Genomic DNA, 144,179 nt, shown 5'->3' on the forward strand with positions numbered 1-144,179 from the left:
CTACTGCGTACCCCACTCTCTTCCACCTGTATGAGGGAACCGATGTTTGAATACTATACTGAACCATTTTTAGTTGTTTCCGAGGGCTCATTTCCTGTCACAGGTAAATTCTGCACTCTCTCAGTACTTGCGCGTGCCAGAGTGAATGCTGAACTGACTTGCATCCCTCATGTTTCTGTTTGTAGATGATGATGAAATGAGTCTCCCAACATTCTGAGGGTGGTTGGCAATGGCCAGTGTGACTTGAATGTGCTGCTGCTGCATGAGACTGCGTTGCACGAAGGGCCAGCACACCAGGTGTGTGACGCTGGCCGCGAAGGCGCTTAAGGTTCTGTAAAGATTGGACTGTAGAAACTGCTGCCCAACAGGCATCCTAAGGCTTTGCCTTAGGCACTGGTTTGAGGAGCAGGATTTTGGAAGTTAGACCAACTGTTTACTTTCACTATTGAGTAAAACATTCTTTTTGGGGAAAATAGCAGTTATTTTCAAATTTCTTGATAGTCACTGGGAATAAAAGGCTTGCTACTGTAATCTTGGTGATACTAATGGCCAGTGTTAGCTGCTGCTGAGTTGTTTACTCACTTGACTTTAGAAAAGGGAAATACTCGCTTGGTTTTATGGTTGGTCTTGGAAGTAGCTTCCTTTGGTAAGAATTTGAACTTGTATCGCAGACTAAGAATAGTGGGGTAAGGCCAAATATTTATCCAATTACATAGATTAAAAACTGATAGGACTTTGCAATACAGCACTTTTTTTTATCTGCCCAATTATAGCTTCAAGTTCAGTGGAGTCGGTAAGTCAGATGGCTTCAATCATTTCTGTAATCAGTATAAGAAATGTTTTAAAAACCCAGGAGGGCTTTGCTGCTCAGCACGTGAAACTCTGGGATGAAGCAGCTCATGGTCAGGCCCACGCTGTGATGGGCTCTTCCCAGACCCAGCGACTTGGCCAGAGAGAGCTTTGCCCGGCGACTTCCCTGTGCGGGGCTCAAAGGGGAGAGGTAATAGCTGCATATACAGTTGACCCTTGATCAACACCTACACGGGCTTGAACTGCACAGGTCCGCTTACACGTGGATTTTTTCAAGAAATATACAGTCGTCCCTCCGTATCCCTGGATTTTGCATCTGCATATTCAACCAGTTATGAATGAAAGCAGTATTTTCAATCTGCAGCTGGGAACCAGAGATGTGGAGAACCAGCTGTGTGCATTGTTTTGTCATTGTGTATAAGGGACTGCGACATCCAAGGATTTTGGGGTGTGTGTGTGTGTGTCTGTTCTGGAACCAGTCCCCCTCAATAAAGAGGGCTGACTGTAGTAGAGTTGTGGGGAGTCAAGTTATAGGTGGATTTTCAATGGCCTGGGTCTCAGGGTCCCTAACTCCTGTGCTGTTCAAGGGTCAACTGTGCTTCCCATGTAAGCCTGGAACATGAACTGGTGCAGAGAGAGGACTTGACTGAACATGGACGTGGTGCAGGCAGCGAGGGAATTCAGATGGTGCAGGCAGAACATTCCAGTCGTGAGTCTGTCAGCATAGAACTTCACCATTTTACTGAGACCCAGATACACAGGTCCCTTGTCAAGACTTTGTTGTAAAGTTGAAGGCCCCCACCCCACACACATACATTGCAAGTCAGCTATTTTGCCTTTAGCTCTTTAACACTTTGAATTTGGCTTTGCCTCCATGTTTTCGTGAGGTCATCCCAACATCCTTTATCCTGTTTTCCTTTGAAGTAATGGCCTTGAGTGTCCTCCGAGCTGTCGGCTTCGTTATGAACCCAACCTATACTACACTTGGACAGATTACGCTCTTCTTGGTGTTGGTGTATAACTAGGAAAATCTTTAAAATTAGATGTTCCAATTATTTATTTAAATACCTTTTTGCTGAGAAAGCTTAGTGGATTTAATAAGAAGGAATTTTGAAATCCAGCAAATAGTTCCATACCTCACACCGATGGCAGACAACTGTGCAACCAGAGTTGGTGGCGGCTGCTTGCCTGTTGGACTGAGGCGAGCAGAAGATGCTGGTGGTGATGGCCGGCAGCAGGGGATCCACGGGTCAGCTGACTTTTTCCTATATTATTTAATACTAATGTGTGATTTTAAAAAACGTTTGATTTTCTGCATACTTTAAATTTTTGTACAGTTTGCTTTCCATATATTGTCTTGGAAGGATACTATGTAACGATGGGCCAGGCCTACAGTAATGGGAGACTTTTAATGTATGTGATATTTTATAGGTTGCATGCTATTAATAGTCTGTGACGGTAGTATTTCTTGTTTTATTGTCAGTTTCCCCATTTATCTTCTTATAAATGAGATGAGATAGTGGGCAGTAGGAATTCCAAATGAATGTAGAAATCTCACATGCTACATAATATTGTGGCAAAGGGGATCCAAGTCTAAATCTGCTGACAAGCAAGCAACATTATCAGGATAGAATCTAATGGGAGAGGGATTTTTTTTTCCTTTTTGACTTGCCGTCCATTTCCTGTTTTCTTAAAAAAAAAAAAAGGAACAACTTTTAAGTCACTGCTTTTAATTAACTTATTTTTTGGTACGGTTGTTTGAAAGGCCATGGTGGTATGAATCAAAATACTTTTGTCACTGACTTAATGGCCAAGGCAGTAAATCAGAAACAAAAAAGTATCAACGTGTCAAGATCTAGACCTAAGAGATTCTGCCTGCTGTGTTAAAATAAATAGGGATCTTTTCTTCAGTATTTTCCATCTTTTGGCTATTTGCTGTCTATCTCCCTCTGGGCCACTGTAGAGTTTGCAAGGGCCTGCTGCTGTGCTGTGTATTGCTGGAGGTCACCAGGTGGGGCGTTTTTCCCTCCCTGTCCTTTCCCCTTCTGCTTGTTTATTACCCAACTAGAATGTCTTATTCGCCTTCCCAGGGATTTCTGTAATGTAGCTGTGCTCCTTGGCAGTCTCAGGTTGATTGAAGATGATTTGAGAGGCCTCAAAATGATGGTAGTTGGCTTTTATCCTTTCGTGTCCGTTTTCTTTTAGCAGGTTACCATTCTGCATTAGGAACTATTTTCAAATTATTTTATTTTTGCTCAGTGGAGAGCAGGGCCCCCTTTCCCTTTGAAAAGGATTCGATGGAGGAATTGGCAGGTGACTGCCCAATCTCTGAAAGAAAGGGGACCTGCCTGAATCACTTCTGAACTACTCAGACCAGAAATGCTTGATTGGTGATTTCCCTCACATGATTTATTTAGGATCATAGCTTTAGAGCTAGAAGAGATTGTAGTTCAGTCTCATTTTACTGAAGAGGTTAGATGGTTCATTTCAGATACGAGCTAATTAATAATGGTAGTTTCTGACTCTGCCGCTCGTTACTATTTCTAGTGTCTTAAATGAATATGCTGTATGTTTCTTCAAAAATTAAGATTCTCCTGGATGTCTTCAGGAAGATACTTGAAAAGCTATTATTTCAGTTAATACCACCACAGTATTCGTTAAAGTAAACTTGTTTAAAGGCGTGTACTAACTGCAACCTTAATAACTACTCAATACAAATGGCCTTTTCCATTAGGTGGATGTAGCAGAAATGTTCTTTCAGCACTGGTAGGAGCACAGCAAGCAGCCTTATAAAACAGGTTTTCGTTAAACAGACATTGCGGTCATTACCTTAGATTTACTTCATGTTGATTTTTGTTCCTATTTCTTATTGAGAATCGATCACATAATTCTTTAAAGGATAAATAATCCTTGCTAAATATCTTGAGATTTTTTTTCTTTAGTAAACAAAAAAGCATCCCAAAACCAAAAAACTTATTTTCACATTAAAATGGAAATGTCTTTTGCAACGTCAGAATGCTATGAAAAAGCAGTTTTTATAATATTTTGTGTCCCTGAATCTTTTATCTTAACTAAATGGTTTACAAAGAGAAGGTAAACAATCTGTCATCTGGCCAGTTGTACTTTTAGCTCCCAGAGAGAAGGTTGGTGTTGTGAGTAAAAACCACGCAGGAAAACTTGAGGGAGCGTGGTTGCCGGTGATGTTCGCGTGTGCGCCATTAAACCACCTCCATGCGTGGGGAGCATTCACTTCTTAATTTTGAAATTGTATTTGGAATTGTTGCTGTGTACTAAGAACTGACCTAAATAAAATTCCACAAAGTATCTAAGTGTTTTGTGAATTATTTATGCAAGTAACCTCCTTTCTTTCTAAGGTGGTATGTAACAAGTGTGGAGAGAATCCTTCCTGTTGCTCCAAACCAGCAGCTCCTTTTTAGTAAGTAAGTCTTCAAACTTCAAATATTTAAAATGTTGAGCCTTAAAAGAATTTTAATCTCTGTGGAATTTCTTTTCTTCAAGACAGCTGTTTTCTATCACTATTTTTGCTGTAGGTGAACCTAAAGTTTTATGATCACTTTTCCTCTAGTTTCGGTAAATGATAAAGTGATTTGTAAATACACCTTTATGCATACCTTGACATAGCAGTCCAACATAATTGTGATACCAAAGTTTTGAACAAAAAGGATCCCTTTTGTACTAGTTTGTACTTCTGTTTAAAAGAAAAAAAACATCTATTTAACAACCAAAGCGTCCTAGTTTGTGTACTTAAAGATTAACCAATTGAACACTTCAAATTGTATTTCACTTTCACACTTAATTTGTTCTTACTGCACACCCTATTTAGGGTACCCCAACATAAATAGCAAAACCAGGTTCTTAATGGTGCCAATCCACAAACAGTCAAGTGAAGTCCCCATGTTTAAACGAAATCTATGCATTATTTTTATTAAGGGTTGGGTAAGCTGACATGGTGAAAACATGTAACTGGAAAACAAATTTACACTGACTGACTACTGTCCTAAGCCATTACAATACTTCACTGGCAAGAGTAACTTGGAAAATAACTTAATCTAGCAGTAGAACAAAAACATCGTCAGTAGTACTGAATATATCTCTCTCATATATATATATCTATGTATATCTATAGGTTTGCACAATCAGGGAGCAAGGCACATAATGAAATGAGAGCGTACATTTAAACAAGAAAATAATAGCAACAAAGCTGAAAGAAAAATTGTAACTTCATCTTCACCGAGCTGTGCATAATCATTTGAATAATGTCCTCTATCGGCTACTTTATAATGCAGTTCCTTTTGTCTTCTTTTCATGCTTTAAAAAAGTACATTCCTATGTTGTATCTATTTACGTATTTATAGCAAAGCTTCCCACAGCCTACATGTCAATGTGAGCCTTGATTTAACTTTTTAAAGAAATGGGAAGAGAGGGAGCAATCCCAGTTAAATATTATGTGCAATTTTCCTTTAAAATAGTAAACAATGTTTTTACACCATTTAGCACAAGCTAATGATATTTTATTTTAAATGTACATTTCTATAAAAGGAGTTCACTAGTGACTGACAATAAAATTAAACATCATTTGAAACATTCCAGTTAATGCTTACCTTCTAGGAGAGATTATTTACAAGTAAAGGAAAAATATAGAGATGGCAATCATGGAAAATGGCAGTTTTTGGTATTAGGCTACCATAAATTCAACAGTGGAAACAGTGGATAGTTCCAAAGATGCTGAGGTTTTCCCCTCTAAGTGCTGCAAGCATATTCTGCCTAAGAAAGCTTCAGCATTTATGAGCTGAGCTAGGTGTCAACAGCCGTCTGTGACCAACACACTCACTTCTGTCTTTGGTAGAAAGCAGCCAGTCCTGGTTAGGCAGATGGAGCCATCTCTTGTGAGATAGTGACTTTTTCTATTTTTGCATAAACTAGCAATACCGTCCTTTTCACTAGCACCTCAAAATTTGCTTGTTAGGTTTTTTTAATGCTATTCCTCCCAAAGAGTTAAAGGCACTGGGGATTATAGCAGATACTGTTTTCTCTTCAAAACGGTTCATTACTCGAACAAGCAAAGGGCAAACCAATTGGAGATTTTTCCCTCTTCTAGTGTTTATCAAGTATATTGTTTGCTTATTTTTGTTTAGCAAGTTTATTTTACAGATAAATATCGGATTTCTCTTACATATAGACCTTCCAAGTATACAACAATAATGGAGCACTTAGTTAAGGGATAGACCGGTAAGGTGTAGAAATGTACTTCTCTTGAATTTTTAAAGGAAAATAAATCGTAAAAGATAGTGGGATATTTCTGTTCTACTCGCCTCTCTGTGGATCAGATCTCAATCTTATGAGCAGTCCCATATCCCTGCAGGATCAGGAATATCCTGCTTTATACAAATGATGTAAAGTGTATAAAACAAAACACAAAGTGCCAAAAGGTGCTTGCAACCTAAAGTGATTTTTAGAGATAGGATCCTCTCATCAAGTGTATAAATCCAAATTATTCCTATTTCACTTAAAGCAAGTCAGGGTCATTCAGGTTTACTTGGTCTAAATGTGAATAAAATCTGTGAGATTACATCAGTTTTCTAAACATATCTATAGATGACATGTTTTAAAAATTTGGTAACATAAAATTAAGAAAACAGTTTTTTACGCATTTAAAAATTTTAACATAACGCGTTTATGTTTTTAAAATAAAATTACTTTTAAGAGAAGAAGGAAGGCGACAAACAGTTCTGTTGGTGACCTGATAGTCAAATCAAACCAATCCACATCATTACCTGAGAATTTTTTCAGGCTAAATTTATGACATCACATTTCTGACACAAGCTTATTAACAATCATTTTCCCAGGATAGCAGTTTCTGAAACTCCAATGGGATGCACAGCTCCTATGAACTTTGATCTGCGTTGTCGCTCTAATTTTATTTAAACTTTCTTGATAACCTCAGCACTGTTTTCAGTGCAGTAAACTTACGTAGAGAGGGACTTCTAAGATAGTTCACAGCCCTTAGCAGAATATGCCCTCAGTGGCCAGCAGCACCTTGATTTCAGAGGACTGGAAAACACCGTGTCCACATTACTTTGTTTGAAATTTTCTGATTAAAATCGTGTCCTATAACTTGTAAGAGTCAGCAATCTTTCTCATTTTAAAAAGTCTCAAATTTTAAAAATCCAATTTATCGTTAAGTGGGCATCTGTAAAAACCTTAAGAATAGTTAAAAAAGAAAAAAAATATAGTTTTCCCAAGTGAGAATTAGAGTAGCTAAGGGGAAAAAATGTATTTATTCGAGTAATAAAAGCCAAGCTGGTAACATTTCAATAGAGAGTAGCCTAACATTTATATTAATGCCTGTAAACCTGATCTAAGTTGTAGCTGACTTCAAAGTTGGTACTAAAACGTTAATTGTAGGGTGATTAGTGACACCCTCAAGTTAACCAAGTCACTAGCTCTAATAGGCAACTGTCTGCATTGCCTTCCACAGGATGTTCGTCCACATTCAGCACAGCCCAGTCAGCTGTCCAGGCTTCCTTCTTTGACCTGGGGAATCTATGCTGTTGAGCAGGAGGCAGTGGAAGAAGGCACAGAACTAGTGTCATCTGGCAGTAGGGTTTACCATGCACACACCAGAGAAAATAATAAAAATAGTCTCAAAAACAAAACACCCACAAAACTTCATCCCAATAAAAATCCAAATTAAAAAACTCCATCAGGGAGCTAAAATACTGGAAGTATAATCTAAAGTGTTGTTATTTGTTTATGATTCAGTTGTTTCACCATGACATAGATAACAGCCTTTTCCATCTTTGGAGAAATGTAAACAGCCTGTTGTCAGACATGCCAATGGATTGGGGTATAACTGACAGTTCCTCCCCGACCCAGCTCTCTCTGGGTGTCCCTCGTGTTCTGCTCTTTCAGGAGAATGATGCACCAAAAGCATCAGTCTCGGAGGGCTGTCATCAGCACTGACACAGCAAGAAGGCCCAGGAAAGCCCGCACTGGAAAAGAACAGGCTGTGCCTCAGGGTTCAAATCACTGATTGAGCGTATGTTACAGAAGTTGAAATTGTCCACCTTCATGTAAAAATGACACCACCACAGTAAAAACCCCTAGTGAATATGTCATTGGATTCCTATTCCTAATAGCTCTTTTACTTCACAAATAAGGGTGATTCTTAGAATATAAAACTGCAGGCAGAGACTGGGAAATTATTTCACTCATGATTCACACTGAAGCTTGGCAATCTGTACTCAAATGTTATCCAAATTGCTGTGCATGCCTAAATCAACAATGCAGATGTGGTAAAGGTCACTTCATAAGCATAACGATATCAAGCACACAGACCTTGTGAATAATTGAAAAGACCCAAAAAGTATCTTTTAAAGAAGCAGGGCTTTAAAAAATGCACAATGGTATATGTTCTTAGTGCTCTACAAGCACATGAATATATTGAACAATATCCTGCAGACGTGGCAATGGAGAGGTAGGTGCCATTTACTCTGATGCAACCCTTCATTGGAGTGGGTTAGATGGGTATCTGGACACTGCATACTCAACTTTCACTTACTCTCTAATTCCTATCTGCTCCACTGCATGGGCACATTTTTCCTTATGGGACAGTGTCAGGAGGTTTCTGCCCTGGTCATCCTCAGCCACAACAGGCAGACCTTCATTACAAGATGTGCTCACGTATCGCTCCTGGGGGAGCTAGTCTTTGTTCTTTTGTTTAAGAGCAGCTCTGAGACTGCGTTTTATTCCTAATGGTCAATTTATCACATTTTTCTCAGATACAAAAGAAAATTCACAGGGAAAAAAAAAAAACATGAAGTGTAGCATGAAGCACACAGGATTACTGAGTCATTAGAGCAATGATTTGTTATGCCAAATTGCACATGCATAATATGTAATGCAACTCACTGTGCTTGACTACACTACTCCCCACCTGGCTGCAGCTGGCGTCTTCATTCCCTCCCTCTGTGATGGTCTCACACTTACAGAATTCTTTGTATTGCACATGACAGCCCCGGTACCACCTGACTAATGATACTGCACAGGGGCCATCTGTTCCTTCTGTAATCACCCCGACCTTCTAGAGAGCAAGACAGACGTGTCAGAAGGTGATTTGTTTCTCATGATGATGCACTGTATTGGACATAGGATGGGAATACTTGATATAGCAACGGTTACAGATCCCTAAGATCAACATCTACGTAAAGCACACACTTAGAAGGTAACTAGTGACCCAAAGACATCCTGGACTGAGCATTGCAGGGCACTATGTCAGATAGTTCTTACATGAGTCAAAGCAAGGATCGTGAAGCCACGCTTGATGAAGCTTCACAGAGCCCACGGAAGGATTCCAACAGCATAAACACACCCAAGATTACAGTACATTATCCACGTGTAGGCAAAGAGCTTACCTGTGAGAACACGTCCCAGGTTCAGCGGTCACTGCGGCTGGAATGGTGGTTACTGCACAACCGTGTAGTGACTGAAATTCCCCCACACCGCACCGTTGACCCGTTCTATGAAGCTGAGAGTTTCCTGATTAAAGTGCCCCTTTATGTACAGTAATGAAGTGTCAATCAAGCAGTTCTAACTTCAGCCAACCAGGGAAAAACAAAAGCCCTACTGAGACACCAAACGTCGTGGCTGTCTTCTCAAACTGAGAAACAGCACATTATACGTGTACTCCTCAGTACATAGTAACATGCACAGGTAGCCGCACATGGAGACTTACAATATACCTTCTAAAGTCATCAGAAGTTGTTTTGGTCCAATCCACCTGACAGATAATAGAAATCGCAAGGGAAAGGATACATCCCCTTCCACGCCTCTTGTGCCCAAAATACACAAAACCCACTTTCAGATTATGAAAGGGAATAAATAGAATCACTCCCAGCTATATATACGCATATATATATACACACACTTATATACACACACTGCAGAGGTATGTACACACACACGCACACAGCTGGACACTACCTGAATAACATACCAGAAGGCTCCGACACCTGAATTCCTAGATGACCAGGCGAGCTGATTGTAGAACTGATTACAGAACCATGACAGTAAAGACCTGCGGTAGCTACCAGTCTCTGGAGAGCTTGGTGTTCTGGTCTCTCTTAGGGGGGGCGGGAGGGGGTCCCCGCCGCAAGGTTGCATAGCCTGATATGTGGCTGCCTCCGTAGCCAGCTTTCCGCTGATCAGAAAGCAGTTCGGGGGGAGGCGGGGGCAATGCCATGTCGTCCATGGTGGCCGTGGGTTCTGCTCTGGACGCGCGGGAGGAGGAGAGCGAGCCGTGCCGCGTGATGGACTTGCGCTGCAGTGTCCGGTTGAGGTCGGCCAGGAACCCGGGCTGGACCCCGAGGCCGGCTTTGGGCGAGCTGGGCACGGCGGCCGGCGGCTCCGAGGGCTCCCCCGGGGTGAGGCGGGTGCTGTCGTTCCGTTTGGGCCGCGTGGGCGGCGGGGCCTTCCTCGCCGCCGGCTTGGACCATGGCTGCGGCTGCGGGCTGACCACGGCCACCTTGGGAGAAGCGGCTCCCAGGAAGGCCGCGGGGATCTCTATGGGGGGCGGGGGGAGCTCCACCTCGGGGGGCGGGGGCGGGAAGTCAGAGTCGGATGGAGGAGAAGGGAACTCCCCCGCGGGGTCCTTGCCATGCGGACTCGGGGCCGCGGCCTTGGCTGCCGCGCCCGCCTGTGCGAGGACTCCAGGGAGGTGGACTCCGGAAAGGTTCAGCTTCCCAGGTTTGGGGGGCGCCGCAGGCGGCGGCGGGGCGTCCTTGCTGGGAGACGCAGAGGGTTCTGCGGGCGGCGCGAACTTGCTGACCAGACTGTCCACCGAGGGCCTCTTGGGCTCGGGGGGCGCCGCGCCGCCGCCGGACTTCATGCTGGAGTTGCGCTGCGGGGTCGGCGGAGGCTTCTTCGCCCCGGGGCTGGCCGTCTTGCCCGCCTTCTTGCCGGGAGACCCGCTTCTGTCCGGGGCGGGGGCGGTGGGGGTGGGGGTCGCTGGCGGGGGCGGGGTGGGTGGAGGCGGCGGCGGGGGCGGCGGGGGGAACACCAGGCTGCTCTCCGGCGGCGGCGGCGGGAAGTCCGGGGAAGGGGCAGGGACGGGGCTGGGCTGCCACTTGGGCTTGGCTTTCACGGCGGGAGGGGACTGCGGGGCCACGTGCGCGGGGACCGGCTTCGAGGGCTGCGGCTCCGCGGGCGCGGGCGGCGGGGGGAACTGGCTGGCCATCGCCTTCACCACCGAGAGCCCGGGGGACGGCGGGGCGGGCGGCGGCTTCCCGCCGAAGCTCTGGTGCTTGGGGAGCGTGGGCGGGGGGACGGGCCCCGGAGGAGCGGCTGGAGAGGGCGGGATGTGGGGGAAAGCCGGCTTTTTTGCGGGGGGGACGGGGGGAAGAGGGGTAGGGGGCACGGCCTGTGTCACCACGGCGGGCGCGGTCTTGGTGCTGGTGGGCGGCAGGGTCACCAGCGGTTTGGGAGGAGCTTGGGGAGAGGCAGGCGGCGGGGGTGGGGGTGTGGGAGGGGCCGCCTGAATACCGTGCGGGACAGGATGAATCTTCAGTGGAGGCGGCGGGGGGCTGAACTGTGGGAGGGACTGGGCGCAAGGCACGGGTCTGAGCTGGGCCATGGCCGAGCCAGGGGTGGGGGCCGGTGGAGGGGGCGGGGGTGGGGGCACAACTCCGTTGGGGGGCACCGGGATCTGAGGCTTTGCTGGCTGTGAGGTCGAGGACAGAGACTGCATCACCGAGGGTGGTGGGGGCTTAAACAGGGGTCCTGAATGCTGAGAGGCGTTCTGCAGCCTGGTGATTGTGCTGTACTTGACAAACATTGTGGCTGCTGAGCCCCCAGAAGGTGCAGACTGACTGGGCAGAGGAGGGGGAGGCGGGGGCGGGGGTGGAGGGGGAGGAGGAGGGGGTGGGGGTGGGGGTGGGAGAGGAGGCGAAGGCTGGGAGGCCGTGTAGGGGCTGACAAGTTTAGGTTGTGGGGATAAAGGGGGCATAAGTGAAGTGTAGGATCGATTCATAGAGTCCATTCTGGCCTAAAAGGAGTACAAAAGGGGGGGTGAGAGAAAACATAGCAATAGTTACAGATGTCAGCTGTGAATGGGTAAAAATAAAAGGCAAGGACTCGGACATGCACAAAAAGGCGCAGCAGCTGTGACCATAAAGATGAGCAAGGCAGGAAGGCTAAAATCTGGCTCCCTGGGCAGCGAGGGCGCAGGGGAAGTCTGTTTATCCAACATTTTGAAACAGCTCGACTGCCCAACAGTCTAGGAACAGCTCTTGCCGCAGTGCTGTCTGATGGAGGCAGGCTGTTCCAAGCGGGAGCCCGCCCTCTGAGCACTGCCCTACCCAAACTCTGGCAAGGGGAGATGTGATGGCTGAGTTGTTTCAGTCCATGACTCATCCACATCAGGCAGGTGCCCTCGCTGGGTTTAGGAGTGCTGATGGAGGGCCTTCTGAGAATGAGGATGGCTTTTGGATGCTAATAAGCTGACACTGAGAGTGTGAGAATGCTCAGCGGGCGTGCACAGTCACACAGGAGTGAACAAGCTTCACACACACACACACACACACACACACACACACGCTTATGTGAGACACATCCAACATACACAGAAGTCCAGCAATGCAGGTAAAGAGGGGGCATTCTTTACATTTTACTGGAAGATACACAAAGAAATGCTTCATAAACATCACAGCAAAAGATCATAACAATATCCGACAGAAAAAGGCAGAAGACAATAAGAAAGTTTGGAAGGCTAAAGGAAATGTATCAAGAAAGGGGAGCTAGAATTTGCCAACAACCTGCTGGCCAGCCCATCGAGCACCTCTTAGCATGGCCCAAATTATCACCTTGAGTCACTGATTTCATGGAACTCCTCATGCATGGATGTGGTTCAAGGATGTTTGAAAAGAGCAGAGGAAGGACCCTTGTTTAATAACTTTGGGTACATCTTTTAGGCCAGCCGTGGGCAAACTATGGCCTGCAGGCCGGATCTGGCCCGTTTGAAATGAATAAAACTAAAAAGAAAAAAAAGACCGTACCCTTTTATGTAATGATGTTTACTTTGAATTTATATTAGTTCACACAAACACTCCATCCATGCTTTTGTTCCGGCCCTCCGGTCCAGTTTAAGAACCCATTGTGGCCCTCGAGTCAAAAAGTTTGCCCACCCCTGTTTTAGGCTCTTTGAATATCCTATGAAGATCCAAGTTAAAACCATTTGTTTTCAATTATGAATGAAATCTAATTAGCATGTAGAAAGCTGAGGTTAGTGAACTAGAAGGCTCATTACAGGGCTGAATTCTGTTGCTCATCAGGACACTCGAATGCTTCTTTTAAAACTGCACATCAAAGTAAAAGCATTAGTCTGCAAGACTTGGTTACAGGAGTCACCCAGGTTAATGTGTTTCCATAGAGCAGCCCCTGACCTTAACTTGACCCTGTCTTGGCTGCTGCAGGGGTGTAGACCTTAGCTGTGCTGGCCTTCTCATTTGGCTCCTGAGACTGAGGTAACAGAAGAAACACAAGAGGATCAAGACTCAAACACATCGTCACTGCTGCACCGCAGGGCGCACGCTCCTGAAACTGCAATGGGAGTGCCCTGCTGGATCATGGGCATGCGATCCTGTTTTCCTTGGCCTTTCATTTAAAATGCACATGGACAGCACCATTAAACACGCAGTAAGGTGAAGACTTTTCTCCAGATGTCTGCAGTGTAAACCTGCTTCTCTACTACATACATCTAGTAATTAGCACCAGAAAGGGGGCCACTCTATCCACATTAAGTGGAAGAAAGGAGAGGACTATTTCTTAAAGTTTCAGCCTCTGATAAGGAAGTTAAACTATAAATGCTTTGAGAATTTAGGCCATTAGAACCAATTCTCAAATATTTACTTCTAAGAGGCCTCCACATTGGGTTACTAATGCCTCCTCCACCCTCCCGAGGACTAAATATTAAAATTAAGGAATAAACCGAGGGAAAACCATTTAATTCTCATTCGTGAATGTACTTGCATAAGTGACTCAGACCAAAAGAACAGAAAAGTCATAATCAGTATTGGGTAAAAACAAAGCGGTCAGGTCAATGTGCCGCCGGTCCTCAGCAGCGGCGTGAGCAGGTGAGTGCGGCCAGGACACACCCGCACTCTCTCATTTCAGAGGCAATTTGATATGGGGTTTTACAATCCTCTAAAGAACTCCTCCATTTTTTTTACATAGTCTTGCAATAATTACACTTGTCCTTCAGTGGCACTGAACAAGCTACTATGCAAGGCTTAGGGATCCAAAATTTTAAGGGGATTAATTTCAATGTAGCCTTCCACATATACCATAATTGGAGAAAATTCATCAGTGTGTAGAGAAATGTCAAAAAGCATAGAAGAAAAGAAGATAAAGGAGTCTGAATAAACTAAATTAATAATACATAAAGAAACACTCAACCATTCACAGCAAGATCAGGGCACTGGCACTGAATGGTGTTGCTCTATTCAAACTGACTTAGGAGGAGGAGGAAATCAATATTTCTTAAAATGTGAGCCACTGAAAAGGAGTTACACTGCCAGGGTTTTTTGTTTGTTTTTCCAAATCGCAATCACTAGAGCCCATTCACAAATACTAATTTCTGAGGAGAAACCAAAGAAAGAATATATCATGTAGAGCCAAGAAAGATTCCTAATACAGTGGGGCCTTGACTTACGAGTTTAATTCGTTCCAAGACCGAGCTCGTTCAGGAGCTCGTTAACTCAAATTACTCTATCAACTCAATGCAAAAAATCGGCCGAGAGACAGCTAGTATCTCAAAAAACTTGTTAGTAGGGACACTCGTAAGTCAAGGCCCCACTGTACAGGAATAAAAGAGCAGCAAGCTAAACCCACGCAACACCACAGGCTTTTCTCTACCGATGACACAGGTGTTACCTTGCTGGACTCTTCCAGCTGCGTGCCTCGTTTCCAGGCCTCGGAGAAGATGGAGCTCACGATGCTTTGGGAACGGACGTGTCCCGCTGGCTGGGAGTCGGACACCCCACTGTCAGACTGAGTTGAGTGATTTGACTGAGACTCTGTTTAAAATAGATTTTCAGAAACAGTATTACATATGTCAGTATTCTGACAGTATGAATATGTAGTTCAGACAGATCTTTTGCACAAGACCAGGTACTTTATAGAAGAGCAAAAAGTTACTTTTATGCATTTCCTATAAAGCACCGCCCATATTTTCCACTAGAAAACTTCCCTTTACCTTAGGGGCTAATAGGAAATCTTGATTCTTTTAAAACAGTTCACCATGAGAGACTGATAATTACAATAAAAGGCTCATATGATATAACTGGTATCCTGCCAATCTATCTTGGAAGAACTCCTAGCAAATAAGAAAATGATCCATCAATAGAGCAGTGAATTTTTTTTTCTTCAATTTTATCTTCATTACATCAAAATTCAATCTTTTTATATATCCCTGCTCCAGACCATCCCAGAGAGTACTCACTTATGAGTTCAGATCTCTACGTGATGACCACATCCTGTTCCCAGCAATGAACAGTACTCAGAATTTGATTCCCAAGTGGGAAGTATGTCTCCTAGGGCTTAGGTTTTGGCACCACAGGGCAGCAGCTGCACTGACAGCCTGGCCTCCTGGCAAGGTGCGAGGGCAAGTCTTCAGGGGGCTGGGAATGGCTGAGGACACAGTGTAATCTGAGTGACTCCCAGGCGAGGGGACTGGGAAGGTTATTTATTGGACTCCAGGTCAGTCAGATTACCATGCAGAAGCACCTAGCTCAGTGCCTGACATCTGGTAGAGATGCCAATGTTACAGCTAGTCCTATCCACTCACTCTATGAGATGTGGATATTATTAGATTGCCCAGGATATTGTCCCCTCTAGCAAGTAAAAAAAAAAAAAAAAAAAAAGCTCATGTACCTATTTATTATAATTTAGAAATTAGGTTGGCTGTTTTTTAGGAATCATGCTGAAGCAACCAGGTCTACTAGCACTCTACAGGGACACCTTCATATTGCTAGTAAACTGTGCACTGGCTTTTCACACTACCTGGGATGCTGGAAGAACTGGATCCTGATTTAATGCTGGAGCTGGATAAGGAAGTCCAATCACAAGCAGACTCTGTCCTCTTTAAGGCTTCTTGGTAGTTCATGTAGAGCTGCTTCCCATACTAAATAGAAGCAGAAAGTGAGGACATCTGAACTTCACAGGGCATGATATAGCCGGGTGAGGCAGGAAAGGGGGTACATTTCTGTTTACTGATTCATAGTCTGTATTAAAATTACTACTTAATAATCCTTCAAAAATACTTTTAATACCAGTAAATTATAATCTCTTATTTTTCTTCATTTTTACAAAGGCAGCAAGAAGTTAACACCTGATTGTATTCATTATCAATATAAAGTTTTTTTTCAGTTATTCCTCAAGCAACTTTGATTTTATAGCTATAATAAATTTTATTTCCAGTTACTTAATATAATCATCTTCAAAATGTGCTTTAAAAGATTTTTTTTAAGATTTACTTTTTTTTATAGAGCAGTTTTAGATTCACAGCAACACTGAGAGGAAGTTCCAGAAATTTCCCATACGCTCCCAGCCTCTAACATGCACAGCCTCCCTGTTACCAACACTCCCCACCACAATGTACATTTGTTACAATCAATGAACCTACATTGACATCATCATCACTCAAAACCCGTAGTTGATCTTAGGTTTACTCTTGGTGGTGTACATCCTATGGATTTGGACAAGTGAATAATGACATGTACCCATCATTATAGTATCATATAGAGCAGTGGTTCTCAACCTGTGGGTCCCAACCCCTTTGGGGGTTGAACGACCCTTTCACAGGGGTCGCCTAAGACCATCGGAAAACACATATATAACTACGTATCGTTTTTGCGATTAATCACTATGCTTTAATTATGTTCAATTTGTAACAATGAAATTGGGGATCATCACCACATGAGGAACTGTATTAAAGGGTCGTGGCATTAGGAAGGTTGAGAACCACTGATATAGAGTGAGTATGAATATTTTCACTGCCCTAAAAATCCTGTACTCCGCTTATTCATCCACCCCCAAAGCAATTTCTTTTGTCTAGGCTGAATTCTGAACATAAGAATCATATGATACATGCTCCAAAGCCAAAATAAATCACCTTTGACGCTATACAAGCTTTTACTAGCAGTATTATTCCATAGATACATACCAACTGTTAAAAGTTTATGTCTAGCCCCAAAGAAAAAAAAGATATTTAAAACATAAGGCCTGAGAAAACCAGACACTGGCAAAATCATAAACATGAAACAACCGGAATAATTATCATGACAATCAAAACCATATAATTAAGTACCTCATTGTTCTGTCATCAAACTTACCTTTGCAATGCGGATACCATTGACCCACTGGTGCAGGGTCCTCACATCATCACAGCAAAGGTATTTGATGTACTGAGATTTCTTCTGGATCTGTGGGTGCTGCAAGGTTAAAGACAAAGTCCTACTAAGTCTGCTGGAGAACTAAGTGTAGTTTTCAGGTGAGGGCTGGATGGCGGGTGACTGACCTGACCTTGACTGCAAAATGCAAGTGCTAGCACAAATTTAAGTTGTTTTAACTCCACTGGGCCACAACCACTTGTTCTCTGAGAAGAAAACCCTAAATCACACTCAGTTTTGGATGTAATGACTGTTTATTATGACTTCTCTTTTTAGTTATTCTGAACATTTTTTAAAATGGCTATATTTTACCTGAAGTATTTAAATTATGTTCAATTATAAGAGGTTTTAAAAATTCTCTAACCATATTTGTTGTGGAAACCCATGAAATCAATAAAATAAGCAATTTGAATAAGTTAACACTGCAGCAGGAATACATGGCCACCACTGTAAGTTGTATATCTGCATTGTTAAAAGATCAGTCTCTCTGGTCTACAATGAGAGAAATGTAAATTCATTTATTCTATTCTACACATTGCTTTAGAGCTCAGTTCCTATGATAAGACATTTAACACCAATTTAGTTATTGAATGCTACAGTCAGTTTTAACCATCACCCTTCAACAATAAGAGGTTAGCAAAACAATATCTAACAGTTTTTTCTCCTGATAATATAGGCTCCACAGCCTTGTCTTGGAATACATGCCCTTCTCTCTCCTCATGAATCACATTAAAATAAACCACCACAGCAACCTTGAAAGAGCAGAGGACAGGCAGAAGAGCGTGTACTTTTCTATAAGAGGAGGAAGGGGAATTTCATTTCATTCATTCAACAAATTCTTATTGAGCTACAACTATCTGCCAGATGCTTCAAGTAGATGTTGGGATACAAAACAGAAGAGGCCACAGTTTGTGCAGAAGATAAAATGGGCTGACTGAAAAAGCTTTCTCTAGTGTTGCCAACTAGGGCTAAAAGAGCTGTTCTCCATCTCCTGCTTCCCTGAGACACTGCTCACCAGCAGGGTTCAGACATCTGAACAAGGGGCTACAGGATGGCTCTGAACCTTTATCCCTACTCCTCCCTTTATGGTGATTTACAAACTGTTCTTGACTAATTCTTTCCATTTCCTGAGAGTAGGGCTAAAACCAAGGGTGTTCCACTGTAGCGGTGACCCTGCCTGAGACAGTGTGTCTTCTCTACACAAAGGGAGTGTTTTTATCAAGACACCATCAGAGAATATCAAAGAGAAATTATCGTTTATCCTTTTCTCCTCATCTCTAACCTGAGAATCAAAGTAACACCCTGAAGAGTATTATGATATGATTGTTTGAGTATTTGCAGGTTACTTGCTAGTTTAAAATGCATTTTAGGACCTCAAAAATTCTCAACCTCCCGTGTAATAAAGGCATTCATTCTATCGCCTTCATATGGTCATTCGGACTTTGTGCCAATATCGCAGGAGAATGCCTGTTCCACTAACATAATGTTATTTTATTAAAAGTGGCGTTTATTGAGCACTTACCATGCACCAGCATTATGCTAAATATTAGCTCATTCCATCCTCATGAAAACCCTATGAGTCACATATAATTACCTCCACAATCTGAGAAGAAATGGAGGCCCAAAGGGGTGAGGACCGCATTCAGTTATTTGCCAACAAGTGAAAGAATCAGGATTTGAAATCGTGCAATCTCGTTTCAGGATCCATGCTATTAAACATTATGCCACACTACTGCCTCATAAATGGTGGAATCTTCTACCCAATTTGCTGCCTCTCTTCTCTTTTCCGTAATATTATTCCACCACTTTTAAAATTGCACAAGAGCTGAGAGCAAGTATGGAGGAGATAGTCTTTGCTAAAAATCAGGAGCTTTGCATTTAAATTATTAAATACTCCAAAGAGAACATACAATGAAATTACTTCCAAAACAAATGAATAGCTACACCAAAAGAAATTATTTCACTTCTAAAATGATGTTGATTTGGAATGTTTGCATTCTTTAATAAAAGGTAAAAATTTTGAGAATAAGACCATTTAAAAATATAATAAATTATGGATTACTATTGTGCTATTTGATTATTTTTTTTATGTTTATGCCAAACATTAGATTGAGACTGATAATTTCTAAAACTCTGTAATTAAAAGTGATGCTATAAAATCATAGTCCAAGTGCCAAAGGAAAACCACTGAATGTATACTCACCATTTATTACTTTGGAAACACACATAGACTTGAAAATTACTTCCCTCAACTAACATGCAAGAAGTAAAAAAATAAAAACATGTAACATTCCACCCACTCTAACACTTTTGATCCTTCTAAACCTCAAAAAAATAACCCCTTAGAACAAAAATATTCTTAACCTAAGCTGCAAAAGGAAGTTAGATAATACTGCAATAAATAACAACTGTTGGCAAGGATGTGGATTAAAGGAAACCCTTCAGCGGTTCTCAACCTGTGGGTCACGAACAATGAAAATACATCCTGCATATCAGATATTTACATTACAATTCGTAACAGTAGCAAAATTACAGTTACGAAGTAGCAACGAAAATCATTTTATGGTTGGGGGTTACAACAACATGAGGAACTGTATTAAAGGGTCGCGGCATTAGGAAGGTTGAGAACCACTGCATACTGTTGGTAGGACTGTAAATTGGTGCAGCCACTATGGAAAACAGTATGGAGGTTCCTAAAAAAATTAGGAATACAGTACCATATGATCCAGCAATCCCTCTGCTGGGTATCTATCCAAAGAACATGAAAACACTAATTTGAAAAGATATATGCACTCCTGTGTTCATTGTAGTATTATTTACAAGAGCCAAGATACGGAAACAACCTAAGTGTCCATCGACAGATGGGTTTTCTGGGTCACATGTGATGCCTGAACTGTAGTGGCCATCTGTGACTATAAAGTGAGCCAGCCTGAGAATAAGCTGACATGTGGAAAATGGGGCAGGGAAAGACAGAAAGAATTTAGGTTCTCACTGACAATCTGAGTCGTTAAAATAACCAACTCTTACTGTCATGTAATAAGATCCCCCAAATAAATTTTACTTATATGGGTTAAGTTTATTAGTATTTCCTTTTAAGAAATTAAAATACAAGAATACACAAATACACATTTTACTACCTAAGAGAGCAAAGATATCTTCACATGTCATATAACCCCTCTGAAAACTCCATTATACATATGTGAGAGAATGTGAGTGTAAAAAGCAAACAAATTATGTTTTTATGTTTAAGTAATTATGAGGACCCCTTGTCAGGTCCTCAGGGACTCCCAGGGGACCTTAGACCTCATTTGGAAAATTGCTGGATTAAGCTTTCTACTGACTTAAAAATCATTTGCTTCTGTAACCTAAAAGATACAGTGGTATTCTCCAAGAAAGGTTTACCTACAAAAGGGTTACTGTTAAAATATACCTAATTTTATCAAAGCAATAAAAACTCTACACCAAAACACTAAACAAACACCACTACCCCAAACCCAAATGACAATTCTCAGAAAAGCAAAATCAAACAATGACATAAACATGTAGACCTAATAGCTACCAAAGGGTTACTAAGGATGGAGCTAATGAGAAAGACAGAATCACCTCCATAATTATCCAGGATTTTTACAAGTTGTTTTTATTAGTGTCCCTACAGATCACTAAAACTTCACTAAAAATACAAAGTACAGATATAATTGGTTTGAGCAGCTAAAAATTTTGTATAAAGGAGAGGGGGAAAAGCCCTAAAAACAACTCAGACAGGCAATAATACCTGCATGGACTACCTACATGCATGGATTACCAGGGGTACAGTTGTGTGTGTGTTTCGGGGGGGGGGGGGGGGGGGGGACGGGACAATAATTATTTATGGACCAGATGAGAGCCAGTCTACTATGACCACAGTGCCCTCTGATGGTGCTGCTGAGTAAGTACAGAAGAAAAACAAAACCACATACAATTTTATGTCCCACATTTATTTGGCTCTGATCTAAGTTTTCCTAAAATAAGCCTGGCTATGAAATGAAAGCCTCAAATTTATAATCTAATCTATTTTATATATTATGACTCAAATATATTTGAAGTACAGAATAGTTTATGATCTAGTATCCATTTTTTAGTGGCATCAATCTAATAAGAGCTACTTAGCTAAGGATCAGCTGTGGTATAGCACATTATTCACTATCCTTCACTATTCCCTTAAAAATCTACAGAAAAAAGCAAAACCAGTATACTTGATGAAGATCCAAACTATTCTAAAATGTCCAATAACACAGCCTATGTCTAACATCAATTAAAATTCCTAAAAAGAGATACATGTTTACCTTCAGCACCAGACAACAGTCCGTCGGGGCTTTGTATTTGTTCCGATAGTCCTGTCCGTAATAAACATTGACATGATCCAGCTGGAGAAAGCATACCAGATCCCGAGAAACCTAAGATAAAACACAGCCAAATGGATAAATTAACAATAATGTGTAAGCAAGCAAATATCATAACTGGTAACAGTTTCTAGTAGAAAAATCAAAATTTTACCACGTAGAAATTACTGCTATTTTACAGAGGACAAGACAGTGAGATTCTCTAGAAATGTTTCTTTTTTAACCCATGATGCAACAAAAAAGGCCATCTCTTTTACTAACTGTCTTGCCATTTACAATTAACACTGACTTGCTTGGAAAAGGGTGGCATTTTAAACAAACTTTAACTATGGTATAGTATATTAAAAATAATCTAGTATAGTAGAGCTCTCTGGAAAGAACAAGAAAATAATGCAGTTCAGTGTCTGTCCAAACATATCTCAAGCACAGTGATTCTCAAGTCGGGGTTTCCTTACAAGTTAAATAGGGGCAACAGTAGGTACTTCTCGGGGTGGCAGTAAAGACTGGAAGAAGTGATACAGTGAGGAGCTTAAAACAGTGGCCCCCCCCGTAAGCACAAAAGCAACAGGTAAGGCTGAAACATCCATAATCCCAGAAAGCTATTCTCCCCAAACAACAAGCAGCAAAAACTACTCTGGTAGAAGTCCCAAAAAATAATACATATAAGGATGGTTTCAAATTTGGCAAGAGAATGGAGATGGGCCCAACTAATGGGCAGAGAGTGAACATTTTCACGTTTCTTCTTCTTTTAACAGATCCGTAAACAAAGCAATTTCTGTGTCCTACAGAAGTTGAAACAAATCAGAGCCTGGATTCACCCTGTCAGCACACTCACTACAAATTAAAATCAATTAGCACAATGAAGAAACTCAAAAGCCAGCAGAAGGGACACACCTTCGCTTTTCCTTTAGGGACATAGTAAATACCAGACGCTCGCAAGAGAAAGTAACGCTTTTTCCAGGACTTCTTGCCATCATCTTTCAACCAAAGGACTCCTTCAATTTCTGGTATAGTTACAGAACTTCCACAAAAACATTCCTAAATGATGATAAATTGGAAACACATATAATTCTTGGATTCTCAGAACAAAAGTTGTGTTTACTCTTGTAAAATGTATGACACTGTAATTAAACCCAAGTGGCTTTGTATTAAAACCATGCTGTTAATTATACCTCAATTAGAACTTTCTATTGTAACATCATATGGATTTATTTTAGAACTGCTATGGCAGTCCCTGTGAAATTTTACCTAATATACAGTGGTTTTTTAAAAAATATATTTTATTGATTTTTTTACAGAGAGGAAGGGAGAGGGATAGAGAGTTAGAAACATCAATGAGAGAGAAGCATCGATCAGCTGACTCCTGCACACCCGCTACTGGGGATGTGCCTGCAACCAAGGTACATGCCCTTGACTGGAATCGAACCTGGGACCCTTCAGTCCGCAGGCCGACACTCTATCCAGAGAGCCAATCCAGCTAGGGCCTAATATACAGTTTTGAAGAAATAGATGAAATGTCAACTGAGTTGCATGTAACAACACTTAAATGCATTTGTAAACAGCAGTTATACTAAATTTAATAAAAGTGTCAGAACTAACATAAGCATTGAACTTTATATTTATCCAAATTAATAACACATTTAGATTAGCTGTCAAGCTAAATAGGAATGCATTTTAAAAGAAAGCAACATGCTAAGTGAATGATTACAAAAAGCAACCATGTATTTAGTAAAAGAATTTTAGAAATACTCACTAAAGATTAACATAGGACATATGGAGCCTAAATTAATTTCTCTCTCCCTGAAGTACAGAAAAATTAGGAATTACAAAAAGGATTTTTCTTAATTGTAGTGAGTACCATATAAAAAGCTGAGTGCTGATCTTCACTTTCCTAACTGCCTTGTTGTAAGCAAGCATTTATTCAGGTTTTCAAACATATGAACGTCTTTGGTCTTAATGCTCTTAAATTAGCAAAAGCCAAAAATTCAATATGAATTTGTTTTATTATTCTTCAAAATAAGGAGATGTATGTATTTTTAAAAATGATTATGCATGTAAACATTCAGTAAGACTAAGGCTTGAAATATTTTGTAAACGGCTATTTATATTCAAGTTTCTCTCTGGGTAAGCAGATAAACAGCACAATCATACGCTTCATTGACCTGCCTTTTCTCCCACTCATCAGCTCCCAAAAAGCTCATGCCCCTTTTAGTACACCAGCTGAACTCTCTCCATCAGGCTATAGAAAAATAGAGTCTCCTCTAGTTACACTGCAAAAATAAACATACTGCATTGACATAACTGACTTAAAAAAATGGTGGTTAATATTTTAATATTATAATGGGAGAGTGAAGAGTCATACCTCCAACAGCACTTCTTTGTTTCTATCTGCCATCTCAGCTGTTTCCTTTTTCCCCAAAAGATAGTTCTGGAAAAATGAATAAGTGAAAGTTAAAGGATAAACACATTCTATTATTCCCTTGGCACAAGAGCATATGTGATTTCTTCTACAGACATAGCACCTCTGTGTCAGTTTCCGGCTGTGTAGAGGAGAAGGAACACTCTTTGGAAAGCAACCTGTGCAGGGACACCATCATTAAATGGCTAACAGTGGCTTCCTCCTTACCTTCCTCATTCATCTTGACCTACTCAATGTAAGCGCTCTCCCCCAAATCCTGAGGTAATACTACATGCAACAATATTATGTTTTGATATATCAAATGAAAGTTGTGTTTACAGGACCTGAAAGGTTTACAAATTAAGTATGACAAAGAAAGCAAATTTCCTTACAATATGCTGAGCTTAACTGATCCAGATGCAGAAAATGTAATTCTATGTTCTGGGTTTTAAAGAAGAAATCCCAAATTCCCTGAGACTACCATAATCTCATTTTGGTGACTCAACTAAAATATGAATTCTAATTATTAGCCTTATGAAAAAATTTTCAACAATCACCCATAAAAAGATCTATCCATATTCCCAAATGGGTATTCTTCACTTAAAATGTCCAATAAAGATGTGTCATGATTAAGCCACCTGAAGGATGACTACTCAATACCTTTAACACTGCTACTATTTTCCCTCATTACTACTTTTTATAGTGGGGCTGTTTTCTCTTGCCTATTGATTTTTATAAAATACTAGAGGCTCAGTGCACGAGATTCATGCACTGGGGGGTGGGGAGTCCCTCAGCCCGGCCTGCGCCCTCTCACAGTCCTGGACCCCTCGGGGGATGTCCGCCGGGGATTGGACCTCAGTCGGCAGCCAGACATCCCTCTTGCAGTCTGGGGCTCTAGCAGTTCAGGACCCCTCGCTCCTTACCACCCGCCCATAGTGGAGGCAGGAGAGGCTCACGCCACTGCTGCTGCACTTGCTAACTGTGAGCCTGGATTTTGGCTGAGCAGTGCTCCCCCAGTGGGAGTGCACTGTCCACCAGGGGGCAGCTCCTGTGTTGAGCATCTGCCCCCTGGTGGTCAGTGTGCACCATAGAGACTGGTCATTCCGCTGTTCAGTCGATTTGCATATTACGTTTTTATTATATAAGATAGGATTTGGGGAATAGAAAGTATTAACTCAAACATTGTTTTGAAATAAGCAAAGATGCCAAGTAAAGCAAGGTCACATGTATTAATATGTGGAACCATTTATAATCAAGGTTACTAAGATCAAAAAATAATTTAAAAAACAAATCAAAATCTCAACTGGATAAATGGCTGAAACAGAGAAACTTAAATATGTAAGTACTTTTCTTTGATGGATAGAAACTCACCAAATAAATAGCTACTGAACACAGCTCTGGATTAGAGCAGAAACCTGGAAACTCCATGGAGTTACTTTTGCTGCCCCAAGGGCTCACCCCATCTGGCTCTGTGGGCTGATAACCTCCCTCGGGCCTGACAACCTGGGCCCAGCAGTCCCTCCACCCTAGCAGTAGTGAATGCTTCCTTGGGGTTTTACCACCACAGTATTCCAACCAGGTGGTTGCCAATCTTTTAACTCTATCAACTTAGTAATGACAGAACAATATAAGCATTTAAAAATACCAACCTCTGTGTTTTTGAGTCTCACCTGTGGATTTTTGAAAAGTGCATATTTTTCTATACGCTCCATAAACATAAGCCTGTTTTGACTATCTCTTGTCCAGTTAAGAAGATTTTCAACCAAGTTTTCATGGTCTTCAAAGATTCTCTCTGTCCCAAAATAAAATACCAGTACTTTGTTAGTATTCACCAGAATTGCATCAAATATATGAAACCATGCAAAATAATTCACAGCAGAATCACAGAATCCTTACTGACACTACAGTCCTGGGCCCTTATTTTCCACCTGTTTTCAAATAAGGGAACATGCCCTAATGGTGGTAAGTGACTTTAGCAAGGTCACACGCCTGCTAAATGGAAGAATTAGGACTGGAATCTAATTCTTCTAGGTCTTCTTCAGCTTTCAGCCTTTTCCCATTCATCCTTAAAAAAGAATATGTTAGTTGTATATCATAAATTCTGATATTAAGTATTTCCAATAGTATTCAGTTCTTGTAATTTAAGAAATTTCCAAGATAATTTCTTCTTTGAGTCATGGGTTTTACTTTTAAATATAGACATATTTTCTAATTTCCAAATTAGGAATCAAAGCACATGACCTTTAGATTGAACATATATATTCAAAGAACCCATTTAGATACTAATTTTTTGAAATTTCTTGAAGTTGCTTATGGCCTCATACTTGAATTTTTAGAAATATTCCTCTTCTGCTGGAAAGAATGTATATTTTCCTGTAATTAGATAGTGTTCTAAATTTATTTCATAGATCAAACAAATTATTTTTCAAATCTCCTGTATCCTTTTTTGTCTGCTTGATTGTACTGATCATTGAAAAGGTTCTACTATGAAGGCTGACATGAGTTTCTCCTCGTAGTTCTGTCAACTTTTGCTTTATACAATTTAACGCTATTAGATAAAATTTTTAAATATAGTCTCTTCCTAGTGAATATGTGTGTTCTCTTCATCTCTAGTAATGCATTTTGCTTAAAGTCTATTTTGTCTGCTATTAACAAAGTTAATTACCTTTGTTTTGGTTAGTGTCTTTTCACATTACTTTTACTTATGTGTCTTTAGATAATAGGTCTTTTTTATAAACAGCAAACAGTTGCATTTTATTTATTCATCCTTTCTAATAATATTTGTTTAATTGAGTAGTTTACATTTATCATAATTTGTTTCTACCAACTTATTTGGGCTCTTAGTAGCCCCTTGTTTTCTTTTCTTTTATTCATTCAACAAATACTGAATGACTATATATATATATATATATATATAATTTTATTTTTCAAATACAGCTGACATTCACTATTATTTTTTGAGTTTCAGGTGCACAGCACAATGGTTAGACAACCATATACTGCTTTACAAAGTGGTCTCCTGATATCTCTAGTACCCACCTGGCTCTATATACACTTATTAACATTAGTGACTCTAGTCACTATGCTGAGCTTTACATCCCTGTGACTATTTTGTGACTACTAATTTGCATGTAATCCCTTCACCCTTTTCACCTGGCCCCTCAACCCCCTTCCCCTCCGGCAACCAACCAGTCTGATCTCTGTATCTATGAGTTCACCTCATACTGTAGTTGAAGCACTGTGCCATGTATATATGATTAAACAATAGTTACTTAAGACGCCATAGTCAATTATATAAGAGGTAATACAGAAATATTACAAATGTGAGTCTTTAAAACCACGATCATAAAAATATTCCAAAACTAGCATTCAAACATTTTCTGGGTATCATAATGCTACTACATCTATGAACTCAAACAAGTTTTCTAATTAAGAAGAGTTATAGATGAGTATTACGAGAATACATTTTTATTCATGTTAATGATGGTCTAATAACTTATAACTTAGTTTTGGGAGTTGTGTACATATTTTCTGAGAGAAGGGGTTAATAATTATATTTTTTATTTATCTGTAAATTGCTGTGAATACTTAAAAATATAGTAACTAGTAAGAGAAATGCAAATACATACTTTAAAATAGCAAGTTAACATTGATTACTGATTCAATTAAGTATGCTAAGAGAATTACTGCAAGATTTCTGTAATCATACAACTAATATTAAAAAAAAAAAAGTTTTAAAAGTCACGAATGATATAAAAAATGAGGATGTTTATAATTAGAAGACATCATACCAAACTACAAATCTTAGGAAACTAAGACATAATACACCTAGCTAAAAGTAAGATATTTGTGCTTTATTTGTCCCCTGAAAATCATATGCAGGAATAAAGACTTCAATACAAATGTGAATAAATTGGTCTTCAGTAAATGTGTTGATCTATGCAGTTCTTATTTGAAGGGCAATGGTATTTTGTTACCTTAAAAAACACACAAAAAGTTTGTTCTATAAGAAAATCTAAACTCAACTAGATACCTCATATTCATAGAAATCTCAAAATACTTGAAAAAAAAAAAGATAATGTAAAAAGCCAACTTTATATTCTAGGGGATAAAATATAAATATGTCTCTTAGTGCTTTTAACCAACACCAAAACTGTTAGAATTAAAAAGAAATTAAAAAGTAAGTGAAGCAATGAGATTACTAACCCATTTGTAACTCAGAGATGGTTTCTACCAGTGACCAGTCTAAACTGTAACCACAGTGGGATTTGTCCATGAGGTTATCCAGCACTTGCCTCACCGTCTGTCTCTCATCCACCATCATTGTTTTAGAACTATCATCAGACATGTGGACTCTAATAACCAGCTATAAAAGGCAAAAAGAAAATTAAATGCAAACCAAAAATTAGACATTTTAGAAACTTCTTCCAATAATTGAGTACTGCTCTTAGTAATGCCCTCAGTTAAATATAAATTAAAACAAACTTAAATTTATTATATAAAAATACTCTAAAATTAGGTATCAAATAACCTACATAAACAAATTTAAAGCCTCCTTAAAATTATAACAGGTTAAGACCATAATAAGATTATTTTGTTTTACTCTGTTAGGGTAACTTAAAATCAGAAATTTACTTCTTTTAAAATGCATTTTATCCACAAAAAATACATGTTAAAAATGTATTAGGAAGAAATACCCCTCTACCTCTCCATATTTTAGAGATACATTATATAAACAAGGCCATTTTTTATAGATCTGTAAAACTGATTAAAAAAATCCAAGTATCACCTTTTTCACTTGCGCCTCTTTAATTTTCTCTAGGGCAACTCTGATCTTCTCAGCTTTCAATTTTGCTGCTTGTTCTTCCTGTGAACAAAAGCACTTCAGATAAACTAATGCTAAGATAATGAGATTTTTAAAAGAAGTCTTTTTATCCTTAAGGATGTTGCTAGCATTAAATTTCAGCAAGAATATAACCTCACACAATTATATAAAGTATATTTTAAAAATAACCGTGTTCACAAAGTGAGAGCTCACATATTATAAACTTTTTTAAAGATACAGACTTGAAGATCTCTTATTAGACTAGATTCCATATTCCAGAGAAAAAGAAACCTATACTGTAGTAGATTAATGAGTTTGATTCTGTCCATCTGAAGATGAATTTGGGGTTCTAGGGTAGGGAAAACATGAATGTATATAGGTTATCTGTGAGATTGCCAATTTGTTACACCTGCACAATACTTAACTCTGAATTTATTACCCCTCCAAAGCATGGGCAATCCATTTTTTGCATACTAATGTTTTGTTCTCTTACACTGCAAACGTATCATCATAAAAATAGCAAAACAAAACAAAACAAAAAATCCTAGTATCAATTTATTTGCAACCATATATAAATCCTTAATTAAAAAAATGTAGGTACATTCTCATTAATATACCAATAAAAATAGAAGAGGCTACAGTATATTATAAGTTTTACTCTGCTTTGGAAAAAAACACACAATATAATCAATGTCTCATGTCAATAAACTCAAATTTATTTCCATTAATTCACTGATAATTTTTAAGTTAAATATAATTTTTCAAATATTTAATTCCTACTAACTTCTACTTTATAAAATTTAGATAAGTAGTAATAAAATTATCAAGAACTACAACTACACTTAAACCATTAATCTATTTTTTTCCTAAAACAACATATAGTGCTCTAATACCAGTACTTACCTGCACCTTCCAGCAATAGGCCATAGTACACTGTAGCATTAATTGCCAGTTGAAAACTCATGTAAGTAAACCTGTACTTATAAAGGATTACTTTCTAATTCTAAACTTTGATTTCTCTGGAAAATAACTAAGAAAAATATAAACTACCAGCTTGTAGATTCCTTTATTTAATATAAAATTTAAAAACACACACACAAAAAACAACAAAAGAAAAACCTAATTATATCAAACACTATCTACTGTGGATTCTAATTAAAAACCACAACCCGTGTGTTATTCTTCATTAAAAATCTAAAGCTATCAGGGTAAAAAAACTCCCCGCAAAAGAGATTCACTGCTCTCCTAAATTCTGTTGACTTTCCTGTTTCTGAACTGCTTTGCTTTCCTCTTCACATTCTAGGCTTTCTCCCCTCATTTTGAGCTTAGTATTTACTCACTACTCTGTGAAACAGAGAAAAACCAGTGGTTGGGGAAGACAGTGGGCTTGTTTGTCAGAAATCTGATCCTTGTCAATGAAAGGAGTCAGGGAATTAACATAATAACCACCAAGGTCTGGAAATACTATCTGTAAACCCAATTAGACAGAAAACAAAGACCTTTATTTTAACAATGGAGAGGAGTAAGATAAAACTGAATTCTTAGACTATTATAGATATTTTCATTTGATTAAAAGATTAAATCATCCTATCCACACTTTATGCAAATAAACAACAGAATTATTGTTGATTATATATCTGAACAAGATTTTTTCTTAAGGCAGGTTATAAAATAAGAAAACTAAATTACTACTATAAATTTAAATCTCAAAGTCTGATGAGGAAAAACTGGTATGCAGAATCAATGCTTTGCATATTTGGAATATAAACATGAACTTCTAAAAGGCCAAATTCTTTTATATTATAATCAATATGCAGAAGTTAAAAAAATTAGATGTCCTCAAAAGCGTAATACATTTTTAGGATAAAGCATATTCAAGAGAATGAGAAGACAGCTATATACACTAGGAAAAATATTTGCAAAATATTTATCAGACATATCTGATAAAGAATTATGATCTAAACTATACAAAGAATTCTTAAAACTAACAAGTAAATGGACAACCCAATTTAAAAATGGGCAAAACACCTTAACGAGTTACACAGATACAAGAAGATACACATATGGCAAATAAGACTATAAAAAATGCTCAGAATCATGTCATTAGGGAACTGCAAATTAAAACAATGAGATACCACCGTACACCTATTAGAATGGCCAGAATTCAAAACACTGTAAACATCAAATGCTGTTGAGGTTGTGGAGTAACAGGAACTCTCACTGCTGGTGGGAATGCAAAATGGTACAACCACTTTGGAGGACATTTTGGTGGGTTCTTAGAAAATCAGACATGCTCTTATGATACGACCCAGCAATCATGCTCCTTAACACTTACCCAAATGAGCTGAACACTTACCTTCACCCAAAAACCTAAATATAGATATTTACAGTAGCCTTATTTATAAAATGACAAAACTTGTAAGCAATTAAGATATCTTTTAGTAGGTAAATGGATAAATTATACTGATTCCAGACAATAAAATATTATTCAGTGCTAAAAAAGAAATGATCTATCAAGCCATGAAAAGACATGGAGGAAATGGAAAAGCATATCACTAAGTGAAAGAAACCAATCTGAAAAGGCTATACATTCCAACTATATGACATTCTGGAAAAGGCAAAACTATGAAAACAGTAAAAAGATTAGTGTTGTTGGGGGTTGGGTAGAGGAAGGGGTGAACAGGTGGAGCACAGAATTTTTGTGGGGGTGAAACTATTCTAATAGTAGATATATGTCATTATACACTTGTCCAAACTCACAGAATGTACACCAGCAAAAGTGAAGCCTAATATAAACTATGGACTCTGAGTGATAATGATGTGTTAATATAGGTCCATCAACTGTAACAAATGTACCATTCTGGTGGGAGATGGTGATAATGGAGACTATGCATGTGTGGCGGTAAGTAGTATGTAAGAAATCTCTTTACCTCCCCTCTAAATTTTACTATAAAATATAAAGTCTATTCAAAAAAGAAATGTAAGAATTCAAATATTACATCTGATATTGGTTATAAATTTTATTATGAAAATTTATTTTCACAACTCCCCTTTTAGTATACTATCTAGAACACAATCAGTGCTATTTTTTGAAGAAATGACATCAAAAGTATTTCAATTATAAGATTAGCTTAAACTCCCAGATCAGTTTCTGCTCCACAGGCCAACAGGAAAAGAGCTGATACACTGGAAGAAAGATTTAAAGAAACAAAGACTCCAATAATCCATTAAAAAAAAAAAAAAAAGAAAGAAACAAGATACATGCAACCAATGAACATACATTAAACCAATGAAATTTCCTAGCCATCAATAAGAAACCATTTTTCGGTAAAACAGCAAGGTAGGCTATTTGAACACCCAAATTTAGCTATTCTCCCATTTGCTTAACATATTACTCTTTACATAAATTGGTCTGTGTTAAAACTATCTTGGTCTGTGTTAAAACTATCAAATTCAAATTTAAAAGCTAGCTTAATTTCAACCTAGGGAAATTTAAGTTCATTCTTCTCCAGTTTATTAACAAGAATGTCCTTGCTAGGAGCTTTTTGAAGAAACAATCAAGATACCTCTAAGTTCTAGAGTTTGGAGCAAAAGTGGAAATAAAATGTTTATATCAAACTGCAAAATTCATAGTATTTTATTCTTCCTCAGAAAGTTTGATTTCACCTACTTTATTTAAGCCATGATCATATCTTTTAACCACAAAAGAAACTGTTATAAGCTTATGGAGTATTGTGCAATATAGGAAAGATCAATAAATCTTTCCTAATGTACTTAGATTATATACTTAGAAGATATCCAATAGTTTATTTATAAAGGTAATGCAAATCTATGTTTACTATCTGCAACTCAAGTTAAAGAACAGAGCTTTATTCATCTCATGTTCTCTCCTTTCTGTTAAAGCCAACAAACTCCGGGTTTAAGTCTTCTGCCCCTTATCTTTGGCCTATCCCTTTCTTCACCCTGTTTGTCCCATAACTATCCTAAATATATGTAAAAGATACCTCACACATATAATAACTGAACTTTCTTTCCTAGCCCTCCTCTTACAAAAGCAAGAGACAACCTATTTTCTACCTGAAAAACCCCTGTGTGGCTATCAATAATCATCAAATGCCAAGCCTCCTCAAATTTACATCAAGGACAAAAACTCAGTGAAGATCTTACGATTAAATGAAAGCCAATGCTGTGGCCACAAAGTGTTAGAGCATTGTCTTCAGTGTAAAAAACAGAATACTTATAGAGTTACAGTTGCTAACAGACGGCTAGGGAATTCCTTCAACTAAGAAATTATTAAGGCTTTGTGGGTTCAGAACAAATCTTATTGAAATTACGGAGCTAAAGAGAAGTTAGCAGTTTCTTTGGGATCTAGTTTATTTCACAGATTATAACAATAAACAAGCTATGTAAATTAAAAGAATTAAAAGAAAACTTGTAGTAGTAAAGAGTTTGATGCCCATGAAGTGGTCTATTCTAGAAAACTGTTTAGGGCCAAAATAGTAACTAGTTTACTTCTCTTAAAGAAATCATGCAACTGTCCTGACTGTGTAAGCTCAGTTGGTTAGAGCGTGTCCCAATACACCGTTTTGTGGGTTTGATACTGGTAAAGGTATAAACAGGAATCAACCAATGAGTGCATAATTAAGTGGAACAACAAATCAATGTTTCTCTCTCTCTCTCTCTCTCTCCCCTTCTCTCTAAAATCAATTTAAAAAAATAAAGCAAAGAAAGAAATCATGAAATTGATATGACTCTCACTGAGAAGAGAACTAACATTATCTGAACACCTTGAAACTTGTCACACACTAAATTAAGGCCCCAAAAGACTAATCTTTCTAAGATTATACTGGCAGCTACCAAGTGACTGCTTGCTCTTTACACTACAATGTGACAGTTCCTTTTGTCCTAAGGATTATAACACAAACTTTGGGATAGCAGGAAATAAACACTGCTTGTCAAAAATAAAAATTTTCACTTGGCCTGGATTGGTGAAAACAAAACAACAACAAAACCCACCCATTCTTTTTGCTGCCCTGGCCTAAGCACAGTGTTGCTATGTACTGACCATTGGGTGTGACAATGTCCTAGTTTGGAAGACAGCAGGTCAGAGGTGTGTCAGTAACCTGGACACATGTCCTCTGGGTAGGGAGAACCAGATGACCACACAGCAGCTATCCAAGAGGTATAACCTCATTTTAGCTTCACGAGAGCCAGGTGCTCTGGTACAGAGGGCACTGACATTGAGAGGCCCCTGTGGCTCAGATTATCTAGAAGTTCTGCCACTTCAGCCTTGACTCCATTCACTACCCCACCCTAAATATTTAGGTTCTATGCTACAGAATCACATTCCTGCTCCAATTTCTTACTGTATGAAAGCAGGATATTGACTATATACACCAGTAACACCACCACTGGGGTAACAGGAGATGTGATCTGAGGAGGGAATGGCTCTGACGCTGCCGTTGGCATCACCATCACTTGGGCAGAGGGAGATGAGAAGTTACTGACTGCATTTATCCAAAACCTGCAAAGAACCACTCATTCTATGATAGAAACTGTTTTTGTTCACTGGCATATTGGGTTGTAAATGCTGTGTGGCACATAGTAAATATTTGTTGAATGAATGAAGTTATTCTCTTCAACAGTTTTAGGGGGGAAAAAATTAAACTCCTTAGCATGCTTGAATAATCTGCTCCCTGGCTACCTCTCCAAATCCAAATAAAGACACTCATATATATATTTATTTTTTGAATATTGTGGCTCCAGCCCAGTTTTTCTTTCAGCTTCTCAAACGTGCCAAGCTCCGTTCTCCCTGGGACTGTCTACATGGACCTCTTCCCTTGACCCTCAAGATGGCTTTTCATCCTTCAAGCTTTAGATTAAATGCCACCAGAAGGGCCTTTTCTGATTTCACCCTCTAAAGGCAGTGCACTTCCTTCATAGCACTTAAAACATGATTTAGAATTTGTCTACATGCTTGCTTGTTAATGTTTTTTAAATCCACCTTCATAAGAAGACTGTGAGCTCCTGAGGGAGGCGGGGGATATATGGCCATTTTATACAATGTTACAGCTAGCACAGCACATGGCTCAACAAATATTTGTTGAGTAAATAAGCCATGGAAATGGTTAGAAGTTGCACTTAATCTGTGAGCAGTGTAAAAAATGGACAAGAGGAGGGACAGGCAAGAATAAAGAGACAAGTGTAGTAGTGGCTCTGGTAAGAGATTAAGAGCTGGTTTTAGGGTGGTGGCAATGGGAATTAAATGGTAGGGTGAACTCAGTAAATCCTCAAGATAGCAAGTCCTTCACTAGAGCTGAGGTCGTAAGTAAAAAGAAGAAAGGTACCAAAATGGTAGAGGGTTCAAACCTGGGCAACTGGGAAAATGGCAGGATTCTGAATAGAAATTGTGAGGCCCCAGGGCAAGGAAGTTAAAGACCTTTGGGATTGGTACTGGTAATCTTACAGGAAATGCCTGATGGCTATCTGAAAATTTGTTGCTCTCAGAGATATGATCTAGAACAGAGATGCTAGCTGAAGCTATGAGTAAATATTCCAGGTAGAGACAGTCAACAGAGAAGAGCTGAGGAAAAGGAAAGAATTTTGCTAAGGTTAGAAAGTACACGTCTATTCTCTGCTTTGACTTCTACATTCCCTGATACTTAAGCTACTTCTAACCCATTCCTAGATCTACTTCAGAGAGAGAAACTCAGGCAAGAGAAAGGGTTACTGCTGACTCTTGGATCTTCTCTTTGAGCTGCTTCTCATGGAGATTTTAATTTTAGCTTTACCATCTTTCACAAGTTTATATGGTTAAGAAAAAAATGAAATAAAAAATACCCTCTGATATAATAACTAACAAACATTACCTATCATTACTGTGAATATTCTTCAAAAACCAAGTCTGACATTCTTGACTTTACATTATTTAAATAAGATAATAAAATAAAACCATGATTTAAAAAGAGGCAGAAAGCTATTTATAGTCAGCTTCCTTATTCTGTTTCCCTTAATTAATGATGACAATGGCTAAAAGATTTAAAATTGATGTAAAATACCAACCCAGTGAAAATCTAGCTGGACCAATTCAAACTATTCTGAAATTGAAGAACTGAGAAATTAAAACTCAACATTCTCTTCCAATTTGATGAAGCCAATGTAAAGTAAGATTCTGTTTATATAAACAAATGTTTTAATTAAATGAGGTGCTGATAATATAAACAAGAATTAGAAAACAAAGTCGGCTGAAAAAAACCTCACAGCATAGATAAGCATTAGTAGTAAAAGTTAAACATTTTTAGACTTTCAAGTGAATTACAATATTAAGCTAGAAAAAGTGCAATACACTTGTGAAGACTTTTAGGTATTTACAACAGTAAATTTTCAGTGAAAAACTAGTAAATTACTGCAAACATGTTCTATTCTCAATAGAACATATTAAAGTCAGTAAATAATTACCTTCAGTAAGAAAAAAACAAACTCCTGTTCAGCACAAAGGTGCTGAAATAAGAAAGCACAATCTGAGAAATCTGAGAGCGCAATCAAACCCAGAAATTGTATTCTACCTATAAGGCAATAAATATTTACATACAGGTGGAAAGAAGAGGTTTCACCTTGGTCAGCAAATGAGAAGGTTTTCCTGCAATGTTTCTCAGAAGAAGGGAGGTTTCCCTGTCCAAATAGGAGTGCTTGTACAGAAAGAGAAAAACAAAAAAAAGGCGACAGAAGTCAGTGGAGGTTTTATGTGTTTAAAATATAAAGTAGACAAAGAATGATTCTCTATTATTAGCCTCATATCTTTCCCCTGAACTCACTAAAATGTGTCTAAAAGAAATTTTTTCTAAAAGGGGAGGAAAAAAAGAAAAGGGGGGGTGGGTGGGAGCACAGATACCACCCATGCCAGCAGGCATGTCTAGCCGACTCCTGATGATCCTCACTCTGGGAAATGGGTCACACACTGCACAGACCACAGCCAGTTTTTTTTCCAGGACAGTGTTTTTGAGTGCTGTGCGTATAGCACAAATAAACAGGTGTTGAAGGTTAATGACAAACATATTCCTTCCTCTTGTAAAGCCCACATTAAATAATATAATCTTATGAAAAGAGAATAAAACTACATCATTTCCAAAACTTCTGCAAGTATTTCTGACAATTCAGTGATAGTCACACCAAGAGGAAAAATGTCCATAAATATTTTGCCTAATAATAATCACCTATTTTCAGTAAAATTTTATTAATTCATTGTATTAGGATACTAACAATGTGTTGCACAGTAAAGGACTTGCAAAGCAATTGAATGATGTAAGTAAAATATTAAGAAGTGCTGTTGCCTTAAAATGGTTAAATTAATTCAAGGAATTAAGATATTTTCATTAAAATGGTTGTGAATAACATAGCCCTAACAGCCTTTTTCCCCTTAATAACGTTTTAGTAACTTGTTACAAGTTTAAGCAACTGTATTTAAACTCATGTAGTATAAATTATAGTTGTTTTGATATATATGTAATTCAGACTTCCGTCTCTAAATAATTCCGAATTAGTTTTAATGCTATGTAGTTACTAACAACCATTTAAAACAATACATGGCACGGTTAAGTGGAGTTATAGAAAATATTCTATAATTTATATTTTATAAACCTAACTGTATATCAAGTTATTCTTGAAACAAATTCTTTTCATTTACGTAAACAAATACTAGAGCAGCATCTACTCTCATAAAGTTCTTTTGTTACAGATAATAAAACACACTACTTCCAGATAACAGAATATAATATTAACTTAATATTGAGTCATATCTACACTTGAGTTAGGTTTGCTATATGGTATTTCACTGCCTGTATTTTTTTAAGCTATTTAATAGTTGACAGTATTACAGATGTCCTCCATTTCCCCCACCTCCACCCAGCCCCTGTCCCACTCCAGGTCTTCCCCACACTATTGTCTGTGTCCATGGGCTATGCATACCGGGTATATGTTCATTAGTTAATCTCTTCCTGTTCCCCTAACCCCCTTCTCCTCTGAGATCTGTCATTCTGTTCCATGTATCCATGCCTCTGGACCTATTCTGTTTGTCAGTTTCTTTTGTTCATTAGATTCTACATATAAGTAAGGTTTAAACTTTAAAAAAATCTTACACGATGTACTCAATCAGTCCTTAAATTCAAATTATTTCAAGACTTCAAATCACTAAAAAATAACCCATCTTATTCTGATCAGTAAGAATATCTAACTATTTAAAGGCTCTAAGAGTTATCCATTTAAAAAATTTTCAAGGTTTAAATATCTTAAAATAAAAGGTATAGTCATTATAGCTGGTTACTTCAAAATATGTTACATCTAAAAATGAGACCACAAGCACTAGGTGGACATGATCAAAGACAGCTATTCACTGCTTAATCACTAGCAGGGAGGGAGGCCAGATCTCCATGCTCCCTCTGTCTAAGCTTCAAGTATTTGTTGCAGACCCCCCCACCCCCAAAATCTAGAAATCAGAAGCAGCAAATTTCTCCCTTCAATAAATGCCTTACTTATCTACCTTCTCCTACTGGTGCCAGTCCCTACATCACTCTAGCATTCCTCAGAAAGGAGGTGCGGGGTGGCAGGAGAACTGGTTACTGGAGAAAGATGCAAGATGGATGAGAAGAGTGGTGTGCAATTGGAGGAGTGAGAAAAGTAAAAGACACTGCTTTGGGCATGTCATTAAATCGGCCTTTAGTCTTGGTACATGTTACTGGTAACAAAAATGTACAGAGCTCATTTAAATGGGGCCTTTTTATATTTTCCTTCATTTATCACTAACAACACAAAGTCAATGGCTTAGTCTTATCTTAATCCATTTCACTGATTTATTATTATTAGCCCATTTTCTTACTCTCTTCCATCTTCCCCTCTTTCATTTATTCAATTATTTTTAGGTTTCAACTTTGAGCCTGCAACCATGCCAGGCACTGAAGATGCAAAGGCGACCAAGACAGGCATTTCTTACTCTCACAGTTTAGAGTCAAATAGGGAGAGAACTGACAGTTACAACAGGGGTTGTGAGGGGTATGGGAGCCAAGTATTAGGTGGACTACCTAACCCAATATTAGGAGTTCAGCAAAGTATTTCTTAAAAAGCTTAGAGTCCTGGAGGATAGGAGGCAGCTGGGGGTTTCAACACAAAATTTCTCTGTTAGACATGCTACAACCTATATAACCTTACCACAAGTATTAATATTCAATGGTGCCATATTGTAGAGTTGCTCATTTGCTTTTGCTCATTTATTTTTAACCTTGGTTTAATTTTTAATTGAAAAATTGAGGTATATGATAAGGTTTCATCATCAAAAGTTCTGAAGAATACATTCCTCTTCATTGATATTTAACTAGTTCCATGGACATGTTTATAGAACTTACAGGTGTCAGCTCAGCCTGTTCTTCTGTGAAGTCAATATGACGCTTGGCCGGCTTGCTGGGACATCTCAGAGAAATAGCATGCTGTGAAAATGCAGGAAGGAAGAAAATGATAGGTAAAGGAGGTGGAAAAGGGCAGTTCTCATTATCATGCAGGAAGAGAAAAGATCACTGAAATAAAATGCCAATGAAAAGTTGCATGCATCTTTCATTATATCATGCAAAAATAAAAAAAGGTAAGAACCAGATGATCCTAACCTTTGATAATTTAAGGATAACCTCACTCTACTTCTGGAAAGTAGAGCTCTAAGGGAGAATTATGGAGAAACACTGTGTCCATTACCAATTCATGCTCTGACCTCAATTGGGCCTTGACTGCTGTTTGTCAGCATTCTGTCTTTCCTCCTCACTCAAAGCTTGTTCTAAATAGTTACAAAGTTCTTCAAGCTTCTAATTTTACCCTTCCATCTCTTCACATGACCTCAATTCCCTCCATAACTAAGCAAATCACATCCATCTACCACATCCATCTATCTTCACCACTACAATGTATCCTATAGCTACACCCATATTCTCATTCTCTCCAATTCTATATGAATATGCTTTCCCCTCTCCAAAGCTAAGCATGTTCTAGATCCCACTCATGTCCCCCCTCTCTAATAGCTCAGCCTCTAATACTCAACTAGTCCAGCTTATTGGTGGCAGGAAGGACAAAAAATAATCAAGTCTTCTGGGTTCCCTCCTCCTCTTAAACTCTATTTTCCTTTTCACTGCCAAATTTCCTGAACTCAGCTATAGTGTATCTCCTCCACTTATCCTTCAATCCCCTACCATCTAGCATACATCTTTCTTTTCCAAAGTCTTTATCCCGTGTGTTGTAATGCAGTCTATAATTCATTTTCAAAGTCATCAATGACCTTTTAACCAAGATGGAATACTGTCTTTCCTATCACAGTATTCACCACATTGACTGAAACTGCTTGTTTGGTTGTCTGTATTGACACCCATCTCCTCACATAATACATTATAATCTCAAAAAGACATTGTGTATTAAGTTCACAATTTTTTTGTGTTTGCTTTTCTTGCAGTTTTTAAAAGGAAGATTTATTTAACAAGTTTCACTTAGTACAATATGTCTAATGGAAATCACAATACAAGGAAAGATTTAAATCAAAGCTTCAGAATTTTATACAAATGACATGACCCAACTCCTAAAGTATCAATTGGTATTACATCTCAAAATTGTCCCAGATCTTAATAAAAATAAGTGTACACTCACGTGCCTTATAGGATAGTAAACCAAAAAGCTAGAAGTAATAAACATGCCAAATGTTTTCACTTTGAATTATAGACGCAGAGCTCCTATATTTGAGTTTTACAGAAAAGCATATTTCTCAACATACATCCAAAGTTTTCAATGTCTTGTGGTATAAGAGCAACATTTAACATAAGAGAATTGCTTTAACCTAAATATGCTTACTGCTTAGGTACACTCCTACAACATAAACTAACTTGAGGAAAGATGAAAATTGTTTTAACAGTATGGTCAATACTGAATATTTCAGTGTTCAAAATTACTGAGCTTGAAAACAATTCTGACTCCCATTTTACAGTAAGCATAAATCACAAGCCTGTAATGCAAAAGTATTAAACGTAACCTTTGTTTTCTTAAAAAAAAAAAAAAAGAGAGAAAGAGAAAGAAAAGTTGACCTAGAGTAATCAGAATCTATTTCCCATTTACCATATCGGATATGCTAGACAGCCCTCCCATTCTATTCAACTCCCATAAATGCACAGCTTTCATTCTGTAGTAGCTGTTTAATGCTCCTTCTCTACCTATGCAAGGTTTGACTGACAGTCACTTGAATTTTCCTGCAGAACTTGGTCATATCCACTCATACTGCTCTGACCACCATAGCCACCTCCATAACCACCACTCAGCTGCTGGCTAGCAGGACCCCCATAACTAGACTGGTTGGATAAGCCCATCCCTCCCATCATTTGGCTACCATAAGCACCGCTACTTGCCCCTGCTGTAGAATTCAAAAAGAGTTCTACATAGCTGTGATCATAAGCGCCCCCACTTGTTCCTGCAGTAGAATTCAAGAAGAGCTCCACATATCTGTGTTGCATATTAGCCTTGTCTTTTGCCACAGCTGCCACAGCATCTTCATGAGTAGCAAATTCAACATCTGCCTCCCCAGTAACTCTGCCATTGGGTCCAATTTCATTGTGTCCTCTCATGGGGTTAAGAGGTGGAAAAAAATTGTAAATATCATTCTCAGTGGCTCTGTAAGGTAATCCCCTCATGTGTACACAAGTGCCCTGTGGTGCTCTGGAAACTGGACCCACCATCTCCGTATCTATGATCAGACATTCCTGAAAAACAGTAATTGAGGTCTCTTCCAAATCTATCAGACCAAAGCCATACCCATCATTATAGCCACCATAATCATCATAGCCTCCATACCCTCCACCATAGGCACCCCGCCTCATCCTTTCAAACCCAGCCCCGCTGCCAATGCTATTAGAACCTCTGCCAGTCCTTGGCCTATCATAGGGACTGGGTCGCTGCATAGCCATGAGCTTTCGAGGGGGGTCGTAATGGGTTCGGACTTCAGCTCGGCTACTCTTAAAGATTTCAATGTACCTGTGCCCTGTTCTTTCCTTGTGCTTCCTTAAGGCCTTTTCAGCTATCTCCTGTGAAGCAAACTGCACAAAGGCCTCCCCTGTGCTCCGCCCTTGAAAGTCCACAGGCAGTGTCATCCCATTTGGCACAATTTCCAACCCGGAAAAAAACTGAACAATCTCCTCCTTGCTACAGCCAAATGGGAGTCCTCTAAGGAGGACGAAGCCATCATTGGCAGTATCAGGACCATTCAGACCTGTATGCTTCAACATCCAGTCCATTTCAACACTGTTGGACTTGAATACTTCAACATATCTGTGTCCCATGGTTTCTCTGTCCTTCTTCAAAGCCAATTTCACTTCATATTCAGATTCAAGTTTGACAAATGCTTCACCACTTGGTCTGCCTTCTCTGGTGTAGATGAAACGAATACCTGATGTGCCATTTTGGATTTTGCGATCAGAGAAGAAGCGCATCACTTCATCAGTAGAGCAGGACCAGGGTAGGCCCCTGACCTTCACCACGAAACCCTCCCTGCCTTCCATGCTCAGCATCATGGTGACTGTTAGGCTCTTGGTGGCAAGCTCAGATCAATGCAACTTCAGTGGAGCTCTAACAATGCCGGACGATGTTCCTCCTGCCCTCAAACGGTTATAGCCAAGTTTACAGTTTTATCTCTTACAGCCCAGTGCAGTGCCTACGTGCTCATTAATGGAATATATGAATAACTATTTCTTTTTGGTCTTCATGCCACATGCTTGGCCAGATCAAGATTCTTTTTGCTTTCCTCCCTCTACATTTTCTTATTAAACATATTCTATAGCACGTTGTCAATCACTGCGTCAACGGGAGGCCTATCAAATCTATACTGCCAATATCCTCATTCTTAGGAAACAAAGACTGACATTAAGGGCTAAAGGGGCATGATAAATGCAATGAACTCGCAAATAGTTCAGAAAAAAAGTGTACATAAAAAACCCAACAAAGTAAATATGGCACAATGTTAAAAATGGGTGAATCTGAGCAATGAGTTTCCCGAGTTCTTTGTATTAATCCTTTCACATTTTTGTAAGTTTGACATTATTTCAAAATAAAAAGTTTTAAAAAATCTACACTCTCTAGACTCTCACACAAGCTCACGCCATATTTTGAAATGGTTATTGGTTACTTTAGTTTAAAATCTAAATCTAAAGTATTCAAAAAGAGATGATTGCCTATGCACCATGTTAAACAATATGATGGCACATTATAGTCATTGAAATTCAACAAGTCCTTATCAAAAGTGAATATATGTATGCAAAGTGACAAAAAAAGAATAGAAAACAGGACATACAAACAAAGATTACATGTTGTTACATTAACAAAGCTGAAAAGGGATTATGTAATGACATAAACTATTTCATGTTAATTAGGGTCCATTTCCACAAAGTATTTACTTTCCTACAAAAAATTATCTCCCCCAATCCAATTTTTACTTACTCTTCATCATTACTTTAAATCTAAAAGCTGGGCTCAAAACACATAATAAAAAATGAAATTTGAGGATTGATTCCTCACATAAATTTTGCTCTCAACATTCCCAATCTCGTAACTTCCATTTGTTATAAAACTATCAAATTCTTCATCAATCTCTTAAAAATTCTCCACAAAGATCTGCAAAGTAAGTTGTGGATCACTACTTTTTTGAACTGATCTATAACATGTTAGAATGTAGTAGCATTTATGATCCAGAATCTTGGGCAGGGGGTTTGTATTAGTATATAGAAAAGCATTGATCTGAACATAGACGCCAAAACATAAATCAAGACATGGCCTTGTACCAAAGTCATACAGTCCTCAGGTTACGTTGGACTCGACTTACGTTGTTTCGTGGTTACGTCACCATCTCCCATTTATTTATATAAAAAGAAAAGTTCCATCATTTCAACGTATGTATATATGTGCTTTATGTTTATTATTTATTTACCACAAATAAAGGTCAGGAATTGTTATCTTTCTTTTAAATTTCTTCTACTATTTCACTTCATTATTGCTGTGTATGTGTTCCCTGTGAGTAACGTAGGTGCTTATGTAGGTGGGTTCCGACTTATGGCGAAAATCTCGTTATGTAGCGCCTGTAGGATAACCGGAGGACCTACTGTAGTTACAAAACAAGACACTTCCTTTTGATAGCTAACACCTTAGATTATAACTGGAAGAAAGAATAGAGGTTTGTGACCACACATTAGTGTTTCAATAGAGCATATTTACATTCCTTTTATTGACATATGTATGTGCTTTTCACAAATATTTTTTAAAGCATAGCACAATGCTTAAGAATGTGGACCCTGGGGCTGGAGGCTTGAGTTCTAGCCCCAGGTCAGCTATTTACTGGCAATGTCACTCTTATTACTTAACCTGTTTCCTCATGTGTAAAATGGGGGTATAATAGCATTTATCTCCAAAGGTTGCTAGAAATAGAATTCTATTAGAATTAGAATTCAGCCCTCATCTGAATTTTACTTAAACCTCAATTCATTTAGATTAGAGATTAATTTATAGTTGTTAAATTTTAACTGTATTCAGGAATATACTAACCACCACCACAAGATGGGGATGTTACTGCATAAATCTTATCGCCTTTTTTCTCCCGCCCATGCAAGTCCTGTCTGTAAGGCCTGGAGCTGAGAGCCCTGGCCAGTCAGTCTAGCCTTGTCTTGATTCTCCTTCAACTCTGTAATGAAGCAGCAAAGCATTGCAGTATGAGCTCTACAACCAGAATGTCTGGGTTCAAATCCTTGGGAAAGATATTCAGTCACTCTCTGCCTTAGTCCCATCCATTGTAAAACAGAGGCAGTGGTACCCATTCCACAAGGCACCAGGCAGATTCAGTGTTAAGATATGGCACAATGCTCACCACAGAGAATAAGCACTCACTATAGTAGCTGCTACTGTTTCTTTCCCCCCACTCCTCTATTTATTCCTCTTCTTTTCTTGGCCATTAATTAACCAGTAAATATTTGAATGCTTTTAAAACTTTTTGTATTTTATAGTTGTTCTTAATTTAAAAAACAGATGGATATATTTCTATTTTTGTTCAAAAAGGGTCCTTTACTAGCCCTCCACAACACAACTTAAAAAAACAAAGTGGCCTAAAACCAAATAAAGATACGATTTTACCTCCTCAAAGGAGGAAAATTGCACAGATTTCTAAGTAATACACACAAAAAGAATCAGAGCATTTATGCCAGAGTTGATTGGGATAATTCATGTGTTTGAAAAATGTTTGTGAGTGAGACCTAGACAATTCCCCTGGTTTTTGCCAAATCTAAGCTCTTCTTCCACTTGATACCTATTCTTTCCTATTAACCTCACTAGGCTAGGTCAGCAAAATCTGAAATTAAACACCACGCTGGTACATGTGAATGAATTTCTGAGAGATGTAGAAACATAGCCATCAGGCTTTTAAGAGAAATGTAGCGGCAACAATTGAGAAATCAATTAACAACCCCAATCTTTTATATATGCAGGCCTCAAAATTTCAGAAAGCCTTGTGCTTCCCTCCTACCCAGTTAATACTCCAGACCAAAAGGTTGTTCGCTAAGAATATAATTCAGTGGACTTCAATGCCTTTAGGTTTTCCCCGATGCTACAATAAATACAATTGCTGTTTTCTTTCTAATACCTCAAAATTTCTGCACACATTAATTCTTGAAATAGTTCTGACAAGTAAAAGAAGTGGAGGAATTGCACTGAAGCTATGATATACTATGCTGAATATTATACTAGTTATAACACTGTATCCATGAGAGATTTCATTTAATAATAATGCCTATACATTTGAGGAAAACAAGGATCTCCTACCCTTTGAGCTAGCATGGAAGGACCTGGAGAGTATCATGCTAAGTGAAATAACTCAGTCAGAGAAAGACAAGTAATACATGATCTCACTCATATGTGGAATCAAATTAATAAAATAAACTGGCAAACAAAATAGATCCCGAGACATTGAAGCATGCAACAGACTGACATATTTCAGAGGGGTGGGTGTGGGAAAAGATTAACCAAAGAATTTATATGCATAACCCATGGACACAGACAATATTGTGGTGAAGGCCTGGGGACAAGGAGGGAGCAGAATGGTGGGGTTAACGGGGGGTGGGGGTGGGGGGGGAAAAAGGGGACATCTGTAATACTTTCAACAATAAAGATAAATTTAAAAAATAAAAAAACACTGATTGAAATTATTCTAGAATTCATTTTTACATTTATCCATGGAAAATATTTTTATGCTAAAACATTCTTTAACATTCTGGAAATAACCATTTTTAATAATCAGCTTCACTTTATTTTTAAGATATTGATAAAAATTGAAAGGCAAAAGTTTAGTTTTGCAATTCAAATACAGATTTCTCAGTTAATTAATCTCTTCTTTAGAATAATGCCCCTACCAAAGGGATATTGGAAGGCTTAAATGAGATAACATATCTGAAGTGCCTGGAAGCACAGTATTCCAACAAAAGTAAAGAAAGAGAAAAAAGACAAAATTTTGCAAGCTAGAAAGCATATGGCAGAGTGGTAACCAACTCAGCAGGCCTAAGGAAAGCTGAATGCTAAGCCAGTGCTGGAGAAAAGCAGAGGAGCACCCCAATTTACATTATGTAATCTTAAAATTCTCCAGAAGCAGAGAAGTGAAGGTGAAACTAAAGGCAGGAGGACTGATTAAAAGCATTTAAGAATGCAGTTAATTCTCAGATTCCCTCCTTTATTCACCAACCAGCAGCAATCTCTGGTTCAGATTGATATTCACTGCTGATCTCACTCATATGTGGAATCTAATGAAGAGCTTGGCACCAGGCTTACTTAGTTCTATAGGAAGACAAAGACAGTGCATTAGCATGAGACGTACCTATCTTCAGAAGATATCTATACAGCCCACCAGTGGTCTTTTTTGGACCAACCATTGTTAAGAGAAAGAGATCATGTGGGATAAGTACAGAAATCACCTGGCTAGAAAAAATTCCTGCTCCACAGGAGCCAGTAGTACATTATCTATATACTAGAGGTCCAGTGCACAAAATACGTGCACAGATAGGGTCTCTAGGCCTGGCCGGTAATCAGGGCTGATCGGGGCATTCTGGCTGCTGGCTGGGCCTCCCTTCCCCGGCTGCCAGCTGCTGGCTAAGGCCTCCTTTGTTCTGCGCCACCCCTTGGTGGTCAGCGCACATCACAGTGAACGATTGAACTCCCAATCTCCTGACCAAACTTCTGAGGTTTTATCTATATATATAAAACCCTAATATGCAAATGGACTGAACGACGGAACGACTGAACAACCGGCGGCTATGACGTGCGCTGACCGCCAGCGGGCATGTGCGGAACATGCAGAAGGCCGCAGAGTGCAGAACATGGCAGGCATCAGCTGTAGCAGGATGGTGGAGCAGGTGAGCGGGGGCGCCAGACGAAGGCAGGGCTCACCTCTGGTGGTTACTGAAAATTCTTTGCTTCCACATGCCGCAGTCCCGCCTGGTGCTCGCACCTGCTGCTGGCACCAGAGCCACTGCTCGCACCCACTGCTGATCCCGATTGCTCAGTGCCGTCAGTGGGTGCAAGTGGCGGCGGCTGGCCCTGATCGCCCCTGAGGGCTTCTCCATCTCCCCCTGCTCCTGAGGGGCAATCAGGGAAGCAGCTGCCACTCGCACCTGCTGACGGCACCGGCTCGCACCGATGCTAGCGCTGGCCCCAACCACTCTGCGCTGTCAGTGGGTGCAAGTGGGGCTGGTGCCATCATTGCATGGGAGCAGCGGCGGTGGGAGCGGGGCTGCTGGCAGAGAGGGGACTGGGGGCTAAGGCCGGAGGGGCTGGGCGGGGGAGCCGAGGATGGGCTGAGACCCACCCCTGTGCCCACCATAGCCTCGCAGCCCACAGTTCCTTTCAAGGTGCACAAATTTGTGTACTGGGCCCCTAATAACAAATGATGATTGTAGGTTCCATGGCCCCTCAAAAAATGTGTTCATGCTAACTTACAAGAGTTACACACTGCACACCAGGAAGCCAAGGTCTGTGACTTTTCATCAGCTTCTAAAGTTCACTCACCATCTTCCTGATTCATATGCACTCACCAATCAGGGGTCAATTTATAACAAACAATATTGCTTGAAAACATTCTAGATTTATTAAGTTTCTAGTAAATGAATTCAAGGGAAGGAAAACCCAAGATCATCTTCCATGAATAAAAGGGATCAGATCTGCTATTAACTCTGAACTTAAAGCAGTGATTCTCAAATGAGGGCAACTTTGCCTTACAGGGAACATGTAGTAATGTTTGAAGACATATTGAGTTGTCACAACTGAAGGGTGTGTGTGTACTACTGGCACCTAGTGGGTAGATGGCAGGGATGCTGCTCAACATCCTACCATGCACAGGAGAGCTCCTCACACTGAAGAATTTCCTAGCCCTAAATGTCAATAAACTTATGGTTAAGAAACCCTGACCTAGGGTTACATGGGAGATCACGTACTGAACACCCAGGACCATCCCACTCCGCAAGCCTTCTTTTCCCAATGGGCTGCTAAAGCACTGGGAGCCGGCATATGCCCTCCAGGCAAGGCCGGAAGAATCTGCTTTGGAGAAAGACCTCAGAATGATCCTAGCGTACAGATTCCAAAAGATAGAAACAATTTAAGATGAAATTAGTAGAATACTAATTTTGTTTGAAATAAGTATGAAATTTAATCAACTGGGAGAAAGGTTGGAGGTGAAGGGCAAAAAGTGTGTGTGTGTATACACAGCAGTGTTTTTTACAAATCTTATAGAACCATTTGACTCTTTGAGCTCCACGCTTACCAAACGAATGTTTTTTTAAAAATTGTGTATGAGTGTGGGAATAAGGATTTGGGACCTAGTAATAGACTCCCTTAGTTTTCTTGACTTGAATCAGAACAAACTACATCTAGAAAAAGTATACTTTTTACATTTCTGTGCAATTCCAAAAGAAGCAAATTACTTTTCTACCCATCTGGGAAAGGCAAAAAGAACAGGCTGAATAGAGAAGACCTTAACTCCCTTTCTTGTATGATTCTTCATTTACTCACCAAACCCTGTATTAAAGCCATACGTTAAACATAAAACCACTGAACGTTGGTTTCCTTGCTCATGGATACCACTGGACACCATGTGAAGTGTTTGCTGGGAGAGGACTTTTCACTTCATTTGCTCTTTTATTGTTTGAATTTTTATAATGAGGGTATGTTATAGATGGACACATGGACACACACACACACACACCCTGAATGATTAACCTGTTTCCATGCATCTTGACTCAATTAAAAATAATCTGATTGGAAAGAAGGAATATCAATATATAAAACACAGGAAAACCAAGAAAGCACATCCCCAGTATAATATTGCTCATTTCCCAATAGGTAAATCTAAAATACATAAATGACACATATTAATAAATAGCTGGTGCTAAATGTAATCCCCAGGTATCATAAGGTAGAAATCAGTTTTAAAGTTCTCTACAGAATATCTATCACTTTAAGTTTCATTTTAAATAAATGTTTATTCTTTAAACTGATAGATTTCTTTAGAAGCAATAAAACTCATTTATCTCCAAACCACCATGATAAAGTGACATATTTCCTTAGAAACAATAAAACTCGTTTATCTCCAAACCTCCTTTGGGCTCCACATTACCTAGAACAAAGCTAGATAAATGGAGTTGCCGAGTGATGAAAAGTAATCTAATAAATTAAATCAATGGGGGGAAAATCAATACTGTCAATAGGTGTAAATTTTACATTTCTGTGCAATTCCTTAAACAATGTTTTATAAGGTTTACTCTTGATTATTTATGAATAGATTATTTTACCTTTTTTAGAGGACATTGTAAATACAAAGTGAATGGAAGGCTGGTTTTATTTTTGCTACCCTATAACAAAATTGCCTTCTTGATGAAAAAAAAACCCATAAGAATTCACCTTCAGTAAAACTAAACTCAGTTTTTTCCAAACTTATTTTTATCACAAATCTATTCTTTACCCTCATTGTTCATCAAGAAAAACTTCATCTTGCCAAAGCCGGTTTGGCTCAGTGGATAGAGCATCGGCCTGCAGACTGAAGGGTCCCAGGTTCGATTCCAGTCAAGGGCATGTACCTGGGTTGCGGGCACATCCCCAGTGGGAGATGTGCAGGAGGCAGCTGATCGATGTTTCTCTCTCATCGATGTTTCTGGCTCTCTGTCTCTCTCCCTTCCTCTCTGTAAAAAACCAATAAAATATATTTAAAAAAAAACAACAAAAAAAACCACAAACAAAAAAAACCCACTTCATCTTTAAAAATCTGTTCATGTGTGTTATATCCTTTTGACTCCGAGCCACTGTACAAGAAGACAGACCATGCACCCTTAGCTCCCTCTTACTTTGAGAAATTGATGTTCACAGATGTTGGATAAACTCACTTAGGTTCTATGGATAGTGAGTGGCAAACACTTGGAACTGAGTTTTCTGATTCCAAGCCCAGTGGCTCTTTGCACTATACCACACCGACTCCTTCATAATAAAGTTCAGTGAACCCTAAAAACTAGAATCTTGGAGGACTACAATGGGAATATGAGTCTTAAGAAATTTCTTAAGTTGTTAATTTGTAATAAATACATATTAAGCAATTATTATCAACTTACGAGCCATACTAACTTTGCAAATGTCAAAAAAACAACAACACATTTCGAGATTTTGTGGGGTTTTTTCCTTTAAAATATATTTTTATTGATTTCAGAGAGGAAGGGGGAAGGAGAGAGAGAGATAGAAACATCAATGATAAGAAAGAGTCATTGATCGGCTGCCTCCTGCATGCCCCACACTGGGGATTGAGCCCGCAACCCGGGCATGTGCCCTGATCTGGAATCTAACCATGACCTCCTGGTTCATAACTCAACCACTGAACCATGCTGGCCGGGTATATTTCAAATTTTTTTTTTATTAATGTGAAACAGGTAACATCAATTCAAACAATTCAAAATAGTCACAAGAATAAAAATGAAGAAACTAAATACTATCCTCTTATTCTTCTTTGTGACATTGCCATAGTTGGTAATATACTCCTTTTGCAATGATTTTAAAACTTAGCTCAGAGGTATCCTTGATAAATTTTAAATGTAGAGAAAATAAGAAAGTTATTTAAAACTATTTAAAAACTAGTTTTCTATTTTAGTACTAAAATAGCAAAAAAAACCCCATTTCATCTACCTACCTCAGTAATTGGCTGCCCCTGATGTGTCAACTCCAGTTCTTGAGGGCGCGTTACTTTATCAATATCCAAAGAGTCCATGCTGGAAGCTGCAGAAGTGATGCTGGAGCGAGTGGAGTTACTCATAGAGCGCACTTCAGCATCACTCACCGTGCCCGCCGACGCCGTTCTTCTGTGCTGATTAGTTACTAAGGGCTTAGCATCCTCTAGTACAGATTGCTGAGCAGCCTCATCCATGCTCAAAGAGGCCTGGTCTAACTGTGCAGTAATATCCTCCAGGGAGTAGTTGGCATGTGACGGTTTAGTAATCCTATTAGATGAAGAAGACAATCCTTTCAAGGTGCCATGCTTTGTTGTATGTCGGCTAGGAGGTAATTTCTGAGAGGCTTTTGTTTCTGCAATTTGACGCTTACTATTTCCTGCACCGATACTGCTGAGCTCCCGCTCTATTGAGCAAAGATCGGCCATCAGGGCATCCAGATCCACAGTTTCTCCCTGACTCAGAGCTTCTGCAATGAACAATATACATGATGTTTCCAGAACAACTGAATCAGAATGTATACATTCTATTATAAATCAGTTAATGAATGCAGGGAAAGAAGCAAAAAAATTCATCCTATTGGTCCTAAAGCCTCTCAAATATAGTATTTCTAACAGGTTTTTAAGAGAAATTTTTAGAAGCAAACAGTCCATCTTTTAAGATTTTTAGCCATCAGAGAACACAATTATAAGTTGAAAGTAAAAATAATGCAAAAATTGTACACCGTTCCTACTTTTAACCTCATCCATAATGCAACTTTTTATCAGAGGATCTAAGTTGTCAATATTATCAGTGCCCTGGTAGAGATGTTACCTAAAAAGTTGAGGGCATAAAGAGAAATGTAAGGCCTAAAAAGTTACAGATTGAAATATCAATTTCAAACACTATAAAGTTGACTTGGTAGAGGGCATTAAATAAAGGCCAGAGGGCTGATTTTAAAATTACTAACAACTAACTTCACTGGACTTTAGGTTCCACCTGAGTATATACTTTGTAATTATTAATAACTCAACTAGAAAACTATTTTAGTTATGTTCCAGTTTGTTTTTTTTCTGTGATCATTTGAAATAGTAATAAACAAATCAAGAAATATAAGAACTCAGTCAAGTTATGCATATCATTTCTATGTTGAGCTACTTGGTATTGTAGCTGCACTGCTCTTACGTTATATAATTTAGTACACTATTTTACATTTTATTTCCAATTACATCTTACCATTCAAGTTGTATATGGAGAAGCGGTAAGAAAAATTGGCCATGTTTGTTTCTTGGCGAAGAGGAGATCTTTTTACTGGTTCCATGGGCTTGTCAGAATCCAAACTCTTTAAAAAGAAAAAAGGAAGTTTGATAAGTCATATTATACCCACACTTCAATTATATAAAAAGATACAGTTTACCCTGGCCTGTTCGGCTCAGTGGATAGACCATCAGCCTGTGCATCAAAGGGTCCTGGGTTTGATTCCAGGCAAGGGAACATATTTTGGTTGCAGGCTACTCCCAGGCCCAGGCCCTGCTGGGGCTCATGCAGGAGGCGACCAATCGATGTTTCTGTCACACTGATGTTTCTCTCTGTCTTTCCCTCTCTCTCCACTCTCCCTAAAAATCAATGGAAAAATATCCTCAGGAGATGATTAACCACAACAACAACAACAAATAGTTTGTTTTAATGATTAAGTGAATTGTTATAGAATAGGTAGTAAAACCAAAGTTTTTGTTTTCATCTTATTTTGGTTATACTTTTTTAAAATTTTTAGATAATAATCTTACTGAAGGCACTTGAGAATGTCATACATTTTTTTCCAAATACATCAAGTATAGAGACTAAGTTCATATTACATAAATTCACTATAAAACTAGTTATATGAATATGGGCATGGTAAGATAAATAGGAAGAAATGATGCAGATAATTCCGTTATCTCTTTCTTCAAAGTAATTTGTTTTAGGTCCAGCATAGCGTCCTTCCTGGCATGATGGACCCTGAAGATACGGTACATTTCTAGACTCAAAATTAGTGTCACTCAAGATCTTAACAGAGTAGCTACAACTTTAAACAATAATTAAATATCCTTGTTCTTTTCAAATTCTATGAGGGCACACAGTAACCCAGCTACACTGCTTGTGCAAAGTCTAGAATTATACTATACTTCATGTTTGGGTATCTTGTAAGTTATCTCACCACCTTTTAAAATGATACTTTTTCTAAACTTTCTATAATAAGGAAAATAAGATGTTTACAACAGAGAAATTCAGGGTAAAGGTAGGTAGATATACAGCATTTATTTAAATAAATTTACAAATATTGGGATTAGTCTTTTAAAACTTTAGTCTCTACCTAGAATTATCAAATAGATTTCAAATAAAGGAGAATGCTGGAGAGTAGAATCGTGGAATTAGAGTAGAATACTATCTACTTTATTCATTTATCTCAAGATAAAACAAATCCATTCAGAAAGTGTCCATACTGGTTTTAAAACTATCATATGAAGGACATTAATGACCATTCAGTGCCTTATTTCAAAATTGCACAAAACAGCCAGGAAACTGTCCTTTAATCTCAAACGTACGTCCCTGCTGCAATTTAATTCTAAGCCTCCTTCTCTCAGTGGAAATGAAGACTAATAGGTAGGTAATGTTTACTGTAAAATAACTTGAATATAATTGAGGACATATTAAAAATCAATCTATTTACCAGTTTAAGTAAACAGACATTTGTTATAATTGTCTGCTGTGTCCATGCTGCTGGGACAACAAGGGAAAGAGAAAGAAATACTCCTTGATGTCAAGAAATTCGTAATCTAGTAGGGTGGTTTTTAACTTTTCTATGGAGGCGGGGGGGGGGGGGGGGGGGGAGGTCATTGAGAATTTGAAAAAAGCTATATGCTATATGTACCTTCCAGAAAAACGCAAATATACACAAATTTTACAAATGATTTCAGAAGAGTCACCAACCACTTAAAACTTAAACCTGACTTAATATAAAATTGAAAATCCCATTAACATTGTATGTGTGATAGAGGCACAGATGACACATTGTAGTGAACTAAAATAATAAATTAAAAAACTTGAAGTTTAGCCACTAACTTAGTAAAAGTTTTTGAAACTTTCTGAAGTGTTAAAACGCAACTGTTAGCAGTGAGCCACATTACACAAGAGTTTTTTTAAATCTTTCCCTCTAAAGACAGATTTGTATAATAAAAAGAACAGTCACAGCACTAGTTAGAAGCCAACTTTTGTGGTGAGTGGCTCTTTACATTTAGAAATCTGGGGATTTAAAATATAAAGAAGAATAAAAGGCACTGAACCAGTAGAAGCCCACCTGAAATGGAGTAGCATGGAGTACTGCTCCACCTAGAGCAGCTGGAGTTATACCTACCTGTCTTTTCTCTTTTTGGCTCCCTTCCCAAATATGAGTAATAAAACCATAAAGTCAAAGCAACCCCACACATGCCAGCTGGCACATATTATCATTTTCGATTTCCTTTATTTTGCTTCCTCATTCCTTTTTCTCCTCCGCATAGAAATGCATAGCCTAGTCATCATCTCTACACCAAAATCACCTTTTTAAAAAATTTAAGAATTAAACTGAAATGGGTTCACAATTACAGATATAAGAAAGACCTTTCTCTCAACAAGTATTTTATTTCTCCTGATTGGAGATGAAGGGAATGATTCTTTTGAGATCCTAGTAGAAGTGAAAGCATTCTCCTGAAAATTGAACATTAACAGATTATGGTCACAAACATGTCTGCTTTTCAAAACGATCCATCCTAGAATTACTCTTAGAATTATGTGAAGAGTTTATCAGTTTCAATTACAGACTGTTACAGAGAGGAACAAACCAGTACTTTAAGATTCCAGCTTACTTCCCAATTTTTTACTGGTTAAGGAATCTCAAATTTAAGTAATTTTACATAAAAGTTCTTCCAAGAGATATTAAGGATGAATGAAAATATTTTTGTTCTAATGTTCTCAATGATATGAAGTTAAAGTTGTTTTAATAAACATAACCATCTTTATACGTATATTGAATATAATATATCAACTGGGATAGTAACAGAATACCCTTTTATTATAAAAGTGACCTGGTTTAGAGGATAAGGTCATTCTTTAAATAAAAAGAATAAATAAAACAAAAAACTCATGATACAAGAAAACTAAATAAAAAGGCTTTTCCACTGTTTTAAAATGCAGCTGGGAATGAAATTTTATCAATACTCTGCAATCATGTAATAGAAAATATTTTCATGTGTGAAGATATTATTTATGCTGTAAAGTATTCAAAAATTCACTAAATTATGAAATAGGATGTGCTAAAATTTAAACTTTAAAATTTTAGGCTTTACAGCTTTCGAGCCAGCAATCTCAATTTATGAAAGAGATTGTAAGTAATCCCTGTAGATAAACAGAACCTCAGTCAGTCACAAGTATATTTTAAAACTCCTTCAAATAACCAGAGAAGATAATATCTTGTCCTATAATATTCATTCACTTGTTAATGTTTTGGACATTTTATTTTTATAGCAATATTTTAAAATGTAACCTATACCCACCATATCCTTATGATTATACTGTAAACTTTTAGCACACGGTGATGACTTAAAATCCTCAACCAGTTTTCCAAGCACTATTTCTAACCTGAGTGAGTTTGTCTAGCTCCCCCAGCCAGGCTCCAAACATTTTGTCCAGATCTTGATCTTCTTTGTCACTGTCTTCTTCAGCACCATGGTCAATTTCTTCATCTGATAGCTGCTCCATCTGAAACAGACATTTGTGTAGAATAGTTACAGGATAAACTTGGAAAAGTATGCAGTATATGTTCTGATATATACTACAACTCTCTGGGGTCAAACCTTCAAAACTAGGAAGTAAATTAAAAGTGATGACTGGAAACAGGGTTGACAAGTGAGTAGAAAGGAGTGATTAAGTCTCAAATTTTAGAAAAATGTGACAGAATAAGCAGTATCAAATTATGACCAGAATCACAAGTAGCAATAATTTAAAAATTGCAGATGACTCCCATTAATTAGAGGATAACAGCAGATCAGTTCTCTTCACTAATAGATTCTAAAATACCCCAACACCACTGTGAAAAATTCCAGAAGACTGTAATGCAGCAACTTACCGTATTTATTTTGTAAAAATCTGTTTAGATATAAATATGCATGTATCTTGCAAAAGCTTAGTCCCATAAGCATTTCATAGAAAAGACAAAACAAAATTTTAAGTCTAATTCAGTCTGTTGAATTTATCCTATTCTCATTTTCTACCTCATCTATCTTTTACCTTATTTCCTCATTAGTTCCTACAAAATCCAAGGAACTAAAATTGAAATAAAAAACAAACAAAATTAAATTCATTTAATTTTAATAAATCATATATGAAATTTCCCATATGTGTGACTAAATTATAAATAAGTCCCTTGAATAAAAAGACATTTCCTTCTTCCCATTAATAAAATAATGTGATATCTGACATGGAACTTGCATATTATTTTGTGAAGGGAGGAAAAGATTACACAAAACAAAATAAGATCAATGACTGACCAGATACTTACAGTCCTTAAAATAAGATTAATCTAATTTTAAAAAATATTTCAATATTAATAGCTCTGAGAAATCTCCAGTAAAGCTTAGCTTTGCTTAAAACAACGTGTCCTACATATTCTAAATTTATCTGACCACAAATCCTTTTCCTTCAACTAAAATACCTATTATATTTCCCAGGGACATAACGAATATCATCATTGTACATTCCATACTCTTGACTCACATTTCTGAAACACAGACTTCGTTCTAGTGAATCTAGGCAACATTTGGAATACAACCTGACAATTGAATTAAAAATTCCTCAGAACTTAAAGATATCCTTAATCTCAAATAAGAATTTGCACACATCTTGCACCTCCAAAGCAGCAATCAACAAAATTACCTCTGTGATACTTAAATAAGGTTATGAGATAAGCAAAGAATCTAATTAGCTGATGAGATGTCATGAAGTTAAAATTTAAACCTATTTTATTATATAAAAATTTTCAGAAAGGGTCAAACAATGTTGCAAAACCAAACTAAACTTAGTTCTAACAATGTTAAAAATCAGACCATATCTCATTTAATCACTGAAGGGAAATAATTTTCTTAAGCTTAATAACAAAGGATAACAGCTTATCAATATCTCTAATAGAAACTGATCATTTTGATTTCTTAACTTCACGCTCTAAGCATGTATTAATTTGGGCATTCTACCTTGACAAAAGAAAAGACATCCACTAATTTTCCAATTCATAAATGTGGCTCTTGATTTGGTTTTTATAATTCACTTGTGTTAATACTATTTCTAAGATTTTTACTCATTACTAAATTATCCACAGATCAATCTCAATTGATATAATTCTTCATTAAGTTATCTACCCATGAAAAACATAAAATGTTAGTACAAAGAAAAACCTCATCTGATCAGGTGACTTACTCAAGTAATAGTTGCTTGTTTGTAATAATACCCAGTCTTCATAAGGAGGGCCAACAAGCAACAGAACTGGGAAGATAAGAGTCAACTTCCTCTTCCTCCCTAATTTTCAAAACTGAACACATTGAAATAACTCAGAAGCTAAAATATTCTAGAGAAAACCTGCTCTGAGATAATGATAATGCACTTTCTTTCTGAGTTCACACTCTAATTGCCCCAAGGAACTGGAAAAAAAAAAAAAAAGAAACAATAGGAATATAATTTTACAGCACACAAAATAGTTCAAAATGAATACGAGTATTTTAAGTTCTCTCAAAACCAAATAGAATTATAGATTCCACATCAAAGTCTGCTGTGTTTTTTGAGTTTATTACTATTCAAACCCAATAATTATTTGGATTTTAAAAATCTATTTTCATTAATAGTTTTATTTTTATCTAGACTACTATAGACTCAAGAAGAGTAAAATATGGATAGGAAACAATGACAGAGAGTCATAAAATAAATGTAAATTTTCAAGCAACTATTCAACTTTTATACCATTTATATAACTTGCCAATTTTCGCCTTTCTTGAATTCCTATTACCTCCTGAGCTATCTTATAAAAATTAATAAGACACTTATTCAGAGACTGTTCGAATAAAAATTTAGATTTTACAACATTTTAAGGATCTACACTCGAAACAGCACTTTCCAGTCTCTTGAAGCTGATGTTAATCCTTATTCTCTTACCTCCCCCCTATGGCACCATTTCTGCTTATTACACACACCAAATGAGAAGCCCCCAGAAAGTTTTTGTTTGTAGGCTCTGCACTATCTAAAGTCATCAAATCTAGTAAGGAAATTCATTCTTTGTTATATAATCAATGCCCATCTCCAATTAAATCACAATTCTAAAACTGAATTTTACCAACACAATGCCCTTACTGAAAATGATGACAGCATAAAATGCAAATAAAATAATACATCAGTCAACTGTCCCTCCAAAGGGGAGAAAAATTATGGAAAAGAAAATAGAACTTATAAACTTTGTTTTTAAAATAATCTGGATTTAAACAGATAGCTTCTAATACGATTTTTTCCTTAATGATGTGGAAACAGTCCTAAGAAAACTATAATTATACTAGAACAGATACTATTATTTTGTGACTATATTTGATTAGGTACTTTGGGAGAGTATATTAAAGTTAATCTTAAATTCCCTGTTCCATTATATCTATGTCTTGGAAAAATAAATGTATCTTAACACATATGAAAAGGTTTACTTTCCCCAAGATACAGACATATTAAATACAGACTAAATCCAACATTGCTAGCAGATTGACAAGTCCTAGCATAATCCTGGCCTTCAAGGACCTCTCTGACCTCTCTTCCCACTCTCCCCTCCAGCCATCCTGTCCTTTGGAGCAGGTTCCCAGGGGGAGAGTGTGGATTCTGTTCTGAAGATAGACTGAGAGGTATTGGGCAGACATCTAACTAGAAAAAAAATGAGGGAGAGTTAAGCTAATGAGGTTTAGTTAGCCTAAATATTATTTCAAAATCATGTTTATTACATAAAAAATAATAAATTATAGTAATACTGACTTAACTAACATTTTAAGCTAATTTACATTTATTTTACTCATGACTTAAAAATAGTAATGGCGTAATTCAGCCATTGCTTATATGCTGGTTGGTTTCATTTCACAGATAACAGTGAACAACCATGCTTCAATTATCAGAGGTTAAAACTTGTAATATATATATATAGTAAGCTCCACTCCACATAATGAAACCATTCATTTAGTATGCTTTAGTATGAAACAATATTATTCCCACTAAATTTTCCATTAAGTTAATTATTCAGGCATATTATACCTAAAACCTTCCTCTTAGGAGATATTTTTGTTTACTATTCAATTTCCTCACTGTGAGTGATCTTTATTGTGAAGGCTGGGCTTAGATTAAAGTGTTTAAAAATTTGAATAAATACATTCCAGGTCGGGCAAATTACAAAGAGCAAAGGAGAAGGTCTGTGTTTTTGTGACTGTCATGAGAATGACTCATATAAACAAACAGGTTAAGAGTGAGATTTAAAGGTCAAGGACTAAGGCAGGACCAGGTCATATAGAACTTGAAAGCCAAGCCCTTCCCACTCCCCCAACCCCGCCCAAGGCAACTGGATTCTTAAACATAGAAATGAAAGGGGTAGGGAGAGAAATAGTATTTTATTCAAAGAACATGGTGCTAGCATAAGAGTTATTAGAAAAGGGAAAGACCATTAGAAGGCTACTGTATGTATTAGGTAGACATAATTACAGATAAGGAAATTACACAAGTCACATACTGAGAAAAATACATGATGTATAGGTAGGGTGCCTTATTTATTACTCTTTTTGTCCCTTTAATAATTCAAAAATAATTGCTTTTTGTGAAAATAAGTACTCTATACTTAAAAACACGTGAAAACTCTCAGAATATAGGAGTGCAGAGCTGCCACTATGGCATTTGTCTAAGTCTAGAATCCGCAGTATTCCGAAGAGGGAAGATAAGCTCTGATTGTAATATGTACTATACACCTACTATGTGCCAGACGCTGGAAGAACAGAGATGTCCTGAAGGCCAGTAGGGACAGACAAGGAAGCTGTTATGCCCAGATTTCAGGATCCCTAGAGACCACACCAGGGAGCCAGCCATGTCCGATGCAAAAACGTAAGAGTCTTTATTCAAGCCCAGGCTTGGCTCCCCTACCCTCTTTACTGATGCAGCAGCAAGTGGCAGAGAGAGAGAGAGCTAGCCCTGTGGGAAGAGGGGTTTTATAGGGGGTTGGAGTAAGGGGAGGAGAAAGGACTGTGGGCCCTGCCGATTGGCCAGGAGCAAGTCCGTGTCTTGTTACACAGGATGTGGTCATATCTATGGCGCGCACTTCCCTTGACTGTCATTGGTTAGTTTAAAGAAGTCCTGGGTGTGGCTAGCAGAGGCTTGGGCTTCCGGGAAGAAGCCTTGCCGAGCACATGGCTGCCCAAAAATGGAGGATCCAGGGAAGATGGAGGGTGTAGTCCTTACCCTGGGGCAAGATGGAGGGCGTAGCCCTCGCCCTTTCAGAACCAACAATGATGAAACAGTGTTAAGTGCTATAGTAGAGGTATGTTGTATGAGTGTGGTTAACTCAATTTGAGAAGGTCTTTAAAAAAAAGACTTCAACAAATTAAAAGGTAAAACCTGAGGAAAATGTTCCCACTTCTTATGTCCACTAAAGTCTGACTATAGCTGTAGTATCTTTTGTTATAATTATTGGGAGGACTTGCAAGACAAAGTAATGGAATTTGCGTAACCATAATTTGGTTAAAGGCAGAACAACCTAGACTGAGTTCTCCCTAAAACCATGAAGAAATTAGACAGCATCAGGATCATAATTAACATATCCCAATTACCCCTCCTCCATTACCATAGTTCCATGCTTCTCAGAGTTATTCATTTAGAGATAAATTCTAGTTCTTTACATCCAGTTATGTTTTAGTAGCTCTATCACACACAGAAATAAAAATGGTGTTTTAAACACCTCCTATGCTGCTCTAATTAGATAAATAATTGTAAAGAAAAACAGGCACTAGAGAAGGGGGGCTGTGAAAACTTCCAAGTTCAAGGAGTGCCCCCAACTGTGCAAGGTAAAACTTGCAAAATAAAAGCAAGAGGAAGGAAACCTAAATCAGACAAAAGAAACAGTAAAGAAAAAACACACAAAAATACTCTGTTAAATTTAGTAAGGCACAAAAAGAGGAAGAGGACATCAAAAGGAAGCCAGAGCAGAGAAGGAAAAGGAGAGAAATGGACACAACATGATGTAAAATGAAGTGAATTGTGGGGGATGGGGCCCTGCAAGGCCATTAACTACTCATCTGAATAAGGCACCAGAGGTATGATTCTCTCCTGCCCTACAACACAGGACCTGTTGTGAACTAAATGGTTTCATGTGTAAACTGAGCAAATGGAAACTGGGAATTTAATAAACCAACTGAATTTACATGAGCTCTTTAGAGACTCAATATATTAGCCATGTTATGTATACGGCAACATTTTCCTCGGGTTTTACCTTTTAATTTGTTCGAGTCTTTTTTTTTTTTTAAGACACTGGTAAATTTTATTTTTTAAAGTTATCAGAGCATTGACCTGCAGACTGAAGGGTCCTAGGTTCAATTCTGATCAAGGGCACATGCCCAGGTTGTGGATTCGATCCCTAATAGGGGGTGTGCAAGAGGCAGCCGATCAATGATTCTCATCACTGATGTTTCTATCTCTCTCTCCCTCTCCCTTCCTCTCTCTAAAATCAATAAAAACATATTTCTTTTTGAATTCTTACACTATTTAGTTCAGTAAATTCTTTTCACCCAGCAATCATCAAATAAATATTTATGTAAATTTTTAGTTTATTATTCATTCTTTTTAAAATGTTTTAAAATTGATTTTTAGAGAGAGAGGAAGGGAGAGGAATAGAGATAGAAACATTGTTGAGAGAGACACATCATCAATTGGCTGCCTCCTGCACGTTTCCTTCTGGGGATTGAGACCGCAACCTGGGCATGTGCCCTGACCAGGAATTGAACCAAGATCTTTTGGTTTCTGGGTCGACACTCAACCACTGAGCAACACCAGCCAGGCTCATTCTTTTACATAGCTGCTACATTTTACATAGGTATCTTAGTTTGACACATAATGTGAGTGAAAATCTAAACTGAATTTCCCCAATATTTAAAATTTCCCATTTTTGGTATGCTTCTTTTATTTATGTATCTACGTTCTATGCATAAACCAGTGTTCTTGTTTTGAAGATCCTCTTCCAGTTGTATCTATTCTTAAAGAAACATAATTTTATAGCTGTTGTCATTAATTTGTAAAGATGAGTTTGTTTGTTTTCTTTTTTTAAAAAAAGCCAAAATCGTCTTTTCATATATACATCATGAAGTTTTCTCTGTAGGTTAGTGGCCCTCAATTGAAAAGGCCCAAGTTCTACTTAGGGTCTAACATTTTAAAATACTCTGCCTACAAACAGCATTACTCTAAAGTATTTTTCAGGATACAAAGGAAGCAAAAAATACCTTCCAGAACTTCAAAGAAATTGATCCTAACTGTGGGGGGATGGTAAACAAATTATCTAAGAATAACAAATTATCTAAGAACAAAGTTCCCTCCTTTTGTAAACTCATACATGAAGCAAATTTAAAGTAAACCATGATCACCCTAGCCGGTTTGGCTCAGTGGATAGAGTGTCGGACTGAAGGGTCCTGGGTTCATTTCCGATCAAGGGCACATGCCCAGGTTGTGGGCTCGATCCCCAGTAGGGGGCAGCTGATCAATGATTCTCATCATTGACGTTTCTATCTCTCTCCCCCTCTCCCTAAAATCAATAAAAACATATTTAAAAAATAAAATAAAGTAAGCCATGATCTTTTAAGTGTTGAAAGGGTCTAGGAAGGAGACATGTACTACATTATTCAAAGGCTTTGCAGGCGCAAGCACAGTAAATTGGCCATGAGGGACTTGGATGGCTTGGTCCTCTGGGAATGAGCTGACTCAGTTTTGTACAGTTTCTACATGGAACTGTACTTCCCTAACAGAGAGATGTGCTGTTTTGGGGCTAGCCATGGTGAAACCCCCTAACCCAGAGGAAACAGAAACACTAGTGGAGGTGATGCACGCCTTTATGCCTTCTCCTCTATGTCTGTTTTTGACAACCCAGGATATAACTAATATATCCTCTTCATTATCATGTACATTAACTGTGAAGTAACTAAAGATCAAATAACGATGCATAAAAATAAATAAGAACTATTTCAACAGTTGATAGATGCCTAAGAACTATAAATCCAATCAAAAGCAATTTTGTTAATATTATATTTATCAATCACTTAAATGAACCACCTTGTAAAGGAATTCCTTCTACAGAATGATGAACCCATCCATCAGGTATCTCCCCACAAAGCAGGCAGGGGCACTGTCTTAGCCCAACACCCACAAGTGATCTGCTCATACACCCATAGGGGTTCCTCATGACATTCTGAGATAAGTACAAACTCTTCATCAAATGATTTCAGACCCTCTGATATGGGCTCAACCTAAATTTTCAATGTTATTTTCTACCCTTCAATCAACCTAAACTAATTAGTATTCTCAGAAAACAAGTCATGCTTTCTTAACTTGGCCTTTGTTCATGTTTTCATGAACATGTTTCTGAGTGCACATTTCAACCTGTCAAAAGAATGACATTACATTTCTCTCATTCGATCACATCCCACTGAAATGAAAATAAACAATTACAAAAGGGAATAAACTCATAAAGGCAGTGAAAGCTGGAGATGGCAAAGAGATCAAAAGACCAGAGATTTGGTAAATTTCTGGAAGAGAATGGTAGAATCATATAGCCAGATGAACCAGAGCAGGAGCCATAGCTCAAAGCAAGCATTTTTTACTCAGCATTATTCAACAAATATGTATTAAGCACATACTATGTGCCAAACAAATCAGACCATGACAAGTGTAGTGATAATTAAATGAGGACTGAGTGAAAAGTGATCAAATAGCTGCTTTATATTTGATGAACAGGGGAGGCCTGAGGAGCAAAATTTAAAGTGAGGTATGAACGATGAGAAGGAATCAGATGTGCAAAGATCAGAGAGAAGAGCATTCCAGGTGGAGGATACAAGTTTGATGTGTCATGGAATGGAAAGATTAGTCTGATGGGAAGAGAGAGCCAGATCTTGCAAGTATTTGTAAAGCAAGAAAAGGAGTTTGGAATTTATTCTAAGGAAGCCCTCTTGAGGGCAATGAGAAGTCATCTCTCACAAAAGGCTGCAGCAGAGGTGGTGCCATTGTTGAAGGAGTCAGATGGTAGAGTCGGAAAAGGAACAGAAGTGGGGAAAAAAGATGCTCAGCAGGACAGCAGCCAGTATTACCCACATGGGCACCCAGAAGGTAATTGTGGCATTTGCTTCCAGGGTTAAGGAAACTTAAAAAAACAAAAACAATTCTTCTAAGCCTGGCAGCAAATTTAAATGCCTTCTGGCGTCAGGTGGCCAATAAAAATGCCACTGGTAGACAGATGTAAACAATAGGGAGTGGGAAAGCCTGAGAATTAGAGGGCAAACCTCAGTTAAAAACATTCAAATTTTTTAAAGTTTATTCTGGAATTAGTGGTGAAGTTGCACAACCTTGTAAATATATTAAAACTCACTGAATTTTACACTTTAAAGGAGTGAATGTTATATATGTGTATTATATCTCAATTTTTAAAAACTAAAAAAACACCTCTAAGCACTGTGCGAGTTAAACACAAGAAAGTTATGTACTACTTCCTCTGAGAGGCCCATGAACTTTGTACCTCTCTATGGCATTTATAGCTAATCAGCTTTGTATTATGTAGTGGTTATTTGTGTACTTGCCTTATCACCCTCCACACCCAACTAGGTCATAGGTTTCTGAGAGAGACATATGGTTCTCATTTTCACCCCAGAGCAACTAACAAATAATCATATTCCCCTTCATCTGAAATTCAACTATTTTCTGCTAAATAGTTCTGCTTTAAGATGACATCTAATTTAAGATGACTCAAAGCTAAAGGTGAAGAACTTAAAAAAAAAGTGGCTAATTTATCCAGTTCTCAATAAATATTACTTTAAAGGAACCAATACATTTAAAATTAATTTCCCTATCAATAGAGGTAGTTTTAAAAAACCAAAGAAAATTCTATAATGCACTTTAGTTTCCGCAGAACAGTTTTATATTTCTAGTAGGGCCTGATGCATGAAATTCGTGCAAGAGTAGGCCTTCGCAGCCCCGGTTGCCTTGCGGCCCCACCCCCCGCCCACTGGTCGTTCCAGAAGGTTGTTCTGCAAAGGTCGTTCCGCTGTCTGGTCTAATTAGCATATTAGCTCTTTCATTATATAGGATAAGGTTATATGTTTCTAAGGACATGATTTGATTCAATAGCTGTGTTATAACATGACTTTCATAAAAAGTAACAAATGAGTATTAGTAAGGGTTCTTGCAAGTGACAGAAACCTAACTAAAACTAGTTTTCAGCCAAGGAAATTTATCAAAACGTTTATCACAATGTATTTCCTCTCAACTTCCTTCATCTCCATTTCTCTCCTCTCCAAGGTTTCATCGCAAAGTTCTGTACTCCTGCAACCTGCTTTACATCTCCATCCCTTTAGATTCTCTCTCCTCATTCTGTCCCATCAATCCTTTCTCAGTATCCCTCAAAGAAGTTACTTTCAATTGACACATATGAAAACCCAAAATTCATACAGTTTTGTAAGAAAGACTTAGAGTTAACCAGAATTCTGAATAGAGACTCAAAGTTTAGGAGAAGTCACATTACTAGTAAATGTAACTTTCCACAGACTATAGCAGTTCTTCCATTTTTGCATATCTTAGTATTTTATTCTGGCAGGAGTCAGAAAACTAACCAGAGATGGTTCTTATTCCTGACATTAACCAGCCACAAATGAAAATAGAGGTTCAAGAATTGCTTTGGGTGAAAAGGATAGGGCCTATATAAAGTATTCAGAATGAGTTTGTTGGGTGTTTAAACTATAGATGCTAAACATTCTCTAATATTTTAATACAAATTCTGGTTAACAAGAAAATTCAGATAAATCTTCTATTTTTATGCCCTAAGTTTTAATCAGTGAGAACAGAACCTTCATTATAACACTGAAAGGGTCCATAAAGCCTGCAATATTGGCTGCCTCCTGCACGCCCCCTACTGGGGACCGAGCCCGCACCCCAGGCATGTGCCTTTGACCAGAATCGAACCTGGGACCCTTTAGCCCACAGACTGATGCTCACTGAGCCAAACCCGCCAGGGCTTACCTACTGTTTTTGGTCCACAGAAACTTAAAAAAAAAATCAGGTGACTATACTTGTATTATAAGGGTTTCTGGTACCATAAATTAACCAATCAGATGCTACCTTATTACTAGGTGTACTGGTTAATAATGATGGATTTTGTAATCTAACACGATAATTTCAAGATTAACATCAAAATTGCTTTATTCAAAGTAATGTCCATTGCTAGCTACACATTTCCCCCATCTTTCAGGTAATTTGTGGATACCGTCCCAATAGAACTTTTCTGTTTTGAGGCAAACCATTCAGAGACCCAATTTTCTACTTGTTCATACGTTTTGAAGTGCTGCTCAGAAAGTGCGTGTGCCATTGATCGGAACAAGTGGTAATCTGAAGGAGCAAGATCTGGTGAATACGGCAGGTGGGTTAATACTTCCCAGGCAAGATCTTTTAACGTGTCTTTAACTGGTTTTGAAGTGTGTGATGGTGCATCATCATGAAGCAAAATTACTTTGCCGTCTCTTCTGGAACATTCTGGTAGTTTCACCATCAAAGCATGGTTCAAATTGATTATTTGTTTTCGGTGGCGATCAGTATTAACAGTTTCACCTGGTTTTAGAAGCCCGTAATACACCACACCTTCCTCATCCCACCAAATGCATAACATTGTCTTCTTTCTGTAGCGATTTGGCCTTGCAGTTGATGTTGATGGTTGACCTGGATCAACCCATGATTCTGTGCATTTGGGATTCTCAAAATAAATCCACTTTTTGCCGCCAGTCACAATTCGATGCAAAAAAGACTTTCTTTCATGCCCTTGAAGCAACATTTTACTGATGACTTTTCGGTTTTCCATTTGTCTTTGGGTCAGTTGACGTGGCACCCATTTTCCTTCCTTTAAAACTTTTCCCACTGCTTGTAAATGATTAGAAATTGTTTGCTGAGCAACATTTAATCTTTCTGCAAGTTGTTTTTGAGTTTGACATGCATCTCCATCCAATAATGCCTGTAATTGTTGGTCTTCAGACCTTTTCAGTTGACCTGGACATTCTTCGTCTTTCACGTCGAAATCATCACTTTTAAAGCGTTTAAACCAGCGTCACAAGTGTCTTGAGATGGAGCATGTTCACCATAAGCTTTTTAAAGTATTCAGCAGCACTTTTCTTCAAAATGAAGTAATAATTAAAACTTCCCACAAATGCTCTCTTTTTGGCATGAAATTCGATATTTTTCAGCGTAAAAATATCTATTAATGTTAACATCTTCAGCAATTTGACATATGAAGTTTTGAAGCTTGTTGTCAATACAACAAAATAGCATACAAATCAAATTGCATATATATCAACATATGTGTTACTCCATCTATTGAAAAAAATCCGCATTATTAACTGGTACACTTAGTATGTGACGTGATCAATAAGATGCAACTCTATTATATGATCTGTATATTTATGGTTTAAGATAGGGCATTCACAATGAATGGCTATTGTTGTATTGGCTGGGTCATTTTTTCATTTGACAATGTAAGGGAAAAGAAGTCAGTGCCCCTGACTAAATAGTCAGGTACTGCATGTTTTAAAAATTCTTGTGGCACACCAGCTAAAAATCTCTTATCTAAATTATCTACACAGATATCACAAAATAAAAGTTAATTCCTTTTAGGCAATTCTCTGATATCCAACAGTCTTACAGCCAGGACACCGTAAATAAACAACAATACTTTTATTGAAAAATCTTTAAAAACTTTAATTTGTGATTGGAAACATTTCTTAATGGACATTTGAAAGAATACAGTTTTCATTCATAAAAAGGTTCACTGAATATGCTATAAAATCTCATATTCCTTATCTTAATACCTATATTTCTAAAAAATTTTCTAAAGAAAAAATATTATCCATTTCATACCCATCAAGTTGGCAAAAATAGTAAGTCTGATAATACCGAAGGTTGGAGAGGATGTGGAGTAATGCTCACTGGTGGTAGGGACATATATAACTCATCACTTTGGAGAGCTATTTGGAGATTACATATCTGATGATCTCGTAATACCACCAAGTGTCCAAGCACTTATGAGACAAGCATCAGGAGAAATGTGAAAGGATGTTCATTGTAGGATCCTAATCATCTATCTATCCCTCAAAAGGGAAATGAAGAAAACAACCTTATTCTTATAAAAGAATGACCTGGATCTTCAAGAAACAGTATGAATAATGTCAAACCATATGGTTGAGTAAAAAAATGCAAATTTTAAAAGAATAATAGAGTCTACCCTTCATATGAAATTCAAAAGTACAGACAGCAATAAGAAAATTTTTATGGATACATCTGCATTAAATGCACTAAAACATGCACCAGTGAAGCACTGGTGGAAGATTTTTGTTGTATCTTCTTAAAGAAATTATTTGAAGCAAAATATAAATAATTGAATACTACTGGTGGTGAGTGTGTAGCTGTTTATTAAGTTTTATACTTTGGTTTAGAATGTTTCAAAACTAAAAACAAATTTATTTTAAAAATAAATTCAAAATATAGACAAAGTATGTGAATAAGTATAAGTATGCTCATCAAAGCCAAGTATTTTCAAAAATTATGGAGAGGGGCAAGGCAACTGAATATCTTACAAGAAAAGAAAAACTATGTAAATTCAAGTGTATTATGTACATCCTGGATTATAATGCAGACTTTACAAATTATGCATAAAGCATTTAATGCATAGGAAAATGCTAGTGATAAGTTTAAATGAAAGAACTAAATTGTGCATATAGTAATGAGCTATATAAACACATACACACACACACACACACACATATATACTTTCCAAAAAATTTAAAGTGATTTCTGGATAATAGGATTTTATTTTCTTTTTATACATTTATAAGTGTTACACATTTTCATTAATATTAATGAAAGAGGGGGAAAAGATGGCAAACTACAAAATGAAAATTCAAAATCCTCTGGCAAAAATTTATGCCCAAATTAATCTGATAAGTTTCTGTTTTACTTCAGATCCTAAAAATATTAGGCTATACTAATAAAATAAGCCTCTTGAAATACTAATATCCATAACCATACAAGCCAAAAGAATTATGCCAATAATTACATAGTTGTAAAGTTCTGCTTTAAGTTTCTAAATATATGTTTTAGTCTCCTGTTTCTAGCACTGTCACATCAGAATAGATGGTCCCTTCATATATGCATTAGATAACATTATCATATGGAAAACTCCATACCAAATCTTAATTTTTATCATAAAAATAAGCATGTGTAAATAATGATTTGACTGTAAGAAATGATCCACATAGAACACTATGCAGTGTTTATATAACTGAAAGATTTAAAATACTGCTGAAATTAAAAATCTAAATAAATGGACAGATATACCATGTGAATGGATGAGAAGATGCAATGTTAATTATCCTCATATTGATCTAGGTATTCAATGTAATTATAACCAATATTTCAATATTTGATTCTAAAATGCATATGCAAAAACAAATGACCTAGAATAGTCAAAACAATTCTGGAAAAATAACTTGGGGGGGGGGGGCGGTTATACTAACTTCAAGACTCACTATAAGGCTAAGTAATCAAGACAATGTAGTACTGACAAAAGAATAGAAAATTACATCAATGTAACAGAATGGAGAGTCCAGAAATAGACCCACACTTATGCTGTCAAATGATTTTCAACAGGGATGTCAAAGTTAAAGGTAAAGAGGACAGATATTTTTTACTAATTGTATTGCGGTATGCTTGACAGATAAAAATGAAACAGATATAAATATGGAAGGCTGCTCCCAGATCACACCATAATAAAAAGTTAATTCAAAATGGACCACAGACTGAAATGTAAAAGCTAAAATGATAAAGCTCCTAAGAGAAAACACAGGGAAATATCTTTATAATGTTGGTGTACGCCAAGATTAGGACACAGAAAATTTAACCATCAAAAGAAAATACTGATCATTTTTATGAAGTCCAATAACCTCTGCTATTTGAAAGACACCATTAAAAAAATAAACAAGCCACCAACTAAGAGAAAATATTCACAAATATAGCTGACAAAGGACTTGTATCTAGAATATGTAAAGAATTGCTACAATGCTCGGCCTGTGTGGCTCAGCGGTTGAGTGTCAACCCAGGAACCAAGAGGTTCCCGTTAGATTCCCTGTTAGGACACATGCCTGGGTTGCCAGCTGAATCCCCAGTAGGGGGTGTGTAGGAGGCAGCCAATCCCTCTCATCGATGTTTCTACCTCTCTATTACTCTACCATCCTTTCTCTCTAGAAATCAATAAAAAACATGTTTTATAAAAGAACTAGAGGCCCGACGCACGAAATTCGTGCAAGGGGCTTGGCCCTTGCAGCCCTGGCTTCGTCCGGAAGGTTGTCCACACAGTCGTTCTGCTGTTCAGCCATCTGGCTTAATTAGCATATTATGCTTTTATTATTATAGATTGCTATAATTAAATTAAAAAAGCTAAACCCAATTTTTAAAATGTGCAAAAGACTCAGTCACTTGCTAATAAGAACATAAAAAGTGACTCAAATTAAAAATACACCTACCCTGTGTAACCAGCATGTCCTCATAGGTATTTACCCAAATAAATGAAAACACATAGACATGAAGAAATTTATACACAGATGTCACCACAGTTTTATTTATTTGTAAACATTAGAAATGAAAGCAGCCCAAATATCTATTAACAGGTAAATGGATAAGCAAAATGTGGTATCTATCTACACTAATAAAAGATAAAGATGCTAATTGACCGTACCTTCACTATGCCCAAGCCACACCCACCAGCCAATCAGAGCAATTACATGCAAATTAACCCAACCATGATGGCGGCCGGCAGCCACGGAACTGGAGCAAGCAGGAGGCCTGCCCTGGCCAGCTGTGGCCTCCGCAAAAGGCAACAAAGTTTCAATTATAGAAGCTAAATAAATCCCAGATACCTGCTTCCAGCCAGCCTCCACTGGGAGCTTGGGTGGCTGGGGGCCGTGGCCAGCCTGCAAACAGCCATCAGCCCCTCACTCAGGATGGCCACACCCTCATGGGGTGAGGGTCCCTGCTGGGGGGCTGTGGCCAGCCTGGAAACAGCCATCAGCCCCTCACCCGGGCTGGCCAGGCACCCCAGCGGCGACCCCCACCCTGATCTGGGACACCCTTCAGGCCAAACCAGCTGGCTCCCACCCATGCACCAGGCCTCTATCCTATATAATAAAAGGGTAATATGCAAATTGACCCTAACAGCAAAGCAACTGGGAATCACTGGTCACTATGACACATACTGACCACCAGGGGGCAGACGCTCAATGCAGGAGCTGCCCCCTGGTGGTCAGTGTGCTCCCACAGGGGGAGCTCTGCTCAGCCACAAGCCAGGCTGACAGCTGCCAGTACAGCGGTGGTGGTGGGAGCCTCTCCTGCCTTCTCAGCAGCGCTAAGGATGTCCGACTGCAGCTTAGGCCTGCTCCCTGCTGGCAAGTGGACATCCCCTGAGGGCTCCCAGGCTGCCAGAGGGATGTCTGACTGCCAGCTTAGGCCCAATCCCCTGGGGAGCGGGCCTAAGCCAGCAGGTGGTCATTCCCTGAGGGGTCCCAGAGTGCGAGAGGTCACAGGCCAGGCTGAGGGACCCTCCCGGGTGCACAAATTTTTGTATATATATAAAAGCCTAAGCAACCGAACGACCGGTCGACCAGTCGCTACGACATGCACTGACTACCAGGGGACAGACACTCAATGCAGGAGCTGCCCCCGGTGGTCAGTGTGCTCTCACAGCCAACCTCCCATGGTCACGCCCCCTGGCTGGCTGGCCTGGGCGTGGGAGCCGTGGTGTTCCAGGTGGAGGATTGCAGGGAGAGTGAGAGCAAGCTCAGTGGACACCCTGCATTCTCATCGCACCTCCATCCCCATCATCCCCGTCCCCAGGTAGCCAGCGGGAGGTTGGTCACCCGCCACCCACCCCCAGTTCCTGGTCCCAGACCCGATCAGGTGATGAGGGCCTGCCGACCGCTGGTCGCTGTCTGTGGGATGATTGATCGGGGCCGAGCCCCCCGACCTGGCTCCCTCAGTGCCTGGGAGCTAGGCAGTGGACTCGACCCCCACTGCTGGTTGCCATCTGCAGGGCAATCAGGCCCCCACTCACACCGTCTTGGCCTGCTGGGGCTGCCCGCTCACCTGCTCCACCATCCCACTGTGGTCCCACTCTCAGTGGGTCCCATCAGGGCCAGCAGCGCACTGCCGCGTCATGGACACCCGCTATGTTCCACACCACCCACTGGTGGTCAGCACACGTCAACCTGGGTCTGTGCCTGAACCCAGCACTACGCTCCAACCAACTGAACCACCTGGCCAGGGTGCTTTTGTTTTGCTTTGTTTTGTCTTGTTAGCAGCTTTTAATGGTTCACTTTGCAGTCTCAGGATATGCTTCAATAAAATGGATACAAGTGGGTTTTTTTAAATAATTTTTTCTTTCAAAATTTAGTAACAATATCTAACAACTGCTTAGAAGGCAAACATACAAAAAAACCCAAACCTTTAAAAAAGTTATAGAAACATCTAATATTATGACATGAGGACATAGTGTTATATGTTTATTTGTTACTAAACAAATGACTTACACAGAATTATACCCACAAAGAAATGGACTTGGGTCCTGCCCATTGTTTAACTAAACACAATGCATTTGCCATAGTAAGGTATTATTTAAACAATTCCATATGAATAGACACGGCTGAGTTTTTAAAAAATCTACTGCAAACTCCAACTTTCCTTATCATTAATTAACCCATTTAAAATTCACAATTAAGCACATAGATAGTAAGAGAAGCTGTATACTAAGGAATGCTTGCCCCTCCCCCCCCAAAAAAAAACAAACCATGTCTAATCATGTTGTTTCACTATGGTTTTCAATGTGTTAAAATTTTATATACATGTACATGAGGATGCCAAGACAATTCAATGGGGAAAGTACATACAGTCCTTTCAACAAATGGTGCTGGGAAAACTGGATATTCACAAATAAAAGAATGAAGTGGGACCCTTACCTGATATTATATGCAAATACTAGTAACTCAAAATGGATCAACGGCCTAAACATAAGAGCTAAAGCTATTAAAACTCTTAGAAGAAAACAGAGGAAAAGCTTTGTAACACTAGATTTGCAATGATATCTTAGACATGACACCAAAAGGAAAGGCAAAAAAAGACAAAAATAAAGTGGACTTCATTAAAATGAAAAACTTTGAACATCAAAGGACACTACAGAGTGAAAAGCACCCCACAAAGTGGGAGCAAATGTTTGTAAATCATTAATCTGATACAAAGTTAATATCCAGAATACATAAAGAATTCTTGCAACTCAACAACAAAACAAACCAATTTTAAAAAGGGGCAAAGGGCGTGAATAGACATTTTTACAAAGAAGACGCACAACTGGTCAATAAGCACATGAAAAGATGCTCAACATCATTAACCATTAGAAAAATGTAAAACCACAAAGATACACCACTTCTCTCTCATTAGGATGGCTATTATAAAACAAGAACATAAAATAACAAGTGCTGGTGAGGACAGAAGAAACGGAACCCTTGTGCACTGCTGGTGGGAATGTAGAATGCCGTGACTGCTGGAGAACACAGCAGGGTAGTTTCTAAAAAGAAATCAAACAAAATTACCGTACGATCCAGCCATTCCACTTCTGGGTATATGCCCCAAATAATGACATTGTGATTCATGCTACAACGTGATGAAACTTGAAGACATTATGCTAAGTGAAGAAAGCCAGATACAACAAAAAAATAAATATTGCATGACTCCACTTATGTGACGTCCCAGGGTAGTCAAAATCATAGACAGAAGGAGAAAAGCAGTTACCAAGGGTTGGAGAGGGAGAGGAGATGGAGAGTTACTGTTTAATGAGTAGTTTCAGTTTGAGATGATGAAAAAGTTCTGGAAATGGATAGTGATGATTGTTTCACAACCATGTGAATGTACTTAATACCACTGAACTGTACACTTAAAAATGCTTAGAATGGTAAAAATTACGTTGTATATTTTTACCACAATAAAAAGTACTTGTGTGTTATTTATTTTATTATGGTGGCAGTATAGGAATGTGATTAAGAATACAAACTTGCCCTGGCCCGTGAAGCTCACTGATTAGAGCATCTGCCCAAGCACTGAAGGGTCACGGGTTCAATTCCTGGTCAAGGGCAAGTACCTGAGTTGCAGATTGAGTGAAGGAGGCAACCTAATTGTTGTTTCTCATATCAATGTTTCTCTTTCTCTTTTTCTTTCTCTCTCTCTTTCTTGCCCTCCCTCCCTTACACGCTCTCTAAAAACCAATGGGAAAATATTCTTGCGTGAAGATTAACAAGAAAAAAAAAAGAAAAAAGAATGCAAGCTTAAGAATTATGCTATAAAGCTCTACCACTTTATAGCTTTGTATTTTGTGCCTCTTAGATATTAACAGAAGCTTCATAGGATTATTGCAAGGATTAATTAATATATGTAAAAGCATTTTAAACAGTGCATGTCATATAATAGTCACTTAAAATTACGGGTTTAAAATACATTTTTAATGAGGTTTAAATCAAACATCTGCAGAACCTCTAAAGGTCTTCTTCAAAATTCCAGACTTCAGTAAAACACAGATTGAAAAATAGTGGTCTAATCCAGTGAATTTCAACTGGTGGGCTGCAAGAATTTTTTAAACCTGCAATACCTGACTAGTTAGGGGCACTGCCGTCTTTTCCCTTAGATTGTTAAAAAAAAAAAAGAAAAAAGAAAAAAGAAAAAAAAGACAACAGCCAACACAACAATAGCCCTCCAGTGTGAATCAAAATTATATCTTTTTTCCTTGGGGGGGGGGGGCAGGGTCAGGCAAAATATATACTTTTGGGGTGCCACAGAATTTTAGTAATTAGTTTATGTGTGCCATGAGAGGAAAAAGGTTGAAAATCGCTGATCTAATTCATATTTCTCATTTTATAGATAAAGAAATTGAGATCCTTGATAAGTGATTTGCCTGCGGTCACATACCTGTTTCACTAATACTAATTTTCCTCAAATAAGAGTTTGGGATTAACAAAACTAATATGTTGACATTCAACTACTTGAGAACCAAGGCAAAGCCATGAGATTTTATACCGTGTGTCTAATTACCTATGAATAGCGTGACCGTCACCCACCATACCAACCTAATAATTACGCATGAGTGGGAACCAAAGGGAGCAAAACCAAAAGAACAGGCCTTTTAAATTATCTTCAAAGACAAAGGTTAAAAACACCTCTGTGGAAAAATATGTGTTAAAATATTTGTGAAAACAAATAACGTGGATCAAAAGTTTGAGACACACCCAATATGTGCCCACTACTCCCTCCTTTCAGCCAGTTACTTAATATATAACCTGAGTGAGAGTTTTGAATCTGAAAAATCAGATGCTTTTTCTACCAAATAGAGGAATTATCTACAAATAATTCTTTATTAAATTCAAATAGAACAGCAGTCCAAATAACACAAAATGTCTAATCCAAAAAAAGAAAATCATGTATTAAGCTTTGTTAGACATCTCTCTGTACTGGCTTGAATACCCTAGATCTGGTTTCTGGGAAATCCACAACACCAAAAGCAAAATAACAGAGACAATCTGCGCACTTCAGGCTCAACAGGAACCTAAGAGCTTTGGAGAGTCTCAGTTTTGCCCTACATCCCCCCCCCCCAACCCCCATCTTTCTCAAGAGCAGCACCACCTCTACTTGGATGGTCCTCCCCCTCCAAATGCACATCAGCTGAAATCCTGCCCATTCTGAAAGGTCCCATTTAAATGCCGAAACTCCCATCAATCCCCCCGCCCCGGCCCCCCCCCCCCCCAGCTCCCAATCTTGAATTACGCTCTTTCCTCTTCGCTCCCCTATTTCGCACCTCTACTCCAACATTTTATTCTATCATTCACTGCATCGCAATGGCCTACGTTCCCTTCTTCTCCCACCTTCCCCCCAAGAAAATCCCCAAAGCGGCGGGCGTGGGAAGAAGGGAACTCACACTTGTTGACCCCCGGTGCCCAGCACGGCGCTCGGCCCACGTGATCTCGTTTACCGCGCCCGGCGACCCTCGGGGCGGGCGGCAGGGGGTGCGCTCCGGGGTCCCGGCTGGAGCAGCGTCGCCGGCGCCGCACCGCTCGGCCAGTGACAGCGCTTCTGGAGCCGCCGGCGGCCCCGGCCGGCGCGGGCGAGCTGCTTCCACCACCGTCCGACCCAGGCAGCGGGCATGGCACAGGTCCCTGCCTGAAGGCCACGTCCCCACGGACCCCGCGCCACGCGTCCCATGACCCGACGGCCCCCACCCCTCGCCGGCGCCCTGGACCGTGGACGTCCCCCTGCACAGCGGGCCAGCTCGCCCAGGCGCGCTGCAGACAGCAAGCCTCGCGGGGGGCTCAGGGAAGACCTCCCAGCCCCCCACCTCCCCCGCCCGCCCTTCTCACGGAGAGTGAGAAATGCACGCACACGGCACCGGCTGGGACGCCGCACTCTCCCCGCCGCTATTCCCACGGAGCCGCGTCCACGCGCTCATCAGCAGCGGGGTTTCTGCGGCTCCCGGCTCCCAGCGCCCCGTGCGGGGTCACCCTAAGGCACCGGCTGCGTAAGAAACCCACCTTCCCAGCCGGCTTCACACGGAGGCATCCCACCGCTATTACACGGCCTGCTGCCCCCCCCCCCCGACACCCTCCCCCGCCCCCCAGGAACGGCAGTTTGGATTTCCGGCGGGAACGCACACAGACCCAGAGAGGGCAGCCGGGGCTGGAAGCCCGGAGCAATTACTTGGCTGCTTCATGAGAACGAAGGCGCCCCGCCTTTCCAGGTCTCTGCACCGAACTCCAACGCGAACGAGGAGGGGAGGCGGGAGGTGGGGAGGGGGCGCCGGGACCGAGGAAGCCCGGGCCGGGAGCGCGGCTTCTGCAGCGAGTGGGGGGCGTCGTCCCCGCCCCGCGGTCCGGGCCACCAGCTCGCGGCGCCGCTCCGAGGAGCCAACCGCACCCTCCGCCGGCGGCCCTGGACGCATTGTCTCCCTCCGCCGCGACCCCCGGGGGCGCGGGGTGCAGCCCAGGCCCGGCCTGCCGTCCCCCCGCCGGCCGTCCCCGCGCCGGGCCAGGTCCACGCAGCCCCGGCCGCGACCCCGCCCCAGCTCGGCCGCCCGCACCGCGCCCGATGGCGGGGCCGGGCGCCGGGAAAATGGAGGCGGGAGAGCGGCCGTCCCTCCCAGCCCCGCGCCCGCCGCTTCCCCCGCCAGCCCGAAGGCGAGCTGGGCACTCACCGCGACAGCTGCTCGGGAGACCGGCGGCCCCGACGACCGTAGCGGCCGGGCTGGGCAGCTCCTCAGCCGCCGCCGCCGCCGCCGCCTCCTCCCAGGCGCGGCGCTCCCTCCCGAGAGACGCCGCGAGCGTCCGCAGCTCCCGCGCCGCGCGCTCCGGGACTGACTGACTGACGGGCGGACCGGGCGGCGGCCGCGAGGCGGGTCGGGAGCGCGCGGGGAGCGCGCGGCGGACGGGGCGGCCGTGTCCGGCCGAGACGCCGAAGGAGGGGCTGAGGGCTGGGCGGCCCACAGGCGGACCGACTCGCGCCGGCCGCTCGCCGCCCCCGCCCCCGCCTATCACTCACTTCCGGCGCCGGCGGCCGCGCCCCCCGCCCGCGCCCCGCGCCCGCGCCCGCGCTCCCCGGCCTCCGCCCGCGCCCGCGCCCCGCCCCGCCCGCTCACCTTCCCCTCGGGCGCCCGACCGCACCCAGCCGGCCGCCCTCCGCGCCCCGTGAGCCGCCGCGGGAGCCGGTGACTCGGATGAATGGGGAGGAAGGGAAATCCCGGCGCCGCCCCGCCCCGCCCCCTGGGAGCAGGCCCGCGGCCCCTGTGCCGGGCCCGGGGGCGCCGGGCCGGAGCGGATCCGGGACCGGCCTGCGTGCACCTCGGTGCGGAGGACCGGGCACCCCGGCCGCACTCCGCAGGCGGCTTAGGCGCTTAAAGGACCACTGTCCTCGCAACCTGAGGCTTTTTTTTTTTTTTTTAAAGAAATCCTTTCCTTTTGGGCAACAACCCTCTACAGTTCGTGCACTATATTGGGAAGCTTTTAAAAATTGGACATGGCAGTTATCTTGAAGGACTTTTTAACTCGGGCATTTGCTTACCTTGGGTTCTAATAGCTGTCACTCCCTTCTTGAAATTGCCTAGGAGGAAGGTGTTGGCACGTTTTCTTATTACCCAGCTCTAAGTTACCCAGATACTGCTTATTTCGAGGCAGGCTTGACTTCTAAGTTCTAATTTATATCTTGATTTTTGACCTCCTACAGTTGATCGCAGGAAGAAAAAAGAATTCAGTCCTTTTTGACTGGCTACGTGCAAAGCAAGTTTGTTGACAGCATTCACACAATTGACAGGTCAGGACGTGACCTGGAATTCGTTGCAGTAAACACTGCTTTTTCACATCTTTCCATCTGCTTGCGAAGTGAAAGTATCTGTATCTTGAATTTTCACAAATAAAGAATTGACTGTACATTTCTGAAATCTTGGCTCCTTTTCTACGAACGAGGGTGTTCATTTCTCTGTCCTGGGTCCAAATTTTGATTTGGCTAATTATACTCCTTCTTTCTGCTATTCTTGAGGACTTTCAAGTGGTTTTGGTCTTTTTTTTTTTTTTTTTTTTTTTTTTTTTTTGCACAATCTGTTCCAAAGTGGTACACAGTCTGCTTCAAACTGGTATTAAGAACGACATAATACAATCATGAGCTGCATTTCACACTTGAGCTATCTACTTTAGAAACATAACTTGCACTTTTGTATTTTAAGTTGAGTAGGTGCTGTAATATTCTTGTGCAGAATAATGTTATCTTATAAGTGAAGGTGGTATTGCTGACCAATTCCCGTAGCCTTTGTCCCGTTCTTGTAGAATTCATCATTCATTATCTCTATAATTATTTCAGTAAGTTATGATCTTCCCCAATAAATGGACTACAACTATGTATTCATCTTTATATCTTCCATAATATCTGGCATAATACCTTCCACAATAAGTATCTTTAAATTAATAAATGAAAATATTTTGGTAAGTGATAATTTATGCAAATCTGTCTACAGCCTTTCACCCCCTTTCCCTTATGACCAGGTTTGCTGAAATTAGACACATCTGAGTGTCAAACCTAATAAATCCCTCCTGTCATCGAATGCTATTAGTAGGTTGTGATACTACTGAACAAGGAAGATAATTCACTTCATTCAAAATCTCCTTTAAAAATAGACCATTGAGCCTGGCCTGCGTGGCTCACTGGCTGATAGTCCACCTGCGAACCAGGAGGTCACAGTTCTATCCTTCCCTCCAACCCCCTCCAGTGGGGGGTGTGCAGGAGGCAGCGGATCAATGAATGATTCTCTCTCATCATTGATGTTTCTCTCTCTCCTTCTCCCTTCCTCTCTGAAATCAATAAAAATATATTTTAAAAAGGAGACCATTGAATGCTTTTTAGATAGCTCTTAGCCAACTCTCTCTCCTTCCAGTGCTTAGTTTGGTCAAAGCGAATTAGGAAAGGAAACATAGTAACTTTCAGCCATGGAGAGAAGTAAGTTCTCATTAGTTCCTTCAAACCATGAAATCATCCATTCCACAAGGGTTTATTGAGCTCCAAGACCTAAAAATACAAAGACAAGAAAGACATGCAAGGTGATTCCTGCTCTCAAAAAGCCCATGGTCTTGGGTAAAGGAGGGAAGAATATGGATGGAGTCCATTCCATTGAAACGTGAAATGCTTTTTCTAACGGAACACCTCACAAGTTATGTTTTCCACAGACTACACTTTGGGAAATGCTGCCCTAAGCCACATTTTTGGTTTATGGTCATTCTAGCTCCATCAGCCAATCACAGGGAGAAAAATACTATAAAAGAATTATGGGATATATTCTTTTAAATGAGGTTTCAAATCAGTAACTTTTGCAGCTATGCTACTTTTTAATGATTACTCCTTTACATAAAGTGAAAAGATTTGTACATTGGAAAAGTTAGGGCCAGTTATTACCTTAGTATGATCTTTTGATAATCGGGCAGGAGCCTTGTAGAATTAAATTACCTAAGTGACTAGGATATCCATCTAGACACCCTAGCCCCGAGGTAGCTTTAAGTAAAACAAGCTTTCAGGAATTAAAACTCTTCCCAGAAATTTTCGTGTCAATTTCCCCCTACCCCTTCATATTGAAGGAAAGGACTGTGAAAGTCTACACCAGGTTTTGACTTCATCTCTGGCACGATTCCCCTGATTCTGGATGGGAAGGTTTCATATCCTAAATTCATAGTTCTATTCCCCAAAGGATACGTTTTTAGTACTTCCTATTCTTAGAAAAATGAGACACATTGTTTGTCCCCAAGGGACTTCTTTGGACTACACTACAGCTTTCATTTTAAGAGTAGTTTCTATGCACATTACCTTTGAAACTACTTATCACTGTCTTAATTTATGACTCAGTAATTTTGTTTCATTTCTAACTGCTGGATTCACTTTCAGTACACAGAACAAGGACCATCGCATGTAATATAAATATGTTGAGTGAATGAATAATTATTAACTTGAAATATCAGTTGTCATAAGTATTGGCAAGAACACTATTTATTAATCAATTTATCAAAACTATTTTGTTAGTGCCCACTGTGTCCCCGGCTCTGTCAGATCACTTAATGAGTATGAGAGAATACTGGAAATAGTCTCTAATGATTAAATATGACCCCACCCTATTGACAATGAAGGAAAGAAACACACTCTCATATCCTGCAGGTGGGGACATAAATCATCACAATCTTTTTCTGGAGGGAGTTTAGCCGTCGACATTAAAATAACTTAAAATGTGCATCTCATGATCAAGCAATTTCTCTTCTATGAATTTATTCCAAGGAGTAAGAACAAAACGTTAGCTAGGATATTGTGGGATGATGGCAAATAATTGGAAATTCCCTCAATATCCAGCAATGAGACTAAGAAAATGAGGATTTCTGGAAAAAATTTTTGATTTGAAAATATGTTCACAATATGTTAACCAATAAAAAAAATTTACAAACATTATGCACAAGATGAACTCATGAAAAAACATTACATAAGAAAATCTAGAAAGAAATACAAGATCTGACCAGTTTGGCTCAGTGGATAGAGTGTCTGCCTGTGGACTGAAAGGTTCCAGGTTCAATTCCAGTCAAGGGCATGTACCTTGGTTGCGGGCACATCCCCAGTAGGGGGTGTGCAGGAGGCAGCTAATCGATGTTTCTCTCTCATTGATGTTTCTAACTCTCTATCCCTCTCCCTTCCTCTCTGTAAAAATATATATTTTTAAAAAACAAATACAACAAGAATACAAAAATGTTTATGGCAGAGTGGTTGGTTATAGTACTTTCTTTAATTTTTTTATTTTTAAATGATGATTTTGTATTCTTTAACTGGCAATTAAAATGAATGAACTATATCAATATTTATGAATTTAAATAAATCAGATCTCTAAAACAAAATGTTGAGGAAAGCAATGCACAAAGCATATATTATTTAATAAAAAACAAAGTTAATTTTAATTGAAAAGGGGATCTCTGCATTCAAGAAACTGTTGATGAGAGAAGAACATGAAATAGCCAGAGGACAACTAAATACTCAACTCTGAAACAGACTGCCAGTACAATAGGAGTTAAGAGAAGAGAGAAAATGACTAGGTTTGGAACAAGTTAAGATGCCATCATAAAAGAAGTGAGACGTAGCTGGCACTGAGCATCTGAATGCCATGGGGAGAAACAGAGTCAGGGGCAGTAATATAAGGTGAGGCGAGGGCCTGGCATAGCCCATTTTACACATATCTCACTCCTTCCACTTGAACTTGAACAATTGCAGAACACTTGGTCTTTGACTATAAAAGTATTTCTGTTTCTTTCATAGAAGTGAGATTTACAAAGCCCTGTGTACTATAAATATGAAGTATTACAGGTCCTTTGTAATATATTTTTAAAATTATAGTAGATGCTTTTTGCAAATAAGCCATTTGGGGAGCATTTTTTCTTCTTCTAAATCTGTGGAACTGGGTATTTCCAGATATTGACTTAGAACAAACACCAACTCTTATGCAACAGTAGTAATTACAACCTGCACCCTTGTGAGTGTTCTGACGTTCACAGTCAGACCACAAAGGAATTTAACCAATCAGGAATCAGCAATTCTCTGATTACATACATATTATAGAGTGTTGTTTTTGAGCTCAAGAACTAAATTACTAATAGTAGTATTAGCTATACATATGAAGTGAAAGAGTGAATGATGTGTGTTCAGTGCCAAATAATAAATTAAAAGGGTTATGCCCATCTCAAAAATGTCTGTAATAGGAAAGAACAGGGCAGAAATGAACTGCCACCAAGTATTCCTTCAGTGTGGGGTATGACCAGGTCAGGGGGATGTTGTAGCAAATGTGTCAAGCAGAAAGTAGCAGGTTATTTTTAGTAAACAACGGGGGAAATGGTTTTACTAGAGCTAAAGAGGTCTGTTGAGGGACAGTGAGATGGGAAAAAGATAGATTATGAAAGCCCTTGGTGACCAAGTAGTAGGCATGAGAATCAGTGCAGTAGATATAAATGGTCAAGTCCATTTTTCAAGGTACCTACCAGCCATTTTCCCAGTTCTGAGCCTTTGCAATTACCATTCTCTCTGTCTGGTCTGTTCCTATTCATTACAGTTCAACTGTATCCACCTTTATCCCCAATTCTTCTGGATAAAATTATTTACTGTACCTTTGTGCTCCCATGAAACTTTGCACATCGGTATTATATTTTTTTGTGCATGTGTCTGACTCCTCCATGCATGATACCTTGTACATAGAAAAGTTCAGCAGTATTTGTCAAATTAAAGGATGATGAGAAACAAGATTAAGAAAACATCTGGCAACATTGTGAAAAATAAGTTGGAGTAAGGAAAGTAACTGGAAGGCTGGAATGAAGTGATGAGAAATGAGAAAGGAGGGAAATTAAAATATTTGGAAAAACTGACTATATAGGTAGCAGATGGAACAAAGGCATGAAGAAGAAGAGAAATCCAAATAACTCCAGGGTTTCAAGGCTGAAAGAATGCTGAAAGCAAAAGACTGATATCATTGCAAAATCAACAGACAGACTGTGCAAAATTCCAATGAATGTGGTGCATTAAGGCAGTCTCTCAGACAGTTTGTGTCTCAGATTTTTATTGAATAAACTAGAGGCCCGGTGCATGAAAATTCGTGCACTGGGTGGTGGTGGTCTCTCAGCCTACCCTGCACCCTGTCACAGTCCAGGAGCCCTCAGGGGATGTCCTACTGATGGCTTAGGCCCGCCTAAGCCTTAATCTGACCTCCCTTTGCAGGAGGTGACCCTGCCAATCAGGGGAAGTCGCCGCCCCATCACCCTGTTGCCGCCGCCACTGCTGGCCCTCGCAGCCACCATGGCTGCCGGCCCTCCTCCGCGCTCGCAGTGACTGCGGCTTGTCTGGAAGGATGTTTGGAAGATGTCAGGTCTATCCGGTCTAATTAGCATATTACCCTTTTATTAGTATAGATGTGAATTTTTAGCATGCCCCACAAGAATAAGTTATCAAGGGTGTTCAATTTGTAAAAAAGTAAAATATAATCTAGATTTCCAGTTTTCAAAATAATCTTGCATTACTTTTTTATTTGTTGAGAGTGACAATAACAAAATCAATAAATGTCACTCTAGAGAACCTTTGCTATTTCCTCTGCCCAGTCCTCTTCTCTTCTTCTGGAGATAGTATGTTTCCTTTGGATTGCTCTTCCCAACCAGCCTCCAACTCAACCATGAGGTTCTAGGTTACAGGTGAGAGTATGTGCTCCAATCTGGGATAATCAGAAGTATTCCCAGCATCTTGTTCTTTCTTTCTTTTGACGAGGACTAGGAGAAAAAGTTAATTCTTTTCTGATGGGATACTCAGAAAAAGGCAAACCAGAAGGTATTGTTGACTGTGGTTCTTCTAATATCATAGGAAATATGAGAACCAAGTAAAGATAAAGAGAACAGAGCAGGGGAACCCCAGTGGTATTTGCATCCTTGGTTGTGGTTGTCTGAGCGCCAGCTAGCTATTTTTCTCTCCTTCCCTAGGTTTGGATAGATAAAGCAAAAGATTATCTTTCTGCCCAAACTGGCTGTTTCTGTCATCTGAAAACAGTCAGGACTGTTGGTAAGCCTGCCACGATTCCCTGCGGTCCGTTACTGCCTCAAATGAGCTCCTCTAACTGGCTTCAAAGTGTTCACAATCCCCACCTTCTCTGCCTCCACTTTACAACATTGCTTCACTCCGGCTGGCCTTTTCATTTTCCCTTCCTCACTGTATGGCATTTGCTTTTGTGGCTTTATTCCTTTTTGCTGTCCTCACTGTCTGGACTACCTTCACCTCCCCTCCCTGCCTATCCATATCCTGTCCAACCTTCCCAGCCACCTCCAGGACACTCCAGGAAATGCCCCCCAAATCAGCCAGGGAAGGGTTCCTTCTCTGAGTGTTTGTGCTATGCAGGCTATATGTCTATAATAGGTCACTCCCAATAAATGACAAACCTCATGAGGAAAATAACCTACCACGTGTAATCAACTGAGCGCATAGAGCTAGCCGTTTATGTTGATTGATGGAATTATATGTTTAGCAAAAGCTCAGAAATATTAAGGTCGGGTCCTCCTTGGAAGAACGCATGATGGTTTGTGGGTATTTATAAGTTAGAAATGGCCTGGTACACAGAAGGACAGTTTCATGATATTAAATTGTCATCCTTATGCTGCATGTTTTCTCATCATTTCCACAAAGATAATTTAGGAATGGGAAGTAAGACCCGATGGGAAAAGATGAAGAAGCCAGAATCATTTATCCATGAGAAAAAAAGAGAAGGAAGCGATTCCAACAATAGTCTTAACATCTGTGAAAATTTGGTATACAGAAGATAGGGTTCTTTCTCCCTAGAAATTAAGATTGAGGAGCGGAGTAAGGCTATAATCACACAATGAAATGTAGGTGCTTAGATAGATTTTTCACCATAGGGTATCAAATAATGAAATGAATTTTGAACTTTGTAGAGTGTATTTCTATAGCAGTTCTTAAAAAAAAGAAACTTTTGAAAATGGCTTATGGGTAATTTTGCCTAAAGGCAAGGAATTGAATCAGATGACCACAAAAACCTACTAGCGGTAAGGGTCTATTTTATAAGCCTTAGTACAGGGCAGAAAAATATTTTAAATGACATTTAAATTTTATAGCTATGTATTAGATGCTTTTTTTTTTTTGGTTAATCATCACCTGAGAATATTTTTCTCATTGATTTTTTAGAAAGAGTGGAAGGGAGAGGGAAGAGAGAGAGAGAGAGACATCAATGTGAAAGAGACACATTGATTGGTTGCCTTCTGCATGCTACTGGATCAGGACTGGGTATGAACCTGCAACCCAGCTATGTGCCCTTGACCCAGAATTGAACCCTAAACCCTTCCGTGAACTGGCTGGCACTGTATCCACTGAGCAATACTGGCCACGGTGTGTATGCAGGGGCTTTTATTGTTTTCTCCATGAAAGGAGAATGTCTTGTTCCAAATATGTATAGGAATAAGATAAAAACCTTTGTCTGATCTATTCATCTGCTTTCTTCCAAAGGGAAACTTAACTGTGTTCAGATGTAACCCTATTTCTGCCTTTGATATGATTTCTGCCTTTTTTGCATCAAATGAAAGTATAAATTTTAAGACCAAGTAAGGTACTTAACACTCAAAAATGTTCCCTACCTGGACAATGACTCCCTTCTCTCAATAATTCTAACATGAGCATAAAACAGAGCCCAATTCTGTACAGTACTGTCCATCAGGACCAGTAGAGCACCAATGATATGCCCATCACCAGGCAAAAAGTGATTCCAGGGGGAGTGAGGGGGGAGGAGGGGGAGTAGAGAGCATTTTTAGGGCAGTAAAACTATTCTGTGTGATACTATAATGATGGATATAGAGCATTATACCTTTGTCAAAACCCATAAAATAGACATATAACACAAAAAGTGAACCCTAATGTAAACTATGGACTTCAGTTAACAATAATCCTATATAATAATAGGCTAATATGCAAATCGACAAAACAGTGGAACGACTGGTCACTATGATGGGCACTGACCACCAGGGGGCAGACGCTCAATGCAGGAGCTGGCCCCTGGTGGTCAGTGTGCTCCCACAGGGGGGGCACTGCTCAGCCAGAAGCCGGGCCCACAGCTGGCAAGCACAGTGGTGGTGGTGGAGGGAGTCTCTCCTGCCTCCTTGGCAGCGCTAAGGATGTCCAACTGCCGGCTTAGGCACGAATGGGCCTAAGCCGGCAGTCGGACATCTCCCGAGGGCTCCTGGAACTCGAGAGGGCACAGGCCGAGCTGAGACACCCCCCCGCAAGTGCACGAATTTCATGCACCAGGCTTCTAGTGTGTCAATATTGCCTCATTAATTATAGCAAACGTACTGCACTGATACAAGATGTTAATAATAGGGGAAACTGTGGGGGATGGTTGAGGTAAAGGGGAGATTGGAAACTGTACTTTCCATTCAATTTTTCTGTAAACCTAAAACTGCTCTAAAAAAAGTATACTTTTTAAGAAAGTGACTCTAAACACCTGAATTTGTCCTTAATTAGGGAAAAGAAATTAAGCATAAAATAGCTAGAGTACTATCTTCTGTTAAGAATATTACATATAACCAATATCTATTTGTAATAAATTATCTCTGCATTTTTTTAAACACCCAGGAGAATCCTGTTGCTCTAATGATCAGAGTCTCTTTGAAAACAAGTTAAATTAGGAGCCATGAATATTTCTTTGTGGCTTTCCTTACTCACCATGAACAAATATTAAGGAGGATATGTAATTGTCCTCCATAAAAACCTGAAAGTACTTGTTGACAAACTTTCCCCTTTCTTTTTCTACCCCAGCAATAACTTAGTATCCACTTTAACTTTTATTTTAGGGGAAAAACATAATGGCATTAATGCTGGCTCATCATGGATAGAAAAATAGTAAATATCTTTCTTTACTGTTCTTGTTATTACACTGTATTTTAGAACTTGAACAAAAAAAGGGAATAACAACACTTTATAAAGAATAAGTCCTTTTGAAGCCCTTTCTCTTATGAGCTATACAGCCGAGTGCAGAAGCTGGACAGTGAGTATTACGACAGGCAATGTAATATGCTCAGGAAATGAATGTTGTGTGTGAGCTCGGGAAAAGGATGAATGGGAGGAATGAAATGATGGCTTAAATGAATGGCGAGGTTTGAGCAATGACATCGGTCTTTGTACTTGAATGTACACTGGAACACCAAATGTTTCACATGTATTTCAAGATCCCATTCTCACGTTAACACAACTAGTTCTTATGTGTGGTTCTTTCCAGTAACAAAAACTTTTTTTTTTCCCCCTAAAGAATACCAGTTGTTGGTGAAAGGGACCACTACCCTTTTTCAGTACGGAGAGGAGGTAGATCTTCCTTTCTGTACTTCTTTAGCATCCACATTCGGTCGCTCTGGCTATCAATCTCGATCCTCAAACTCTCATGTGCAAAAAACACACAACCCCATCACATGTGTTTTCTTGAAATAATTTTGAGTTGGCGTCTCTCCTCCCACGAGGTAGACCAGAAACTCAACCTCAGTCCTTTCTGGACTCTGCTCCCGGTTGTCCCCACCCCCTGCCGGGGAAGCCCAGAGACCTCACATAGCCGCCAAGCACTGGGAGGTCCCGTTACTCATCCACCCACCCGGGCTCTGCCGAGGCGCCCACTGCCTTTGTTCTTAAAGTCCCTCGGGTCCAGGACTCTGCTACTTTCATTCAACCCGTGAGCACAGGAAGGAGTCTCTGGTGAACTAGAAATGTCTGGTCACTTCTTCAGGCTACTGCCAGGGAAGAGAGGACAAGAACGCCAGGTGCACAGACCTCTCATTTTCTTCACGCGCACCCTTTCCCCTCAGAGGCACGTCCAGTTCTCTTCTTCCAGGGAATCCAGCAGAGACGACTTCTGGCTGTGGGGTGGGTTAGGCATTTGGAAATAAAACCAAGAAGGGAAGTATCTTGCAGCCAACTTCTGCTTTCCCCCTGATGACATAGTAATACTCCCCCGAGGCAAAGAAGCACGAGGCCTGCTACCTTCCTGAATTTAGGATGCCAGAAAGAGGGGAATACAGGAGATGGCCGTAAATGCACATCTCAAAAGCCTCATCCTTCCACACAGTCACACGGCCCAAGCTTGCTCAGCCCAGTGAGAATCCTTTGCCTGAAACCTTAATGCAAAGGCTCAATCACTAGTAAGCTACTGGATACCTAACCTCTTCTACAAATTCAGCCAGAAATTCTGACTGAGAAGACAACAAAAAAATCAAAGATCTGAGACATGAAGAGAATGCATGCATGGAATTATTTCCGTAGCTCACATTTATTATAATATAAGATTAATCCTGGTAGGTAAAAATGTTAGAAGTACCACCGCCTATAATGTGGGTCAATAGATAAAAGTTAGAAAACTTCAGCAGTGACTCTGATTTTGAAAGCTTGATTCCCCCTTAAAAATGATGATGAGAGTGTAATTTAGTTACAGTTATACTGCAAGAAGAATCACACTAGACCATTTGTAGCAAATCCCCTCATGTATTTAAGTCTAACTCACTCACGGATTCCCCTTACCCCTAAAATCATTTGGTAAAGAGCAAGGCAAGTCACTACCAATAGTTTCGTCAGTGACATAGTGTATTTGTAACTTCTGTAATAATTTTTGCTATGTAATTACAGTTTTTCTTTTTCTTAGAAACTCCCAAGTTGACAAAGGGAAAGAGGAGTTTCCATTTTGCCTGGAGATTTCATATTCTCTGTTCCTCTGTGTCAGTTTTGGATACACGTATGCATGTGATAGCAATGCTAAGTAAAGGTTATAATTAGAATATCATGGTGATGTAGGATGAGTAATATCTGTACATACAACAGAGCTTCTTTGCTGTTACCACAACAAATAATGGGAAACCACAAGGGCCTCTTACGCATTTTTTTTCTATTTGAAGGTCTGTCCATGTAGAATATTTGTCAAAACTCTAAGTGAAAGATTTTTTCCTAAATATTTTTATCATCTCTTAAATGTACATTTTATGCTTTTATTTGTATAACAAAAACTGCATTTCCTTTAAGTGTGATCCAAAGGATCAAGACCTTTAAATATCAATGCATGTTTAACTGTTCCTGAGTTAGATCAGATTTCCTTAAACTCATTCTGGAAGAGAAGATATGTACATCTGCCACCGATTATCCATGTCTATAGATCATGGTTCATAAAACCAGGGACATTAAACCTGCATGCATGGAAAGCCAACAAAAGAAGTTATTAGCTCTCAGTGTAATGTGAGGATGTGTGCCTGATTCTTTCCTTAAGGTTCCAAGAAGGAGAGGAAAACTCTTGTTCCTCCAGCTTTCTCTAAGCAGCGTAGCAACTGAAGAGCAAATCAGTCACATCTACATGTAAATTTTTGTCACATAGAAACGTGTGCTCCTAGCGCGTCACACAGAGCAAAGAATTATCATAGATGACTCCCTCTACATTTTTGGCTTTGCCTAACTGTCTCTCCCTCTACCCCATGTCTATCAGGTAGACCTGGGCATCATCATTCATTAAACACACACACACACACACACACACACACACACACACACACACCCCTTTAATGAGGGCTCACCATGAATCAGGTACACTCCTAGAAAGAGCATACACCACCTAGGACTGAAATGCTGAATGATCTCTGAGGGTGAGTATAGAGGCTGAGCCCTACTGACTAGTCTGGCTTACGGGGTGGGGTGGGGGTCTCAGTTTCAGACTAAGCACCTGGGAGAGAGCGGGTGCTTTGAGGATGAGGCCAGCGAAGGCCAGAGAAAGCTGTTTCGTCGGTCTCCGGAGAGTAAACAGCCGCGCAGTCGTGTCAGAGTGATGAGTAGAACCGGGCAGGCGGTCAGCAGTAGGGAGGACTGGAAGTGGATAGCACTGCCCTGGTCATGGGTCTGAGCTTCAGGGCACTGTTTTAGTTCCAAGGAGGACAAAAGCAAGATGGATCCCAGGCCCAGAATAACTCCGGTGGGAACTACAAAAGGTACAGTTGCTTGTTACCCCAAACCAGCTTTCCTCCCCGGCAGTCAGGGGGCCGGGTGTGTGTGTGTGTGTGTGTGTGTGTGTGTGTGTGTTGGGGCGGGGGCGGGAATGTGATCCAATTCTAACATAAGACATATTAAGGGATGTATGTTGGGAGTAAGAAACAGGCTTTGGGGAAATATGTTCTTTTACTGATAAATAGGGATAAACATTATCGGCAGGAACCTTTCCTTTTTTTGTTTCCCAGCCTTGCATACAAGCATGCTGCATACTGCCTCCGTCTACGGGGATCAAAGGCAAGCTGCTAAGGTTGGTGGAGCAAGAAAAGGGAAAAAAGCAGGTGTTGACAGAGTGCAGTCCTGTCCCAGCCCTAGGTTCCCTATCTCCAGATTTCTTGTAATTTTTTTTTTTTTTTTTTTAAGAAAGAGCACTTGCTTGGTTACATCATTTTGGGGATTTCTGTTGCTTACCATCAAGTACATTCCTAACCGAAATAAATATCATGGTAGACACTCCGTGGAAAATAAGGGTAAAGTGTTGTGGAATAGTGCACCTGAAACCTGTATAATTTTGTTAACCAGTGTCACCCCAGTAAATTCAATGAAAGTGGGGGAAAAGGACAATGAAAACAACAACAACAACAAAAAAGAAAATAATGGTGGGGATGGGAATTTAGTTATTGAAACAGGAGTAAGAAATGGGAGATGGTTTACAGGAAACTAGATCAAAACTCCGTGATGTGTCCAGACAGAGAATAACTGGCCGGAGGCTGATTTTTTCCAGGCCTTTTAAATCCCCTGCGGCCAGAAGCAGGGTTGGACTCAGAACTTGGAAATGAATTCTGTGATGCTTGAATCATTTGAAATCCCATTTGAAAGTATGATATGTGGAAATAAAGGACGTGACAAAAGTAAAAGGGAAAAAATTATTAGTAAAAAGAATCTTAAAATAATTTTGCAGTATTTTGGCAACATCCACTTAAAGTACCGAAGAGCATGAATACTTGAGAAGCCTGAATGCAGTGCTGGGGCAGAGGTCGCCAGCGGCTGGCCACTGAAATCCGTTCTTCCCTTCATGGTTACAGCTCTTGCTGGGACGGGGCTGCTGAGCCAGGGTCTACATTTCCCAGCCTCCCTTGCAAGTAGGTGTGGCCATGTGAGAGTCCAGTGGCTTTTGTCACTTTGGGGTTAAGTCTTTAAAGAAGCAGGTATGCCTTTCTACTTGCAATCTCCTCTTGCATTTTCTCTCCCGCCTCCTCCAGCTGGCGGGAGGCATATGACAATGGGGGCCTAATGGAGGTGGAGCCACAGATGAACTGAACCTGGGTTCTTAAGTCACCACCTGCAAGAAAGCTGCCTGCCACAATTCACCATAGCTAAGATTTGGAAGCAGCCTAAGTGCCCATCAGCAGATGAGTGGATTAAAAACCTGTGGTACATCTACACAATGGAATACTACGCTGCAGTAAAAAAGAAGGAATTCTTACCATTCGCAACAGCATGGACGGAACTGGAAAGCATTATGCTAAGCAAAATAAGCCAGTCAGAGAAAGATAAATATCACATGATCTCACTCATTTGTGGAATATAATGAACAACATAAACTGATGAACAAAAACAGATCCAGAGACAGAGAAGCATCAATCAGACCGTCAAACCTCAGAGGAAAGGTAGGGGAGGGTGGGGGTAAGGGGGAGAGATCAACCAAAGGACTTGTATGCATGCATATAAGCCTAAGCAATGGACACAGACACCAGGGGAGTGAGTGGGGGGTGGGGGGAAGAGGGTCAATGGGAGGATAAGGACACATATGTAATACCTTAATCAATAAAGAAAAAAACTTAAAAAATTTAAACAAATAAATATTAAAAAATGAAAGCTGCCTGCCAACCAGAGGCACCACATGAGCAAGAAATAGTCCTCAAACTGTCATATCTGTACGACAATAGAAGTTTATTCGTTACAGCTGCTAGTGTCCCCCCAGCAGTATAAGTACCTTTATGACTCTCATTTACTGGAGATTTCCAATAAGAGATCCTGCTGTACTTATTTTAAAATTATGTTTTATTGACTTTTAGAGACAGAGGAAGAGAGAAGGCTAGAGAGGTAGAAACGTCTCCTGCACGGGCATGTGCCCTGACCGGGAATCAAATCGGTGTTCTCTTGATTCATGGTTTGATGCTGTACACCAGTGAGGCTGTACTTACTTTCATGAAGAGATGAGACTCACTTGCAATTAACAGACCATTTGGATACAGATTTTATTTTAAATTGTGGTAAAAAACATATAACATGAACTTACCTGTTAACAATTTTTAAGTGTGCATTACAGTGCTAGCTGTGTGCACATTGTTGGACATCAGATCCCTAGGACTTTTTCATCTTGTACGACTGAAACGCCATACTCATTAAACAACAACTGGACACATTTTAAAAGTCTTTCATAACAGTTTATGTTCTTAAGTAGGTAAACTATTTTCTTGAAGTCTTAAATTCAGTAGAAGAATAGCATCACATTGCCTTGGCCAGTGTGGCTCAGGTGGTTGGGTGTCATCCCAGTCAGGGCACATGCTCAGGTTGTGAGTTTGATCCCGGTTCAGGGTGCAGGCAGGAGGCAGCTGATTGATATTTCACACTCACATTGATGTTTCTCTCTCCCTCTCCCTTCCTCTCTCTAAAAATCAATAAAGATATATTTTTAAAAAGAATAGCATAACATTTAAGATTATAGCCCTTCCTATGTGCCAGGGACTTCTCTGTTTTATATATATTATCTCAATCTGACACCAAAAAAATGTGCAAGACCTCTATTGAAGAAAAAATAAAACTGCTATGAGAAACAAAATTCCCTTTTATATATCAAACCTAGAATTGATGATCACATATTTTATATTAATGAATCTGAAAGAATAAGGTTTAATATAAAGAGGTTTTATTTATAATAATTATAAGATCAGTCATTGGAAATATAAATGTTCATTAAGATAGGTACTCAGACATGATGTTTTTGATACTTCTGATATTTTACTGCTTGTGGTGGTAACTGTGCCAATTTTTCTTTCTGAGATGCTTTTCTTAGTCAAGGCCGTCACAGTACATTAATGTTTCTGCCCTAGACTCAGGCATCCTATTAAAAGACTTGGTGAATGGAGCGATTATAACCTAAGATCAATCTTCATCCAGAAAGCATATCAAAGGCTTGCTAATGGACCTTGAACTAGAATAGACGTTTTTTCCCCTGCTGTGTTGACTCCAGTACTACTCTCCAGAGTGGCAAATAAACACAGACAAATACCAGGCTCGCCCCAATTTATGAAAAGTGAATCATTATGATCATTTGGAGCGCTCTCCAAATCGTACAAAAATGCTTACTCTAAAGGCACCATGACTGCTGTTCAACTTGGCTACATTTTCCAGATCAGTTGTATGGTGTTGGAAACTCAAACTCCCCAGTTTAAATTTAGATCAAGCTCCCATATCAAATTCCCACACTCCCTCTTTTTTCCCCTCCCATAATAATGCTCTTTAATTCTTTGCTGTTCTTCCTGCTTATCTGCTTTCATTTTTTCTTATGTTGTGATCCACTTGATAAAATCTGTTTAGGCTTCTATCCAGGCTAATGCTTTAGTCTCCTCCTGGCTCTCTGCAATCTCCTCTCCTTTGGTTTAACAGTTGGAGCCTGAAGTCTTCACTCACAGACTCAGTCCTACACTTACGTTTGGGAACAACTCTGGGTCAGGTCTGGGTCAATTTCAAGAGCCCTAGACCAGTATCTGGACATCCCAGCCACAAGTCAGTCTGTGTGCCGATGCCGTTTGAACTTTCTCCTTGTATTTATCCAACACCTACCCCACTACCACTCATCCCCTGACCATGTTCCAGGCACTGTGTGAAGCACTGAAGACCCAACTGATACCGAGACATAGTCCTTATCTCCAGGGTCTTGCAGTTTACAAGTGTAGACGGACAAGTTAACCTGCAATCACAGTAGAATGTGGTGGCAGAGCCACCCACAGGGTGCTGTGGGCGCCTGAGAAGAGGCATCAACCTTGGGAGTGTGGGTGGGTGCAGAAGAAAGAGTCAGAGAAGGCTTCCCAGAAGAGTTGATTTCTATACAAAGATCTGAAGGGTGAGAGTTACCTAAGCACATAGGGAAGAAGTGTGTGTGTGTGTGTGTGTGTGTGTGTGTGAGAGAGAGAGAGAGAGAGAGAGAGAGAGAGAGAGAGAGAGAGTCCAGAGGATAAGCATGCTCTGGGAACTCTAAGTAGCTCCATTTGGCAGGATAACATAGATCATAATCTCAAAGCCAGATCATCACATCATAGGGCTTTGAATTCAGACTGCTGCTATATGACCTTGGGCAAGATCATCTCTTTGCCTCAGTTTTGTCATCTGTAAAATAAGAATACTAATAGAACCTGCTTTATTGGATTGCTGTGAGGAATAATAAACTGAATATGTACAAGTGCTTAGAATGGTGCCCAGACTATAACATAATAAACAAGGGCTTGTTATTATTTAGCTATAGTATCAAATGAAAGATGGGGAGTAGCCAAAGAAAACTGTTATGTGTGTGTGAAGGTAAGAAGTTTGGACTTTAAAACCATTCACTGAATCCCTGGTGCCCTCAGGTTAAACAGGGAAATTAAGTATCAGGCTGTTCTTTGAACACATCCCCCTGCTGGAGTGTAGACACCTGCTTGGAGGGGTCCAGGTGGGAGGAAATTCTGCTCTGCCCATAGTCCTTGCTGGGGAGATGTGTGTCTTGCTCCATCCCCTGCTCCATCGGGTGGCTACTGGGAAAGGTGATGAGTTTATAAATGGCCTTGGAATTGCGTGCGTAAATGTCTCTTAAGGAGCTGGATGTTTAGTTCTGAAGACGAGATTTGGAAGAAGTCAGCATTAAGAGAATACTTTGAAGCCTAGAAGTAGAGTTGAGGTTATCCAGGGAGGCTGAGTGGATGGAGAAAAAGAGAGGCTCCAGAAACCCCGAGGAAGACCATCATTGAAGAGACACGAAGAAGAAGAGCCCTGGGGGGATGCTGAGAAGGAGTAGCTGGAGGGGCAGGGGAGAATCCAGGAGTGCATAGTGTCCTGTACGCCAAGGGGGAAATCGCTGCAGAAGGCAGGCGTGATCAACAGTGTCAAATGCTGCAGAGAAAGTGCAAAAGACAGGAGTGGAAAGCAGTCCATTTCTGACAGGGAGGACTTTGGCAAGAAGAGTTTTAGTGGAATGTTTGCCAGAAACCAGTTTATGATGGGCTAAGGGGCCGATGGGAGATGAGGAATGGAGGAGCATGACTAGAATTCAGAAGGGAAGGTTCAAGAGGACAGCGAGTTTGAGAGGCTAGTGAATTCAAGAAATGTAGAGGTGAAAAGGAAGAGATGGAGTGTGGTAGGTAGAGGCACCTGTGGAGTTGAAGGGTGAAGTGTTTAAATGCTGGTGATAAAGAGCTATTAGAGAAGGAAGATAAGAATGGGAACAAGTGGAGAGAGAAAAAAAATCTCTCCAAAGTGGGCCAGGGAGGGGTTGAGGGAATGTTAACCTTAGATAGGAGGAGGGGTCCTTCTTGCTTTGGGGCAGGAGGGAAAGAAACAGAGATGGGTATGAATTCAGGAAGACAGGGGGACTGACGTTGAAGGAATTCTCTTCTGGTGATCACTATTGTCTTGGGAAGTGGGGGGCTCAGTCTTTGGTTCAAAGGGAGGGGGCCAAGGATGGAGTAGAAGGTTTGAGAAGAGTGAGGAAAATTACCTATTTGGTGGGACTGTGGTTAGAGTTAAATGAGATAATATATTTGAAAGTTATTTGCAAATGTAATTTATCTTTCAGAAGGGATAATTTACTGAGTGGAAGAAAACCATCATGGCATCATTTAATAGATACATGAAGCGTTATGATCAGAGGCTCAAGGTTATTTTTCATTTATTTAGATAACACTCCTAAAGCAAGAAGCAATAATGTTGATCCAAATTCAATTAACAAAACAGTCTCACATTTTTCAGATTTTACTTTTCAGGAAGCTATAGGGCACTCCCGAGTTTCTGTTCTCCCTTCAAAATAACATTATGATTCCATTTGCAAACCAAACTTTGGGGTGGTGGTGGTTGGTTTTTACTCCAACTAAGATATGCATTTACTGTGTGGGAAGTATATTAAAGAAGTGAGAAATTTTCAATGCTTATTTTGGGAAAATGCTATTTGTAAGAAGCAGATTTATTTTATATGTATTGGACACTGAAATGTTCACTAGAAGCAATTTAATTGCTCTATGTAAATCCTAGCGTGAATGTCAAGTGTGATAGGAGGAAAATGGTCAGAAGAATGTAACTCTCTGAATCGAATCTTTCATGGGAAGGGAACTCACACATTGCTCTGGGAAGGCAGTACTTAGCTGTTTTGTGTTTATTAAACCCAGGGGATCTACTAGGGGACCCACCCTGTGACAATGCTGTATTTAAATCATTAGTCAACAAATTTCAACACAATGGAACTGAAAACAATATAAAAAGACCCAGAAAGGTTCTCAGCTTTTCCACCTTCTGAAAGAAATGGCTTGTTATAAGGGAGAATAATTAGTTCTTATTTCTTAAGTTACAAAGTAAACCACGTGGGTTTTCATTTAAGTCCAGAGACTATTAACATGGAAAGACATGAAAGTGCTGCCCAAGGTAAAAGTCATATTGCCACTGATTCGTTGCAATTAGCTAATTTGACAAGCTCTTTTTCCACTGAAAGCTCCCAGTGAGCTGGAAAGGGACTGAGCGATCATTCTTTTAACAGATGAAGAATCTTGGGTAAATTTTGCTAATCCAGAATGATGGTGATTGCATGTTTATAATACTTCACTCTGAGGCATCATTCCTTATTTTACACATGGAAAGAGAATTGCTTTAGGTATGCTTTTGTCTGACTTATGGAGAGTCAACCATATCTTATACATATAATTCTAATTACCATAAAGGGCACTGTCAATATTTAGTCATCTTTCTCATTTGCAAATAAAATAACTCTTATCCTTTACTTGAAGAAGAAGAAAAAAAGCTTTTCCCTGCTCTGCTTAAAAATGCCAATATCCAATGCCTGTTTCTTTCTGCAGTGTTTTTTCTTGCAACATTTTTCTAACCCTCTGCACATAAAATTATATCTTTGGGGATGAAAATACTTCTTTTATTTACTTTCCAAATAATGAAACCGACTTGGAAAAATAGCATTGGCACTAGTTGGAAACCCTACTAGTTACGAAATCATACATAATTTGTACAACCTTGAAGATTGGAACTGCTTTTAGAAACTCATGCCATCAAACCCTCCAACTCAATTAAATTCAAGTGTGTTAGCATCACTATTGGCTGTGTAACATCAGTGTATGCAGGCAAAGAAATAAAAGGAAGCATTGGTAACAAACAGCAGTGCTACCTATAATTCCCATTATTTGAGAGTCACTCCTTTGAAGTAAAATATTTTATTCCAGGAGTAAAGGGTTAAAATTCAGAAGCCTCTGGATGAAATGCAGCATTGGACCATTGTCTGTGATTAGCACCTTGGAGATAAGCGATTCGTTCATTTTGGAAAGAGGCTGGGAGGAGGAGTAATGTGCTCAAAGTCACATAGGTAGTTATGAGTGGAGTGGCAATTAGAGTTTTGATGTCCTTAGTTCCCTGGCCAGTGTTCTACTAAACAGTGGCCTCCTGTTCTTAGGTCACTATTCACCTTGGCAGAATGAATAAATTGTTCAGCTCTACAATTTTTATCAGCTCTACAAACTCTACAATTCTAAGGAAGAGAAGGCAGGTTGAAGTTGACTGGGTGAATGGAACACTGATGAGTCTTGCCCCTGATGTTTCTGTCTCGGCAAAGCCAGAGAGCTTGAAGGCCAAGTCCCAAAGCAGCTTCTGATTCTTGCTCAGCTTTGTGCTTCTGTCTTGAGTTGTCTCAGTTGAACAATGGTACCTAATTGGGTAGCATGGGCCCAGTGGTCAGATTCATCCATTTTGATCCCCACCTAGCCTGGCTTGTATTCGGCTTTTTAATTTTTTTGGCATAGCTGTGAACCCACTCCTTAATAACACTCTGCTCCTCAGTTTGAGTACGAAATAGTCCCAAATAGCCTCAGTTCCTTCTGCTCTGTCGAATTCTAAGTCCCCGATTTACTCCCGCCTTTTCTTTCAGAATAGGTCAGAATTTCCCTTCAGAGAGAATGCATTGACTTTACCGAGGTTGATTCATTATTTCGGTATGCTCTAATTTATTGAATCAGTCCCCAATTGATGAATGTCTTAACTCTACTTTTTAATTTGTTAGATGGGTAAGCTAGAGAGTATAGATGAAGATCCCTCATTTTTTAGAAAGTTGGCTTTAGAAGATTGTTTGAGTAGAATCCGTGCCTTTTTCAGGGGGGAGGCCCAATTTTGTATTTCTTGACAAGTAGTAGGTACAGTCTCTGTAGGCAAAGCTTTCTCTGCTTGAAGCCTACGTGATACCTGGAATGGTCGCTTGTATTACCTGTGCTTGGAGTTTGTTAACTGGTGATCATTTCTGTGCTTCGTTTTAGAGGGAAAAGTGATCAAGCTACAGGAGGGTGGGAGTGGGCCATGAGCCAACACTGTTGAACTAGCTCTTTACTCACGAACTGCTTCTCATTATTTCAAGGACAGTCACTACTGTTACTATTAAAATAGCTGCTTTCACACTGGCAGGTAAACATGCAGACAAGAAGACTGATAAATCTCAAGACACAACAGTCTAAAAATACAAAAGACAAAAACAGAGGTCCACGTCAGAAAGCCAAAAATGAACTATGATTATTACTGGTATTGTGATGTCCCGACTGGAGTGAAATGGTAAAAATTACATTGTCATTCATTTATGTACCGAAAAGAATGGAAAACTGTGCCTTGCAGGATTGTTCCTTGGGAGGAGCAAAACTACAATTTTATGGAAGATAATTCTCTCTTCTTAAGTGCCTCTTCTATAATTCCAGGAAGACGTGATTTGCGGTGCAGTGAGCAATACCAATTACCACGTTTCTCTTGAGGGCTACAGTGAATGCTCATCTTCACCTTCCTCCTCACTAGGCGTGGAGCAGACATCAATCATCATTACTGCACAGCCTGTCTGCATCCTTAATTAGGGTGACACACCGTAGAGCTTAGTGGCAGAGCATGCAATATTATGCATTCTAAAAAAATTGTTGGTGGTAAGAAGCAATCTTAAGTGAATTGTATAAGAGCTTGTGTATCATGAGCCCAGGACTCCACAAGGTCTTAGAGAGTTTAAGCCATTTTTTTGGTAAAATTTCAAAAATTTAATCGAACATATCCTGCTTGTCTAAGCAATTTGCAATTACGTTTCTGAATACAAATAAGGATATTTTCGGGATCATCACTCATATTTTTATGGTAAGCTTTCCAGGTTAAGTTACCTTACCATGGTTGCTTCATGCTGTTTCTTAGGCTGTTGATTTGGCACTTGTGCAATTTGCTGTTGATGGTTCCAGCACAATAAGAGATTATTACTAGATGGAGAAACACCATGATTTATGTCTTATCATTTATTTGCTGCTCTGTTGTTGCGTCATATCATCATGGTTCATCCTGGTTATTATATTTCCTGATTCAAGGAAAATAAAGGCATTTAAAACTGCAGCAGGAAAGGGAAAGGGAGCTAACATTAACTGAGTACCTACTGTGTTCCAGGCAGTACTTCAAAAGAATTTCCTTGTTTTATCATCAAAACTCATCTCTATTTTACAAAGGGGAAAAACTTAAATTCAGATTATATAATTGCTTGATGTCATGCAGCTCGCAAGCAGTGGAGCCAGGATTGGAATGCAAGTTAGTCTAACTGCTATAATTCAGGTTCTTCAAGCAATAATAGTACCTTATATGTACAGAGCTCTATAGTTTACAAAACATTTCCCCATATATCATCACCTTAATTTTCCCAACAGTTCTGTGAGGTATACACTATTACAAAGTTATATATATATCTTTGTATTACAGAACAGAAAGAGTTTGTCCACCCGGCACTAGTGGAGCCAAACATTGCAGTGGAGAAATATTGGCTATTTTATTATGAATGCACCATTCAGGAGAATGAGAGGCTAATGCTCAACAGCCCAAACTCCCCAATGGCATGTAGATTGCAGATTATATTGGGCAAAAATCACAAGACATGGTGCGCTAGCGGTTCCAGGTCATGATGGGAGCTGATCTGTCAAAGGTGAGGTACGGGTGCTGAATCATTTCTTCAGGATTTCACTTCTTCAGGTCTTGAGGATAGCTCTGAGGTCTGTTCTGGCATCCTCTGTCTGGTTTCATGGGAAAGTGGTGGGCACACCATAGGACTCAGGAACTGAAGCATAACTGAGGTCAAGATGTTATCTTTAGCCTTCCAGAGGCAGGGCAGTGTGACCATTTGTCAGCTCTGGGCTATTGTCTTCTGCTGCCTTGGGGGTTGCTGATTATCTGAGGAAAAGGCTAGGTCTGGAGAAGGGGGAGTGGAGGAGAATATATATATATATAGAAAGAGAGAGAGAGAGAGAGAGAGAGAGATGATTTCTAGAGCTAGAATTTAAAACTAAATTTAATTAACATCATAAGAACCCTCAGTTTTATTTGTATGTATTAAATATATAATATTAATTATAATATAATATAATTATTATTACCTTTTACAGAGGAAAATGAAGCTCAAGGAAACTTTGACTTGCCCAAGGTCAAGCACATAATAAATGGCAGGGCTAGGACTTGGAGACTTAAGAATAAAAGATCATCACGTTTTCCATGACTCTACTAAGGCCTTGGAGCAAACCAATTCTCATTTAGAAAAAGGCAGATTGTTTTGTACTATGTTGTGTGTTTATAACTCGATGCTTCTATATCCCATGCACTTGGAAAAATAATTTGTGAAAATCACAGCTTAATACATAGATGTTGTTAAACAATTAAAGCCAAGGTAACAAGACCAAGTAGTGAATTAGTGAATTAGAAAACCTAGGCTAAGAATGCACATTTGCAGGTGTGCATAAAAGTAACAGAAATTAGATCTGAGGTCATGTACAATCGGGGGCCTCTTCCTATTGTAGCATTAATGGTGTCATTAGAAGCTTTTCAGTCTTGTTTAATAAAGGACTCTCTTGCCCAAGGAGACAACTCATTGAAAAGTTGGAGTGGAGTGGGGAAGACATTGGGGAGCAAGAGGAATCTCTCTCCACTTTTTCTTAGTTACGCTTTCTAACTCCCCACTCCCTTTTCTTGGACTCCCCACCACCACTCAAAGATGTTTACTTAATAAATCATTGGCATCACGATGGGAATGACTGCTATGTTTACCTCTTCAAAGAAGAACCTGTCCATACAAGTGGAGCTCCAAGTGGTAAAATGGTAGACTATCCCTGAAAGGTTCTTTTGAGTGAGGGCAGTTTGTGTTGCTCTATGATTATTTTGGGCAGCCACATCCCTAAACCTGCCCGTACTTCCCTCAAAACACTCTTTCAACATGCTTTCAGCAACACATATTTATTGGGTACAATTTGTGACAGGCATTGTGCCAAGTGCTGGGGATATGTTAGAAAGAAAACAGACATATTCTCTTACAAAATATAAACTCTAGGAAGGCAGGGACTGTAATATACAGAATTAGCATTGTTTAGTACCAGCCACAACCCTCTTCCCATTTTGGCAAATGGCTGTGTACTCCCTTAGACGCAGTAAAAACAGAGAACTAATAGCATGTAGATGGGTCATGGGTTCTCAGGTGGAATCATTAAAACCATGAAGAGTATAGACAATGGATACTGTATTGCAGCATCTCTTCTTTCCTTCCTTCCTTCCTTCCTTCCTTCCTTCCTTCCTTCCTTCCTTCCTTCCTTCCACCTCCCCCGTTTTTCTCTTATCACCATTCAAATTATTCTTGAAAACCGAGGTGGGTTTATAGAAATCAGGCTCCAGGGAGGACCTTAATTTTGAGTCTGCCACACAGCACAGGTGCTGCCCATTTACTAGCTAAGTCTCTCCGAGGTTCATTTGTTCCATCTGTTAAGTGAGGATAGTTAATAGCTCCCTCAAAGTACACACTACATGAACATAATTGGTGCTCAATGAACAAAGCTATTAAAATCACTACTATTTAGATTTAGAACTCTTCTTTAAATACCATAATTCATTACCTTTATGATATTGGAGGTGCTTTCTTAAGGCATTATTTGTGGAAAGATGGTGTTTTTGCTAATAATTTAGCACATTTCCAATTGCAATGTATTACTTGCAGGACTTCTATTTAGCATCTTCATAGCTTAGATTATTTTGATCATTCTAGGGAGGTAGGTTCTTTATACAGCAGTAGGCCAGTGAAGCAGTTGAAAAGTCAAAAGGTATTTGTGACACATATAATATTTGCAAACTATACATTTACGTGACACAGGAATCTTCTCCACCTTTGGTCCTTGATCATTTTTCCCCTCATGACACAATATAATGGGACTAAACGGTGTGGTTCAGCTGTGCTTTCTCAAGTACCCTGTGAAGTCCATGGTGTTGTCTTAATGCCCCCAAGTTCAAGTGCCAGTTCCAGTGCTTACATAACAGATTTGGAGAGTGTTGGCCAAGATACAAAACATCCATGTTGGAGGCCCAAATTCATAAAACTTTCAGCATGATTTAGAAAAACAGAGAAATCCTATAGAACCAAAGCCAAATTAAACTGTACAATAGGAAAGAACTAAAATATGTGGACCATTAGCCAGCTACCAACAGATGTGTGTCTGAAGGTTTGGCTGAGTCCAATTTGGCCCTCAGACCTACGTTTTGGCTCCTGTATAGTTAATTTTCAGTAGAAGAAAGTATTAATTGAATACTTTTTTTTTCTGCAAAAATCTTTATTGTTTTATTTGGTCCAATGCAAGGGGGAGGGCTTCAAGTTGGTTAAAAGAATGGCTAGGGGTTTCGGGAAGAGTCTGAGTAAAAGCCAGACACCAGGGGACGCAGAGGGCCCCTCAAAGGCCTCTGGGCTCCACAGGCTCCTAGTCGTGCTTGAGGGTGAGCTTTTAGAAGGGATACTCACCCAGCCCAGCCTGGGGGCCAGCAGCCTGTGGAGGGTGTCTCCCATCTTCTTGATGAGTTTCACCTCCTCACCCCGGAAGTGGTTCTCCAGGAAGTCACGGAGCTGAGGGTCTGCGCGGTAGAACCGGGGCAGGCAGCTCCGAAAGGGCCTGGGTCAGGCTCCTCTCCAAGGCCAGGGCGGCCTCCATGGCGCCCTGCGTTTTGCCCACTCACCTTGGGGCGGCTGCAGCATGTCCTGGAGGGAATGCGGCCATGGAGCTGGTTTTGCATCTTTAAGAGACGCTCAGCGCCCTCCCGCTTCTTCTCTGCCAACTCGCGGAAGAAGCAGCCCAGGCCCTCGAGAGCCACCTCTTCACGTGGAAATAGAAGCCCAGAGAGAGGTAGGTGTGGGAGGCCCGCAGATGCAGGCTGGCCAGGCGGTTGACCGCAGCCTCCACATCGGTGGGCTAATTCTGAGGCATTTGGGAGCTCATGGTTGTTCGGCAATAAGGAGTGAAGGTAGAAAAAACCCCCGGTGTGTTGGCTGGTCCCGGAGGTGGTTATGAGGTGGCGACTGGATAAGACGCAGAAGAGTGGCTGGAGGCTGGAAGAAGGGGCGTCCCTGGGTCTGTTCCGTCCAAACACTGTGGAAGCAAAGACAGATCTGGGATTGCTAAGGGCACTGCCTGAATACTTAATTTTTGAATACTTTCTTTCAAAGGCAATACTATACATAAATGCAAGGAAAAAAATCCAAATGCTTTTTCTATTTGCCTTTTATAGTTCTTTTGGGAAACATGCTGAGTGTGACTATATGGCAAACATGTCTAAACACAAACATTCTAAGTTCCCCCCCCAGTCCCAGTAAGATTATGCATCTACTCTTATTATGCTGCTATTGATCAATATATGTTTAGAAGAGCCTTGAGGGCCTCTCTTTGAAATGTCCTCAGTTGTAGAAAATCTCCACCGTTCAAAGATGGATGTGAATTTTCAAGCTTACCCTCGTTCATTTGGAGCCAGGTCTGGGTAATCAAACTGGACGATTTCACCTGAGGTTAAAACAAAAGGAAACATGATAACATCTGATAAAAGATTCTGATAAAAAAAAATACCATATAAATTGACTTTAATGGGGATGGCTGAAAAAGGTGAAGAGATTAAGCAAAAAAGAAACCCCACCCACAAACAAACAAACAAAAACCCGCACAGACACAGATAGCAGAGGATGGGGAGAGGGGGAGAAGGTATTGGCAGAATGAACGGTGGAAAAAAAGGAAAGAAAGGAATCTAAAGAAGAGTTCTAAAATAACATCATCAGAATTACATTGCCTTCCAACGTGACTGGTTTAAAAAAATCTACTTTCTGGTTCTTTTATGAAAATTTAGTTTTGTAACTTAGTGGTAACACTTCATGCCAATGTGCACTGACTCAGAAGGAAATTCCAAGAGCTCAGGGACTGCGCTTTCAACAATTAAGGTACACTTTTACTCAAGTGCTTAGCGTGATGCCAAGCCTTCTGTGGCAACTGACTAAGTAGCAGACGATGATGATGCCTGGCTTTGATATCAATGGACTTGATAATGTAAGAAGACTTGGCAAGACATTAGTGACCATGTGCTGGCTGTTTCAGGATTGCTGGCATTGCCTTAGAATAGAAAGAGTAAAATTGCTACTTACTGAGAGTTTTTCGATACTTTATTTTCATGAAAAGTTATAAAACATGTGCCTCATGCTTGCTTCTAATGCAGTTTGTGGATATTGTGTAGTGAAGCCACTGTATGCTGAAGAACAACCACTAACAGTGGAGAAGCTCAGCACAGCAGCCGTGGATCGGCCTACTTTGAGGAAAAAAAGTCAGGAGCTGCCGTGCTAATCATATCAATGATGTTAACCCCAAGGGAGGACTCAGAGATTGTCGACCTACAAAGTAGAGTCAAGCCACCAACAGTTTTCCATTCTCATTAATTCCTTGGGAAATACTTGTTCTTTTTTTCCAAGGAATATTAATGGATCTGCATGAGCAAAAATTGGAACATATGTTCTAAATATTAAAAAAATAATTCCTTCTGGATTTTTTTTCCTGAGGGAGTGTACGTGTTAGCTGGGGAAATTAAGGTAGGTGGAAATAGTGAACAAACAAGCCATAAAAGGCAAAGTAGGAAGTAATGAAATTATTTGAGGTACAGATACAGCAGCGGAATAATTGGTTGGAAAAAGGCGAGTCAAAGAATGTTCTATGGAGGAAGGAACATTTGAACTGAGATTTGAGAAGGAGATCAGAAAACAGCACATCAAACACATAGAAGCAGAAATCCATGAGATGATATGGGGAGAGGGAGTTGTTCAGTTGGCTGGAAGGTGAAAGTGTCAAGTAGGAGGCGCTGGAAATAGGTAGGAGAAGTAAGTGAGACTAGACTGTAGGGCATGGGGAGGAGTAAACAGATGAGTGATACCATTTGAATTCGGCTTCATTAAAAACAACCTGGCAGCACAGTTTTCCTGTGAGATCCTCTTCAGCGAATGTTCAAAAATCAGCTCGTGCCCAAACATGAGCTTGAGAGGTTGTCAACCATTACTAGATGTGAACCAAGCTCGAGTTCTAAATGGGTCTTTAATTCTGTGCTTGTGGCTTTCCTGATGGATTCAATACATTAAATTTCTCACACATGAATGGTTTTGATGTATGTGTTAGCTGTATACTGTCCACTAGCTGGACATTAACAAAAAAACTATTGAGCTGGATGAAGTGCTCTTAAAAGTGCAGGTTCTGGCACGAGTTGCCTTTTTTTTTCCTTCTTCTTTCTATAAAATAATGAATCTGGAAAAATTCCTTAGGGCAGAGGTAGGGCTTTATGTATTTACCTCTTTATAGCCCTTTCAGTAAGAAGAGGCCAGTGGAATGATTTGTTAAAATTTTTCTTAAACTTCTTCACTAGGGTGCAGGTTGGGGCAAGCTTCTTTTCAGTTCTCCAGGCTACAATAAACCCAACATCTGCCCTCTTCCTGTTGGTGGATTTAAAGCCATGCATTTGGCATTGGCATGTAGGCCAGGCTATCAGAAAACTTGACTATGCTACCTTCCATTATGCTGTTTATTCTGATATTAAACAGAACAAAAACCAAGCCCTAAAACGAAAACTTGTGATCGTGCTGAGTTAACACCAAACCCCAGAGTCAGTGAAGAGATCAGCAAGAGTAGGAGCGTGGGCCTCATTATAACACTGAGTCACCCTTGGAGGTGCGTGCTTTCACTGAATTAAAATTGCAATGTTTTGAGTGTAGCTTTTCACAATACAGAGCTCTCATAACCAAGTGTGGGAGTAATACCAGAACAAGCAAATTATAGGGAACTGGAGAAGGGATTCCACTACGGAGGAGGCAAATTTAAGGAATAGCTTTCACATGAGGTGTGAACTTGGTTCCCCACACATTTCAGTGTCCCTTCTAAATATAGATTTTTTTTTTCTCATGTGGAATCAATGAATGAACATGTGGGCTGCACGCACAATAAATTCAGTACAGCAAGAACTCTGCATGTTGTGGTAGTACTTAGAACGTGTCTTTAATAGTTTGCCTCAGAGAGTACTGAGATTAAGAATAATTTTAGCTCACTGTTGTTGACTACAGATGACAAAGGACAAAAAGATGTGAATAAATTGTATCAATGAATGCTCAATTTCACCTTTTCAACTAAATATACCTATTCTGTAACCAGACTCTGTGCTAGACTCTCCAGGGTGTACAAAGTTGGGAAAAGCACAGTCTTTTTCTCAAGGAGCTCACATCTAGTAGGGAGCATGAGATAAATGTATAATTGACTAAATTGCAAGGGAGGATAACTTTAAATGAATGCCAGGAGTGAGCTTATAAGCAATATGCCACGATGGTTTGCACCAGAAGAATGTCCAGGAAAAGGTAAATGGAGGCAAAAGGTGTGACTCTCCAAAAATCTGGCTGTCTGGGAAGATGGTGGCCTCATTCATGGAAATATGGAAGTTAGGAGGAAGAGCCTGTGAATGTGTTGAGTTTGAGAATGCAATGAAACATTGATATCCTGGAGGCAGCGAAAAGCCTAAGAGAATTTGAGAGTAGAGATGTGAATGGACATGCAGGGGTAATAGTAAAAGTTGTGGAGGGGATAAGATCACCCAGAAACGCCATTGGGAGGAAAAAGAGCACTGGGAACTTTTAGGGAAAACCTGATTTAAAAGGACAGGAGAAAGAAGACGAAGTGGAATTAAGATACTGAGGGAATGGTCTGAGCCATAGCAGAACCTGGAGAACGCAGTGTGATGGAATTTAAGAGAGGATTTTGGGAAGAATTTGAGCAACACTGAGGATTACCATTGAGGACTCAAGGAGGATATAACTAGACGAAGAAATGGTATTTAGTGATTAGAAAGAGATTCATGCCTTTTAAGAGAGAAGCTTCGGTAAAATGACAGGAGCAGAAGCCAGATTAATAATTAAAATATGCTGCAATGTGCAAAACAAATTACACAAAGATCACAATTTTTCCTGTTAGAACAACTATGCTGACCTTTCATGTCAAGGACATTATGCAATATCGACAGGAAATTATTTCACAATGGATTAGCAAAAAAAAGAAAAAATCACCTTTTGGTGAGGTTATCTGAGTCTTTCTCACACATGCCAGTGTAAACCCTTTGTTGAGCTAGCTGAATGGCTTGTCTTCCATAGTGTTCACACTTGTTAGTACCACGAATGGAAACTATGTATAGCCAGGCATCGAAGTGGGGGATGTCTGGAGTAGGTGATGGAAAATAGCAATAAGATTCCACTTCAAAGGGCTTAGCATGTGAAGTCACTTTAGTCATTGATTTTTCTCTGTCTCAGAGTGCTGATTTCTCCTCCGGAACTTCTGTGCTTCTCTTTGGACCCCAGGATTTCCTTTAGTGATGTTTGGAGCAGTGGTAGACTAAGCAATGGGACTATGGGTACACAATTGTATGACAAACCTCCCTTTTGTCTTCTCCAGTAGGATTAACCAGCTGATGAGTATGGAAACAACAATAAGACTGCAACAACAATATCTTTTATTTCTCTATTGCTTTCTATCTCTACAACCCTATTTGCACACATGCTCCCATTTTACCTCAAATGTGTTCTAGGGGGATAAACAGAGGTCTCTTGGGTGGACATAAAGGGATAGAGCAGTGGTTCTCAACCTTCCTAATGCTGCGACCCTTTAATACAGTTCCTCATGTTGTGGTGACCCCCAATTTCATTGTTACAAATTGAACATAATTAAAGCATAGTGATTACTCACAAAAACAATATGTAATTATATATGTGTTTTCCGATGGTCTTAGGCGACCCCTGTGAAAGGGTCGTTCGACCCTAAAAAAAAGGGGTCGTAACCCACAGGTTGAGCACTGCTGGGATAGAGGGAATATATGTGTTTGTTTATTTTTTAAATTGACTCCAGGACCATTGTAAACTCTATCTTCTATTTTAAAGGCTATTTTTCCATCTAGTTAAATTGAAGCTATGTAGATAGACAATATTTCTATGTCATTATTTTAAAAAACATATGTGTTCATAGATATTGGGTAATTAGGTATAAATAATGGAAACATCATTGAAATAAACTTAGGCAATTATTTTTATTTATTGAAATAAATACTGAAAGTGGAATGTCTGGTCACTATAAGGGGTTAGATGAGGCAATTTGTCTTTATCTTATTCCTGAAGCATTGTCCTCCACTTCCAATTTGACAATCCTCTATAAAAGCTGTTATAGTTAACGTATAATAATAATCAGAGATATTTAAATGTAAAGAAGGACTATTCAGGGGTTTGGAGATAAAAGGGAGAAGTTTCAGAGAAGGAGAATAATTCATTTAGGAATTCTTTAATTCATATAACTTTTTTTTTAATCTCATTATATGCCAGGTGTCATGCCAGGTCTGGGATTCTTTTGAGAGGAAAAGTTTTCCCTGAAATCCTTGAAGCCACTCTGATGTTGGAGAAGAGTTTGCCAGCAGTCGGTGGCTGAAAGAGTGGAAAAGAAAGGGACAGCTGAAAGAAAAATTCCTAAATAATATGAGGAGTAGTCTGCCGCTGCCAACTTCTTGTCTTCCTATCAGGAATCTTGCTGAACTCAGGAAGAAGGACTGGTTGGCAGGGGGACTGGAGAACTGCCAGGTAGAACTTTGAGTTGAAACACTGCGGGGCAGGACAGGGTTTGGGGAACTGTTCTCTGGCTATTCTGCACCATTACGACTTCACAGTAGGTTTGAAGAGAGAAAGTCAAGAACAGCTTCCAATTTGAAACCAAGAGAACATTTAAGAACGAATCAAGATATATCTTTGCTATCATAATCCTTTAGTGAGCACTGGTGTATTTTTTTTTTTTTAAATCAAACTACGTCAGGGACTGGAGGGTCATGTTTCAACTAGTGTGTTGATTTAATTCTTACTCAAGAGAGAAAATTGCCACTTGGATTATCAACCCCAGTTTCTGTGGAATCAGATTTTTTCCCACCTCTCTCTGAAAGCTCTTATCTAAGAATTCCCAGAGTTCAATGAAGGGAGACAAGTTCATAGCCCAGAAGGAACATTGTGTCTCTGGGTTATATAAACATGGCTCGTCCATCCAGCTATGTAGCAGGGATTCCCTGGAAAATCTCCGGCTTCTAATAAACACTAAAAATATGTGAATGAAAAGACTAGATTTGGAAAGCTGTCTGTCTGAGAAGAAAGTGCAATGATGACAGAACATACGTGTGTATCCTTGAGTGGTAGAAGTGTGTTGACGGTGTTGACAGTTGACAGAGTCGAGGACATAATATCTTTAAGCAACTGCTTTGAAGTTGGGCATATATATATATATATATATATATATATATATATATATATTTATCACAGAGTGAGGGGTCTTGGCAGCAGTGATTGTCAATTCTATACTGATAAGAAAAACATACCCTCCATAAAGTTTCCACTTTGCTGGCTCCACTCTTGGCTGATGAAGCAAGCTAGAATGGCTAGTTCTACTGGCAGTTATCTGAGCCAGTCCGTACAGGTCTGTGATTTGTGTGAATCAGCCCTTGTGAGGTTCCACAGGCAGTAAGGAACCAGAAATACTGGTTTCAACCAACTGTTGGACTCCTAAAGACTCCAACTGTTGACTAAGAACAGCTTCAAATCCTTTCTGGGAGGAGGCAGGGTTTATAAATAAATAAAAAGCAAACACAACTGACTCAAACTGAATTCTGTGGCTTTGGTTAGACATGGTAGATCTAGTCCACTAGCCAAAGAGAGGAAGCTGAAGTCTATAAATATATGCGATTGGTGTTCAACATCATCTAAAAGAACTATTTACACTGCTGAAAATAACCAGGTGCTTAATAGAATGATTATTCTAGTGCTCTGAAAATGAGAATATAAAGTGATAGTGAATGAAGAAGAGTCTGAGGCATTTTAATAAAAAAAAATAAGAACATGCTAATACTAGTCATTGGAGTATTACTCATTGCATATGCTTCCAAATCCTGTTTTTAATGGTAAACAATGTAGCATTAATTATAAAATTATATCTTCATTTTTTCCCCTTTTTGCTCAAAGCGAAAAGTTCCCTTTAAAAAATAGTAAAGGGGGGGGGGCGGGGAAAGGGGACACCTGCAATATTTTCAACAATAAAATTAAAAAAATAGTGAAGTCTCTTTACAAGGAATCTCTCCTATTTTAAAAAAGAATAGGAGCAGCAGCAGCTTAGCAGAAGACAAGTTTTTTACATCTCATGCAATCTCAGAAGATACGTACGAAAGTGTACGTGTTTGTGTTTTTACTGCAGGTGACAGCCCTGGGTGCCTGAGGTTGCTGCTGTTTATTTCCCAGACTGACAGGGCAGAAATTGCAGTTCCTGCTCAGCCCCCAGATCCCCGAGATTAGGAAGACAAAGGCTGATCTGTGGGGAGTTTTCTGGAGGCATGCGCACCTGCTGGTAGCATATTAGCCAATTAGACAGCAATGTTGACGTCCACCCTCAGCCTTGTACTTCAGGGCAAATAAAAGCAGACGCGGCCAAAGGGCCTTCTCTATCTTAACTGTACACGTCCAAGGGTAAAGCCAGCGGGTTCCCACGGTCATTTTCATTCTTGGGGCCTTTTTCCTGAATCCTTAGTTGTCAATATCTTGGGCAATCACAGATTAACCCCTGTATGGCACCTGGATCCTTCTTTATTTTAAGCATAAGCAAAGAATTCCCTGTTAAAGATTGCTACTCTTCTTTTTATGGTGTAGGAACATGAAGACTTAAGTGGGTGACTTTCTATCTTTTTGTGCTGTCTAGTCTTCCCTATGTTTAGAATAGAGCTATACAAACAAGAATTAGGCGTTGTTTTGCTATTCCCAACACATTTAATAGTATCTATTATTTTAATTGGCCCAGTCATTTCAGAATTTAAAACAGCAAATGCTCAAGCTTACATAAGATGTCTGGCACCTGGGAAACTAGAAAAAAATAAAAGAGAGAGAAAAGTTCAAATCCATGTACTAGTAGAGCTACTCAAATCACCAATACTAGCCTAGGCCGTATCCCTTACAGTGACCTTATCTGTGTTCCATAAAGCGGCCAACCACCCTGCATATCATACAGACGTCTTGTTTTGGCTCACCAATTTTTAGACTTGGCTGTGAATACTCATGTTTTCTTTAAAAATTTAGCATACGTTACGTCTTTCAGCAATAATGTTGCAGTCTTTGTCTACGACTGGAGAGCACGAATAACGCGGCAGTGGAAGCCAGCGACTGGGAAGCAGCTCAACCACGGCTCTTTCCCCGGTCTGGCCAGGACTGAGGAACACAGACAGATTGTGGATTTCCTCTGGGTGGTGTCACAGAAAGGCAGGGAGAGTTTGCAAGCTGGGCCAGGCGGGGCTATTGAAGTGGAGATATTAAACATCGTCACTGTTTAAGTACTTCTGATAAAAATGTGCTTTTCCCAAAACAATGAAATCTTTATAGATTCCAACAGAACATTTGATGTATTTCCCAACTTGTGCATTCCCCATTTGAATAGGGCTGTATGGCCTCCCCGCTGAATTTCAGAAGTGCTAGAATAACAAACGATGTCTGGCTGGGTGATTTTCCACATTTGCCCTTTTTAAAGGAAGGAGCTTGCTCTACAGTAAACAGTTATGGGAACTGTTTGCTTTGGATGGGCTTGGTCTGCATGGGCCGAGGAGGGCCTTCTTACTCTGGTTTCTTGCCAAGATGGAAAGTTGATGCCAAAGGCTTCCTGGTTATGTAAAGGCATCCTCTAATTTGAATAAGTTGGGTCTGAAGAAAGCGTGTTGGGGTGCTCAGAGCTAGTAGTCATAGCTTGGAAAAAACAGTCCCTTGAAATAGTAGCGTGTGCTCACCTAGCATGGAGCAGAATTTATTGTCGTATCTTGGATTAAATATTTCTTGGATCTGTTTTTGCTCCACCAATGACTAGGAAAAGCTCTATCCTAAGATTATACTGTACATCTAAGGAAGCCTTCGGGATCCTTATACTCCCTACATCTATTAAATCTAGAGGATAAGCATTCTGGGTGACTGAGCACAGCCTGGAGATCCAAATAGGGTATGCAAAGGTGAACTGGGTGTGGTTGCTAGAAGTTAGTTTCACGTTCCAGTCATTGCATTACTTGCTCTATTCAGAGCGCATGATCCCTATGGAGTCGTGGTTCTAAGCACAGGCTCTGGAGACAAACCACCTTCAGTGTGAACCCTGCTTCTACCGATATTTGACACGTGACCTTGGACAAACCGCCTAAGGTCGCCGTGTTTCTTTCTTTGCCTCTGTAAATGGGGAATGTCATGAGGTCCCGATAAGCACTTAGAATAACACCCAGCACCAAGTAAATGCGCAATAAGTGTTAGCTACTTTTATCTTCTCCTTCTCTTGAAATTACAAGTGATGCCCAATGATTACTGACTTACTGTCTAGCTTGACAGTTCTGGTTGGAGAGGGCCTTACAGAACAGGGAGAAATAAGTGGATGTGCCATCTGTCCACCGTAACTCCTGTGTGTATCTGTACCTGCGCGCACAAGCATGATCAGGTCCATTGAACGCTCAAACATTTAGGAAGACTTCTCTCACGAGTGACCTCTCGGGCTTTTATGCAGTTAGGTAGACCAGTTCTGTTTTTCATATTGTTCTGTCCCTCTGATGGTTGAATTCATGCTGTGCTAATTATAGCTGGCTCTTACCCAGAGGTTGCTGTGTCCAATCCTGTAAGACTGTTGACAACGCCCTGAGGTAATAGTTATTTCCACACACAAATTGTGGTTGACCAACTCCATATATTCTCTCAGGTGTGGGGCTCTCAGAGACCACATAGCAAGAGGGATGTGGGGACCCTCCAAGTAGCATATTATTGTATAACCATTTCCTGTGCCCCAGCCTCCTCTGACTCACCTGTTTTTTTAAGTGACTGGTCTACAGCTGCTGTTATGAGCCATATCCCCACACCTCCCCCAGGCAGCTTCACTGGCCACGCCCCGTCCTGGCTCCTGGCTGCCTTCCGTCACACAGTCTTGCAGATCACGTTAACCAAATCCAGTATACCGCTGCTCCCTCCGTCCCTGGGGTTTGTGTGTTTGATATGCCAGGCCCATAATCATTTGTTCATTCATTCATGTATTCATTCAAACCATCAGGCATTTATGTACTAGGCATTGCACTAGGCCCTGGAGATGCAAAGATGTGACCCAAGTTCTCTATAGCAGAGACCATATCAGTCTTTAGAGGGAACAGAAACACAGATAGATCATGACAAAGGTAGAAAATGGTGTGAGGCAATGGTTAGAAACATGGAATTTGAACCTGAGTTCGGATAGGGCTCTAATTCTTGCTCTGCCACTTCCAGTCTGTGTGACCTTGAACGAGTTACTTCTCTGTGTCTAGTTTTCTTATTTCTAAAGTGGGGTGTGTCACTGTACCTACCTCATAGGGTTGTCATAGGAGTTAATGTTTATGAAATATGTGGGAGAATGCATGAAATGCTATATAAGTGTTTGTTAAATAAGTAATAGCAATGATAAAGATATACACAGGGCTTGTAGGAGTACCTAGTTCTATTGGCAACATCAACATTTTGTTTCCACTCAGCCCTGTCCCAGGTTTGAGGACCTCTTCCCACTCAGGCGGATAGAAAGAAAACCACAAACAAACAAAAATACAAAAATAGAGGCCAGAGTTTGGTTGTTGAGCATCAGGGTGACTGTTGGTGCAGGCCAGCTTGTCTTGATCTTGTACTTCATTTGTAGAAATAAGGCTTTTGCCCCATTCCTTGCACCAAACTTTCACCTTGTATCTTTGGTGTAGTGACTGGGTCTTTGTCTTATTTTTTCTGCATCCTAAGTCTCTGCCTTACTTTCTGGAGCAGAGGTTCTGCCATGACTTTGCCAGTCTGCCCTTCCATGCCATTCTCCAAGCAGGGTTCCACCTCCCTGCTGCCAGACCTGGCTGCCTGCATCTCTGAATTACTTGCTCTAGGATTCTCCATTGCTATGTCTCTCTCACTCATTCAGGCACCCACATGCCTATTCTCTCTGGACATTATGCCCTGCTCACGAGACTGGTTTCTCATAAGTGCCTGCCTGCCCTTCAAAGGCATGTGTTTAGTCTCTTTTTTTCATCTCATTTAAGGGCTGTTCTGCCATCACTTAACCTTCCTCCTGACAGAAAGCAGATGGCAAGGGAGAAGGGCTGAGTCATATAATCTCCGTGTTGCTCATGAAGTGACCTATGTAGTTTAGTTGGTTCAAAGGGGTTTGGGGCGTGTGTGTGTTAGAGGTAGCTGTAATAAATAACGGCGTCTAGGCAGAGGCGTACTTTGGAGGGTGTTGCTGTGTGTAAAGTTTGTGACTTGTGGGCTTTCTCTTCTTGATGGAAATTTCTTGACTAATTTATCTCCTTGAATAACCAGCCTTGTTCAATACCAGTCATGCCTGTTGTCCCCGTACTCCTAAATTAATGAAGTCATAGTTTTGCAGTTCTGGTTTGTGGCTTCAGTTCTTTCTACATATTTTTCATTTTTAGTGTTTACCTGCAGGTTAAATGTTTCAGGAAGCCGTGGGTTCCCCCCCTTTTTCTCTCCCATTGCCATGTTTGCTTCATCAGTTTTCCAAAATGTGAATATGGTTTAAATGTCAGCCTAAAGAGCTTCTCTTTCCATGGACTCACTTCTGTTGAACATGGCCACTTTCTTCTTGGTAGAACATCCAGTCATCTCTATTAGGAGAATAAGCTCAAAGTTCCATTACTAACTAGGTGGTTGTGAAAGTGAGTCAATAGTAGGGGAAAAATAAAGGGCATGGTACAATTCCTGCGTTTAGTGATATGACCTAATTTTCGTTAGGCCCCATGTAGCTGTCTAATTTCCATTAGGCACCTGCTGATTTCTTTAGCCCCACGCACAGAAAACAATCTTATTTTCCCTTCAGTCCTATTTGGTACTTAGATTTAATTGAAAACTTAATTATAAGTGCTAGAAGTCATCGGCAGAGTATTTCTCATTGGTGAATTATGTTATTATCCATTTCTTATGGTATGCATTTATTTTCTTGGTTGAAATAACTTTCATTTTAAACAGCATCTGACATTTTCAGGGGGTTCAAAGCACATTCACGTATATTACCTCATTAATTCTCACAACCACCCTGTGAGGTAGGCAGAACTGTGCTTATTCCTATTCTACAGAAGAGAAAATAATGGCACCGAGAAGGATTGCGGCAGGATAAGTAAAAAGTGCATGGGGCGGGGGGGGGGGGGGAGGGTTGGGGTGTTCCCTGGAGGGGGAGCCTGAAGATCTAGCGCAGCTTGCAGCTCTGGCACTAAGTGTGTGCCTCCAGGGAACACTTTTCATCTGAAAAGTGAGGGACTTAGATTTGATGCTCCATAGGCTTTCTTCCTGTTCTAAGTTGTATGACATCGTGCAAACATGCATATTCATATTTACCTCCCCTACTCAACCTCTGACAAGTGAGGAATGTGAACACACACACACACACACACACACACACGCACACACACACACCAAGTATTTCTTGGACCAAGAGTTGTGAGGGGTGTTGGCTGGAAGAACAAGGGAAATGGGATGTAGGAAGAGATGACTTGTTCTCGAAAAGGTGTAATACTCATTTTAGGTAGAGTGAGGTGGCAAGTCTTGGCTGGGACAGTGTTTGATCCAGTTCAATGAAACCTGGAGGAATTAGAAGATGGGAGAAGTTTGAAAAATACATCCTTTTAGGGGAGAAACAAACTGGATATCAATCACAAAATTTCACTGCATGATGGTCAATAGAAACATAGTAACCTTTAGATATATTTTTTAAAAAAATATATTTTATTGATTTTTTACAGAGAGGAAGGGAGAGGGATAGAGAGTTGGAAACATCAATGAGAGAGAAACATCAATCAGCTGCCTCCTGCACACCCCCTACTGGGGATGTGCCCACAACCAAGGTACATGCCCTTGACCAGAATTGAACCTGGGACCATTCAGTCTGCAGGCTGATGCTCTATTCACTAAGCCAAACCAGTTAGGGCTAGAATTTTTTTTAAATACTTTTTTTTAAGAGAGCAGTTTTAGGTTCACAGCAAAATTGAGAGGAAGATACAGAGATTTACCATATACCCTCAGCCCCCACACATGCAGAGCCTCACTCAATATCAATGTAACTACGGTATTAGATTTTTGGAAACAAACAAAACAAACAACAAACAAACACCACACCTCAAAGTATAACTACTTCTATAAATGCAACACTATGAGAGGCCTTTGGAAAAAACAATGGGTTTATTAATCTTTGCATAAAAATCTTGCCATAACGTTTCGGGGAAGGGAGCCTTTCTCTTCCTCTCATTGTGCTGGTTACAATGTTATGGCACTAATACTTAGTCAAAAAAGGGCGTGACCACAGAACATCTGTTTCGTAACACATAATCTTGTAGGAATTCATTTCTGGTGCTTACATGGTGGTGGAGGTGGGGTGTGTGTGTGTCTACCTGTTATTATATTTTTAATAGCTTAGATCCTTCCTCTGATTATATAATGCAACTCATTGGTATCTCCTAGAGCCGTAATTGTCTTGATCACCAGTAATTGCTGACAGAAGTATGGCAGCCTCATTAGAATACCTCTTAACTGGAGGTGAGGTGAGGCAAAATCAGTAAGGGCAAGGAGACTGCCTGTGTCATTCAGCCTTGGAACCTGTGTGCTCACTAACAGAGCCCCTCAGAAAAACTGTGGTTGAATAAAGCAATTCCTCCTAAAACTAGGAAAACAATGTTTGTAATCATCAGCCGTGGAAACAGTTGAATGATGCCATCAGGGGAGCAAAACAAAAAAACAACCTACCTCTTCGTGTGAGGTTAAGTTACCAGAGCTTCATGTAATAGAGTCAGTCATGATACCTAGTGAATATCATTCCTTTATTGCTGAGATCTCAAAGCAGTGGAGTGCCTCTGGTTTTTGAATAGACAGGGATAGTTTCTGCAGCTAAGTAGGCAGGGATTTCTACTTCTTAAAAACTTGAAAAGCGAATAGCCCATGTGAAGGTTGGTGAGGACACTAGTATATGCATCTTATTTCTCTTAGAGCCTGGAAATAAAATCCAGTGTGAAATTACTAGATGGGACTTTCCTGTCTCAGGTTGAGAGGCCCAAGTAGAGCACAATAGGGAGCAAGTATGGTACCTCCTTATTTGGGGGAGGGGAGCTAGACCAACACAGGAGCTTGCTAAGAGGGGCCCTAAACTGTTTCTGTGACCAGTTGTTCATCACTCAACTCCAACAAGAGCTTTTGGGAGAATTTATTTAAATAACAACTTTATTGAGATATAATTTACAGTCCATCAAATTCACCCTTTTAAAATATACAATTCAGTGGTTTTTAGTATACCTGCAGAGCTGTACAACCATCATAGCTATCTAACTTTAGAGCATATTTGTCACTACCAAAAGAAACCCGAACTCATTTGTTGTCACTCCCATGTCACCTTCTTCTGGCCCAACGCAAACATCAATCATCAATCTGCTTTCTGTCTCTATGGATTTGCCTATTCTGGACATTTTCATTTAAATGGATTCACACAAAATGTGGCCTTATGTGTCTGGCTTCTTTTACTCAGTCTAACGTTTTAAGGGTTATCCATATTGTAGCATGTTTCAGAACTTTACTTCTTTTTAAAAAAAGAAAAAAAAATATATATATTTTTAGAGAGAGAGGAAGGGAGAGGGAGAGAAAAACACCAACTGGCTGCCTCCTGCATGCCCCCTACTGGGGATGGAGCCTGCAATTGGGTCATAGTGCACAGGACAACGCCTAACCAACAGCTACACCAGTCAGGGCCAGAACTTTACTTTTTTTAAAATTTTTTTTAATGGCTGAATATTATTCCATTGTGTATATATCACATTTTATTTATCTATTCATCTGCTGATGAACATTGGATTGTTTCCACTGTGGGGCTATTATGAATAATGCTACATAAACATTCATGTTCATGTTTTTGTGAGGTCTTGGGACAATTTGACCTCTGTTGCCTGGAGTTTGTGAGCACAGGGCATAGAGTCTGCTCCTTGTCTGTACATGAGGCTGGCTGGAGCTGCCCCTCATAGCAAAGAGAAGAGAGGAGGCTGTAATGGGTACAAACTACATTCCATGGTAAGCAAGGCAAGGGCTGTATTTTATGAGGACTAAGTGGACACTGCAGGAGGTGTAACCATCTTGAAAAGACCCTGACCAATAATACTCTCTGTGTGTGTGATTACTGTCTGAGCAGGAGCTAAAGGAGAATCATCAGTGGTCAACAGGACAAGATATCGTCCACTTGAGGGAACAGGAAAGTGTTGGGGATCCCCAGTCGGGTCTGGGTTTTTTTTCTAAAGAACACATGAAAGTTCCTCACAGGAGAGAGTCAGCCAGAATTTGAACATCTATCTCAGAGGACACAACCAGCTAAATAATGAAGACCTTTTGCTTCTTCACTTCTCCTTTCTCCTCCACCCCTCAAGTGGGGAGGAACAACAAACAAGATTGGGTGTGGTCGGAGTAAGACTGTGACCTACTTCCCTACTGCAGGTTACTGGGACCTATTAAGACTTGGCCTGGAACGTAGGGGAGGAAGATGTGAAGAAGATAAAAGAGCTAAGTTTGGCTATTAAAGAAGATTGAACCTGTATAATATCTCGAGATAAGACTGTTACAAAAGTAAAAAGCAACTGGAGAAGTCATGCAGTTTGCTCAATGTATTGTCTGGGGTCAGGCAAAGGAGATCTGACAGAGTAGGTTTGAAGCACCAGAATGGGGAAAAAATTAAAGCCATTTCCTGATTGTACTCTACAGAATCCAACATGATTAATAAACATATTTTTGTCAAAGTAAAGTTATCTCTGAATTTGGACTGCTTCGGACTTTTTTTTGGATTAGGGTAGTGGTGCTATGCTATAGTGGGTGGTGGTCTCCACTAGTGGGGCTGTCAATCAAAGGGCCTTGTCTCACCCATCAACAGGTAGGTGACCAGGCTGACCAGTTAAGAATAACCTGCTTCCAGGTGACAGTGATGGACACATGACCCAAGCAGTGGCAAGCAGAGTCCTTGTAGGAATGTCGTAAATCTTTCTCCTCCTGAGATCATAAGTTGAAAACAAACACCAAACCTGTTCTTTCCAGGATCACCTTTCCCTCCATGTGGTTAGACCTTGATGGAGAATGAAGCCAATCCAGAGAGGAGTGAATTGAGAGACAGAGACCATCTGATTCGTGATTACATTGTTTGATGAGAAAATTCTTTAAAAATGATTGGACCATTGGCCTCTGAAATTGAGTTAATCATACTCCTCAGTTCTTGGCATACATCACTATTGGTCTGTAAAAGATGCCTCTCATTCTAAAAATTACTGTTCATCCTCATCCCCCAGCCCTCCTCCCATTCTTTTCCCACTACAGGCACCTACTTAAATGTATTTGTCTATTTTCAAGGGTGCACACATGTCAAAGAACATATATTGGCATGGATTTTTGTGTATGTTTTAAATAAACATAAATTACATTGTATTATAGACTTCAGTACTTTTTTTTCTTTTTAACCCAATACTGTGTTTTGAAGTTCTAACTGCCTTTGTTGTCTATAACTCTAGACTTGACTGGGCTAGGGCTCCTGATTGATGACAACTCCCAGCTTCCGTAAACAATGCTGTCATTAACATTTTCATATATGCCTGGCAGTGTACCCAGGAGTGGAACTGCTGAAACTAACTTCTGGATGTTTTAGTTACTACACAGATCAATAAATTATTTTTTTTTGCGTAAGCCACTTGGCAATGGGTTTGTGTGGCTTGTGATCAAAGAACTCCTGCCTAATCCTTGCCCCTTGGAGGTGAGGGCCATCTCTAATTCCCTTTGGAGAGGCCAAGGATAATGTAGGATGTTTGATGTCCCTTCAGCTCCATCCATCCATACTTTCAGCTCAGTAATTGGCTTCTCCTTTGGAAAAAGTCTCATCACTCCTGTGTCACATGATGGATAAGGTGTTACTTTACTGAAAAAGTATTTTCATTAAAAAAATCCATGTTAAATGCTTAGAGCATAGAAAAATGTTATCAAACTTTGGAACTGCAATTATGTTTGTGACTCTCTAGAAGCGGAAATGTCTGTTAATGTTAAAAATACTCCACTATCAATCATTTTAATACTAAAATCTTATTAAAACAATCTTTTCTCACCACAGGAATGCTAGTTATGAGACCTTGATTAGGGAGATTTCCTTCTGTGGTACACAGATCTTTCTCTAAGTGTTTTTGTTTACTGAACATTTTGGGACTTCTCAGAAGTCTTCCTGTCACACACTCTGGCAGAAACCCCCATTCGAGACACAAAGGTCAGTTGAAGTCACTGAAGAATAATGGAATAGCATTCGATTCCTTGACAATGAGCTGACATTCAATAAGATGACATTCAATAGAGATCAATTCCATGGAAATAACTATGAACTTATTGATATTCATCCTAACATTAATGAATTCAGGACGGGGTAGACCTGGTTTGACAGCAGTTCACGTGGAAAGAGACATAGAGGTGTTCGGTGGCCTTAACGTAATGTTTGGTGACAGTCTGAAGAGGCTGGGAGAAGCACCAATGTGATCTGAAGCAGAAGTAATCACCGTGGTTCTGTGGTCAGCCTGGGAGGCAGCGGGGAAATCACTCCCTTCTCCTTTGCTGGCTTTATTCTGAGCACTAAGCTTAGAAGAGACAATGGCAAATTGGAAGCTTGTGATGGAAAAGTAACCTAGAAACTATCATGCCAGCAAACATCAAGGTAAAACCCATTGTCTTCAAATACAGGATGGGGCAAAAGTAGGTTTAGAGTTGTTCATATGGAAAATAACACAATACTTAATAAATAATAATAAAAGAATAAACTCTCGTGCTTCGTCTACTCACAACTGTGAACCTACTTCCCCCCCACCCCACCCTGTATTTGGAGGGCTTGCATGTGAATAATGGTAACACCTTTATTCATTATTCATATTACATCTTATGATTTTTATTAACTTGATTCTTACATTGGCTTTGTGAGGTAGAATAGGCAGATACTGCTCTCATTTTATAAATGAGGAAACTGAGGCTCAAAAAGATTAACTTGATTTTGCTCGACATAGTATGGCAGTTCAATGGAGGCTTTGGGTCAATAAATTAGGTTCCCTGGCTTATGTTTAGTGCTCTTTCAATTACCGTAAGTAACTGAAAACTTAAGGCTTCCACATTCTATGCTTTTGTGGAAGGCAAACCTAGGACCAATCAGTGTCGGTGAACCAGAAAGCAATAAATGCAATATAAAGAAGAATTAAAAAACATTAAGAGCTTTCCAGCAATGGAAGGGGTGGCCCCCAAAGTTGTGAACTCTATCACAGGTACTCTTCCAGTGGAGATTAAATAATGCTCCTCCAAGGATATTGTAGGAAAGATTACTGCGTGGAAAAAGACATTGGACAACCTCCTTTGTTTCCACAACTGTCACTCTATTTGTATTGGATCTGGATCGGGAAGGAAATAAACATAAATATTCTGGCAACCTGCTGTTTTCATCTGTTTGCTAACTAGAGCTGAGGTCTGAAAATAAAATTCCATTTGAAAAATATTATTTGGGCTGGTGGCAGATAAAAGACTCATTGATCTATTTATGCCAATCTGATTTCCTGTTTATCCACTGATGATTAGTACATTGGCGTTGATGTCTCTTACACTTCAGCCGTTTCCCTTAACACCAGCTACACATGGAGACGAAAGAGTAAGAGAATGATCATGAAAAATCACGCTCTGGAAACTGAGTTGCCTGGGCTGAGGAACAGGGCCAAGCCACCCCAGAGGCTCACCAAGTCCTATGTTTCTGCAGCCTCAAGTATCCTTATTTTTACTGTGTGTCTGAAGCTTAGGACATGATCGGGGTTCGTAACTATGGAGACCGGAGTGATTTATTTACCACTGCGGAGGTTTAGCACTGACAGAATCAGAACAGGCTTCCTCATGCAAACAGTGTCTGCCCAACCTTTATGAAGAAGAGATGCAGAAAAAAGATGGGTTCATGGAACTGAGGAATCTGGGGAAATATTTTAAATGAAGGCATCTAAGAGTAAAAGGGAGGAAGGGTTTGAAGCAGCATGGGGACTGACGTTCCTTCTCACCTCCATATCTCTGCTTGTCCACTTTTCTTTTTTCGGAATGCCCTTTGCCATCCAGAACAGTGACCTTTTCCTAGTTTCCTAGTTTCCCTCACAGTCCAATGCCCACCTTCTACACACAGCCTTCCCAATAAAACTAACCAACATCTACTTCTCGCGGCTATGGCAGGTAGTTTCTGAACCGTGCCTGTTTGCAGTGGGTTACATTGGCCTGACATTGTTGTTACTGTTCCCAGCGTTGGCCCACATGTCCCACATGCATTCTGTGTTCTGCTCAAGAGCATCTGGACAACAGGCTGAGTCAGGGCTGAGCTCCAGCCCATGTTCCTTTCTCCATGCCAACAGCCCTTCTAGAGGAAGGAGCGACTTTTCAGAGTCTCACAAGATGTCAAATGGACTAGTGGTGGGTTCTGGTTGTCCCCTAAGTATTACTCCTGTGTTTGCCATATCTCCCCAATGCGTTTTTATCCTCCTTGAGGGCAGGGGGCCTGTCAGATCTTTGTGTGCATTCCCCATAGGGCCTGCCGTAGGTAAATGCTCTTTTACTTACTTGAACAGAGACAAGGAATAGAAAGAGGCCTTATCTAAGGAAGTGAAGCACGGAGAAGATGGGCCATAAAAGAGAGAAGGGAGAAGGGAAAGAAAGGGGAAGCAAAGAATTTGCAAATGCAGAGACCATTTCTTACACCTGTTTTTTTTTGTTTTTTTTTTTTTTTCTCTCGGGCTTCAAGGGCACATCAGTTTTCCACAGTTTTTTTGGCTCCTAATCTTTTGGTCCTCTCTACTGGCTATTGAACACATATGTGAACAAGGGCCCTCCACAGGCTAAGATGCTGAGCTTATTGGGGCTCTTTTTGCCACCTCTGGGTCCTGCTGGTTGCCAGGGCTGGGCTGGCAGAGGTGTAGGGGATTGGAAAGGGTGGGAAGAGGTGGTGGCGGGTGTTAGGGGTAGGGTCTGAGTGATGAGGCCAGGGCTCAGCGTAGATTTGGAGTTACAAAAGAGAAGCAACCGAGATCTGTAGGAGATGACCAGACATGTTTCACTGGATCCAGTGGGGAAAACACTAAGCAACCCCTTCCCGTCACAAGCAGCATCTCTCATCACTTTGCAAAATGAAGTTGCCCTTTGTCATCCCTCAGGCACAGCTGCGTCTTCTGCGAACCAGGTTTCCAGGGAGACTTATCTCAGACTCCTATGGCAGAGTCAGGCCTGGCTGACCTCCTTCCATTTAATTTTGCTCTTTGTAGAGTCAATATGAGTTGCGCATGTGACTTAAGAAGAAATCACAGATGGTTTAGTGTTTCTTTCCCACACTTCCCCTACCTCAAACCCCAAACCAAAATGCCATCATCTCACCACTCTTGAGGAAGTCACTGAGGAGCTAGGGCATGCCTGAGGAGTGACTGCAGCCAGACACCAGTTGCAAAAACAAAGAAAAAAAAACTTACCAAAAGTATGGAAATCAAAGATTTGCTTTATTTTTTAGGCAGCAAGAAAACTAGATTCATTCTGCTGTCATGCTGATGGATAATGGAGTTCCCTCCTCTCTGACACAAGCACAGACCTCATTAGCTAATGTCTTTCACATCAGGGTGGAAGCAAAACAGATAAGACCATGGTATGATGCAGCATGAGCAGGCAGGATTTCTACTAAACAGTTAAAAAAATAAAAATAAAGCACAGCATAGAACCTCTGCATCCTCCAGTAGATCCTTTTCGTTTAAATATGCCTTGATATCCATAAACAACAAAAATGAATATGGCTGGAAGGAGATGTTGCAAAAACTGTCCAATGTTTATTCATTCGTAACAACCTAAGACGTTTGCTCTATGATATGGGATGACAGAGGGTTCTTCCAGATGAGTAGCTTTCCTCTTTGTAGGCCTGGACCAAGTAGACCACGGGGGCCTTGGATAAACCAATCAAGGTTTCCAAACGCCGTGAACTCCTCTGTGAAAAGGGGATTACAGTGCTATCATATGGGGTTACTATGAAGATTAAATGAGGTGATCCATGTGAAATGGGCATTTAGTGAAGTGCCCGAAAGAGAGGGCTCAATTAATGTCTGCTGTCTTTATAGCTTAGCATAATGGTTAAGCTCACAGGCTCCAGTGCCAGCATGTCTGCCTTGGGGTCTTGCCTTTACTACTTACTGGCTGTGTACCCTTTGGCAAGTTGCTCGCCTTCTCTATTCCTCTGTCTCCTCAGCTGTAAAAGATGGGGGGGACTACCATGTAGGGTTATTGTGAGGACTAAATGACGTAAGTAAGCCCTTAGAACACTGCCAGGTTCAGTGAGCACCACATAAAGTGTTATTTTCCCCCCATTATTCTGTAAAGAGAACTTTGTTGACTTACCTTCTCTCCACTTCCTACCCGCAATCTTGGGGCAGCTCATCCTCTCTTTTTAAATGTGAGCTACTAGAAAACCCTCCGTTCAAAAAACCCCATTCCCTCTCTCCTGGGGGACCTGAGCAGGAACACATCCACTGGTGAGAAAGTGGTAGCAGCAGAAACCTTAGCTGTGCAAGACCCCTCATGGCTCCTGCCTGCCCTCCCCCTTTCCTGGCTTAGCCCTGGGGACCTGGAGATGGCTCCAAGGCTCTTGGGGGCCTGTTGAGGTGCCAGTACCTTCACTGAGCCCAGGTTCTTGAGGGAGGATTCTTGTCTGTGCATAGAGCAGAGCAGAGCTCCCAGCTCCATCTGCTAACCAGGCTGTCTTTAGGTGAATTCCATAGTCCAGGGAAATTCAAGGCTTGGGAAGGTCATTTAGGGTTGGATGAACTGAAGAAAACTTCCAGCCTGGAATTTCATCTAGGGGTAGAGAGACTTTAGCTATTTCCTAGCAGTGGTATCAGAGTGATTTGGATGTTCTCAGCTAAATTGCACCATCAGCTTCCATTTGCAATTTCTTTCATATAGAAATCCAAGCTTAAAAACCTCTGGATCTTTCTGTTCCTGATCTGCAGGGAATCCAGCACTTTGCCAGGAGGGAGAATCCAGGGTGAGAAAATGAGTCAATTCTCGGCAGCACTGTAACTGTGCAGGAAGGAAAGCAGCCCTGAGTGCAGTGGTTCTCAACCTTCCTAATGCCGCGACCCTTTAATACAGTTCCTCATGTTGTGGTGACCCCCAATTTCATTGTTACAGATTGAACATAATTAAAGCATAGTGATTAATCACAAAAACAATATGTAATTATATATGTGTTTTCCGATGGTCTTAGGCGACCCCTGTGAAAGGGTCGTTCGAACCCCAAAGGGGTCGCGACCCACAGGTTGAGAACTGCTGCCTTAGTGAGAACCTGTTATGTGTCAGCCAATGTGCTTCATAGGCCGTGTCTTTTTGAACCCATACAAAAGCCCTAAGAGGCAAGTCCCACAGTTATTCCCATTTTATGAATGAGGAGCTTAAGGTGCCGAAGGGTCACACTAACAGTGGTGTGACAGAGTCTGGAATCAAATCCCAGGTTTCAAAGCCCAGGTGAACAGTTGCCCGTCTTCCCTCTCTGCCCTTCTTCTCCCTTTGCACATATTGTCTATTCCTCATTCCATCCTCTTCAAAACCTCCACCAGAAAGGAATTTACCATTAACATTTAAGTCCTTGTGTGACTTTAAATCAACATGCCACAGTTCCAAGGAGATTGTTTCATTTTAGGATTCCTTACCAATCTATAATAATAAAAGCATAATATGCAAATCGACTGAATGTCTGAACAGCAGAACGACTGTCCAGACAACCTTCCGGACGGCTACACTATGACTCCCACTGGTACCAGGCCAGCCAAGGTGGGTGCTATGTGATTGGTTGGGGGCCCAGCCATTGCCCCATGATCGCCCCAAAGAGGGAGGCCCAGGCCACCTACCCGCGGGCTGCGGCAGGTGGGCAGGGCCTATCTCTTTGGGGTGATCCGTTGAGGAGCCCTGGCCGGGTGGGAAGGACCTGCCTCTTTGGGGCGATCAATCACGGGGCTCCTGAACTGTGAGAGGGCACAGGCTGGGCTGAGCACCCCCTGCCCCCTACCCAGTGCTTGAATTTTGTGCACTGGGCCTCTAGTTCTAAAATAAAAGGCTTTGTTTTATTGAAGGCATTTAGAGCATTATCCAGTAGGTAGAGATGCATTTTGGGAACACTACTTTAAAAGTAATATAAGTCTTGCCCTGGCTGTTGTGGCTCAGTTTTTTTGGAGTGTTGCTCTATATACCAGAAGGTTGCAGGTTCTATTCCTGGTCAGGGCACATACCTAGGTTTCAGGTTCAATCCTTGGTCAGGGTGCCTATGGGAGGCAACCAATTGATGTTTCTCTCTCACATCGATGTTTCTCTTTTGCTCTCTCTCTCTCTATTCCCTTCTCTCTAAAATCAATAAGCATATCCTCAGATTAGGATTAAAAAAGAAATATAATTCTTACTCTAAAGTTGGTCTGCTCTCATGAGCAGGCAGACAGCTCTGGTGAGAGTTGTTGGTGTGGGGGTGGAGAGATTGAGTAAAAAAGAAAAGAAAGAGAGAATTCATGGACATGGACAATAGTGTGGTGATTGCAGGGAGTGGGTGGAGGTGGAAGAGGGCATAGAGGGGATAAATGGTGATGAAAAAAAATAAAATTAAATTAAAAAATAAAGTTGGTCTGCTAATTATAGCAGCAAGAACAGCAATTATCATAATATCGACTGCAACAACCATTGGAAAGGCATGTGTGCGGGTATAGTGTAAATCATTTATTTAACTAATTTATGTAAATTACTAGAGGCCCAATGCATGAAATTCATGCAAGGCGCTTGGTCCTCCTCAGCCCTGGCTGCCTCTTGGCCTTGTGGCCCAGCCCACTGGTTGTTCCAGAAGGTTGTCTGGAAGGTCGTTCTGCTATCCAGTCTAATTAGCATATTAGCTCTTTATTATATAGGATTCCATTCAATCCTCACCACAACCCTTGAAGGTGGATATTATTATAATTGATATAACTATCAACATATGAATGAGGAAACCGAGGCTCAGAGAACTGAATTTGCTTAGGATCATACAACTAGTAAGCATTAAAGAGTTGGGATTTGACTCTATGACTGTATGTCTTCAGAGACTGGTCGTGGACTCGCCCTCGGTACCATACTGGAGAAAGCTAAGCTTTGGGGAGGACCCTTTTGAAATAGGTCAGAGGTCCTCTTTACCTTTCTTTCTTTCTGTAGATTTGTGTGCCCTTCTTGCACAGATGGCCCTATACATGAGATTAGGTAGTAGCTAATGTCTTGATTGAGTCCATCTCATAGAAGCAGCAATGGAATAATTCTGTTTCTGGCATCCCAGTGTAAGGACTGCCAAGTGTGTGATTACCAGATCATTAGCTTAGCCAGATTCTACACTGTTAATTTGTGCCTTGTCTCCATGGGGCGATAGTTCCAGGCTCCTTTTTAAAATCTACATGGATGATTTATACTAAGTGACTTTTATGAGGAGAATTAGGCCAAGGGCTGGATTTTTGAACATGCTCAACTAAGTAATCCCAAACTGGAATTGAAACAGTTTATGGTCTCTAAGATTTCATAGCATAATCAGTCTTCCCTGTTCCAGGTCAAATCCCCAAGACTAACACTCAAAATATACTTAACTATTCATGCTCTCTTGGAAGGCGTCAAAGTTTGTAAACTATAAGAGAAAGCCTGAAGACCATGCTGAGTGTTTCATTGCCTCTTGTGATGTTATCTGTAGGTTCTGTTGAGAGGTCTAGAGAAGGTCAAGATATAATATACATTTGTCGCACTGCTTGTCCTCTCTCTATTCAATTCTGTATAGTCAATTCTTCTGTAGAAGGCAAGAAAACAAATGAAGGCCAACGATAAAGTTCACAAAAAATGGTGAGTATACATAGAAAGAAACTAGCAGCTTATGAGACATTGGTAAAACTCCTAGAATGTTAAGTATAGAAAATGAGTAAGGAAATAGCTTGGGAGACAGGCAGATTCATAAGATGTGTTACATATAAAAAATAAGCTAACAATCTATAGATTGTGTTAAAGAAAGACAGAATGAAACATATGATGGGAAAAATAAGAATATTATTTATAGATAGAAGGAGATGGAGAGATCAAGTCATGATCCATTGGCAACACCCATTTTAGTTTCATGTATCCTCTACCCAAGAAACAAATATAAAACCAGAGCTACTCAGGCTAACTGGAAGCTCCAGCTGTGGCCAGATGAACTTGCCCCTGTGTCTCTTATCAAGAGATATTTGCCCAGGGCACCTTCTGTCTATGAGCCCCCTTGTTGCGACCTCATCTCTGGTCCTCATAATCATGCCATTAATGTGGAGGTAGGCTGATGTGGGACTGCGGTCGAGGGGTGGGGGTGGGGTGGGTGTCAGGGGGTGGTGAGGAGAGAGAAAGAGAAAGAGATTATCAGTGTGATCTTTCCATTCACTTGCACCTTATTTTAAGTGTGTTCACTTACCCCATGTTGTTTCCTTTGCTTCTGTGATGTATTTTAAATTAGTTTATTAAACATGCAACTTGAGCATAAATTTCAAGGCTTGAAATTGAGCCTATCTGTTCTGTAGCCTCAGGGATAATTTGCCTGGGAGTGTACTCAGTGGCTACCTTCACATCAAGGTAAATTCCCACCCAACATCCATATTAGGTTGTTTCCACTTGGATCTTTTCACTCACATCATCTGTTTCCTTGGATGAGACTCCAAATGTGGATTCTTTCACTCCATCAGCAGACCCAGGAAAGAGCTGTGCCAAGAGAGTTTGGAATGGAGGCAAAGCTAACTTTGGAGAGCTCAGTGTGTGTTGCAAAAGAGAGCAATCAAATGGATGTGTTGTATCACATCCTGGATATGGTCTCAGGCCCTCTGCCAGGTAGTCAGTGAACATTTTTTATGAATTTGATTTTTCGCCATTAGGAAAATTACCAAACCCCTGAATTAACCAGAGTAGCACAAGAGGGACAGCATGCGGGTCCTTCATTCAGAGCACATTTGGGAGGGAGGAAGAACATTGGTTCGTAAAAATGGGTCCATAAATAACAATGGGTCCATAAATAAGTCACTCAGAGTTATGACTTTCATAACTCTGACTGACTTAGTTGTTCACATTGGGTGACCTCCTCCTCAATCTATTATTTATGCCTTTTGTGTTTTTTTCTCATATAACAACCCCCCCCTCCCGCCCCCTTTCTGGTCACAGTACTCTGTTGCCCATTTACTGTGTTTTAACCACAAACTTCTTGCCACTATCAGTCACATGGCTCTACAATGAAATATAGATTATAAAAGGAAACACTTCCCACGCATTTACGAAATGGTTTCCAGCTGGTCTTAAAAGTGCCTCCAATTCCCTCTGGATGTAAGTGTTTATCTGCTAATGCTCAGCATTCGGGACTTTCCCTGCTCAGTTTTGAAAGTGGGAATATGGAGATAGAGTCGACATTTTAAGAGATTAATATTGGAGAAACATAAAATTGGATGAAATAAACATCGCACATGTGTAAGAAAAATGCTTTAATCACCATATAGTGAAATTACATGCTCCCTAAACAAACAAACAAACAAACAAACAAACAAACATAAAATAACACCAACCCAAAGTGTCTCATTGTGTCAGAGAATCCAAGGCCTGGTCTTTCTGTGGTCAGGAGGAATGAAGTCGTGTCCTCAGCGGGGTTAAGGTCATGGGTGGGTGTGATGAAATGCCAAGCCATGTCAGTCCTTGCAGAGGAACCCGGGCCCCTGGGTGGAATCCCTGTGGGACATTGTCTGCTTGGCAAAGGGAAAAGGACCCATCAGTCACTCTAGACATACTCCAGAAGTGCTGCTGTGTTAGCGGCTCTGAGGGTTTTTCATGCCCCTATAGGTATTTGGGCCTTGGAGACGACTTCTGGGGGACTTGATAACAGGAAAGGAGTCAGGGAGTCATCACTTCCAGACAACTTTAAGGAACAGGGAGATCACTGTGCCTGAATTTATGGGGTTAGATAAATATTCACTTTCCTTCCTCTGACCAGCATGCTCTTCCTGTCTGTAGTGGCAGGTTTATATCAGTTACAGGGTTCACTTAAAGCAATCCAGTTTTGGACATCAACAAGACAAATGGTGGCATCTACCAGAGACATAGTGGAGAAATAACCTTCAAAAGAATAAAGCATTGAGGTATAAAGTAATAAAGTTCAGAGAAACTCTCCAAGCTACCACGTCGCTTCTAAAAGTCCTCTTTGATGCATCCATCAATCAAGGGCCTGCTTTTGCTTCATGTTAGCTAAATGGGTGGGGCTCCCCGGTTTCCTATTAAAGGGCAAAAGAGTACGATTTATGTCAGGAAAAGGATGGAGTGTCCTCCCAGAGCCACCCAGTTTCTTAGCAATAACCTGCCAATTGAAATCAGGATGCCACTTCTCAAACAGGATTCCCTAGAACACTAGTTGCTAATATATATATTAACCATTGTGTATGGTAAAAAAAATAAAAGTGAAAAATCCTAAGTTGAGCTAATTTCAAGAAATTACCTTTCTGCAGGGCATTAAAAAATATTTAATATGCTAATATGAATCAGATGACTTGGAATTAATGGTTTGCAGAACATCATTTATGAACATCAGAGTACCTGCAGAGAAGTGGCCCATGCCAGGTGGCATAACTGTGGACATCATTTACCTCTTGACTGCCAATGGTTAAGCAGTGCCATTGGATGTCCCCAAGCGTGACTGGGGTAGGAATGTGAAGAAGGGAGAAAGGAAGCAGAGACCATGAGGTAGTAGAGGAATCCTGATTGACCTAGATTTCTGGCCCCTGTGTGTGTCAGATTAAGGGCCCCTTTTGGGTAAGAACCATCCCCACTACTCTTGCTATGGAGCAAAATTTATTCAGGGAGGAAAAGTATTTTCCTGACGCTGAATGAAAAACTTGAGCAGCTTGATGACTTTTCTGACTATAATGTCTTCCAATTGCTTTAAGTCTCATGATCTCCATTCAGAAATTCAAATATCCAGTTTGAAATAAGAAGCCACACTAATCTTCATTTAAAAGTAAGACACCTTCGCCCTGGCTGAGTGACTCAGTTGGTTGGAGTGTCATCCGGACCTATGCACCAAAGGGCTGTAGGGTCAATTCCCGGTCAGGGCACATACCCAGGTTGTAGGTTTGATTCCTGGTTGGGGTGCGTACAGGAGGCAACTGATCAATGTTTCTCACCCCTCTCTCTCTCTCCCCCTCCTCCTTCTCTTATTAAAAATCAATTTAAAAACCTATCCTCCAGAGTGTTCAATCTGTAACAATGAAATTGGGGGTCACCGCAACATGAGGAGCTGTATTAAAGGGTCGCGGCATTAGGAAGGTTGAGAACCACTGCTCCAGAGGATTAGAAAAGGAAAAAGAGCAAGAGGCCTTTCACTCCCAGGTAGGCCAGTGGCAGACTGTAGCTACTTTCCTGACCTGGGGCAGGAAGAGGAATGAGAGGTCAGGGGGATGATAAGGGAAAGTTCTTACTTACCGAGTATTCTCATAAAATGGCTGGACTGGCAGCTCACAGCTCAAGAAAGCAAAGCATGAAAGGAAGAGCCGCCTTAATCAACAAGGGGGAACTGCTACCCCCAAAGGAGATTTTTAGTTTTTCAGTGTTTTTATTTTTATTTTTTTTAGGTTTAGTGGCTAAAGGAAAAACTTTACTGTTATGTCAGAAATCTGGGCATGGCTGAGCTGGATGCCTCTGATCAGGGACCTTCCCAAGTCTGCAGTCAAGGTCTTGTCCAGGGCTACAGTCATCTCAGGGCGCCACGGAGGGAGGATCTGCTCCAGGCTCACCCGGGGCTGGAGGCAGCTCCTCTCTGGCTGTTCAGTGGCGGCCTCTGTTTCTTGGCACATGGGCATCTCCATAGGGCTTCTTACAAACTGGAAGCTTGTCTTCATTCTCCAAGGGTTTGTTAGGCCTACGTGGCAGGTCCCAATAAATGACCTAGTTCCCACAAACACGACTTCTGAGGTTTCAGTGCCTGAGGGCAGTTGGAGAGCAGCTCTCCCTGGGGCCCTTGTGTTCGCAGTCCACTCCACACACTCTCTCTCTGCTGGCGTCTGTCGCTGCCACCGGGTGGTCGTGCCCAGCATCCCTCTTCTCACACCTCAGGAGTTCTGCCTCTGACTCCTGAGAGGTACACACGTTTAATCCACTGCATCACTTCCCTGACTGAGCCCTCCATCCTGCCGCCCGTCACTACAGCGTTCTCAAATGTGGGTGAGGAGCCAGTGCCTGGTGCCTGAACTGCAGGGAGCACATCCCAAGCTTTATCAATGGTCCCTTTGAATTTCCGTCCTGGGGCTTGAAGGGAAGGGGGAGCACCACCTCCTCCTTTGCTGGGGAAGGGGGACCCACAACAGTCTCCTCCCAAGTCCAAGTCTCTGTCTGAAAACCTTCCTTTTTCCCACTCTCTCAGCCCCTCCCCCTTTTTAATCCTCACTTAAGGGTACATTTTTATTGATTTTAGAGAAAGAGAAAGAGAGAGAGGAGAGAGAGAGAGAGAGAGAGAGAGAGAGAGAGAGAGAGAGAGAGAGAAATATTGATCAGTTACCTCCTATATGTGCCCCAATCAGGAATTGAACCTGCAACCTGGGAATCAAACCCGAGACCCTTCAGAGCAAAGGATGACATTCCTACCAACTAAGCCACACCGGCCAGGGCTCTCTCATCCCTTTTTATATCTCCAGTGCAACTCAGGAATTCAGAAGTTATATAACTTCAGCTAAATCCTTACAACATTTTGCATTTGGACTCCCACCTCCTTTACGGTAAAATGCAGCAACTATTACATTTTTGTGCCTCAGTTGAAGCCTCAGTTTTTTTAAAAAATATATTTTATGGATTTTTTTTTTTTTTTTTTTTTTTTTTTACAGAGAGGAAGGGAGAGGGATAGAGAGTTAGAAACATCGATGAGAGAGAAACATCAATCAGTTGCCTCCTGCACACCCCCTACTGGGGATGTGCCTGCAACCAAGGTACATGCCCTTGACCGGAATCGAACCTGGGACCCTTCAGTCCTCAGGCTGAGGCTCTATCCACTGAGCCACACCGGTCAGAGCTGAAGCTTCAGTTTTAAATCCTGTTAAAAATTTGTCTTAGGATGGTAATTTATCTTAGCCTGGTTTTCCAGAAGGGGAATCCTTGGCTCAAAGGCTTTGAAAAGAGGCTTTTTATTCTAAGCTCCCGGTTTTTTTCTCAGCCTTGAGACCGAAGGAAGATGACTGGGCTGACTCGGGGGTGAAACAGATGGTTACGGGGAAGCTAGACCCTGTGTTAAGTGGTGCCAGGGTGGGTACTGGGATTTTTCTAGGCACCTATAATTTGCTTTCCTGTTAGTGCCAGTAGTTTGAGGTTCTTCACACTATAGTTCTAAGCAACTCCCTGTGGAGGAGCAGTTACGGAGGGACAAGGCTCATGTGTGCGATGGAAAGAAGAGAATCTTACATGTCAGTGGTTAGTGGAGGTTAAAGTGGTGACGGTATTTATATAGCACTGAGCATGTGCCAGGCCCTATTTGAGCTGCATCAACATATGTGAATTCATTTAGACCGCACAGTGCTATGAAGAGGCACTCTTATTATTTCTATTTTACAGATGGAAAGGCCGAGGCACAGAGAAATTAAGCAACTGACTCAACTCATAAGCGGTGTACCTAAAAGTCGAACCCAAGCCCTTGGGCTGCATAGTGTGCGTCTCACCATTGCATGAACTGCCTTGGACACCAAACAAAGTACTGCCTGTCCTCATTATCCTCAGAGGTTTTGTTACCTTCCCAGGAAGAAGACTGGAAACATTCCGAGAACTCGCTTTCCAGGCAGACAGGCCGGAATATGCAAAAGCAGGATTGCAGTCTAGTTGGTTGAGTATTGGCTCCAACTGGATGGTATCTGGCTTTGTTTCTCTTGTCCTTGATGGGGAAGTGCAGCACACAGCACGACTGTGCTTGGTGCATAATACATGCTCCGTAAAGGCTAGTTATATGACAGAATGAGTGATACCGTCTACATAGATCATAACATCAATGTCTGCTTTCTGCATGTGTAGTTCCTATCTCATTTTATTTTTAATCATCATAGCAGCAGTATAAGCTATATATTATGTCCCCTGCATTACAAACGAGGAAGCTGAAGTTTAGAGTAATTAAGGGCTTTATCCTATCAGAGGCCGCTCAGCAGGTTCCAGACCATATCAGTCATGCTTTTCTGCTCAGCTGATGTCTGCTACTTAGGACCTGTTACAAGAGTAACATTAAATATTAGCTTATGTATGTCTTCTTAAGATGATCTTCTTAAAAGACCTCGCTAGTTTATCCCCATTTAGACTCGGCACACTCCAGCCTTGCCAGTAAAGTATGTCTTTGTATCTCCAAAATGATTGTTCATATCCCTTTCATTAAAATTAAACCAGAATAATTTCTACATTATTCAGAACACTACTGGCTTTGTTAGGGAAAAACCCTGTAATTTTTCTCATATGACATCTTTCTGAATTAATTATTCCATTCTGTATATCCTCTCTCTCAGCACAGGCCCAGCAGCTCTGTGGGGAGCCTGGGAGGAAGTTTCTCCCTCCTGCCTTCTGAGGTGACTCTGTCCTGCCTCCGGCATGGTAAGAGCAAATGCCTTGAGCTGGAGCCAGAGGGCCCGAGTCCTCCTGTTGTCCTGCCGCTCTCTAGCGCGGGGCAGTATTGTAACTGCTCTTGACTTCAAGTTTCTCCGACATGAAATGAAGCGGTATGACTAGGTCGGAGAATGGGTTAGGTGTGCCCAGGCCAGTCATCACTAATCACTCTAGGAATTCCTGCAGTTCCCCTGGCAGGTGCTATGGAGCCACTGGAGGTGGCACCTAAGGTGAAAGGTGAAAGCTAGTCACTGTCTTTGGTAAATATGAATGCTCAGCTCCCACACAGGCCTACTCCTAACATTTGTGGTCTGGGATAAGAGTACAAATGGAGGCTACATATTATAAATGTCTAAATACCTTAAAGTTATAAATCAAGCCAATATACTCTCCTAACTGTGAGAAATATAGCTTCATTTCAACCCCAAATTCTCCTGCTCCTCAGAGTTCCATGTTGGAATGTGGCAGCAGGGGGAGAAACAGTCATGGGCCATGGCTTACCACTTTCCTTCTGATGTCTGAAAAGTATGAAGGAACTTGTGTGCGAGTGTGAGGTCACCTCAACCTGCATCTCCAAGCTCTGCTCACACTGCTGTGAACAGCTTCCCACCTGCCACTCCTCAGGCCTACGTGTGAACAGCCTGGTGGTGCAGGCCGCCTTCAGGATTTGGGCAGGGGACTTGGAAGGCTATTTGGTTAGGGCATGCTGGGACCCTGGCCTTGGGCAGGTTATGGATTTCAAGTTGATACACTCCATAGGCCTTGCAGACTCCTCACCTCTCTTCTAGACACCACAGGGTGAGCTCACCCTTTTCGCCACTGGTCCTGTATGGCCACCTATGTGCTCATTACTCCTAAATTCATATTTCTGCAGAAGTCATGGGAGCAGAGAGTTCCACAAAGGCAGAGTGTCAAAGCCTCAAACGCAGCAATGAAGTCTAGTAAGGGAGGGGCTGAATGTGTCCACTGAAACTGGAAATATGGAAGTCTTTGGTGGCATTATATAGAACAGATTCAAGAGAGTTGAAAGGTGATGAGAAGTGAGGAAGTGAAGGTAGAGAGTGAGGAATGTAATGACATTTCAACCTGAGAAGGTAGGAGCTAGAATGAGAGTTAGGCTCAAATATATATATTTAATTAAAAGCACCAGATAATGTTTATGGGCTGAGAGAAGGAGCTACTAGAGAGAGAAAGATGAGAAATATAAGAGAGAAGGGACAACTGATGGTGCAAGCAAGGATTGGGATCAAGAGCACAGGTGGAGGGATTGACCTTGAACCAGAAATGAGATGATTTATTTTCTGAACCTGGAGATAGTGGAAAATATGGGCTAGTTTGTAATTGGGATGTTCAGGTAGGTCATGATGGCTTAAAAAATTTTTTTTTCTTCAGTGAGGAGAATAAGCTTCCTGACAATGAATGGAGAATAATGTGGCTTGGGGATTTAAGAAGTATTGAGGCTTTGGAATACTTAGGAGTATTCCAACTGCTTAGGAGTGAATGCAGGAGGCTGCTGAGTATTACAGTTAAAAGAATTGTCCAGTGGCACAAGGGCAAAGCTGAGTTTGTTGGCCATGAATGCTGAGTGGCAAAAACCTGCAAGGTTGTATGATTTTTCTTCCAGAAGAAGTTAGCAGCCCAGCTAGTGGGCAGAGGAGGTAGAGTGTGGAAATGACCTGGGGTCAGGGTTTAATGCTCTGTAATATGCAAAGTAATTAGAAGAAATAGGTGTGCATGGGAGTGGGGGGTGCAGGTAATAGAGTAGAGTAGGTGATCCACTATGAGCTGTAGGCTTGGAGGTTGGATCAGGAGAGAAATCAATGCTAGCAAGGGATTGACCAATGTGAGCAAGTTGAAATCATGGAAGAGCATATGGAACTGGAGTGCAGGTATGAGAGATCTGGATGATAAGGAGAATCTTGGGTATGGGTGCTCAAGAGTTCAGAGGTGAAACGGTTACAGGTTGATGCCAAGGCCCTGGGTAAGGCCACCGGAATGAGCGACTTAGGTGGAGTAGAAGTGCAGAGTACAGTGGAGATCATGGGAATTTGATGCCAAGGTTGATTAGATTTTACACATTGTTAATTGAAGAATAATACAGGGCTTGAAGAAAAGAGAAAAGCAAATAACAACATATAAAATTCTCTCTTCATTTAAGACATAAGCCCTTTGGGCATGCTACTCATGCTACCTTTTCATTTCCATCACTTACAGAGAAGTGGAACACCATGGGGGTAATGGGATGAGAGTTCAAGGCTGAGAGGGGGATGAATTGAGAGGATTACACTTGGGCTCCTGTCCCAGGATGGCAGGGATTCATGTAGCTTCCAAATGGAATGGTGTGCTTGTGTGGTAAAGGTCAGATTGACCCTACCGGGAAAGCATGGCTGCAGGTCCCACACAGGCTCAACAGCCTGGGAGTTGGGGATGTTGAGATAGGCAGTCTCTGAAAGCGCAGCTTTGTGTGGTTGGTTCCTTGAACTGGGATTAAACAGGGGGAGAGAGGGAAAGGGAGGAGGGAAAGAAATTCATGCTTATTAAGGCTCCATGTCAGGCACTTCATATACTTTCACTGAATTCTCATGATAATTCTGCAAAGGAAGCACGATTATCCTTATTTTAAAAAAAATGTCAGCTTGCCCTAACATGATGTAAATTTCTATGTGAATGTCGATTTTTCTTCTCAAATTCAAAACTAAACAATGCAGAAATAGAAAGTTAAATAATATGGAGAAATGAAAAGGCAAGTCAATAAGCAGTATAGCCTTTGTAGCTGCCTTCAGTTCTTAGACAATATTTTTCTGTACCCTTCCTGTCTCCTTTCTTTAATCTTGGCTCAGGGCCTATCTGTTTTATCATTTGACAGAATTCAAAGTACTATTTCTAACCTTCACCAATAAAAATATTCAAGTTGCATGCTTTAAATAGTAATTCGCTTCATTTTCTCTCTTTCTGAGGAGGCAGTTGTGATGAGCCGAAAATACTGGATTGAGAATTAGAACCATAGATTCTGATTCTGGTCCTTGCTACTGACGAACGGATCCTGGGCAAGAGACTCAACCCTTTGAGTTCCTGTCTTTAAAACAGGGATAATGACACCTGCATTGCTTACCTTATAGGACTGATGTGTAGGTTAACTGAGATGGCACGAACTGGTGTTCCTGAGCCAGGGCATTTCAGAACCACCTAGGTTAGGTCATGCCTCAGACAGGGTGCAACACCGAGACAGGTCCACAAATCTTTATCTGAAACCTTTGTGGTCAAATGTATTTCAGAATGAGGCCGAGTTTTTATGACTTTAGAAAGGAAAAGTACCTTCCACCTTGCATATTACCCAACACCCCCATTGAGGTCTAGAGCAGCACCCTGTGATCTCACACATGAATATTTCTTTAGCAAAACATGGCTGGTCATATTAAAAGGGATACATAAGAATCATAAATAGCTTCTTTTTCATGTAAGTCGGTATAGTAGGCTGAGCAATGGCCACCCAAAAATATCAGGTCTTAATCCTTAGGACCTGTAAAGTTTACCTTAATCCTTAGGACTTGTAAAGTTTACCTTATAAGAAAAAAGGATCTTTGCAGGTATGATTGAAGTAAGGATTTGGATATCTTTGCAGGTGTGATTGATAAGGTGAGATTATCCTAGATTGTCTGGGTGGGCCTTAAATGCCATCAGATGTACACTTATAAGAGAAAGACACAAGGAGATTTGATACACATGGAAGAGGAGAAGGCAATGTGACCATGGAGACAGAGATCGGAGTGATATAGTCACAGTCAAGGTATGACAACAGCCATCAGAAGCTGGAAGAGGCAAGAAACAAGTTCTGTCCTGGAGCCTCCAGGTGGGTAGCCTTGCTGACACCTCGATTTGGGCTCAGTGAAACCGATTTTTGGACTGACCTTTGAAACTGTCAGAGAATAAATTTCTGTCATTTAAGCCACCAAGCTTGTGGTATTTGTTACAGCAGCCACAGGAAATTAATACAGTCAGGTTTTGCTGCCAAATGATTTATGAAAAGAAATGAGGCTGAGCCAATGAGTTTTCAGTTTTATGGGTTTGGGAATTACAAATAAGAGATTGTGGACCTATATCTAGAACCGGCACTCAGGGATCTTTCAACGTGGTTGTTAATGCTGTCTTGTTCATTCACAGCCAGTCAGAATTATTGGGGGGGGGGGGGGCGGGGGGGGGGGAGGGCGGGGGAGGAAGGGCGTAAGGCCTGGAATCACTGCTAGCATTGCTCACTGACCTCCAGGAGGGTGGAGGGGGCCTATCTAATAGCAAAGTTTGAGCTGGGAGGGCAAGGTGTTTCACCTAAGGGGCACAGCAATCTCACCACATATCAGGCAAATGGCTGGCTGCAGGGATTCAAGAAGCAGCAGGTGTCTCCACAGGTAGGTGATTCTCCAAGAGCCCAGGTTAGTAAACACAGGTAAGACACTCTAGGTACCAAGTGGCATCTGAGAGTCAGGGCAACGGCTAGGACATCAAGGGACATGGGTTACCATAATAAAAACTGAAACAATACAGACTAATGCAGAAGCTCAGTTGTATCAACGTGTGTGTGTGTGTGTGTGTGTGTGTGTGTGTATCCACATGACACTGGCTGGGGTACTGGGATGAGAGAGGTTCTTGATTAGAGAACATCTTGAGGCGGGGTGGGAATGATGATTTGGAAAGAACATGGGCTCTGTCAGTGTCCTGAGCCAGAGTAGCAGCCAGAGAAACTTGCGTGAACCCCACCGGAGTTTGACTCGGAGTGCAAAGCAGTGGCCTGGGTTAGCACTGAAGCACTTGTCATGGGCCAGAATGACAGGAGAGGTGATCAGTGATACTCAGCCCAAGGAGAGGGGTGCTGAGCCCAGCCTACTCTCACCAAGCTGGACCAGGAAACCGGGGTGGGGGAGGAGAATAGGAAGGGGTAAACTAATAGGCCCCAGCAATACAGAGCCACAAGCCCATGATGGGAAGACCTGTGGCCCTGGGGGAGGAGATGGAGGACGATTGGGGGCAGAGAGAGCAGCCTCTGATGTTGTCTTTGTTTGCTTGTTTGTTTTAAAATCAACTTCCGGATGATAAAATGGCCCTTGTATCATGACACAACAGTCAGTTTATGATGAAACGACTTAGTGAAATCTCCATTTTGAAGCTTAGTAAGTTTATCTGCAGGCTATTTAAGAAGTTATGCTCTAACCCAGCGGTTCTCAACTTGTGGGTCACGACCATTGGAAAACACATATAGCATATCAGATACTTACATTATGATTCATAACAGTAGCAATATTACAGTTATGAAGTAGCAACGAAAATAATTTTATGGTTGGGGGTCACCACAACATGAGGAACTGTATTAAAGGGCCGTAGCATTAGGAAGGTTAGGAACCACTGCTCTAACCTAACGGGCCACCACAGGGCCTGGTTAAGTAAACCATGGGCATCTATGCAGCCAAACATTTTACAGCCATTAAAACCATGTTTATAAAGAGTTTCTAAAGGCCTGGGGAAATGTTTATGCTATAATGGTGTGCGAAAAAAGGCAGGATACAAGGTTGTTTATAGAGTATGAAGAAACAAAATAAAAACTATGCATGAAAAACAATCCAGTAGGAAATCCATCGGGATGTTAATACAATAATAGCTTCTGGATAGTGGGGCTGAGAGTATTTTTGTAAAAAAAAATCATCTTTCTATTTTCCAAATGATCTGTGCATCACCTTTTCTTTGAGTTGTTTTACTGTTTTTATATACATTACTTGTGCAATAAGGACTCCATATGCCCCCCTCTCTGAAAGAGCGACCTGTCTAGCTTATCTGAAGCGTTTTGTGTTTCAGAGGGCAATAATATCTATAGATAAAAAAAAATTATATTGTGTGAACATTTCCAAGGACATAAAGTGGAGATACAAAACCCCAAGAGGTGAACAGACTCCCTCCCTCTCCCTCCAAATCAAGCCTACGGAGAAACGGGCTTATGAACCCTAAGCTGGCAAGAAACGTCGGCCATGGAAAAGCACTTGGAGGAGATCACGTTGCGGTGCCACACGGCTTTCATTTTGCCGTTTAAACCCTTTGGTTGGGGGAGGAGGCTGCTTTTAGAGGTGGGTGTGGTGGAGGCAAAGCTGTCTTTTTTCTGGCCTGCAGATGTCCCCCGGGGAGGGAGTTCTTCAAAACGCTTCCCAGGCATTATCTCTTCCAGGATGCCCTCTCCTAACCCTGAGCCGGGTCAGCGTCCTTCCTGCTCCCTCCAAGCTCCCTGCAGACCTGTCACTGCACTTATCCGTGACATCATTTCACTGACCAGGCTGCCTTGGAGTCTCAGAGGGGCAGAAACACCTTGTCACCTATGGTGGCCTCCTTAACACCCAGCAGAGGCCCTGGCAGCTAGCAGGTGCCGAATAAGTGTTTGGTAAATGAACTGAGCAATTCTCCAAAAGTGTGAGAGGAACTGTATTCGCTTCCCAGGGTTGCCATGACAAAGTACAATAAATGGGGCGGTTGAAAATGACAGACATTTATTTATTTATTTTTACTAATCTGGAAACCAGAAATCTAAAATGAAGTTGTTGGCAAGGTTGTTTTTTTCTGGAAGGCTCTGAGGGAGGATTTGCTCCATGCCTCTCTCTCAGACTCTGGGGTTTGCTGGCAACCCTGGGCGTCCCTTGCCTTGCAGCTGTCTCATGCAGCCTCTGTTTCCTGGGTGTCTGTGCCCCCATGCCCAAATTTGCCTCTTCTTATATGGACATCAGTCATATTGGATTCAGTATGACCTTAACTCAGTGCGACCTCATCTTTAATTTGATTGCATCTGCAGAGACTCTCTTTCTAAATAAGTCACACTCACAGGACCTGGGGTTAGGACTTGAACACATCCTTTTTGGGCACACAACTCAATCCACTACTAGAAGTTGTAGGGAACTTGACATTGAGTGAAGTGGCAATAACCAGCTGATGTACCCAGCATAACACAAGCACCGGGTAGAGAGGGCACCTGAGATACTATCAGCCCTAGTTAGCCAGGAGCAGACAGGCTGTGATCCATATGGCACAACTGGGCAGGGACATGCAGAGCCAAGCAGGTGGGTCCAAAAACAAGAAAGGAAGAAACCGAGTTTTAGAAATTGGACATGGTTGCCAGGCACGGGGAGACAGAAATGTCAACGTAAGATGGTCCAAACCTGTTAAGAATTTTTATAAGGTTTCATGTGAGTTAAGGCTGATGATAATTGCTGGGGAGTAAGATCTCAAATGCTCCTCAGCATGGCAGTTTGAAGCTTCTTGGAGGCCACTGGAATTAAGGAGCGGATGTAAGGAAGATCATATGAAGGCGGGAGGAAGCAAGGCGGGGATTGGATTGCAGGATCATTTATAAGGTTATGTGCTCTCTTGAGGGTGGTCTGAAGGGTCTGAAAAGAGGCATTTCAAAGGTGTGTTAACCTAGATGCACAGAAACATTGGACAGGGCTTGCTTAAGGCAAAGATAAGCTCTTTATTAAAGAAGTTATATGCCTGGGGTTTGACTACCCAGCATGACCCGTCCATTTAGGAATTTATGATCCGATCATCCTGTGAGGTTACTTCTGGTCGAACCCCTTTTTTATCCATAGGAATTTGGGGTTGGGGGGAGAGGTGAGCAATTTGTTATAGTTTACCAACGACTTCTATTTTTCCCTAGCCTATTTATCATCAGCATATCCGGTGGTCTTTGATTCATAGTATCTACTTTGCATCTGACCCCAGATACACATTAGGGGTTTTGGCACTGAGTGAAGTAGGTAAGGAAAAAGCCAAGCATTTTTCTCTTCGGAGTCATAAAAGAGAATAATGTGTTTGCTCTGTATATCACAAGGTCTGTGGGAAACGCATTGTGTTGGTTCTATGTATCACAGGGTCTGTGGGAAACATACTCTCCAATTGTCTTAATCATGTATTTTCTGACAAATAAAGCCCATAAGAATTGGTAGCATATTTGGGAGAGATTAAATTCTCCTAAGTGGTTTTGTGGCAAATTTGATGTACAACATGTAGCTCTGGGGTTTGAAGAGCCAAGGAAGATATGCTGTTGTTTCTCTTTGAAACCAGAATTTAAAACATGTTTATTATTCATGGTAAAAGAGCAATTAATAACAAAATTGGAAATGATCTCAGTCAACAAATACCCCAAAGTGAAATGTTCCCATAAGCTCTTC

At 40.5% G+C, this 144,179-nt stretch overlaps 1 protein-coding gene and 1 pseudogene across 2 annotated transcripts; both read right to left on the reverse strand.

Annotated features, from left to right (window-relative positions):
* Window positions 1-9,736: 9,736 nt before the first annotated feature.
* On the reverse strand, window positions 9,737-77,897 carry RAPH1 (Ras association (RalGDS/AF-6) and pleckstrin homology domains 1). Its single transcript, XM_081096174.1, has 16 exons — window positions 77,770-77,897; window positions 55,800-55,919; window positions 52,380-52,485; window positions 51,128-51,633; window positions 39,270-39,350; window positions 36,489-36,563; window positions 28,840-28,917; window positions 28,257-28,416; window positions 25,721-25,842; window positions 24,015-24,080; window positions 22,547-22,690; window positions 21,596-21,706; window positions 17,217-17,315; window positions 15,886-16,006; window positions 14,758-14,900; window positions 9,737-11,872 (listed from the first exon to the last, which is right to left on the reverse strand). Exons 2-16 carry the CDS (start codon window positions 55,917-55,919, stop codon window positions 9,917-9,919), a joined length of 3,888 nt encoding a protein of 1,295 aa, XP_080952300.1. The 5' UTR covers window positions 77,770-77,897; the 3' UTR covers window positions 9,737-9,916.
* On the reverse strand, window positions 40,992-43,333 carry LOC308522681 (heterogeneous nuclear ribonucleoprotein H2-like; annotated as a pseudogene). The gene has a single exon. The product of its transcript is annotated as a heterogeneous nuclear ribonucleoprotein H2-like (transcript).
* Window positions 77,898-144,179: the final 66,282 nt, after the last annotated feature.

This window comes from Myotis nattereri (genome assembly GCF_964212035.1).
Source record: "Myotis nattereri genome assembly, chromosome: 7".
NCBI lineage: Eukaryota > Metazoa > Chordata > Mammalia > Chiroptera > Vespertilionidae > Myotis > Myotis nattereri.

Excerpts from the sequence above, each read along its gene's own strand:
- RAPH1 (XM_081096174.1), bottom strand. The coding sequence starts at position 55,919 with ATGGAGCAGCTATCAGATGAAGAAATTGACCATGGTGCTGAAGAAGAC. Across the intron at positions 36,564-39,269 it reads AACAGGCTGAGCTGACACCT|CACTCCTATTTGGACAGGGA; the intron begins GTAAGTTCTATA and ends TTTCTGTACAAG. Across the intron at positions 21,707-22,546 it reads TCCCTAAAGGAAAAGCGAAG|GTTTCTCGGGATCTGGTATG; the intron begins GTGTGTCCCTTC and ends GTTTTATCTTAG.